The 124,172-nt window shown below is 37.3% G+C and overlaps 2 protein-coding genes across 3 annotated transcripts; both read right to left on the bottom strand.

Moving 5' to 3' along the window:
* Window positions 1–14,147: 14,147 nt before the first annotated feature.
* Window positions 14,148–45,609, bottom strand: znf598 (zinc finger protein 598). 2 transcript variants are annotated; one of them, XM_039774468.1, is made up of 12 exons: window positions 45,356–45,609; window positions 36,638–36,750; window positions 36,372–36,501; window positions 34,026–34,237; window positions 33,645–33,862; window positions 31,772–31,889; window positions 31,474–31,652; window positions 30,816–30,903; window positions 26,031–26,851; window positions 20,872–21,022; window positions 20,112–20,256; window positions 14,148–15,960 (listed from the first exon to the last, which is right to left on the bottom strand). In XM_039774468.1, the coding sequence occupies exons 1-12, from the start codon at window positions 45,527–45,529 to the stop codon at window positions 15,595–15,597; spliced, it is 2,715 nt and encodes a 904-aa protein (XP_039630402.1). In that variant the 5' UTR covers window positions 45,530–45,609; the 3' UTR covers window positions 14,148–15,594. The 2 variants fall into 2 exon arrangements, with proteins under 2 accessions (XP_039630402.1, XP_039630403.1); XM_039774469.1 differs by having other exon boundaries at window positions 30,816–30,900.
* Window positions 45,610–58,269: 12,660 nt separating this feature from the next.
* On the bottom strand, window positions 58,270–119,438 carry LOC120542657. The gene is made up of 38 exons (XM_039775258.1): window positions 119,289–119,438; window positions 114,082–114,175; window positions 110,213–110,240; window positions 108,359–108,380; window positions 107,161–107,185; window positions 106,437–106,464; window positions 103,174–103,237; window positions 102,817–102,981; window positions 101,764–101,966; window positions 101,572–101,660; window positions 99,729–99,844; window positions 97,411–97,590; window positions 94,792–94,997; window positions 94,114–94,214; window positions 92,341–92,471; window positions 89,983–90,126; window positions 89,226–89,407; window positions 84,881–84,960; window positions 83,883–84,013; window positions 82,376–82,503; window positions 81,746–81,863; window positions 80,851–81,063; window positions 80,462–80,632; window positions 79,040–79,189; window positions 78,523–78,572; window positions 77,601–77,721; window positions 76,567–76,652; window positions 75,797–75,920; window positions 72,458–72,648; window positions 70,853–70,943; window positions 67,281–67,407; window positions 66,671–66,852; window positions 65,784–65,939; window positions 63,674–63,810; window positions 62,938–63,074; window positions 61,387–61,481; window positions 60,201–60,390; window positions 58,270–58,975 (listed from the first exon to the last, which is right to left on the bottom strand). The coding sequence occupies exons 2-38, from the start codon at window positions 114,140–114,142 to the stop codon at window positions 58,887–58,889; spliced, it is 4,512 nt and encodes a 1,503-aa protein (XP_039631192.1). The 5' UTR covers window positions 114,143–114,175; window positions 119,289–119,438; the 3' UTR covers window positions 58,270–58,886.
* Window positions 119,439–124,172: the final 4,734 nt, after the last annotated feature.

Here is a 124,172-nt window from a genome sequence, read left to right as displayed (position 1 = left end):
AGTCTGGGGCCATATTTGGTACTCTTCTGTCTGTCATAATACAGAAAGTTCACTTTTTTGCAACTCAGATATTTGAAAGGGTTTAGGGAAATTGTCTTTAGAGTCATCATTTAAGCTAGATCAGTCTCTTTCATCTGGCGATGGGGAAGGGTGTTGACTGGATCATTCCTCTTTAAATGAATGCTTTTATAGTGGGGAACAATAAATATGGAACTCGGTGGATGTTTAATAATAAATAATAATAAGTTGTATTTATGTAGCGCCTTCCATACACTCAAGGACACTTTACAATTCAATAGAAGACAGTAGAAATGACATACATAAAGAAGAATAATTCTTATTGAAGAGATGTGTTTTTAACAGATGTTTGAAATTAATAATAGGCTGTTCCATACGAAGGCTGAGAGGGAGAGAATTACAGGTTTTAGGGGCTATCACTCCGAAAGCTCTGCCACCCAGAGTTATTAACCTGTATTTAGGTACAGTGAGTAAGTTAGCGTCCGATGATCTTAATGCACGGGCAGGAGTGTAAGGAAGCAGCAGCTCTGACAGATAATGAGGGGCTAACCCATGAAGGGCCTTAAAAGTGAGAAGGATAATTTTATATTTGATTCTTGAAGAAACCAATGTAACTCACAAAGGGATAGGAGTGATGTGAGCAGATTTTTTTAGTGTGTGTAAGTAAACGCGCAGCAGAATTTTGAACATATTGTATTCTGTTGCTATATTTAGTCAGGAGGCCATAAAACTTAACTTCTGTTACGTAAAAAGAAATGCCTTGATAACCTTACATATGGTGAATATTAATACGTACTTTATCAGCTGAATTGTAATACTCCCTCTTCGCTGTTGAATCTTAATGTTACATTTTATTCCTTCAATGATTATAGTAGGCAGAGTGGTGGCTCTTAGGCTAGGGGTCTGCACTGGCAATCGGAAGGTTGCCGCTACGAATCCCGTAAAATGCTCTGTTGGGCCCTTAACCTGCAATTGCTGAGCTCTCGGAGTAGTGAGAAAAGCGCTATATAAATGCAAAGAATTATTATTATTATTATTATTAAACCCTCTCATTTTTTAAACAAATGTACATTCTGTTTCATTAAGATAATGCTCCTCTTTATTGCGGACTCCTTGTTCATTCACTTGTAATAGCCCCCTTTCTTTAGTGAATATTGGGGCATCATGTTAATCAATGAAAAGTAATATGTCCTATATAATGTTAGTTGGCTCAAATGGCTTCAATCCATGCTATCCACTGTTTGAAATCTCAGTGTGATTAAGTCAGTGCTTTTTAAGAGGCCAGGATACCAGAGGCAACTAAACGTTTACCCAAGCATAGTTTGCATACACAAATGGTTGACAATTTACATGGCTTAATACTGCACATACAGCTAGTCTGTTCTGCACGATACAAACTCCAAACTAACACATGTAAGACATTTCTATTAGAACCACCACTAAAGGATTCACACTGACAAGAAAGATGTTCTTGCCAGCTGTGAGAATGAGAGTACTCGCACCCAAACCACATATTATTTATTTAGTTATTTGTCTAAGTGCAGAAAGGAGAGTCTGATTGCACTGCACATCATTTTTGCACAAGAAAGTATTTTTGGAATAATGGGAATAGAGACCTTTTGATCCACTTTTCGCAGTAGGAACTCTGGTTAGTACTGATCAGCACAATGACACTTCATTGTAGATAAAATAAATGATTAAAAGAAAAAAAGTTTGTGTTTTATATTGCTACCACATTTAATACTTGTGATTCAGAATTTGTCCCGTACAGTGTTTGATATTTTACTTCTTAATATATATATATATATATATATATATATATATATATATATATATATATATAGTATATAATACAATATGAAGAAAAGAAACCAAAAAAAAAAAAAAAGACATGTGTTTGGCGTTATTCTTTTTAATGTACAGAATATAGTAGGATATAGACATCAAAATCAGCTAGATAGATAAAGGGGGACCAAAAGTCCAAAAAAAAAACAAAAACATTGGGAATATGAAAAATATGATTGTCAGCATCCTTCCAGCTTGAATACCTGCAAGGTTTTCCGAGGTTGCATTTGCTTTCTTCAAGATTAGCAAGGATTTCACTAAATGTGCTAACCTGAGGCCTTGAGATCCCGAGTTTTGCAAGTCTTGTAACCTGGTGCTCTTACTCCATGCATAACAGCAAAGCATTCTGACCGGCAGGATCGACTACTAGTTCTGCACTCGCACCTGTTACATCCAACTCAGTATGCCTTCTGGATTTTCCAAGATGCCTTTTGTAAGCAAAATAATGTGGTAACCATCTGTGGCTAACCATACAGTGGCGAAGTATCTCAGCTAATACACAAGGGGAAAGGATCAGTGAGCTTGTGTCAAATGTTTCAATCTTAGAGTTGTGGCTCTTGGGGTGAATTTATAATGAGAAGGTGCAAATGTCCAGCAGGAAGCAAACTCTGACAAAAAAAAAAAAAAATCTCATTTTCTTGTGGAAGGAGTTCACGTCGACAATGCCTCATGTTTGATATCTGTGGTAGCACATCTCTAACGTGTTTGTGAGATATGGTGTTGTACACAAAGTGCTATTGATTGTGATTCAGTATATCGTAATGGATTCATGTTTACTAAGTTGTTCTGAGTCTGTTGTACTTGTACTACTAACACATTCCTGTTCAAAAAGATTCCATGGACCACTTTGACAGCATGGTTGTGTTATTTTTTTTTTTCTACTTTTTGTATTATCTCATCTACATCTCACTATTGGATACTGAAGCCCATAATCTGGTAAAGGAATTCGTAACAGACATCACAATAAATGTCAAATAGAATTTGATTGCATTGCTAAAGTCTTTACTGTCCTTGAATAAAATGTTACATTTTTAAAGTGTTGTGTATTTTCTTTGCAATTTCATTGGTCACAATAATAAAAGGGACAGGTGTCTAACTGAAAGTGGCCCCTTGGAAGAATTCCACACCTCCATTATTTTGGCTGCCATGGTGGGTAAAAAGGAAACACTGAGGTACTGTAAACTGGGCTGAATGACCTGTTCTAAGGAGAGCAGTTTAATGACTTACTTTAATTTAGCATAATATAGCACAACAATCAAAAATTGTTTTAAATATCTAACATATTTTGACTGTTTCAAATCCTAATGCACCTTGTTCATTGGACATATCCGCAATAAATTTTTAAATAGTCAAAATACAATATAGAGACATCTGTAATTATATTTTAACAGTTCATCATTTAGATTTCAGATAGGTGTAATGAAATGTTTAGAATTAAGGGACTTTTCTTATTGATGTCTATGCAATTTTATATTTTGAGTAATTAAAAGCGTATTTTATATATCAATGACAAGCTGGCTGGCACCCTGCCTGGGGTTTGTTTCCTGCCTTGTGCCCGCTGTTGACTGGTTTGGCTCCAGCGGACCCCCGTGACCCTGTAGTTAGGATATAGCAGGTTGGATAATGGATGGATGGATGGTTGATAAGCTGTTTTAATGCAGGGGTGTCCAACTCCGGTCCTGGTGCACTACAGTGGCTGCGGGTTTTCATTCTAACCCTTTTCCTAATAACTGCTAATTAACTCCTTTTCCCTTCCCTTTCCCTGTTTTTAAGGATTCTGTGCTCCGAATTGATTTGTTTCTTCATTAAATGGCAGCCAAACAGAACTGAGATGTGAAAAGAGCCACCAGATGACCAGCTAAACTGGAACGTCAAACTCCAGTTAATTTCACTCCAACCAGTTTCTTAATGAGAAGAAAATTCTTGCTATTAATTAAAACCATTATTGAATATCAGGACTTGTGGCTGCTCTCATTCTGCCACAGCAGACTACCATCAAGATGGTTTGGTGACCTGAGGAGACCAACATGGCCGAGACCTTCACCTTTCTTTCTTTTCAGGTAAGCTGGTCATGTGGCAGCTTGTTTTGTGTCTCATTATTGTTTGGCTGCTCATTAAGGAATAAGAAACAACTAAGGGGTCTGAGTCGCGTCAACTAAAACAAAGGCAAAACAAGTTAATCAGCAGCAGAAACGGCTCACTAATTAAGAAGATGGTTAGAATGAAAACCTACAGCAACTGCGGCCCACCAGGACTGGAGTTGGACACCCCTGCTTAATGCCTTACTTTGACAAATCATAATTACATTCCAAGGAGTCCAAATTATATTTTAAATATCTACAATAGGGCAGCACGGTGGTGCAGTGGTTAGCGCTGATGCCTCGCAGTTAGGAGACCCAGGTTCGCTTCCCGGGTCCTCACTGCATGGAGTTTGCATGTTCTCCCCATGTCTGCGTGGGTTTCCTCTGAGTACTCCGGTTTCCTCCCACAGTCCAAAGACATGCAGGTTAGGTGGATTGGCGACTCTAAATTGGCCCTGATGTGATGGTGTGTGTTTGTGTGTGTCCTTCGGTGGGTTGGCACCCTGCCCAGGATTAGTTCCTGCCTTGTGCCCTGTGTTGGCTGGGATTGGCTCCAGCAGACCCCCGTGACCCGGTGTTCGGATTCAGCGGGTTGGATGATGGATGGATATCTACAATATAATTTTGGCAAGACAGAATCTTAAACTGATATATCTACTAAGAAAACTTGAATTAAGAGATATCCATAATGTACTTAGAGCAACTGATGGACTTTCCCCAATAAAATCTGCAAAGCTTTCAATTTGAGATATCTTTCTCTTTGCTTTAACAAGTCAACATCCAATTGCAGGTATTTGTAATGACATCTTAATTTGTTATAATTAATGATACATTTGATTACATTTAGATATCATTATTTCAAACACATTAAATAAAACTAATTTCAGTCCTGACCATTTAAAACTTAACTTTACATATCTTGAATTCAGATTTTGATTAGCCAAAAAAAAAAAAAATCACTAATTTAATACACCGCAGAAGTCGATGGAAAAAGTCCTTCAGTTATCGTTAGTCCAAATGTAATTACACATACCTGTATGTGCAATATGAATTTTAACTGGCCAAAATAGAATGCCAGACTAGGTGAACAGGAAATTGACATTAACTGTTAAAATGGTTTATCATATTCAAGCATTTTCGTACTTACATTTCCAAATCAGGTTTGTGGGGAATGGGTAAATATCCTGAACCTCTCTTACTTGCCATGACTGGAAATTTAAAACTATCATAAACTGAAGAGAACAAGGAGAAAAATAGCACCCCTAGGATTAAAAAGGAAAAATCAACTCTATACAATGAATGGATGGAAAAGGGGAATTTCAACCCTAGCTTAGTATTGTGGTAATGCTGAGGTATTCATAGCCACAGTAAAAAAAAGACTATAAGGCCTCCATACAATCTTGATTCTGCAATGAACCAACTGTCAAAATGAAGAATGTACAGAAGAAATCCAGGCAACTCTGCTTTGAGACTGTAGAGTGATGCCACCTCACCTCCCACCAGATGGCGCTGTTGTTCAAAAATTAAATATCTAGTAAACTTGCCTTAATTCAGCGTTTCTCAACCTTTATGTATTTGCGACCCGAGTTTTCATAACAGTTTTAATCGACCCGCCTTAACGTTTTTTGAAAGCAGCCCACTAATACCAATTTGCTCTTTTCTAATTAATGCTATATCATAGATACATATTTTATTATACCTACTTAACTTTTGTCAACATTTATCTAACTCTGTATTTACTTTTCTAGTATCAGAATGTAGCTTAAGTTAATTTGTTTTGGTTTCAATAGATTTATTTTTCATATTTTCGATTCTTGTTTTCTTTTTTTCACATCTTCGCGCCCCTAGGGGGGCCCGCCCCACAGTTTGAGAACCACTGCCTTAATTTATCATAACAAAAATGTTTATAGCAAACTTGACTTTATAATCACAATCTAATTTTTCATGCTCAATACAATTTCTTATCTAGAAAAATATTGTTTTCAAGCATGTGAAATTTTCTTCGTGCCTGGTGCCACTAACCTTTTCCAGGTTGCTCAGACAGGCCCTTGCAACCCTGCAGTGTTCTCACATACCTTTACACAGGTATGAACAGAAATGTCCTGGGGCCTCCTGCATAACGCCGTGCGTAGAACTCGGACTATAACATGACGTAAGCACAAAGGCCGAAATGTGCTTACGTACAGAAAATTCTAGATGCAAGTATCTGTGCGTACTCCAACTTCCACGTTCTTCCGCGCCATAAATCCCGGTCAGCGTGAAAAGTAACGCTCGTGCACACGCCTTCTGTCCCGCCCCCAACTCCTCCCAGAATTACGCCTCTTTGAATATGCAAATCAATACAAATCGCTCTTAAGCTCAGCCTTCTGTGAAAGACAATGGAAAAAGCACGGAGGAAAATAAGAATTTCAGTGAATACCAAGTGGAGGCAAAGAAAAACTTACTATTTGTTGGTTTAAACAGTGGTATAAACAAGAAAAGGAAGTTGATTGAGTGACATAGTCGCACAGTGCCCAAAATAAAAAAAGAAGTTGTCACATATCAAAGTCGCCGTGAAAAGGCGAGTTGTAGCCCACCGTCTGAGTGTCATATGAAAGCTGATTAGGGTACAGAGGGAAAAAAAAGGTGCACAGTAGGAAAAAATCACGAAATGTCAACTTCAATCTCGCAATTTCCACTTTAATTACGTAGTTTATTTTGTCATTAAAATAGAACATCATAAACTTCATCTTAAAATCGTTTAATTAACCAGTTTCTCAAATCACATCGTAATTAAAGTAGCACGTTAAATGCTTTGTTTTGTATTTGATCTTTTGCTCTGTGTGTATGAATCATTATGTGCTTCCGCTTTCTCTTTCTCCGACAGGACACAGAATCCGTTACATTCGTGATATTACAGCTCTCTGAATAATTAAAATACTGAGATGTATACGTGATATCTTTTTCATCATGAGAGGAGTTAAATCATGTTATTAAACAGGGGAATACGGTGCGTGATTGTGTGCGACCTTCGATGAAGTTATTGTAGCAGTACTGTCTCTTTCAAACGTACTAACCTCCAATTCATGTGCTTGCTTTTCTTTCTCCACATACCCAATCGCCACACAATCAGCTCTGTAATAGACGTTAAGCCATCTGTAAGCTTACGACGACGATTCTTGAAAACTTTTAAGGAACATTGAAATATCTTTGTAGTACAAGTTTAATTATTCTATCCATCTATCCTTCCATTGCAGCGCCAGCCCCAGAAAGAATACAGCACAAGGTAGGATCAATCCGTGAACTTGCTAGCGCTGCGGCACCGTGTTCTCACATGTTTAATTATTAACAATACAGATTATTTAAATGAAGTTAAAGTTTTATCTATATAATATAATCAACATATTTTGCTGCATTTTATCTTAAAAAGGATATCGTCATCATGTGTAAATACACACTTTATAAAGTGGCGCAGGTTGTGCAATATTATAACTGTAGTGCAAGTTTACAGTGAGGTAATTGTACTTATAAGTACAAACAGTTCTACAAGGAGCAATTGATGGACTGATTGACTGTTTAAAGTTCTTGGGATGAAACTGTTTCTGAACCGCGAAGTCCGTATGGGAAAGACTCTGAAACGTTTTGCCGTGGCTGAAGCAGAGTGGGCTTAATGCTGTATCCCGATAATTCTCTTTCCGATCAGCTGCTGCTGTGATTCCCCACTCAGATACAGCGATATAAATACTCCGAGTGGTGCAGTGAGAGTAACATGGAAAAAGATGATCCGCCGTTGCAACCCTTAACGGGAGCAGATAAAGAAGAAAAAAAAAAGGTGCAGCGAAATGGTATCTGGAATACTATGGCTATTCCCTGGACCATTATATTGTAACAAGTTAATTACAATCAGATGCATTAAACTAATAAACAATATGCGGTTAGTTTCAGTGTCTTTATAAAGCTGCCTCAGGGATGTGAATCTGAAAAAGAAAGAGTAACCACACTGGAACAGTACCACTGTTTTGACGCTGGGTGCCGCCTTACTGCAAAACAGAGCGGAGAACTGGTGTACGACAAGGTATGAGGGACCGTGGAAAAGTGCGTGGCCTTACGCCAAGTGTAGGTTTTATACATCGCGATTTGAACGTGGAAACGTTCTTACGTAACATTTCTGTGCGTACGTACCGTTTATGCATGAGGCCCCTGAACTTATCAGTTCTACTTTAGAGGCCGAAGACTAGACCCCTTCTAGGCAATGCACTGCTTGATTTATAATTCAAAATGTGTGTGAACCTGTACATCTTACTATTTTAAACAACAACAACATTTATTTATATAGCACATTTTCATACAAACAGTAGCTCAAACTGCTTTACATATTAAAGAATAGAAAAATGAAAGACACAATTATAAAACAAAATAAATCAACATTAACATCGAATAAGAGTAAGGTTCAATGGCCAGGGGGGACAGAAAAAACAAAAAAAACTCCAGACGGCTGGAGAAAAAATAATATAAAGTAGTTGTCATTTTTATCATGAACTCCATCCACTACCTACCTAAAATACAATTTATATTCCTATAATCCTTCCTTGGCTGCCCACCAATGCCTCTGCTACCTCTCTAATCTACCAAAGATCCTTTTTCTGCCGTGTCCCCAGTATGCACAATTATGCAGTTGGCTTCACCTCATACAACTCACTTTGGGTTAGAGACCATGCCATATCCACTTCTTCACCCAACTCTGCCAGCCAATCCATGCCAAAACCCTTCCTGAGATCTCTAGCCACCATGCAACCAGGCCAATAAATTTAAATTCTGCTCTTTAAGTTCTTCATCTCTTACTGTTATGACTGCTATTAAATATACAGTGGTGTGAAAAACTATTTGCCCCCATCAAACACATTTAACCATTAGTCAAATATAACACAAGTAAACACAAAATGCAGTTTTTAAATGATGGTTTTTATTATTTAGGGAGGAAAAAAAATCCAAACCTACATGGCACTGTGTGCAAAAGTAATTGCCCCCTGAACCAAATAACTGGTTGGGCCACCCTTAGCAGCAATAACTGCAATCAAGCGTTTGCGATAACTTGCAATGAGTCTTTTACAGCGCTCTGGAGGAATTTTGGCCCACTCAGCTTTGCAGAATTGTTGTAATTCAGCTTTATTTGAGGGTTTTCTAGCATGAACCGCCTTTTTAAGGTCATGCCATAGCATCTCAATTGGATTCAGGACTTTGACTAGGCCACTCCAAAGTCTTCATTTTGTTTTTCTTCAGCCATTCAGAGGTGGATTTGCTGGTGTGTTTTGGGTCATTGTCCTGTTGCAGCACCCAAGATCGCTTCAGCTTGAGTTGACGAACAGATGGCGGACATTCTCCTTCAGGATTTTTGGTAGACAGTAGAATTCATGGTTCCATCTATCACAGCAAGCCTTCCAGGTCCTGAAGCAGCAAAGCAACCCCAGACCATCACACTACCACCACCATATTTTACTGTTGGTATGATGTTCTTTTCTGAAATGCTGTGTTCCTTTTCGCCAGATGTAACTGGACATTTGCCTTCCAAAAGTTCGATTTTGTCTCATCAGTCCACAAGGTATTTTCCCAAAAGTCTTGGCAATCATTGAGATGTTTCTTAGCAAAATTGAGACGAGTCCTAATGTTCTTTTGCTTAACAGTGGTTTGCGTCTTGGAAATCTGCCATGCAGGCCGTTTTGCCCAGTCTCTTTCTTATGGTGGAGTCGTGAACACTGACCTTAATTGAGGCAAGTGAGGCCTGCAGTTCTTTAGACGTTGTCCTGGGGTCTTTTGTGACCTCTCGGATGAGTCGTCTCTGCGCTCTTGGGGTAATTTTGGTCGGCCGGCCACTCCTGGGAAGGTTCACCACTGTTCCATGTTTTTCCCATTTGTGGATAATGGCTCTCACTGTGGTTCACTGGAGTCCCAAAGCTTTAGAAATGGCTTTATAACCTTTACCAGACTGATAGATCTCAATTACTTCTGTTCTCATTTGTTCCTGAATTTCTTTGGATCTTGGCATGATGTCTAGCTTTTGAGGTGCTTTTGGTCTACTTCTCTGTGTCAGGCAGCTCCTATTTAAGTGATTTCTTGATTGAAACAGGTGTGGCAGTAATCAGGCCTGGGGGTGGCTACGGAAATTGAACTCAGGTGTGATACACCACAGTTAGGTTATTTTTAACAAGGGGCAATTACTTTTCACACAGGGCCATGTAGGTTTGGATTTTTTCTCCCTAAATAATAAAACTATCATTTAAAAACTGCATTTTGTGTTTACTTGTGTTATATTTGACTAATGGTTAAATGTGTTTGATGATCAGAAACATTTTGTGTGACAAACATGCAAAAGAATAAGAAATCAGGAAGGGGGCAAATAGTTTTTCACACCACTGTATATCATTAGTGCAAGTCCCACACTTATGTCAATCTTTTATCAATCTTGCATCAGGTCTTTCTTTACTTATATTCTCCTGGGGCTTCACGTATAAACGGTGCATACACACAAAAATGTTAGGTACTAATGTTTCCACGCTCAAATCGCGATGTATAAAACCTAAACTTGGCGTAAAGTCACGCATAATTTCACAATAGCTCAAACCCTGACGTACACAAGTTCTGCACTCGATTTTGCAGACTGGCGGCACCCAGCATCAAAGCAGTGCTACTGTTCCAGTGTGGTTTCCCTTTCTTTTTTAGATCCACATCCCTGACGCAGCTTTAAAAATACACTGAAATTAACCACATATTGTTTATTAGTTTAATGCGTTTGATTGTAATTAACCAGTAACAATATAATGGTCAAACTATTCTAAATACCATAAATGCTTTATCGTTGTTCCTCTCACTGCACCTTCTTTTTCTTCTTTGAGCTGCTCCCGTTAGGGGTTGCCACAGCGGATCATCTTTTTCCATATTACTCTCACTGCACCACTCAGAGTATTTATATCACTTTATCCGAGTGGGGAATCACAGCTCTACAGCAGCTCACTGGAAAGAGAATTATCGGTATACACCATCAAGCACATGCTGCCTCAGCCATGCTATCTATTGAACTGCTCTCATCCAACAAACGTTTCAGAGCCTTTCCTGTACTGACCTCGCGGTTCAGAAACAGTTTCATCTCAAGAACTCTAAACGCACTCAATCAGTCCATCAATTGCTCCTTGTAGAACTGTTTGTACTTATAAGTATTTCACTGTAAACTTGCGATACAGTTATAATATTGCACAACCTGCGTCACTTTATAAAGCGTGTATTTACATATAAGGACGATATCATTTTTAAGATGAATTGCGGCAAAATATGTTTATTATACAGATAAAACTTCAACTTCATAAATAACCTATATTGTTAATAGTTAAACATGTGAGGACACGGTGCCGCAGCGCTAGAGAGGAGCTGGTGCTACGTTCACAGATTGTTCCTGCCTTGTGCTGTACTCTTGCTGAGACTGGCGTGACACTGGAAGGATAGATGGATGGAATAATTAAACATGTACTACGAAGATATTTCAATATTCCTTAATAGTTCTGAAGAATCGGCGTTCTAACCTTACAGATGGCTTAATGTCTATTACAGAGCTGATTGTATGGCGATGGGGTATTTGGAGAAAGAAAAGTAAGGACAGGAATTAGAGGTTAGTACGTTTGAAAGAGACAGTACTGCTGCAATAAAGTATTTTATCGAAGGTCACGCACAGCGCAAGTATCTTGCGTGAGGCAGGAACAATCGCTGCGCTACCGTGTTCCCATGTTTAATAACATGCTTTAATTCCTATCATCATGAAAACATGTATACATCTCAGTATTTTAATTATTCAGAGAGCTGTAATATCACGAATGTAACAGATTCTGTGCCCTGTCGGAGGTAGAGAAAGCCCAGAAGCACGTAGTGGTTCACACACAGAGCACTTAGAACAAATACAAAACAAAGCATTTAACATGCTACTTTAGTTACGGTGGGATTTGAGAAAATAGTAAATTAAATGATTTTAAGATGAAGTTTATGATGTTCTACTTTAATGACAAAATAAACTGTGATTAAAGTGGAAATTTCGAGATTAAAGTTGACATTTCGTGCTTTTTTCCCCACTGTGTGCATATTTTTTTTTTATCTGTACCCTAATAAGCTTTCATATGACACTCAGATGGTGGGCTACGACTCGCCTTTTCACGGCGACCTTTACATGCGACAACTTCTTTTTTTATTTTGGGCACGGTGCGACTTTGTGAACTTGAGGTTTTGAGTTTCTCTGACACACTATGTCATTCGATCAACTTCCTTTTGTTGTTTATACCACTGCTTAAACCAACAAATAGTCTTTTTTTTTGCATGAGCGTTACTTTTCACAATTTATGTAGCAGAAGAACGTGGAAGTTGGCGTTCGCACAGATTTATGCATCTGGATTTTTTTGTGCATAGGCACATTTCCGCTTTTGTCCGTACGCCATGTTAGAGTGTGAATTATACGCACGGCCTTATGCAGGAGGTCCCTGGACTGGTTTGGAAATTTTAATGTTATTAACAAAAACAATTAATCAAAATGTAAAATGGAGCAGTAACATAACAAGGTCTCAACAGTCAAATCTGACAGACCAGTTCAATATGCCAGTATTATGGAAACCAGACTGGACTCACCCACTACATTCTCAATTTCAGTTGTTGCCATAAGGTCAAAGGTTCGAGGTTCCAAGGAACCTCGGCTTTTGATGGCTGTGTTCTTTGTGATGCGTTTTTATCTTATGTTGTGGTTTATCTGTAAAACCAGCTGACAAACCAAATTAATTGAATTAAATGCATCAGATTTGAAAGTGCAACAACAGCTCTAAATGTAACATACCTGTGTACACAGTAATGTTATTTACATTAGTGTACAGTTGAAGCAGACATGGCTTTTTAAGTCCATACCCCACTGAATCAGAACAGATCATTGTTTCACAAAAATGAAATGTAGCCAGTTGATATCAGCACTTGAGAAGACACACACATGAGAACATGAGCAACCTGCGACTTTGGGCAGCAGGTTTGAAAGAGGGCGAGTATAAAAAGCCCTGGGGCCTCATGCATAACGCCGTGCGTAGAATTCACACTCTAACATGGCGTACGGACAAAAGCGGAAATGTGCGTATGCACAAAAAAATCCAGATGTATAAATCTGTGCGAACAGCATCTCTTCTCGACTTGCTGGAGATAAAGCTCTGCCTGTCCTTTTTTCCATCTTTCAATCCTTTTCAGGATAAGCCTTTTTCCATTCTAGACACAACATAAATAAGTGAAAATCCAACAGAAAGGTACAATATATTGGGGAAAATTCTTACAGCTGTTAATTCAAGAGGCTGTGCACGTGGAATGGAAACTTCCAGATGCTGAATGATGTTCTGTGCCACATTTAACAAAACATTGTGCAGCTACAGAAAATGAGCAAGATCCCTTTGACATCGATGGTGTGTTTCACTTTGTCTCCAAAACCGGTTTAACCACCAACATAAACACTGCCTCTTGTGCAAAACTGCATTTTGCCTTTCACCATTGTTCATTGTCTCCATGAACAAATGTGGTTTTCAATTCAAAGACAGAAGCAGAAGTGGCTCCTGTCTGCAGTACTGCAAACTGCTCGAGGTCAGGCCAGATGTTGGGAAGATTAAGCAGTCAATGGAAGATGGTAATGATGGATACCATGAACATGCTCTCATCTCCTCAAGTAGCTGACCATATGATCCAGACCATTACCTAGTGTTCTGTGGAAGAGAAGACAATTCTGGAGATGGCAGAAAGCATGACACAAGAAATTTGATAATATATCACATGGTCATCTGTTCCTTTATTACTCCATTTGGGCTTTCCATGACTCGTTCAACAGTTATGATGATATCCTTGCAAACCTCAACTCAGTTCAGTTGCTTATACCATTAATAAATGAGTCATGAAGCTGTTCTTGTTGTGGTTTATGGGAAATTGAAGCATCCAGAGGTAGCCCTCCTGTTTTTTGTTCTTGAAAATACAGAGGACCCGATGGGCCCAGTCATCTAGTGGTAATCATTTACATGCCCATGAGGCTCATTGTGCATGCCAGCATTATACAAATTAGATCCCAGTGTATGGACATAAAACACTTTCCTCACTGGGCTGATACAAAACCAACGATGGGAAAGATATTTTTTTTTTCTTGAAGTGGCAATGATGACAACTAAATCCAAGACAGTCTGTCTTTTGAATGGAAACATTTTATTTGAAAACATGATTACGGTGGGGGACGGTTGTCATTTTCACATGCCTGTAACTTTTCATTTTTACTTTTTGTTTAACATTGCTGCTGCACAAACCACTCACATTTGGTTATTTTAAATAACACAATTTTTATAAATTTGTCTTTCAGAATTTAATCTCCCTTATAACAAATAAAGACCTGTCATATAATTATAACTGCTGGCAGTCTACATATTAGATACATTTAGGTGATTTAAATGACACCACACTGAGAACTCTTGGATTAGCAGCAGTACTTTTAAGCAAAACAAACCAAGGAATGTTGACTTGGTAATTAAAACGCGTTCCTGAAAATATTGAGAGCTGGAAACAAGTATCAGCACTTCAGACCAGATTGTCCCAAATGATGCTATTCTATTTACCGGGAGATCAAAGTGTTAAAGTTGCCATAGCACTTTGTTTCAAGGCTACAAATATTTAGGTGGAAAACACAGAATCCTGTATTAAACACTGACAACACATTACCCAGAAAAGCAAGTCATCAAGCAATACATTAACTGATCATCCAGTTTGAATTTCTTGGCCTCTCTGAATAGAAGACTACAACTTAAGACAGACTCCCAACTGACATGCAACTGCTCCTTACTTCCATAAAAAAATCTAATTGGTCATTTTATATTTGCCCATGAAAACTGTAACAAACACCACAAGCAAGTCTTGAAGTACTTTCTGTACCATTTACAGATTTAATAAACTCTTAAATGACAGTTTTAAACAGCTATTGAATGATGCCAATTCTCTTGCCAATGCCCGCCTTTTCTCATCATTTCAATATAACTTTACTGTTCCTGACCAAGTACAAGTGCTATGTGTAACTATCCTAGATTTTAGTATTTTTTGTATTACTCTGTGTCCAGCACTAATTACTTTTATCAATGCAAAACAACTTAAATAGTGAATTTATACATTAGATTTTACAATTCAAATTTACAGAAATAGTTAAGCCTCAAATGCATATCTTTATACAGTATTTTCAAAATGTAGGATTTCATTCAGGTGTATCAGCCCCTTGAAACCCAACACATTTTCAAGTAAGCTTAGTCTACTTTCCGTTTTGAACATTTGTCATTTTGTCAGAGGTCCAGTACTCTGCATCGTTCAGCAGCAATACTTGAGACACCTTAAAATTAAACTTCTCCATTTAGACAAAACTACTAAGTGAGGAACTGAATCACTTTTAACTGTAACTCTTGCACAATTTTTTTTTTACTGCAACTTCCCTTAAATCCTGTCAATTTTCTTTAACATTCTTTTTCTTGTAGCCATTTGGTGTAAGCAAGACCGGCCAACAACCGTTAACCTTAACTACTTTTAGCTGAAAAGCTTCGGCTCTTGTAGCATTGCGGAGACACTTTGCATAGTGGATGTAAATTCATTTGCTTAGCTAACTAATGATTTTGCTTATTGCTTGCAGTGAAGGAAAATCGTCATCCTCCCTATGTATGATTTTGTGAGCAACAAAGTCCTTTTCGGCGAGGACCTGAAGGCAATGGGGACAGACCTGGCAGTCCAGTTCTAAGCTGTTCTTGTTGCTGGAGGTGGAATTTGATTGCCAAGCATGTGTTTTGTTCTTTTTAGGTTTGTTACAGCCCTGATTCTCCTGAAGACAAATGTCCCTGTGGGCAGAGAGCAGCTCTTGTTGCTTGCTAGTGTCAGGCAATAACACAAGCAGTTCATTAAATACCAACTTGAAATTGTCACCCAGTAGCTCTTGGCAGCTTTTGTGATAGTGAGTAGCAGACATCTGGCCCTGAAATAAATAAAAACAGATTAACCTTTATTAAAACAATTATACAAAAGCAAGAATACATGGAACACTTTTGTATATGTTTTGTTTAATAAAGTGTATGTCTTAATGCAGAAAGTCTTGCTCACGTATAGACCATTATTTTGGTACAATGTGCATTTTAATACATGCAGGGAACCGACCAGAAACATCAGTGCTAAAAAAAACTATTTGGTATTTCTTTAATTTTAAGCATGGGAATGTGAAATGAATACCAGGCGACACAGACTGAACATTTTACAGCCAAAAGTGACCAAATAATGGCAGGTCAAAATCTTCAGGAAAATCAATACATTCTCCTTCATTATTTTTTCCACAATGAGGGAATGTGGGTAGTTACATAAACAACATTTATTTATATAGCACATTTTCATACAAAAAATAGCTCAAAGTGCTTTACATAATGAAGAAAAGAAAAATAAAAGACAAAATAAGAAATTAAAATAAGACAACATTATTTAACATAGAAAAGGAGTAAGGTCTGATGGCCAGGGTGGACAGAAAAAACAGGAAAAAAAAAAAAACTCCAGACATGGAGTGCATGCAATTTGATAAACTGAACTATAAAAAAGCACATAAAAAAAAAAAATCCATCCATTAATGTTAATTTGGCCTACCAAAATTAACTCACAAGGAATAGAATATATGAGACAAATATTTAGATGTGGGTTTCCTTCACTACCAGCTTTTTTTTTTTTTTTTTATTGTGGAGCTAACTGGAAAAAATATACTTGCAACGTAACTATAATAATATGCAAAAAATATTTAAAATGAAACATGCCAACACATACATGAGGAGATAAGAGGATACATTATATTTTCTGATGCTGTATTGGAAACAAGATAAGATGACAAGAAAACAGAAGTGAAAGATTTCCAAGGATATCTTATCTGCTTAAATAAAAATAATTTAATCTCATTGGTTACTGAGATTAAGTACCATTTCTATGAAAGAGGTTACTCAAGGAGTATCAAAAGTGATTCTGAAAGGGCTATATATGTACAGTGGAACCTCGGGTCACGTCTCGGACCACGTACAAATCAGGTTACGACTAAAAAGTTCGCCAAACTTTTGCATCTGTTCACGACCACACACTCGGGTGACAAACAAGCCAGCTTCCCTTCCGGTTCGTACGCGTTGATGATTTCTGTATGTGTTCAGTCTCTCCATATGCATTCGCTGTGAACTCTTTGTGCTCTATTTCATTTCCCTTCCAGTTCGTACACGCTGGTGATTTACGAACATGTTCAGTCTCTCCCTGTAGGTACACTGTTCTCAGTCAGACATGCATTGCGCAGAGGGACTTTACCTCAAAACTGTAATCTCCTCTCCACCCAGCTTCCTGCTCACTTCCTTCATGCCAGAACTCGACTCATGCAAAGTTAGCTTTCTTAGTTGTTTACGATTAGCTTTTGTATAAATTAAGGATTTTTCAAATGTTCATTTTTTCCCTGTGTTTAAAAAAAAAAAAGTGTTTACAGCGAGCTGGTTCGGAAGGCCTTAGCGTGAACTCTTGCAATGTTAGTTTTCTCTGTTCAAGGTTTTCTCAGTGTTATTCAATGTTTTTACATTTAGTTTACTATTACACTGTGCATTCAATGGTATAATTAACTATATTTGTGCTTAAAAATCTTTGAAAAAAATATATTTACATACAGTTCGTACGGTCTGGAACGGATTCATTGTATTTACATACAATCCTATGGGGGAAATTACTTCGGGTCACAAACAAATCGGTTTACAAACAGAGTTTTGCAATGAATTACGATCATGACCCGAGGTTCCACTGTATATGACCACAGAGAATGAATAATGTCTCCACAAAACGACCCAGAATAGAACCACATATACTTTATCTTATACTAGCAAAATACCCGCGCTTTGCAGCGGCGAAGTACTGCCTTAAAATTTTTCTTAAGAAGAAAATTAAACCTTTTAAACTGAGGGGAAGCATACCAATAATTATTTGTTAAGGATCTCTTTGTATGCCACGTTGTAAGTTCTGCCCTCCAATTGTAATATGACCAAGTTATGCGCCGAGCTTACTCTTGATCATGCAACGTACAGTTGGCCATGTGAAAAGTAATCTTGTCTGAAATCTAACAGCTTGGATTGCTGCTGTCATAATCGGTTTGAGTTTTATGGTTTGTTTCAATTACGACAGTATTTGCTGGGCTTGTTGTGTTGAAGTGACATTCAGCATCTGTCAAGTGCTGTAAGCATACAACCGGTTTCATCGATAACTTCACATCCAGCTTTTGAGAGTTTAAACATTCATAAAGATCAAAGTGTCCGCTACTGAAATCGTCACCTGTGAATCTAAGATGTTTAAGAGGCATTGGTGGTTGTCAAAAGGTGTAAAATATTTGGCCATTTTGGTATACGTGAAAGCGACAACCGAACAATTCAGCGGCAGCCATCAACTCAGATGCAGAACCATAGGTGAAGGGCTTAACCATATCACTCTTATAGTGCTCCTGTGTAGTATAATTATCTCCTGTACCATCATCAGTCCACACCTTGAACCTGTCCCAGTCATTCAATACATAAGACACAATGTTCCTCCGGATATCAAGAGTGAGTCTGATATGGCCTTGCAATATGTAACACAGAGAATGGAAAAGGCAGGTGCCATCTCCAGGCATGGAAACCACTCGGTAAGTGACAGTTCTTTGATCGATGGTGATCACCTCGATAGCTGCAGGCTATGGACGTATATATGTACATAAGTAGGATTCAGTTAGCGTTGGGAACCCGCGTACCAAATTTCTTGAAGATGGGCCCCATAAGTAACAAAGACCATTGAAAAGTTCAATATGGCGGCTGATAGTGGCGTCATACCACCGAAATAAGTACGTACATTGGTTTCGGTTAGCGCAGGGAAGCCGTCTACCAAATTTTGTGAAGATGGGGCGATAAATAAGAAAGTTCAACATGGTGGACGTTGTCGACTGTTATGACCGTTATGCGTAGAATTTCGAAATGAAACCTGCTTAACTGTTGTAAGTAGGCTGTAAGGAATGAGCCTGCAAAATTTCAGCCTTCTACCTACACGGGAAGTTGGAGAATTAGTGACATTGGAAAGTTCAATATGGCGGCCGACATTGGCGTCACACCACCGAAATAAGTACGTACATCGGTTTCGGTTAGCGCACGGAAGCCGCCTACCAAATTTCGTGAAGATGGGGCCATAAATAAGAAAGTTCAACATAGCGGACGTTGTCGACCGTTATGACCGTTACGTGTAGAATTTCAAAATGAAACCTGCTTAACTTTTGTACGTAAGCTGTAAGGAATAAGCCTGCCAAATTTCAGCCTTCTACCTACACAGAAAGTTGGAGAATTAGTGATGAGTGAGTCAGTGAGGGCTTTGCCTTTTATTAGTATAGATTGGATATGCCAACTCCTTTTGCCGGTGCATAAAACACTGGCATAAATTGCGCCTCATACCCTCATTAAGATAACTGCCATTTTTTTTTTTTTTAAGTTTTCAAACTTTCCGATTATTTGAGATTTAGTAACAAACTACCTATGCGCTATTTTACTTTTGGACAACTTTACTTTAAACATTGACATAATCCTTTTAACATTGTTCATGGTGTATTGTCATTTTAACAGCAGAAATATTTCACTGTATAATATGGAGCATATATCTATCTTAAATAAAGGTCTAACTGAAATGCCCTTGCCCCTTGTTGTATTTTGGCAAACATTTTGCAGTGTACAACCTCATATTGTGTAGCATAAGACAACATTCAATGCTGATAAACATGTAGTAACCCAATATTTCATTATACTTAATGACAGCTTGGTTGAATTAAAATTAAAGCTGAAGGTTTCCCCAAGTCCAAACTTGTCTGTGTTTTCATTACATTGTAATTTTTTTTCACTTTAAGGAAGATAAAACAGTAGAAAAATCTTGGTGCAGAAGTTTACTTTTTCATCATTTTAACAGAAAACTCGTTAACCTGGGTGTACATAATTTTACATTTATTTTGCGTTTAATGAAGTCTTCTGTATCCAAATACGTTTTTTCTTAAACAGTCAATTCATTATCTTTTATTCACATCAACCCCCAAATTGTTTTAATATTTTAAAAAATTAGCCTCCATACCTGTCTGAACTGTCTTGAGTAAGTTTTAAACTCATTAAACTTTGACTCCTCATTTTGGAGAAAATTTCTAATGGTTTGTATGAGTTCCATATTACGTTGCTGAAAATTGTCAGGAACAGTGTACATTCCTGTGGTGGATGCAGATCTGCAAGACAATAAAACAATAATGAATCCTACATGCACTGCTGACAGGAAGCAATAAAAACAAAGAGACGACAGTATTGTGAAATTCTTTACATCTGATAAACAACACACAATGTTAAGATGTCGATTATATGTGAGATTACCCCAAAATGTTTATAAGGCACCATTAAATTACTTACTTTGGTTTCTTGACAGATTATAATGTGGTAAAGTATATCCTGCTGTAAAAATCCTTACTGAAATTTGCCCTACAGAGATGGCTCAACTTAATACCTCGTCTTAGAAAAGTGTCAAAACATATTTTTGTATGGATGTGCCATTAGATGTTTAGACAGAAATTATACAATTTTAATTCTCTTAACTGTTAAAAATGACTAATCTTTACTAAAATATTTGTTTTTTTTTAGTCAAAAAGGTTAATCTACATGAACTGGCAGCTAGATTCCCAATTTCAAAATGTGAAACCACTCTCAAATTTAAAAACTGCTCCAGTAACAGAAGACATTTAAAATTAATATGTGATGAAGGCCATTGCATTAGATTTTTTTTGCTATGTGGCACTATTGCCCTTTAGTAATAAAATTTCCAAGAAAATTAACACCTTATAATAACTTACTTGCCAACTATAGAATTTGCATTTTCTGATGTATTTATGTTTAATGGGACTCCAGTAAAGCCTGGAGGTGGTTTGCTAGCAGGTGCTAGATATCCTGGAGGAGGAGAGATATTTGCAGGTCCATTCTTCAATGGAAATGCAGCACTAAATCCTGTATAAAAACAGAACACAAAGATTTAAAAATGTACCTTCATGATGGATTGTAAAATATGAAATAAGAGATAGCTTCAACATTATTTATTAGGTACTGTAATTCATTTGGCGATGATTAACATAAGCAAAAAATGAAATGAACTTTAGTAAAATTTGTGTAAAGACAATGGTGATATAGTGGAATTCTGCAGCAGTATGGGATGGCAAATTACATTGATAGTGCTTTCAAATCAGAAGTACTGCCTGAAAGGAAAGGCAATGTATGGCTGGTATCTGATGAATCAGCATGGGAAGGCGCCCCCCTTTAGCATTTAGTGTGGAAAGGCCAGCTCAATTCATAGAAACACACTCTGCAATGGAAAAACAATATAAACTGGGCCCAGAGAATGCAACATGCACTAAAAGAATTTGGATTTGGGCCCCACTTTAATGTACTGTTTGAGGGAAGAAAAAAAAAATCAATTTTTTAACATTTAGAAGTATACGCAGATGATCCACTGATTTTCTTACTTCTTGAATATATGTTATTATTTATTTGCATTGCCTTCACAAGGCTGGTAGTTTCTCCTGTATGTTTGTTTTCATTTTAAGGCTTCAATTTAAATTTGTATGTTGTTTAATCAAAAGTCCACTATTAGAAATAATTATGGCATGTGCTTTATTTATACTATTTATACCCTGGCACCCAACTGAGGGCAGCTGCAAGGATAGGCTTCAGCTATACTGGTAACATTTGTCCTGAACAAAAATGGATTGATCACTCAGCCAATTCTTTAAAAGTAAAGAAAACTCAATATTATGCATGTTTGCTGATGAAAACCAACCGTAATAAAATGATAATTGTTTGCGTGTCTGTCCAGATGCTATGTCTCTGTAATTCCAACAGCCTGTGCATCATAAACATTTTTAGTAATAAAGTACATTACATTTGTCATTCCAATAGTTGGCACATCACAAATATTAACAATGCTTTTATGAATCCCATACCAAATGACATAACAGAGACATGTGTATTGCATGGTGCACTGCAAACATTAACGTTGAAGTGTATGTTGATTACTTGGACTTCAACATGTCTTAGATGGGTAGTACAGCTAGTATAATAATAAAAAGTAACAACTCTTCGCAGGTGTCAGTGCTATTACTGCTTTTATGAATCACATGCCAAATACCCATAACAGAGAAATATAGTATGCATTGCTTTTATCATGCCAACAGATGGCATGTCACAAATAATTGTAGTAATGTATTTTACAACTACAAATGCTTGTGATGTACCAAATGTTGAAATGACAAATGCAATGTATTGTAATGCTGTTATGGTGTATAAAATCTGTACATTTTGGTTTCCATTATATTTTGTTCAAGACAAGACAACAGATGAAATTAAATTAAAGCAGGTTTTCTTCCCTTACACCTTACTTTTATAACACTTGTTCATAGCTTCATGCTAATTTGGTTTTATAGCCTGGGAAAGGATGCTGAGCTGATACCTCAGGCTATTGATGGATGGACATCTGGAACAAAATTTGCTTTATAGCCTAGGACAGGAAGAACTACTGATGCCTCCGAGTACATCAAAGGTTTTGTTGTGTGGGAAAACGGACACTGAATTAATTCATCAATCATTTGGACAGCCAGCCAATCAGGTGCATGTGTTGTGAAACCAAGGCTTGACATTTCATAATAAATATGCCTTGGTTTGGAATAAAGGAGAGAAGCAAAGGGAGAAGAAAGAGAAGCAAAGGGAGAAGAAGAAAGAAGAAGAGGAACGGACGAAGACGGCTCTGGTCGTCAGAAACGCATCATGAACATCGATTGCTAAATCAAACGCCTCCCTGGGACATTCATCCTTGTCATCTGTAACTTTTTCGTAAGCTTTTTCTAAAGACTATATATATTCAGACTTTCCTATCACTACCTATTTTCTAGTATTCTTTTTTCTTGTGGTATTATTATTCTTGTAATAAATACCATGCTGCTTTTAACTTTCAGTGGTTTGTCTTAATGTCTAGAGTGATTGAAGTAATAAGTTAGATTTCTTTGAGCACCTGGTGACAGCCGGATTTTTGCCATTATTTCTGTGCTGCGAGGTTTATATGGCTGAGAGTGAAGAGCAGTATACTCAACAGAAGGAACAAATATGAGAAAGAAAGTATTCTTGGCTGATGAATGGCCTATAGTCAAGAGTGCGGAGTCTTTGTATGTTTAAATGTATTCTTGTAGACCAAAAGTAATATTTAGGTCTGAGATATCACTAAAACATCGTATTGTTGTTCGTGCCGAAAATAAGTAAGTCTCTTGAAGTGCTGAATGACAGGCTGTTATTCCTATAGCACTTGTGTGGTTTAAAGTGCTAAGGGTTAATCAGCGTGTGTGTGTCATTCATGGAGCACTGTTGTGGTTAGGGTCTGTGTGTGTGTTTATCTATGTGTGTGTGTGTTCATCTTAAAGTGCAACAGTAGACCAACCCGATAACGAACTTGACGAGAACCCTTACCCTTGAAGAAACAGGTAAAAGGGCAAGTGGAGGGAAATACCACGATAATACAAATGCTATGTACATTGCAAAACACATTCCAATAGATGGTGCACTACAAATAGTAATGCTGAGGTCTATGTTAATTACTTAGATTTCAACCCATCTCAGATGTGTATCACAGCTAGTTCGAACACCTATTAAACCCAGTTATTAAAATAAACTTTCCTGTGTAAAATTCCTCTATACCCTTAACAGGACTGCTTTAAACATACAAATATTTGCTATTACAGTCTCTGAAATATTAAGGTTTACTTTTGGAAGGACCTTTTTGTTAAAATTTACTGCCCTTTCAGTGAGTTTTCAAACAGTGCATACACATTTTTTTTTATTACAAAACATCTAACCCAACTCAACTGATTAATTTTCGCCTTGAGAATGGGGCAGTTTCCACTATATCATTCTCGTTTTCCACATCCAACAGTCAGTCTTAACGGTACAAGTCAAGCAAAATGACACCTTTTATTGGCCAACTAAAAATATTACAATATGCAAGCTTTCGAGGCAACTCAGGCCCCTTCTTCAGCAAATTCTGAATGCAAATTATTGAAATGCCAACAGAGCTGCTCATGTACCTGGACAAATTCCTGTCACCTCTACTGCATACCTACATAGACTTCAAAACAGACTGTTACTCATCATTGAAAACTTCTTTCCAAAATTTTACATTTAAGAAATGTGAAGTACAATTAACTACAAGCTTTCAAAACCAATAACATCACATCAATTGGACTATGGTGTCTATGAATAAAGTTTTGTTTCTGCTACTTTTTTGGGTATTTTTTTTTAAGCAAACGATATTCTAGAATTCCACTAAAGATAAGCATTTTACTTATTACTGTATTAATGCAAATAATTACATTACATATTTCAATGCAAACGTTTTGGCACCCCTGGCCAAATTACATTTCTGTTGTCATTTTAAGTAAAAAAAAACAAAAAACCAGTAAATACAACTTCAACAGTAAATGAACAGAGTAAGTGCATACAGGACATTAAAGTAGGGCTTAAATGCAGATTAATTTAATTATACAGTGTCATATGTTCCATTCTCTGGAGATGATTTCAAATGTCAACAAAGTATGTAATTTGTCCAGACTTTTGCACAGAATTGTGATTTCCAAACAAGACTTATTAAATAGAATATTAACAAAATGAAAATGCAATTTCAACCTATGATGAAGTATATAATAAAAATTGTAAATGATCCATCTTTCAAGTCCCTGAATGCTACTGAAAGTCGCACCATACAAACATTTTCTAACTAATCATTGCTAAGCATATAAGTATATTTGAACATATTTGAACTCATTCAGAATGTGGTTCACATTGTACAGACAGTGATACATGGAAGCTGGAGTTCCGATTATAAAAGTGCATACGTACAGGCAGATAGCTTAGCCTTTTATTAATTTTGCCTTGGCACCCAGTGTTATGACAGATTCAAGTCTTTCAAAGCCAGAGTTGGATTAAATATGAAGAAAATTAATGAACAAATTATTGCTTCTGGAATCCAAAGTACTGTAATTAACTTTTAATTATTTCCATTTTTAAGTGAACACAGACTTTGTGGTGTTTGTACATTCTTCCCATGTCCTAGGTTAATTGGAAACTCTAAATCAGATTATTATTAGAAGGCGTGAGTGTACAATGATGGCTTCTGCCTAAGCAGGTTTGATAAGAAGTGATTAACGGAGTATTTCCATTATTCTCTTGGTTGTAGTTACACTGCACATTCTGAAACCACCTTCTATTATAGTCAAATTACAAATTTTAATTTTATTTTTAATGACAGCAATACATAAACACAAACATTCAAACATTATAAAGTTTGAGCTCACCATTGAATCATTTGAAGTATTTGTTGGAAAAAAATGTTCTATAGTATGTTAACACCAAAAATGCTGTCACTGAAAGATTTTAAGTTTACATTCTAGATGTGCACTTATGAGATATTAAAAAAGAATGAGTGGCAGATGATGCAACATGTATTGTTGAGGCCATTAGTACACATACACTTTGTAAGCTAAAAAATTTAAAACTCAAAATTTCCCATGTGTTAAGCTAATTCTGACATAAGTAAAATCTGACATAGTGGTTAATGCTGAAACAGAGCTGTCTCTTAACCATTATTTTGGAGAAAAATTCTAATACAAATTAAGGAGATACACATGCATTTTTTCTGTACCATGGTATGTATGAAGTTAGAGAATTTTGAGTTTGAAAGTTTTTAGCCAAGAATTATAAAAATGTATGGCCTTAACAATCTAGTAATGTACACAGATTGAAAAACTCTTCAGCTATTTAGGGAGACAGTACCATACTGTAACAACTTTATATCATTACACCTTTGCATAAGAGATACATTATGGCACTGGCAAACTAAAATCTGAATTGAAAAACTTTAAAGTCTTATAATTATCTGAACCAAAGCAGTAAAAACACACAAAAGTAGCAGATACTGTACCTGGTGGCGGCTGCTTAGGTAGTAGTGCAGGGAAGTCCTCATCAGGGAGCAAGTTGGGGGCAAGAGAAAATGTTTTTTTCAGTCCAGGGGGCTCTCTTGTAATAGGAGGATTCTTATTTTCTATAGAATTGTCCAAGTGCTCAATAATTAGGTTATCTTCATTAACTAATGTGCTGTTAATAGGCTGAGGAAAATGAAGAGGTTGCGATTTAGTCTCTGGAACATTTTCCTTTTGGGAAACCTTTTTAACAGTTTCTACTGAAGTTAGAAGTGCTGAAGAATTTTGTTTTTCTCCCCCTACTTTCTTCCTCTTTCCTATTTTTGAGATAGACTGAACAGATGATTTCTCAGTCAATAATGAGGAAATGTCAAGCATGGTTGGCACACTTCGAATCTCCTGAGTGGTCTTTCCAACTTGCCCATCATCCTCATCTGAACTGGGGATTGATTTCTCTCGATCATTTTGTCTGTTATTACCTTTAGAGGATGCAGTCTTCTTTTTTTGCTGGGACAATGAAGAGGTAGAAACTGCAGTGGTGCTAGTTTTGGTGGGGAACACAGAGATTGGGCTATTAGAGGAAGCTGGCCGACTAATATTAGAAACATTCTTGTTTGAAGAAGACACCCAAGCTGAAGAGGTGTTGCCCAAAGATTTCTGAGGTTTTATTTTTGATACTAGAGCTGGAAAGTCATCTTCTTGGAAAGCAGACTGTTTTCTAGTTGCTGCTGTATAAGCTGGGGTCATTGGTCCAGAAACCACTGTACTTGATAGACTTGGAAAATCATCCTCTTTTAGTTTCACTTCTGCCAACTTATTAGTACTGACACAAGAAAGATATTAGAAAATAAGTTACAAATAGTCAAATATGTGTAGCTATCATTTCATAAAAATTTTGTAAACAAAACTACAATTTTCTGAGGACACTGAGAAAGCAGAGAAAAAAAAAACAATTCTTTTCATATATCAGACTGTAAAAATGTTAGGCTTACTGAAAGTGCACAAATATTATATCTGAGAACCTGTAATATGTTAAAACCTTTTTCACCTAATTTAACATAAAAATCAGTGAGACAAAAGCATAACTACATGGTGATTAACAGGACACAGTTGTGCTTGAAAGTTTGTGAACCATTTAGAATTTTCTATATTTCTGCATAAATATGACATAAAACATCAGATTTTCACTTAAGTCCTAAAAGTAGATAAAGAGAAACCAGTTAAACAAATGAAACAAAAATATTATACTTGGTCATTTATTTATTAAGGAAAATGATCAAATCTATACTAATAAAAGGCAAAACCCTCACTGACTCACTCACTCATCACTAATTTTTCAACTTCCAGTGTAGGTAGAAGGCTGAAATTTGGCAGGCTTATTCCTTTCAGCTTACTTACAAAAGTTAAACAGGTTTCATTTCGAAATTCTACACGTAACGGAACAATATGTTCGATAACGGTCGACAACGTCCGCCATGTTGAACTTTATTTATGGCCCCAACCTCACGAAATTTGGTAGGCAGCTTCCCTGCGCTAACCGAAACCAATGTACGTACTTATTTCGGTGGTATGACGCCACTGTCGGCCGCCATATTGAACTTTCCAACGTCACTAATTCTCCAACTTCCCATGTAGGTAGAAGGCAGAAATTTGGTACTTATTTCAGTGGTATGATGGCACTGTTGACCGCCATATTGAACTTTTCAACGGTCTTTGTTACTTATGGGCCCATCTTCAAGAAATTTGGTACGTGGGTTTCCAACGCTAACCGAATCCTACTTGCGTACATATATACGTCCATAGCTTGCAGCTTGGTCACCGTGTGAGGCGGCATTGGGTCCCCAATCCCAACGCCTCCCACGTTGTTGGCTGCCTGCCTATATAAGGCCATCCGTCGCTCCGGTCTCTACATTCCCTTCCTTGCTTACTTCCCCACAGGATTCACGTCTCCCTGCTGATAACTACAGCCTTTTTATTTAATCCACGGCTTCTCCACCGTTTTATTGTTCATTTATTATGATTATAGTTATTGTTTAGGTATTTTAGACTTACTTTACATTGTTCAGGTACCCATTTCCTTTATCATTCCAAACGTACCCCCATTAACATGTCTATCGAGGTGATCACCATCGATCAAAGAACTGTCACTTACAGAGATGACACCTGCCTTTTCTATTCTCTTTGTTACATATTGCACAGCCATATCAGGCTCACTCTTGATATCCAGGGAAATATTGTGTCTTATGTATTGAATGACTGGGACAGGTTCAAGGTGTGGACTGATGACGGTACAGGAGATAATTATACTACACAGGAGCACTATAAGAGTGAAATGCTTAAGCCCTTCACCTATGCATCTGCATGTGAGTTGATGGCTGCCGCTGAATTTTTCGGTTGTCGCTTTCAAGTGTGCCGAAATGACCAAATATTCTACACCTTTCAACAACCGCCAATGCCTCTTAAACATCTTGGATTCACAGGTGACGATTTCAGTAGTGGACACTTTGATGTTTATGAATGTTTAAACTCTCAAAAGCTGGATGTGAAGTTATCGATGAAACCGGTTGTATACTTACAACGCTTGACAGATGCCGAATGTCTCTTCAACACAAGTCCTACAAATACTGTCGTAATTGAAACAAATCATGAAACTCAAACTGATTATGACAGCAGCAATCCAAGCTGTGAGAATTGAAACAAGATTACTGTTCACATGGCCAACTGTACGTTGCATGCTCAAGAGTAAGCTCAGCGCACAGCTTGGTCATATTACAACCGGAGGGCCGAACTCACAATGTGGTATACAAAGAGATCCTTAACAAATAATTATTGGTATATTTTCCCTCAGTTTAAAAAGGTTTAATTTTCTTCTTAATAAAAATTTTAAGGCAGTACTTCGAAGCTGCGAAGTGCGGGTATTTTGCTAGTATTACATATGTGTGAGTGGCAAAAGTATGTGAACCTTTGCTTTGAGTATCTGGTGTGACCACCCTTTGCAGCAATAACTGCAACTAAACCTTTCCGGTAACTTTTGATCATTCATGCACACCGGCTTGGAGAAATTTTTGCCCATTCCTCCGTACAGAACAGCTTCAACTCTGGGATGTTGGTGGGTTTCCTCACATTAACTGCTCGCTTCAGGTCCTTCCACAACATTTCGATTGGATTAAGGTCAGGACTTTGACTTGGCCATTCCAAAACATTAACTTTATTCTTCTTTAACCATTCTTTGGTAGAACGACTTGTGTGCTTAGGGTCATTGTCTTGCTGCATGACGCACCTTCTCTTGAGATTCAGTTCATGGACAGATGTCCTGACATTTTCCTTTAGAATTCTCTGATATAATTCAGAATTCATTGTTCCATCAATGAAGGCATGCCATCCTGGCCCAGATGCAGCAAAACAGGCCCAAACCATGATAATACCACCACCATGTTTCACAGATGGGATAAGGTTCTTATGCTGGAATTCAGTGTTTTCCTTTCTCCAAACATAACGCTTTTCATTTAAACCAAAAAGTTCTATTTTGGTCTCATCCGTCCACAAAACATTCTTCCAATAGCATTCTGGTTTGTCCACGTGATCTTTAGCAAACAGCAGACGAGCAGCAATGTGTTTTTTTGGACAGCAGTGGCTTTCTCCTTGCAACCCTGCCATGCACCCCATTGTTGTTAAGTGTTTTCCTGATGGTGGACTCTTGAACATGAACATTAGCTAATGTGAGAGATGCCTTCAGTTGCTTAGAAGTTACCTTGGGGTCCTTTGTGACCTCGCCGACTATTACACGCTTTGCTCTAGGAGTGATCTTTGTTGGTCGACCATTCCTGGGGAGGGTATCAATGGTCTTGAATTTCCTCCATTTGTACACAATCTGACCGTGGATTGGTGGAGTCCAGACTCTTTAGAGATGGTTTTGTAACCTTTTCCAGCCTGATGAGCATCAACAACTCTTTTTCTGAGGTCCTCAGAAATCTCCTTTGTTCTTGCCATAATACACTTCCACAAACATGTGTTGTGAAGAGCAGACTTTGATAGATCCCTGTTCTTTAAATAACACAGGATGCCCACTCACACCTGATTGTCATCCCATTGATTGAAAACACCTGACTCGAATTTCACCTTCAAACTATGTAACATTCGATCATTTTCCTCAATAAATAAATAAATGACCAAGTATAATATTTTTGTCTCATTTTTTAACTGGTTTCTCTTTATCTACTTTTAGGACTTCAGTGAAAATCTGATGACGTTTTAGGTCATATTTATGCAGAAATACAGAAAACTCTAAAGGGTTCACAAACTTTCAAGCACAACTGTATATTGAGACCATAAAGAGCAAAGTCACCCTTGCATGCTGGTCACAGTTTAACTTTTCAATATACAGTATATACAATTATGTTTTTACAAATGTCGTTGCCTTGCCAACTTATTGTATGTTCGTAAGTAAACATACTTTTTTTTTTTTTTTTTTAAAACAAAATCACTTTTAGAAGTCATTTTTACTCACAGTAATTTACAATTTAAAAGGTCCAAAATAGATATAGATCTAGATAGATTAGCTATATAATATACATCCAGATTTCTCCCTTTTAGTTTATCACACAACATTTTGTAGATAAAACATGTTAGGGTCTTAATTTAAAATGTTTCTTCAGTGTGTAAGATAATCTGGAATTGAAAGTCATACATTAACTGAAATATCCCAATTACTATTGAGTCTGAGGTAACCTAAGAAATTAGATATTACACTTTTAAAAGACTTTAAAAGTTTGTTTAGCAATTCTTACCATGGAGTAGCAGATCCTAATGCTGGGAAATCTTCACCTCTCAAAGGTCCATTATTGTTAACAGTTTTAGCTGGAATATCTTTGCCTGCTTTTAAAAAGAAATCAGTTTATCTCCACAACGCAAAAGCAACAGAAAAATAAAAGCAAAATTGTGAGGAGAATTTTTTATTAATGTAACACAGATTAATCGGGTACAAATGATAACACTGATATTGCAAGAAAAAAAAAAACTGGACCACTAGTCAAACATAACTAAATAACTAATGAGATCATTTCAGACTTTTTTTCTATTATTTTAACATTTATGTTTACTCTATGTATGTCAGATCTGTAACTACTCCTTGTGGGCAAGTAATATATGCAAAATAATTTCCTTGCTGTTCTGGAAAAACGTTTGCTGAGAAATCACACACACTATCATACTGCTACTCACATAATGTAAAATACTTTGCTTAAAAACGGCAACTTCACAGGAAATGTTTATGACGTTTTTCCGCTTTATGCTATTATTCAACAAATGGACCCTCCAGAATAGTTAACGGGTTAAGGTTTATAAAGCTCTTAAGACTGTAGAGCAAACTAATACAAAACATTCAGAATTAGAATAACACCATACCGAATGACCAAAACCAAGCCATTTCCCGTGACAGCACATTACCTGGGATATCTGAAGTTTGTTTTGGTAAACTTCTGGAGTTCTTGAAGTCTTCGTTTTCGACAGTTTCTTCTTTTTTCGGCTTTATGAGTTCCCTTTCTTGTGCTTGTCTCTTTTCTTCCCTCCTACGTGCAGCAACAGATGCTCTGACGGCAGCAGCTATTTCTCGGTCTTCCTCTTCTCTGAAAAATGAAGAAACTGGTCACTATACCAAAACATGCAGCTGCCGGTAACAACTTGCTTAAAAGAATGTTTGAATAAAAGTAATATTTTGCATAAGACAAATTACAAATTAACTAACCGATTGTAGCGCCAGCTGCCTCTAAGGTTTTGCTGACCGCCTCGACCTCCTCCTCTTGCTCCCCTCAAGTTCCTATTAAAGCGCTCTACTTCTTCATAATCTTCTCCACCTACAACACCTAAACATACAAACACCAAGAAATTAGTTAATGTAAACTAAAACATCTTCATATTTAAATGCAATCAATGTTGAAGGTTGCCCTTGAGAGAACACAAATCACTACAAACTATTTAAACTTTCATAGTCCAGGCTTGAAAAAGTAAAAGAAACCTTGTAATTAATAAAAGGTGCAGTCTTCTTTAGCAGAAATAACCTCCATCTGCTTATCAGACTTGCAAAATGGTTAGAAAACATTTTAGAAAATTTATCCTCATAAAACATCTTTTAAATAAATATTTCTTACATGAACAGCCATAGTAACACATCTCTCAACTTTCTTAGCCATTGTTAAAAAACAAAAAACGTTGTTCCATCTAAATCATTCTGTTGTTGATTTACTCCTGTGTTTAGCGGGTCCTTGTGATGGTCTGCTATGCTAACATTGTTGTGAAAAATATCTTGATATTTAAATTAATTTTTGCCTCTATTACAGAAAGATCTCTAAGTCCTTCAAAAGCAAAGTATCCCTAAAATATATGCCCTTCAAGGTTGCAAAACGTTTTCATATTGGTATTAAGATTCACCTTTTGTTTAGTTTCACCCAATGACAGAACACTGTATCAGAAGCACTGTGCCGTAAAGTTTGTTTTGGACATATGGGAGATAGAGGAGCAGAGATTCAGACTGCGGTGAACCGCAGTGTCAGATTGGGGAGGGTGTGAACGTGACTGAAAGAATAAAACTGGAAAAAAAAAAAGTTAACTTTTACAAGTACCATAAATTTACACTGGCTGTTATAGACTCGAATCAAATGTATGTTTTTATTCTATAATAGTAACAATAAGAGCAGCTCTCAACTCAAAATGGTAATTCTGGGAAGCAGCCAGGCTTGAACCCGTGACTTCTTGATTATGAGTCAAGCAGCTCTTACCTCTGCACTACCAAAGCAGTCGTATCAGCATTGTACCCTAAAATTATTTATTTTTCTTCTGTTATATTTTTGTTTAAAAGTGCACTTGTTTTGTTATGTGTGTATGTTTTGTGAAAGTGTTTGATATTTGGACTTCAGTCTTCACACATTATACACTGTATGTCAAAATTTTATCATTAATACTACAACATGAAAAAAGTTTGTTTTAGGTATGTGTTCAACATTTCTTGCATTTCCAATCATTCTGTATTTACATAGATCGGTGTAGACATGGAACACACATGAAATGCATGTGTTCCAAATAACGATATATTATTTACCCTATATAACTCCAGGCACTTCCCACCAAGATAAAGAAGACTTGAGCTGGGAAGGGATGGGATAGCAGGCCGCTTACTGCTTGTGCAGATTGACACACTTACAAAACAAAGATGCTAATGGAGAGGTGCGAAGGAATTTAAGGTGGGCCGTGATTAAAAGGTTTTTCGTAGGCTTCAGGGATTCTAATGTTCATGCAGAAATTAGGGTTAGGGTTATTTATTCTTCTTCTAAAGGTTATTGTTTTGGAAAAATTGAGTTTTATGAGAAAATTACCAAATATTAACTGAAACAGAAATTAGCATGTTACAAACATATATGCATGACAGTAGCATACACTTCTATCAAAACCAAAGTAACTGTCTCAATTAAGGCTTCTACATTTTCTAGTAATTGAAAACATATAATAATGCCATGCACAGATTTTAATATTGACATGTATACCGCAGAGCCAAACAAAAGCAAGCTGTAAGCCTCATATTTTTATTCATAATAAAAGGTACAATATTACTTGCAAAAATTTACCTTCATTACGTCGCTGATGCCGAGGAGCATAGGTGAACTGAAGGTCTATATGTCGGTTTTGACGAGCTTCTGCCCTGTTTTTGCTGTGTGCAGCAGCTTTATGTGCTTTATAATCAATTTCTGTTCGAAATGCATGTGTAAACTGTTCAGTGTTGCACCTTCCCTCCTCACAAAGGAAATGTTTTTCACGGAAATGTTCACGAAGATAGTCGTAATCACTGCAAATATCACATAAAGATACAGTATTACAATTCATTTTTTTCTAAAACAGAACAAAAACTAGAGCATTTATTATACACTCTAGATGTTAATGAAATATTTTTGTACTTTGTTTTTTTTTTTTAAAAGCACGTACCAAATAAAACAGAACATCTGACATACCTATAATATTCTTGACCACCATCAGAGTCACAAAAGTGGCAGAAATAATGATCTCTTCTCAAATGTTTTAGCAGCTCATCATTGTCCAAATAGCGGTCATCACAGAATTTGCATAGAGGATGTCCACGGTGAGAGGTATCATCAGGATCACCTTGCATGCGATGTCGGGCCAGTTCCTTACGACTGTACCACTTGCGCTCATGAGTAAATATCTGAAGGGTTTGAGGAAAAATGGACTTAAATCTTGAATGATAGTTAATGTTAAGTCTGCAATAAAATTTAAACTTTGTTAAATATAATAAATATGTAACATTAAAAAGATACTTAAAAGTTCCTATGTAAAGGTTTACAATTCTAGTGCTTCTTCACTTTCTAACTTATTCCAATTATAAAAGCAAGTTATCTGCTTACATATTTATTTAAAAAAAAAAAAAGTCCCTCACTCCAATCTTACTTGATACAATTAAGGTTCTTTTACCTGTACATGTAAAGGATCAAATTGCCAGCCACTTACAGTGAGGACATAGAAGTCAAACTATTTATGGAGGGCAATAGGTGGTTTATCTTCCTACAGCGTTAAGTTACAAGTAGACTGTAAAGCTTCCTGTGTTTGATCAACACAGGCATCCTGACAAGGTACATACAGTGGATACGGAAAGTATTCAGACACCCTTCAATTTTTCACTCTTTGTTATATTGCAGCCATTTGCTAAAATCATTTAAATTAATTTTTTTCCTCATTAATGTACACACAGCACCCCATATTGACAGACAAAAAAAATAAATTTTGAAATTGTTGCAGATTTATTAAAAAAGAAAAACTGAAATATCACATGGTCCTAAGTATCTAGACCCTTTGCTCAGTATTTAGTAAAAGCACCCTTTTGAGCTAATACAGCCATGAGTCTTCTTGGTAAAGATGCAACAAGTTTTTTACACCTAGATTTGGGGATCCTCTGCCATTCCTCCTTGCAGATCCTCTCCAGTTCTGTCAGGTTGGATGGTAAAAGTTGGTGGACAGCCATTTTAGGTCTCTCCAGAGATGCTCAATTGGGTTTAAGTCAGGGCTCTGGCTGGGCCATTCAAGAACAGTCACAGAGTTATTGTGAAGCCACTCCTTCGTTATTTTAGCTGTGTGCTTAGGGTCAATGTCTTGTTGGAAGGTAAACCTTCGGCCCAGTCTGAGGTCCATAGCACTCTGGAGAAGGTTTTTGTTCAGGATATCCCTGTACTTGGCCGTATTCATCTTTCCCTCGATTGCAACCAGTCGTCCTGTCCCTGCAGCTGAAAAACACCCCCCAACAGCATGACGCTGCCACCACCATGCTTCACTGTGGGGACTGTATTGGACAAGTGATGAGCAGTGCCTGGTTGTCTCCACACATACCGCTTAGAATTAAGGCTAAAAAGTTCTATCTTGGTCTCATCAGACCAGAGAATCTTATTTCTCACCATCTCAGAGTCCTTCAGGTCCTGTCATGTGTCTTGCCTCTCCTCAGTGTGTGGAGACAATGTTGTTGTGTGTGGAGCATGATGTTGATGATGATGTCACAAGGCAGCAGGCACAAAAACTGATCTACCTGATGGTTAGCACTGGGCTTGAAATCCCTTTGGTTGGCTGAGTAGTTAAAACATCAAAGTGGCAGCGGGGCATCAGAGAACTAGCATTCCCACTGGGCTACTTTGGATATGCTTACCAACAAAATCCAAAATGTCTTTGTCGAGTACTTTTCATGTGACGTTTAAAATGTTGAAACAGAACCTTTCATTTTTTTATTCCAACTTTTTGTCACAGACATAAAAATAGTGCTTAAGCTTTTCACTTCATCTCTAAGACAACCAGTGCTTGAAGCTTTTCAAGCACAGAAAACAATTCTCAAGCAACAAGACAATTCAACACTTAAACGTAGCTCATGACTGCAAGCATCACGGACACCCCAAGTATTCTGCTGTTGCTGTGATCTGATTGCAACATATAAGATTCTCTGAAAGCAGAAAATAATATCTTTATCATTCTCAATTTGTTCTTTCACCATATATTAGCACTACTACTCTAACAGCACTTTATAAGTTCACAATTTTAACTGCAAATAAGATTACTACAGACTTTATACCTTACAGCACTAAAAAGATTTAGACAGAGAACTGCAAAAACAATTTAATTGTCAAAAACCAGACAACGTACTGACTTTAATAGAAATACTTTCAGTCTCATCTTTATTGAGCTGATCCAAAATAAAATATCTATCTATCTATCTAAAATGGTTAAACACTGTGCACACAGCCTTCGTTAAAGGACTACATTCCGAATAAAACAAATGAAGAAAACATGCTAACAGCTTTTACCTTGAGATGCTTTGCACACAGTTTACAGCAAAATAACTCATGTTGTTTTCTCATGTGCTGTTCCAGGTCTTCAAATTTGTTAAAAATTTTCAGCTCTTTGCATTGTGGGCATTCATGCTGTAGTATGCGTCTGTTTAGAGGGAGAAACATAGGCTGTGTCAATCACCATAACAGTATTTGGTTTGTAATACTGGGAACTGGCATATATTTAATAATAAATGCAATAAGATAAAGGGTAGGTAAGTGGCATTAAGAGTAGAATATACCTGAACTGTGCACAAAATTGTAGATCACTGAAATATATGTCATACTTCTTCTCACACTGAAAGTTCTGGGTAGTAATGGTAGAAAACTGGTCGGGTTTCTTTACAAAAATAACCTGTGAAAGCAAATAAAAAGTCTTAGTTTTCAATACAATGACACCAGTTAATAAAAATGCTTCTATACTTATTTTTTGTCTTATCTACAATGACATAATTCTTAAACCAGCTTAGCAGTTACCATCAATATTAAGCAATTAGGTATGTTGGAAGACAAGTGCTGTTGTGAGATGAAAATGAAAACTTTACATTGTTGGAAGCTATGTTTGGAAGATCATGGTAAACATATTTGTGGGAGCAAGGTATTTCATTTTTAATAACAGCATAAATTAAAATGTGCGACTTGCTTTAATTTTGTGCACTTATGGTCAATATTTTCAAAGCAAATAGGCATCAGTTTTCCAACACATTTTACAGTCTTTCAAACAGGCATGAGACTGTGTATGCAATTGAAGAGTTTTTGTTTGAAGAATCATGTTGTAGCATAAAGGCCTATTACTGTGGAAAATTCTACAGTGTTTTACTTCAAAACTACTGTAACAAAAAGCATAAAAGGAATACTCCACACAAAAAATATATATTTTTTATGTTATTTACCCTATGTTCTTTTGTGTGGGGGTCAATAAAACATTTTTATCTCATTTTCATGTGGAATGGAGAGAAAGAAACTTATGAGATAATACAAGTTCATAGCGATTATCAATATTGTACAATGGCAAATAATGTGAAAAACATCTATGGGAAAAAATGACTTATTTGCATTCCATAAACCACATGTCTGTTATCCAGTCTCTTGCTCAAAACATAAGCTTTCTTGCTAAAATACTATTAAATTATTACTTCCAGAATTATCATTGAGCATATAAAAAGGAAACCCCAAGACTCACAGGGTGACTTTCTTGACTTGAAGACCTCCTTCTAACCATCATTGGTCAATTCAGTTCAAAATGTTCAATTCAAAAAGTTCGTCCCACAAGTCTAAGTTTTGTGCTCATGCGTGCACTGATAATTCAGGAGTCAGTCACTTTGTGAAACTGCTTTCAGGAGAAAATGGATTATCAAATGACTGACTGATAATTCTGGAAGTAACTACCATATATACTCATGTATAAGTCGGGTCTTGAAACCCCGAAAAGTCGATCATAAAATCAGACCCTGACTTATACGCCCATTCAAAAGTACGACACTCGATTTTTTTTTCCTACATCTTCTTGCCTCCTCTAATCTTGCATCACTTTATCAGTTGCATTGAATTTTGTTGCAGCAGCGCAGTTACTAACTTTGTTCGTTACTTCAACAACATTTAATTTAAAATCAGCTTCAATTTTCTTCTGATTGAATGCTCCATTATAGATTAAGGATGCACTTAGGGACGAGAGAGAGGTTAGGAGCATGTGCTGACACAGAGCATTGCTGTACCCACGTAGAAAAAAAAAGGCAGTGTGTTCCACGGTTACTCTCTCAGGTGGGCGTCAGCATATCATAATCCCTTGTACCAACAGTGTGAGTTTTCCCGTATTCGACCGACATAAAATACCAGACATTGTAGTGTAAAATCAAGTCCCGACTTATACGTGACTATATATATATATATATATATATATATATATATATATATATATATATATATAAATCTGCTTCTTACAACTGAGAGGGCGTGGCGGATGTTTGCCAACTGGCAGACCAACCACATGCGTTATCTGGTAAAGGGTCTTCATCTCTGATGCTGACATCAGAGGTTCGATCCCCACAAGGAGTGCAGTGGAGTGTGTATGCCTGATGAGCCCAAATAAGGGCGAAACAAATGTTGCATACTCTTTGCATTATTTGACAGTAGCTATGTAACATTCTATGATCTGCTTCTCGCAACTGAGAGGTCGTGGCGGATGTTTACCTGGCAGACCAACCACATGTTATCTGGTAGGTAACCACCAATACAATCAGAGATATATATATATATATATATAGATATAGATATAGATATAGATATAGATATAGATATAGATAGAGAGACTATGATGTTTTCTGATGACATTGTGATCTGTAGCGATAGTAGGAAGCAGGTTCAGGAGACCCTGGAGAGGTGGAGATATGCTGTAGAGAGAAGAGGAATGAAGGTCAGTAGAAACAAGACAGAATACATGTGTGTAAATGAGAGGGAGGTCAGTGGAATGGGGAGGATGAAAGGAGTAGAGTTGGAGAAGGTGGATGAGTTTAAATACTTGGGATCAACAGTACAGAGTAATGGGGATTGTGGAAGAGAGGGGATAAAGAGTACAGGCAGGGTGGAATGGGTGGAGAAGAGTGTCAGGAGTGATTTGTGACAGACAGATATCAGCAAGAGTGAACGGGAAGGTCTACAGGACGGTAGTTACAAGTGGTGTGAAAAACTATTTGTCCCCTTCCTGATTTCTTATTCTTTTGCATGTTTGTCACACAAAATGTTTCTGATCATCAAACACATTTAACCATTAGTCAAATATAACACAAGTAAACACAAAATGCAGTTTTTAAAATGATGGTTTTTATTATTTAGGGAGGAAAAAAAAAATCCAAACCTACATGGCCCTGTGTGAAAAAGTAATTGCCCCCGAACCTAATAACTGGTTGGGCCACCCTTAGCAACAATAATTGCAATCAAGCGTTTGCGATAACTTGCAATGAGTCTTTTACAGCGCTCTGGAGGAATTTTGTCCCACTCATCTTTGCAGAATTGTTCTAATTCAGCTTTATTTGAGGGTTTTCTAGCATGAACCGCCTTTTTAAGGTCATGCCATAGCATCTCAATTGGATTCAGGTCAGGACTTTGACTAGGCCACTCCAAAGTCTTCATTTTGGTTTTTTTCAGCCATTCAGAGGTGGATTTGCTGGTGTGTTTTGGGTCATTGTTCTGTTGCAGCACCCAAGATCGCTTCAGCTTGAGTTGACGAACAGATGGCGGACATACTCCTTCAGGATTTCTTGGTAGACAGTAGAATTCATGGTTCCATCTATCACAGCAAGCCTTCCAGGTCCTGAAGCAGCAAAGCAACCCCAGACCATCACACTACCACCACCATATTTTACTGTTGGTATGATGTTCTTTTTCTGAAATGCTGTGTTCCTTTTACGCCAGATGTAACGGGACATTTGCCTTCCAAAAAAGTTCAACTTTTGTCTCATCAGTCCACAAGGTATTTTCCCAAAAGTCTTGGCAATCATTGAGATGTTTCTTAGCAAAATTGAGACGAGCCCTAATGTTCTTTTTGCTTAACAGTGGTTTGCGTCTTGGAAATCTGCCATGCAGGCCGTTTTTGCCCAGTCTCTTTCTTATGGTGGAGTCGTGAACACTGACCTTAACTGAGGCAAGTGAGGCCTGCAGTTCTTTAGACGTTGTCCTGGGGTCTTTTGTGACCTCTCGGATGAGTCGTCTCTGCGCTCTTGGGGTAATTTTGGTTGGCTGGCCACTCCTGGGAAGGTTCACCACTGTTCCATGTTTTTGCCATTTGTGGATAATGGCTCTCACTGTGGTTCGCTGGAGTCCCAAAGCTTTAGAAATGGCTTTATAACCTTTACCAGACTGATAGATCTCAATTACTTCTGTTCTCATTTGTTCCTGAATTTCTTTGGATCTTGGCATGATGTCTAGCTTTTGAGGTGCTTTTGGTCTACTTCTCTGTGTCAGGCAGCTCCTGTTTAAGTGATTTCTTGATTGAAACAGGTGTGGCAGTAATCAGGCCTGGGGGTGGCTACGGAAATTGAACTCAGGTGTGATACACCACAGTTAGGTTATTTTTAACAAGGGGGCAATTACTTTTTCACACAGGGCCATGTAGGTTTGGATTTTTTCTCCTAAATAATAAAACCATCATTTAAAAACTGCATTTTGTGTTTACTTGTGTTATATTTGACTAATGGTTAAATGTGTTTGATGATCAGAAACATTTTGTGTGACAAACATGCAAAAGAATAAGAAATCAGGAAGGGGGCAAATAGTTTTTCACACCACTGTATGTATGTATGTATGTATGTGTATATATATATTAGGTTGGAGATGGTGGCACTGATCAGAAAGCAGGAGACAGAGTTGGAAGTGGCAGGGTTAAAGATGCTAAGATATGCATTGGGTGTGACGACGACGGACAGGATTAGAAATTAGTACATTAGAGGGTCAGCTCAAGTTGGACGGTTGGGAGACAAAATCGAGACGAGATTGCGTTGGTTTGGACATGTGCAGAGAAGAGATGCTGAGTATATTGAGAGAAGGATGCTAAGGATAGAGTTGCCAGGCAAGAGAAAAAGAGGAAGGCCTAAGAGAAGGTTTATGGATGTGGTGAGGGAGGACATGCAGGTGATGGGTGTAACAGAGCAAGATGCACAGGACAGAAAGATATGGAAGAAGATTATCCGCTGTGGCAACCCCTAACGGGAGCAGCCGAAAGAAGAAGAATATATATGGTATTTAACAATATTTTAACAATTTTATTTTGTTTTGAGCAAGAGACAGGATAACAGACATGTGAATGATAAGACACTACATAACAGAACCCATTGATGTTTTTACATTGTTTGTTGCTGTGCAGCAGTGATCACTGTTGACTTCAGTTATATTATAAATCTCTTTGTCTCCATTCTGCATGAATGAGTGTGTTTACATGCACACATAAATCCTGGATAAGGTGAGTAACCTGTTAAGACAGAAACCATTCTTCTTTTATGATGAGAAAAAAAAGTATTTGAGTTTTCATTTTGCAAATTGTTACGGTAAACACCATCAATGGCCACCATGAATCCGAAAACAAGCATTAAGCCTAAGTCAAGCAAGATTGTGCTGCTGAGCTCACTAGTGTACATACGTCTCATCAATGGAAATTTAGAGATGTCTGAAATACTGAGATGGATTATTTCGACCAGGAGAATGAATAATGTGATGACAGAGAACTTACCTCAGGAATTTATCACTGTGGACAATTCCACAGCCTCTACCACCTGTGGTTGGTTGCTAGACGTGTGTATGAAGCAAAGACATGCGCAGACTATGAAATCCTTAACTGTAACCTTGTTAAGGGTTTATATGGCCACATAAACGGGTTACTTGTAGATAAATAATAGATCTTTGTTTCTCTAACCAGAATAAGGGTATACTGTACACTGGCTTCCTATGAATAAATGGAATATTAAAGCACATGAGTAAAGTAACAAGTAAAATACAATTTTTGAGTGGAGTATTCCTTGAATAGGTTACAATTTTATGCTTTATGAAGTCCCACATTTATCTTTAGTCCACTCAGAGTCCAGGTCATTTGACAATAGACCCAAGGTCAATTTCAATTAAAATAAACAGCTGCAGAAAAGACCACAAGGGTTCCATCAGTCCCTTGATTTTTAAACTCTCACTACAATTTGTGCTACCATAGTTTGACACTTTTTTTATTTTACTACTTGCAATTTAAAATTTATATTTCACCAAATTTACTACATAAATTAGTGTGCTGCAACTTGTCAGTGCTCAACTATTTCTTTGTTTGCTCACATTCTATGTGTATTCCAGTGGAAACTGAATTATGGGACGATGACTAAATTGAATGTTGAATGAATCTGGCTGTGATGACCACTTCACAAAGATGTCTACAGAATTTTACCCTTACCTTTAACAAAAGGTTGCACTACTTTAAGTATTTAAATTTAATGACCAAAATTACTGTTATTTGTTTTCATCATTGCAAATATTTTAAAGCATACAGAATTACAATTTAAATAAATGTTGTTCAGTTACATTAGAGTATTTACTGTATTGGGAATATGAAATAGTATCAAATTTCAATACTTTTCTTATTATTGTATTGAAGTTTAAAATATTGTGACAACCGTACTCTGAACCAATGGGAAACCTTTATCACTTGTTATACAAAAATACATGAAAATTCATTATGATACTCTTTAGATGTACATTATTGCAAGTACCTAATGTACATCACTATCTTTCAGCAACGTTATAAAAAGACGCTCTGAGCCTATCCCTGCCTGTGTGTTAACGTATTAATGCTTTTAAAACAGTTTAATTTTGAAAAATGAAGGTGGGAGGCATTATTAAAAACGTGCCAAAACTAAAATGTGCATTACTCAAAATACCAATACTAAATAGAGAGAAAAGAGCAAAAGACCTGTTTGAAGTGCAGTTTTCAGAGTAAAAACATTGGCGCATACAGTCCTCTCCACAGGTAAAGATGAGTAAAAAGGCTATTTAAATAAAAGAAATCAGCTTTTGGTGAATTACCTTAATCTCACACTGAAAAAAATGAGAAAGCCAGCCTTTTCTCACTTTAAGTAAATTTACTTTGAGAAAAAATAATCCCTCATCAAGAAATAATTATTTTTAACAAAACTACATGTGCCAAGATTATTGGCACCAATGCAAATTCCTAAGAGCAAAGTATAACTGAAGCACTTTGAACTTTTAAATTGACCAGAGTATGTAAAAACTTTGAAGCAGTAATCCATGACTTTCTCTTTCACTGTGGTATAAATACGAAGTGGCACAGAGGGCGAATCCCCTTATTAATTTATCAACATGGGAAAGATAAGAGAACACACAATTCAAATGTGGAAAAAAAGTATTTTGACCTCCATACGTCACGGAATGGCTATAAAAAATTGCTACTTGCCTGAAAAATGCCCATATCTACAGTTATTGAAATAAATAAAAAGTTCAAATCAACTGCAACTGCTGCCACCTTGCCTGAAAGCAGACCAAAGTTTACTTTGCCCTCATGCAGTGATCAGGACAATAAGAAAAGTAAATTAAGTCCCCAAGGATCACTGTAGGAGAAATACAGGAAAAAAAAGGAATCTTTTTATCATGAAGTCTCCAATCTACCATCAGGTGCCACCTCCATATTAACAGATTATTTGGGAGGCATGCAATAATATCTCAATAAAATCAGCTTTCCTGTCATTTAACTACAAACGTAAGTGTCTGAATTTTGCTCAGCGTTACTGGAACTTTGACTGAAACCTTGTTCTTTCAACAGGCAAAACAAAAATTTAGCTTTTTTGGCAACAGACACTCAAAATGGGTTTGGCATATAAAGAAGAATGAAAAAAGCCTGATTACAAGAATACGTGAGAGAGCATGATGATGATATCACAAGGCAGGGGGCACAAAAACTGATCTACCTGATGGTTAGTATTGGGCTTGAAATCCCTCTGGTTGGCTGAGGGCTTACGACCTGTGATGTTGTGGGGCCATTTTTCCCTCCAAAGGCCCTGTGACCCTGGTTTGGGCACATGGCATTATGAACTCCACGATATACCATAAGTCTGTACATTTAGATCTAGCTGTCTCTGCCAAAAAACTAAAACTGGGTCATTGTTGGATCTACCAGCAGGACAATGATGCAAAACATGTGTCCATATCAACACAAAAATGGTTAAAGGAACACAAAATCAAGCTTCTGCCATGGTAGTCTCAGCTCCCAGACCTAAACCCCATTTAAATCTGTGGGATGAGACAGAGGAGAGGACCTAGGACCCTGGATGAGCCGGAGAGACTCTGTAAAGAGGAATGGTCTCAGATTTCCTGCTCACATTTGCCAACCTTATCAGAAAAAACTCTGTGCTGTTTTATTGGCAAAGGGAAGCTGTATAAAGTATTACATGTAGGGGTGTCAATACAATAATCATGGCATGTGTGGTTTTACAAAATTTTTTATTAAGGAGGAATTATTTTGCACTCAGAATACATTTACTTCAGTGAAATGGATTCTGTCATTTTTACACTATGAGATTAAGATAATTCACCAAAGGTGATTTTTTTATATTTTTTATTTATAGCCATATTTGCATTCATGTTTGCCAGGGATGCGAATAATTATAGAGTGGACTGACTGGTATGTATTTGACTGAGAGTTGAGCAGAACTGTAAATAACAAAATAAATAGAAAGGCATGTGATGTTGAATGGGCATTATACCACTATTTTAATATCCCTTTATTTATTTATCTTGCTTTTTATAGCCTACATTACACAGAAGTACAAACAAAAGTCCCAGGGAGCATCACTTAACTTTTTTAATGAGGCCTTTGTCAGAATGTCATTTGCCGCTCACACAATATGGGAATCAATTAAGCACATTAACGTAATGTAAGCCTATAGGAAACTGAATCTAGAATAAAGGCCGCATGCAATAAAAAATGCCTACTGTACCACTGTTTCCTTTACAAAGTACAACATTTACGTAGTACCCAATACTTGTTTCTTTTAATGTATTACCCAATGGCCCTGTTCACGGTTTAGGTGACACTTTCAGCCAACAATGACAGGTTAAAACATACTTAGAACATAAAAGGCGCTGTCACCGAGACAGTCAGAGGACTGGAATCTAGCAAACCTGATAGCAGGGGTGTGACAAGGCACAACTTACGTAACCAAACGAAACTTACAAGTACATACGTAACATCTAAAACAGTATGCCGGCTAGAAGGCATGTGGTTCTAACAAGCAAAAAGCTACCTAACCTTTATGGACTTCACCGCCAGTCTGATTAACGCTTCTCAATGAAGTTAACAGCCTGAAACTAGCACGCCGGTTCTATGCTTCATCTGCGTGTTTTCGCTTCAGGTCGTTGTCAGCGGCCTACAAAAACTACCCCGTAGCCGAGTACTGGGCCATCGCGCCATCGTGTACCTTGTCCAGTTCCTCCCGACAAACAGCGCAGTACTTCTGTTCGCACAAAACTCTCATCTTGGTAGAGCAGCGAAAGCACACCGGATGGTCGCATTTTCCCAGGGCGTAGATGTCGATTTCCTGGCAGCACAGTACACAGCTTCGTTCACTTTCCTTGCCTAATTTAGATGCCATCGCTGCCCGATTCAAGTTGTACACTTTCAAGGCGACCACACGGCAAAACCGCCGACGAACGATAGCCCTGACGTCAGTGCGTCGGCAGCTAACGAGTATATGTCTCCGTTCATGGCAATCTTGGCTCCTGAGGTAGCAGTTTCCAGTCACGCGTGATTCACAGTGCCACCTGCTGTAAGACTCCCACAATTGGCGCTTTCCTTGCGTATACTGTATTATTTTCATAAGATTTACTTAAGATGAAGACATTTAAATCACTTCAACTTTATAGTTTTTTCACCCCCATCGGACTTTCATAATAAATACTGTTCGACTCCTCTGGATGTCACGTTGAACTTCTTGGGGTACCCTTCCTCTTTTTGGCCCTCTAGACTCGAAACACCCCTTTTAAGTCAATTTTTTTGACAATATTTTGTGCCTAATTGGAAACGAGGGATCAAAATTACTCCTTTTCAAAAGATTTTGAAAAAATGGAGATCGGTAATATGGGCATGTTATGTGTCATTTTATGCTATTTCGAGATTGTGATCACAAATATAATATTTTTAATATCTGATTCTTTACGGGTAGTCCTAGCCCTCTAAAAGGCAAATAAAAATATATTTCAGACATAAGGAAGTGGGGTGTCATTTTAGACTATGTCAAGATCAGTGATTGTGAATATTATATCTTATTTTGATCCTTTACTAGGGATCTAGTCCTCTATGGATCTCTCACAGAGGGTGAAAAAATGACAGATTTCTATTACATGTTAGACTTTAAACATTTAAATTGAAGCACACATTTTAATATTTCAAATATCTGGAACAACTGTTCTTGTTTATTATGCAGTTCTACCTCAATAAGTAAATCTTTAGTTTTCTTATGAAAAAATGAATAACTTAATAAATTAATGCACATATAAATAAAATCACTTATTAAATCTACTATATAATAAAATGCTACTGTCTGTGTGTGTTTGTTTCTGTGTCCAATCCATCCAAGCACTCAGATTGGTCAATTTGGCTTTGATTACTCAGTAAAACACGATTGTGAAAGGAAGCACTCGGCAAGGGTGGATGACACAAACGAGGATACTGACAAAAGGTGAAGGAGGAATGCATCAAAGATGGGAAGTATTCATGAGAATACAAATGATGTTTTCACACTGGATAATGGGAGGCAATCTACTATTGGTGGTGTTTGAGAAACAGACTTTTCAGGAACACAAAATAGAGAGAGGAAGTGCCAAGCATGAGAGGTTGAGGCATGTAAAGACATTAAAGAAAGGCATAGGAGGAATGCTGAAGGTACATGTAAGGAAAGAGATAACACATATCAAATATTTTAAAATTAATTTTACCACATAGCTAGTGTGATAAACAAATAACAACATAAAATGTGAGTATAAATAATTAGATGTGCCATGAAATTGTTGATCTTTTTATCATTTTTTTGTATTCATTTCATTATTTCTCCATTTATTTATTCTCCATTTATTTATCTGAAGTGTTGGCTGTAAATGTGGCACTTAATGGCCACATTTATACGTTTGCCCTACCATGGATTCACTGATACAGAAAATAGTACTCACTAGAACCTTGTACTTTCAGCTTTTTCAAGGGCTTATTTCATTTTGTATGTGTCATCTATAAGATAAATAAGTAAAGAAATAATAAAGAAATACATAAAGAAATAAGCAATAAAAAAATTATTTTGTGACATATAGTCCAAACTAGGCGGCATGGTGGTGCAGTGGTAGCGCTGCTGCCTCGCAGTTAGGGGACCCGAGTTTGCATGTTCTCCCCGTGTCTGCGTGGGTTTCCTCCGGGCACTCCGGTTTCCTCCCACGATCCAAAAGACATGCAGGTTAGGTGGATTGGCGATTCTAAATTGGCCCTAGTGTGTGCTTGGTGTGTTTGTGTGTGTCCTGCGGTGGGTTGGCACCCTGCCCAGGATTGGTTCCTGCCTTGTGCCCTGTGTTGGCTGGGATTGGCTCCAGCAGACCCCCGTGACCCTGTATTTGGATTCAGCAGGTTAGAAAATGGATGGATGGATAGTCCAAACTTACATTTCATAATTATTTTATTTATTTATTTTTTGTATGTTTGTTTGTTTTTTCCAAAATAATCCTCCATACACATAAGATTAACATTATTTCATACATTGAAATGAGTTGTGTTGAATTTCTTTAAAGTTAATTTTCAGCTCTGCCCCAGGCATTCAACTTTGCCCAGCACAAAACTCCTCCCTTATAAACACACCTCCGCCCCAAACATCCAGCTTCACTCTGGCTGATGGCTACAAGGACAGTCAATAGTATGTCACTCAAAAAGCAAAATTATTTCTCAGCTTTTAAGATGGTTTTGATTTTAAAAGGTAATGAAAATGATCACTTTCGTTGTCATTGTTCATTATCATCCAGAATATATGAACAATATGATGAAAACAAGCTATATAAATGTATAATAAGTATATGCCATACCCTGTACAAAATACATTCAAGAACCATCATACTATATAAAAGATACCCTATGAGCAACACAATTATTTAAGAGACAAAATATATTAATTTTATATGAAACGTATAAACAAATATATAAAATATACCCTACTTTTTTAAATTTGGTAAACAAACAGAAAATTATGCTTACTTTTTTAGTTAATTAGTAGTCCATGCACATAATTATTAGAAGTGAATTTCATCTATCCGTCTAACCCACTTAATACACTGTAGGGCTGAAGGGAGCCAGAGCTCATCTAGCAGCATTGGACTAAGATCCAGTCTATTGATAGGTACACTGATTTATGTGACCACATCCACACTCATGTACTGTATACACCTACATACTATACAGCAGCATCAGGTGTAAAGCAGAATCCAATGCTAAATACTGAACCAGTTTATTGAAGAGTGTGCTCACTTACACCTACACTCAGTAAAACAAGACACATTTAAAAACAATGGATAATCTAATATGAATGTCTTTTGAACTTTAGAGAAGACTGGAGAAACCAAAGAAAAGCTCACTTGAGCAACACCACAGTAACAGAGATATTATAGAAGGTGAGAGGTGTGATTAGGTTTTGTTGCCATTTTTATGGACATGAGAGAAGTAACCATTTCAGAAAAGATTGCTACAGGTGTCGGAGAAATTTATTGACTCAGTTAAGCAAAGTCTGCAGAAATATCACTAACATGGATAGCTGGCACAACCTCTCAGAGAAGCTTAATACAAACAGTCAGAATTTCTGTCTCACACACACATGTACGTATCTATAGTTTTAATGTAGTTTTCTAATCCACAGTTTGTTTTCTTTTTATATTTTCACCACAACTTGGTGTTTTGCTGCTAGGGTGTTCTCCTGTTTAAGATAAGTATTGTTTTGAACATTTTGTCTGAACGTATGATTTGACGTGCCAGCTTTTATGGAGATGAATATGTTGAGTTGGGCTCCATACCTGTGTTTGCTTAGGGCAGTGGTTCTCAATCTGTGGGGGCCCCCCTAGGGGGGCGCAAAGTAACAAAAAGGGGGGCGTGAAGATGTGAAAAAAAGAAAACAAGAATTAAAAATATGAAAAATAAATAAAGAGTTAGATAAATGTTGATAAAAGTTAAGTAGGTATAATAAAATATGCATCTATGATATATCATTAATTAAAAAAGAACAAATTGGTATTAGTGGGCTCCTTTCAAAAAAACGTTAAACTGTTATGAAAACTCGGATCACAAATACTTAAAGGTTGAGAAACACTGGCTTAGGTTCCCCAAATCACTAAGTCTGACCAAGCAAATGTACTGTGCATGGACGGAAAGAAAGCATCCTACTGCTCATTTCTGGTACAATTCCTCCTATTCACCTGAAAAGTAACCAGTATAATGGTAGGATTCTAAGTGTTTCAATATTTTTTTTTAGCTTCTTTTATTTTTATTTATTTTTTTCTGAGTTTTCTAAAGAGAATTAATCTGTATAGTATATTTATTTCTTAGTAGTATTAGCCTTGGGCGGTATGGTGGCGCAGTGGTAGCGCTGCTGCCTCGCAGTTAGGAGACCTGGGTTCGCTTCCCGGGTCCTCCCTGCATGGAGCTTGCATGTTCTCCCTGTGTCTGCATGGGTTTCCTCCGGGCACTCCGGTTTCCTCCCACAATCCAAAGACATGCAGGTTAGGTGGATTGGTGATTCTAAATTGGCCCTAGTGTGTACTGTGTGTGTCCTGCAGTGGGTTGGCACCCTGCCCTGGATTGGTTCCTGCCTTGTGCCCTGTGTTGGCTGGGATTGACTCCAGCAGACCCCCGTGACCCTGTATTCGGATTCAGCGGGTTAGAAAATGGATGGATGGATTAAACAAAACATTGTGAAAGTTGGTGTTGCCATGTGTTATTTAGAGTCTCATAGTTTAGTTTTCTGTGATCTTTTTCTTATTCTTTAAATATTATTTTGTATGTTTTGTCAGTGATTATGTTTTTTTCTCCATTGAAAAATTATGTTTATCATTTATCTAGTAAATATGTATTGTTTATTTTTGCATTAGCATATTTTGCTTTTTTCCAGATCAAAAGTGATTGTCTGGCTGAGGGGAGTGTGGTGCCCCCCTGGGTTAATTGAGTGACATTGTCAAGGTTGGTGGGGAGGGGGTGGGTTTTACTGTGTAATCATCAGAGTGTCAGAGTATTTGATGAATCAAGCATGATCATTAATGCTTTTCTTCTGAGCAGAGGTTGTGGAAGTCATCCAATATCAGCTGCAATCCTCCTGCGATGCAGCTGCTGTGAACAGTGCGTGATCATCACGGTGGTGGGGCTCCCGTCCAGGGTAGGTGGCAGGCCACAGAGCACAGATTGTCATTACTCACATTAAAGGAATTCAGTATCCGTAGAAAGAGCCTGCTCTGACCTTTCTTGTATAGTTTCACTGTGTTATAAGACCACTCCAACCTATCACTGACGTGGACCCACAAGTGCCTGTAGGAGTACACCACCTCTACATCCACACCCTGAATAGCAACCAGACATAATGGCTCTTTGGTGTGCTGAAAGTCAATAGCTTGTTCCTTGGATTTGCTGATGTTAAGAAGCAGACAATTCTTTCTGTACTTTGAAAAAAAGTTCTGTACCTGACTCCTATATTCTGTCGCTTGCTCATTATTGATACAGCCAGTAAGTGCAGTGTAATCTGAGAATTTCTGGAAATTACATGACATGGTGTTATAGTTATAGGCAGGTAATTGTTTAGGTTAAAGAGATAAGGAGACAGGACTGTTCCTTGTGATACTACAGTGTTGCTCACATCCTTATCACAAACACAGTCTTTGAGTCTCAGAAACTGTAGTCTGCTGGATTGATAGTCCATTATCCAAGAGACCATAGACTCATTCACCTGCATATCTCTTAGTTTACTCTTTAACAGGGTTGGCTGGATGGTATTTGAAGCACTGGAGAAATCAAAAACATAGTCCCCACAGCGCTAACAACTTTGTCTAGGTGAGAATAAACCTTTAGGAGCAAATAGATAATTGCATTCTCAACTCAAATCTTTGTCCAATAAGCAATCTGCAGTGGGTCTTTATGGTGTGAGAAGTGTCATTGGTCTGTAGTCATTAGGCGAAGATGCACCTGCTTTCTTTGGAACAGGAACAATGCAGGATGTTTTCCACAGCAGTAGCACTTTCTGGAGCCTTAGGGGCAGACTAAACAGGTGACAGAGGTCACCCCAAAGCTGTTTAGCCAGGCTTTAAGATCCCAAGGACTGCCTCCATCTGGTCCTGTGGCTTTTCCTGTGTGTAACTTCCTCAGTTGTCTTCCCACTTGATCATCAGCTATTGACAGTGATGGTCAGAGGTGGACTCGTTACTGGCCATTTCAGTTAAAGTGGTAAGAGTTGTTGATGTAGTAGGGATGGTGTGGGAGGACTGGTCATTGGAAGAAGGTTCAGAGCATTAGCTCTACCCACATCTCCTTCTAGCACCTGCTACATAGTGCTTGAGTCCAGATCTTTCCAGACATCTTTCATGTTATTATGAATGCGTTTCTTTTTTATTTTAGCTTCGTAAGCTTCCTTTCCTTTACTCAGCTTATTCTTCAGCATCATGTATCCTTCAGAGCCTCTTTGTCACCAGGTTTGAATGCTGTCTTTTTCCCATTATGAATAGCTTCTTAGTAATCCAGGGTTTGTTGTTTGGAAAGCAGCGTACTATCTTTGAGGGTACCATTGTGTTGACACAGAAGTGAATGTAGTCTGTGATGTAGAGGCTGAGTTCTGCAATGTCATCCCCAGGTGACTTGCATATCATCATTTCCCAGTCTGTCACTTGGAAGCTATCATTCAGAGCCATTTCAAACTACAAGCTCCACATCCTCACTGTCCTGGTAGAAACAGGTTGCCATCTAATAACAAGCTTGTAGCTGGAAATAAGATGAATCAAAATGTGGTGAGATCTACTCAAAGACCCCAGTTTACACTTAAAGGCATCTTTAACATTTGAATAGAAAAGGTCTAGCTTGTTTTTTCCTTAAGTGGAGTATGCCACAAGCTTTCTTTGCCATTGTTTCTTCCAAAGTCACATGTCTGAAGTCACCACATATTATAACTGCAGGGTCAGAATGAGTCATCATTTAAGTGTTTCTGACAGACTTAATCGTTTTTGTTGCTGAGCCCTCATTTACTCTCGGGGGAATATAAGCATTAATAAGGATGATGTAACTTATCTCCCTGGGCAAATAATGTGGATGAATTCCAACAGCCAGAAATTCAAAGTCTGAACTACAAGCTGTGATTTTAACTGTAATATGCTCCCTCTAACACAATTTTTTTATTCACATAGATGACCAGTACTACTTCTGCCTTTTTTTCACACTGCAACGGGTCTGCTCAAATAAGATTACAGTAGATCTGTCCAGCTTTAAAACAGTGTCAGGTATATCAGGTTTAAGCCAGGTCTCTGTAAAACACAAAATGCCATGGTACATGTATACTCCATGACCCACTATTAGCACAGAATGTTCATCCATCTTATTTGAGAGCAACTGAATATTGGCCATTACAATGGACGACAGAACAGTTCTGAATCTTTTCATCTTGCTTATAGTTTTAACGCCAGTATGTCACCCTCACTGTTTTTGGACAAATAACTCTTGCGATACTGTGAAACTGAGTTACTTGTACTTTAATTTCATAAAATGTTGTGATAATATTAAGTTTTTCAATTTATTTTATTAATTTAAATGACAGGTACATGAAACAGGGCTGCCTTGGTTAAGAGTATAACTAGGCTGTCACCATCATTAAAAGGTACATGTTTGGCAGGAGGTTTAAATAAAGACTTACAATGCTCAGAATTTTAGTTAAATTTTAATATGATTATGTGAAGAAATAATATATTTTGCCTTTGGAAAATGTTAATGCACAACATAAATAAAGCTTGCTAACACAATCCGGTTCCTACCTTCTTTCTGAAATGGCACCCCTCAAGAATTCTGAGACATTCTTGTAAACAGACGTTTCCATAAGTATTGAATCCAAACACAACCTCAACATTCTCACATTTTGAATTCACCATTTTGTACCCAAATCCTTTATACTTTGTTGTCCCCGGTCCTTTCTCCAGGTTTCTATGCACAGGTCTGGCAGTGATGATTCCACACAAAGCAAAGAGGGTTACAGGGTGACATTTACAGCTTTGCCTAGGAAATCAAAAATGCTACAGCTGGCTCAGGGAAAAGGTTGGGCGCATGCACTGATACAGTGTGTTGCTGCAGCACCAGACAATGAACCACCTCAGGATTCCAAATTAGGACGTAAATGAGCACAGCCAAGCTATGGGTGATGCCTCAGCACCACACTAGTTTGAATGGAATAGAACAGTGTGAGGTTTCTTACAGTGGTTGGAGTAGCAATTCTGCCACCAAACTCCAAGTTCTCCCTGCAAGTTGAAAGATCTGCTTACAGGGCTGGATGCAGGCTCAGGAAAAAGATGTTACAAAAATTAGGTGACATCCTGACACAATTTACCCATCTTCTGTTTGCTACTTCAGGCATGATAATGCACCATGTCACAAAGTGATCTCACTGGTTTCATGAATATGACAAAGAGTTCAGTGGTCTTCGGTGGTCATTTATTTATTGAGGAAAATGATCGAATGTTATATATTTGTGAGTGGCCAAAGTATGTGAACCTCTAGGATTAGCAGTTAGTTTGAAGGTGAAATCAGAGTCAGGTGTTTTCACTCAATGGGATGACAGTCAGGTGTGAGTGGGCACCCAGTGTTATTTAAAGAACAGGGATCTATCAAAGTCTGCTCTTCACAACACGTTTGTGGGAGTGTATCATAGTACCAAAAAAGGAGATTTCTGAGGACCTCAGAAAAAGAGTTGTTGATGCTCATCAGGCAGGAAAAGGTTACAAAACCATCTCTAAAGAGTTTGGATTCCACCAATCCACAGACAGATTGTGTACAAATGGAGGAAATTCAAGACCATTGTTACCCTCCCCAGGAGTGGTCGACCAACAAAGATCACTTCAAGAGCAAGGTGTGTAATAGTCGGTGAGGTCACAAAGGACCCCAGGGTAACTTCTAAGCAAATGAAGGCCTCTCTCACATTGATGTTCATGAGTCCAGATGGAACAATGAATTCTGAATTGTATCAGAGAATTCTAAAGGAAAATGTCAGGACATCTGTCCATGAACTGAATCTCAAGAGAAGGTGGGTCATGCAGCAAGACAACGCCCCTGAGCACACAAGTCGTTCTACCAAAGAATGGTTAAAGAAGAATAAAGTTAATGTTTTGGAATGGCCAAGTTAAAGTCTTGACTTTAATCCAATCAAAATGTTGTGGAAGGACCTGAAGCGAGCAGTTAATGTGAGGAAACCCACCAACATCTCAGAGTTGAAGCTGCCTGTGTGCAGGAATGATCAAAAGTTACTGGAAACATTTAGTTGCAGTTATTGCTGCAAAGGGGGGTCACACCAGATACTGAAAGCAAAGGTTCACATACTTTTGCCACTTGCAAATATGTAATATTCGATCATTTTCTTTAATAAATAAATGACCAAGTGTAATATTTTTGCCTAATTTGTTTAACTGGTTTGTCATTATACTTTTAGGACTTGAGTGAAAATCTGATGATGTTTTATGTCATATTTATGGAGAAATATAGAAAAAGGGTTCACAAACTTTCAAGCACATCTGTATTTGTTTGATTAGCTAGCAGGCTTGATGTGAAAGAGGGTGTATTTGTGTGATTCACCTCAGGTTTTCATGTTTTATGTGATTTGGTCCTCTGCGTTTCTGCAGTTCATACTGTTAATGGATGAATGGAATATAACACTGTAATAAATCAGTAGATGGCAGCAAAGTACCAAAGTTTACATTAACCAATGTAGTGGATTAGGTTTCAAAGTTCATTAGATAGGATAACATTGAGCCAGGGGTGTCTAGAAAATCCAAAGGGTTTGTCTAAACATTTGAAGCAACTCACTTTACAGTGCCCTTGGAAAGCCTTGAAATTTTACAAACAGGCTACATATGGCTTTATTTTAGGGGAGCTTTATATCGTCCTCTTTCTCTGTTTGCTCTCACTGTTTTAGTAAGAAGAAAAACAATTTTAACAAGAGCAGACGGTTCTTTCCCCTGTAACCTATAAATTGCTGCTCATCTAGCATTTGCAAACTATCCAGTTGAAGTTGAAGATCATCAAATTGCAATCATCCACTTCAGTACTTGTTAGTTTATTACAGTTCCCTGTGGTTCAAGATCCATTTAGATAGGCTTTTTGTTTGGTCTGTTTACTTTGATATTTCACCCCTATTGCTTATCATCCACTGTGTGTATTTATTAATGAATACACTTTTTAGAATACTTTGAATCTTGCTCTTTGAGCATTATTCTAGTTTGGAAAACATTTTGAGATACTATTTCTCATCGTACTAAATGGCAGGATACATATCATGAAGTCATTCAGAGGTCTTAGAGCAGTTTTATGCTGCACCTTTATAGTGAACAGTGACTAGTCCCTGTCAGTTTGATCCTGGAATTGTCGATAACACGTTCAATGGTGAACTGGGCAAATCAGGACACACACAGTCACCAAGAGTTGGCGAAGCAAGTGCATAGTACTTTTATTTCAAACGAAGAAGTTGTCCAAAATGGCAGTGCCGAAATTCTTCTTAAATATATAATACAGAAAAACAATGTGAAATGTGGAGGTTAAACAATCGATATATAAATCCACTAAAATGAGGTTAAAATTCAGGCAGGTCTTCCTTTATAAACAGTTTTTAAGACCCAAATGTCTCCTCAGCGTATCCCATCAGGACCTTCCAGCGAGAGGAGACAGATGCAGTCAAACTTTAATCCCGGGTTCGGGTTCCCATCGCCAAACCCTTAGTTTCTGCAGGACACCCCGCTGAACCGTACTCGGTACTCACGTCTCTCTTAACCACTCCTTCGATAGCGCATGGCTCCTCCTACTCTACCGTGGTGCTCAATTGCAGCGGCCCTTCTTGAGCGCCAGTCCTCTGCTCGTTTCATTCTGGAACATACCCAAGACTGCCCGCCTCCTCTGCATACTACATGGGCTGCTCACCATTTAGCCTCTTCTTTCTGTGCTCTTTTAACCTCCGGTATCCATTCTCCTTCTTTGTAAAAGATGAGTGAAGCTATTGAAACCGTGAGTTCTCCTTTACTTTTCCTATTCTCTTGTGCACCGAGCGTACATCACTTTTATTTCTTCACCTCCTTCCCTTTCTCGCCCCAGCTAATACATTTACCTTGCGCAAGGAAAATGATCAATTAATAGATCATAAAGAAATAAACCGAACTATATACAGTAACAAAATTATTTATATCTATACTTTAAAAGTGTTAAATCAAACTACTATCTAAAATATAGATCTTACACTTCTTTCTTTCTTTCTTTCTTTCTTTCTTTCTTTCTTGTGTGCCACTATCCTATCGGGGAGAGACAAGACGCTGAGCGTCAGTGGAGAACATCTGAATTGACTGTACGACCGCGCAACAGGCAATCAACTGGCTAAACTCCTCGCGACTGCGGAACGGAGTGCCGGACCCACAAGTCAGAGCCTAGCTGCACTGCTATTCATGTAAAATGCACAGTCGACATGGACTCCGCAATGGACATCATCAGAGGTATGTAGTAAAATATTATGAAAACTCTTATTGTATAATTATTATTATAGTGTAAGGTGTCCTCAGCATAGTGGAAAAGCTCGTGACCCAGTGATGCTCAGAGCTGTGTATTCAGGATCTCTTTGAGAAGTTTAGCCCTGACCAACTGATCTAAGAGAAGCAGCAATAGAAACGAACTTCCGTTCAAATGAGAATCTTTAAAGCCTGCAGAACTAGGTGTATTTTTTTTGCCAGAAAAATCTATACAGTCTGATCAGGCTTTGGCTAAAAACGCTTCAAAGAACCACCATGGGCACTCAAAACCCATAAAAAGAAGAAAGGGTGTTAAGTGCAACCTATTGAGTAACATGGAAAATTGCCCCTCTTTATAATCAGCATCAACATGCATTTTATTACTGATTTGTATTCCTGTATAATTTAGCCAGATTATATTTACTCCTGTGCATATGTGTAGCACACATTCTTGTTATTTTTATTGTGTATATATACATTATGTTGTATGCTAAATACTTTATATTTTTTATATATTTATTTCTTGTATTGTATATTTGGCAGCTTTTCTGAGAAACCATGAAAGAACATATTTCATTGTACTATGTACACATGACTTGGCATTAGTATCTAAAATGTCTTCTCCACATAACATTCAGATTAGCTTTTTATTGTTGTGTCTGGACAAAAATGCATTTGCATGTTCCCTTGTGTAAAAAGTGGCTGTTATTAATTTCCATCTGTGTTCAAATGTGGTTTAGATGATATGATCACAATCCAATTACAAGTACATTTGTATCCGGTTTTAATCTGCTATCCCATCATGAGCAGATCACTGAAAATGCTGACACCTTTGAGTCAGACTAAACCAGGCAATGGCATATGGCTATTGGGAGATGAAATGCCATTTAACTAGTGGGGAAAGATTTGAAAGTTTTGTGGGCTGAAAAACACTGGCTAGATGGACTTAGCCCTAACTCTATGCATTGGTTTGGTTTTGAGTTTTCCTTTTTATGGAGAAGTGGTCTCTTTCTCTGATTCTGGAGTTGCTCCAAAGAATAGGTCTGTAGAAGAACTATAATGCTCACATCACAGACACCATGCGTATATTTGGTCTCTTGTACTTTCAGATACTTATAAATGAGAAAATAATGTAAATCCCAATATAAAAAACACTTATAAAATAATTGTTGTTTTGGATAATTTGTTACGAAGAGGCAGAGGCAAAGCTAGAAATTGTGCAGAGTGAAGTTCTAAAACTTTTTGTGGACCAGAAGGTGACTTTTGGGGGTGATTGCCCTTGAAATTTAGGCAGCTTGATTCATTGTCGATTGATTTAGGTCTGGGGTGAGTTCCTTTGAGGTGAGCAGCTCAAATGATTGACAATTGATGATAAACGTAAATCAAATAGAAAAAATTTGTGGGAGCCCAGCCCCCCAAAGCCAAGAAGTATGCATTTATATTTCACTGGGGTCTAGGGAAATGACTACAGTTAGAAGGGCAGGGTTCTGGAATGTTCAGCAGAGCGAGTGCATTTAGCTTAGTCTAGGATCGCAGTGCGTTGGGTCCTCACTGCCTTTCCCATCACATCCCCATGGGACAAAAAAAAAATCAGTCTGTATTTGCAGCTGAAACAGAACATTTAATTACAGATCTTTATGCTGATTTATCTACGGATTATAGAATGTAGGTTACATGAGAAAGCATTTTGTGAAAAGTAACGAGGAAAATTGTATTGAACTATATTATTTATTTCACAATTGAATAATTAAAGTAAATCACATCAAAAAACAAATATAAGAAGTACAATGTTTTGAAGGCTTTTGTCACATATTTCACATGTAGGCAAAGACGTGTACATTGTGGCCTACTGACACTCAGTATGTTGACTTACAATACATTGCTCTTAATATATTTTTCAAGTTTAGTTTAGTTATTGTATCACCTTGTTGTAATATTATAAATATCACAAGAAAGTTCATATTTTTAATAGTCATTATCATGCAGCAGAAGTGCAAAAGATTTATGATCATCGTACTTATAAATAATTACACAGGAAGCAAAAGCTTTAGCAGTTACCTAATCAAAAATTTCAAGGCTATTAGAGAAATGAATAAATCAATCATTCACACAAGCTGTAAAGTGTTTTACATTATACATTACAAGAGCACTACAACATTTGTACAAGCCTTGATCATTTTAAACCAAATGATGATATGTGTTTATAAACATGAGCTTTTAAATAAATCTTTGTTGAATGGCAATCAGTGCAGTGAATAGAAGAGTCACTAGCAGAAGGAGTTTGTCTTCCTTGGTTCCTTGACAACCTAAAATAAAAGAAAGCAAAATTAGTTCCATTCACAGAGGGCGGAATTAGGTCTGCTTTGAGTTTCACGTTAATGAGTGTGTTCATTGGTGGGATTTGGCACTCTTGATCTGAGGTGCGGAATCATCTCCAAACTGATCCTTTATTTAGTGACTTTTGAGAGAGCATTCTCTCTTGAAAAGGATCTGTTCAGAATATTTATTTCAAAACATACATAAATCTAAGATAAGCACACTAGGCCTGTGCTTAACTTTCTCATATGTTTTATCATATATAAAGAACAATTGTATGTGGGGCTGTCTATTTATTTTGTTTTTTTTTTTCTTTTTGTGTAGAGGTTGAATTTTTTTTTTGCTGTCAAGTATGTTTGGGATTGATGTGATTTGGTGAAAGAGTGAATCTTTGATTTGAAGCGTAAACTTTAATATACATAATTGTATTAAAAGAATAAGAGCAAATGCGTTTGTACTGCTATTCACATTATGAGAATGTATGATGGTGTAGTGGTAAGCGCTCTGCCTTACATATCCGGTTACTAATGGTACAAATCTCTTGCCCAGTTATTGTCCATGTACAGTTTGCACATTCTCTCCATGTCTGCATTGGTTTTCTTATCACATTCACTAAAATGTGTGGGTTAGGTTAGTTCCAAATTAAAGCAGTGTACTTAAGAGGACCCTACAATGTGCTCAAACACATTGTCCAGTCCTCATTCACAGATTGCTACCTTTGTTGCTGGGATAGGCTTCAGCCTCTGCAACCCTAAATTGTATTAGAAGAGAACAAAAATGATGTAATATTGTAATTTAATATTGTCAGCTCAGTTCTGCTCTTTCTCTTACTATTTTTAATATCATTCTTTCCACGTTTATGCTGTAGCTGCATTTGACTTGTATATCTCCTTTCAACACTTGATATTTAAAATCTGTCACATACATTTCCAAGCTCATCAGCAATACTGCATTTCTAAGATTCTGTATTTGGTACCTTGTCATAATCTAGTCTCATCTGAATGTTCAAGGGAAGGACATTTAGATGTGACATCAAGAGGGAACTCACAAGTCTTATGTTTATATAGGAACAAAAAAAAAGTTTTTTATGCAGTACTACTGTTTTATCTGCACCGCTGGAGAGATGAAAGATTTTGTGACACAGTGATGGGGTTTTATATTGTACCTTAGCCACAATATCTGCTTAGGAAGGTACAAAAGATAATGAAAACTAACCTTTGCTTGTAGAAGAGCTAGGACTAGCAGTGCTGCCTGTGCTTCCTCCAGTCAAACCAATTCCAAGACTGGCCAGTTCTGCCTGGGTTCTGCTTTGGATCCAGTTTTGAATGGCTGTAGTATTCTGGAATGTTGCCAGGCCACCAAGGTTGCTACCAAGAAGACTTTTAACAACTGATGCATTGAGTTGCTGCAAAAGTGAAAATGTGTATATTTCAGCCTTCTAAGAATTTTTGAGTAGAATACTGAAGAAGAGGTCACATAAAGAAGAATGAATAAGTGGGTTTAGAAAATGAATAGATGGAATAACGAAAGAGAAATTTAGTTTGAAATTCAGTTTTATCTAAATGTATTATTCTATATATGTATTTGAAGAAAGATTTATCTTTTTCTTCCATAAAATGTGTCAGGATATTGCTGTTGTGCTTAACTAATAGGTAGTTGTATTGCTTTTGTATACAAACAAAGCAAGATACTAAAACTTGTTCTTGTGCTGTTTATTGGCCTATAATAAAGGCTGCTTGGCAGGTGCACTTAGTTGCAAATTTCAGTTTGCAGTTAGTTGCATTCAAATTGAAGATTACTGGCACATTCTTTGACAGCTACAAGTGTAAAACAAAATGTGTTTTGGGATTACTTTGGTCAGCATGTTAAATCCATTGTAAACACATACGTTTACACGTTTTTCAGCCAGGTGTTTAGTGTGTTCAATGTGTTGTTTGAGCTATCAGAATAAGCCAGACATTGTATACTGTGACAACCTGTAGTTAAACTTAATAATGTTTGGTGCCAGCTACATATTAAGGGAGCACATGTTCATTGGAAGAGTTTCTGGGTCACTTAATTACCCTGTCGAAAAAGCAGGAATTCACACTGACAACTGAGAAGGAGAAGGAAGAAAAGCAGGGGAGAAACAAGATGTGACAAGAAAGGATAGTGGTGAGAGTGGTGGATGGAGAGGAACAGGTTCAAGGAAGTAATCGGAGCTACAGAGTGAAGCATGCAGGAAGTAAGAATAAAGAAGAGAAGGGCAGAAAGGTGGTATTTTTTATTTTAGCAGTGGTCAAAACAGCAGGCCATGGAAGGGTTAGTCACTATTTTACCCTTATACTGTTTCAATAAAAAAGGTTGACAACTTTTGCTTAGAAATTCTGTGTCTTAATACTTTACATGAAAATAGAATTACCTGTAAAACAGCTGGGTCAAGACTTGAAAAGACTGGGATACTCATGCTAACATTATTATTAGCAAGCTGCAGGATATCATTTAAAGGTGCTCCACCTGAAAAAAGAGCAAAATTAAACACTGAAATGTCACTTTTGCAAAACTAATTTCAAGAGTCATAGTAGCTTTTGAATCAGTTTGTCATCACTTGAACACGAATAAACAGACTTTCAAAATGCATGCAAAATTCCAATGAAAAAAATATCCTTCATTAAATGTAAATCAGATGAATTTAGTTTGAAATACAACATTTTGCTATGTTTATATATTTGCTTTGTTTAATACATTCACTACATTTGTATATTTAATTCGATGGCTTTCTTGGTAGTAGAGTTGATATAATAGCATTCACTCCTTACAGCTGTATACTGTATCTGTGTGCATATGAGCATGCTTGAGATTATATAGGATTTTGTTCTAAGCCAACCTGAAAAAAGTTTACTGAAAACAAGCTCTTTATAATATGATAATATAAAATTAAACGTATGGCAGGGCTAAACAGTATAACACAAATGGTTGATTTAATAAATGCAAAGAAACCCTAGCTGTCACCCTCTCAGAAATATGTTCAATATTCTATAGTCTTTTGGCTTCCTGAAAAATGTAACCATGGGTCCATTGTTATAATCCAACATACTGTCTAAATGGCTCCATATACAGTAAACATTATATAAAGCTGACACTTTATGCAGGTTCCATTCTTAAAATCCTATGGTTTGCTCTGTTTTACAACTGCTACTTGAAAAAAGGACACTTCTTCAAAGAGGTTAATTTTGGCTTCCCTTATGATTTTCTTTTTGGCCCAGAAACATAAGGTGGCAACTACTGGCCATGTCCACCTCTCCTCTTCTTTACTGTGTGCCAGGAAAGACACTGGATCTTATTTGAACATCTATCAGTGGCTAAATATGATGCTTACAATACATTTAATTTTTTTTTTTTAAGGCATATCATTTATTAAGAGTGTTATTTTGTGTACAAATTATATCTAGAATATGACCAGCTCTAGAATAGATATTATAAAAGCTCACATTTTCTTAACAAGCCTGAACTGGGAAAAACATGAAATTACTTAAAGTGGACACTGCATAAACCCACTATAATTGAAATATATTCCAAAATGTAATTTGGCCATGTGCAAAACAGTTGTTTAAAAGAGTGGTCCTAAATTTTGGGGTTTGTGCAGTTATGTGGCACTTTCTTATATCCACCTATCAAAGAGTACAGTACATACAAGCTGCATCAGTCATCATGCTCTTTTCAATTTGACACTTGGCTCCACCCATCTGATCAAATTATAGCAATTATTTCAATAAGAGTTTTTTTTCCTTTTTGCTGATATGAAGTAAAAAAAGACCTGCTGGGTTTAGCCCAAAATGCTGTGCCTTGGAGTGTCATACATGTTTCACCATTTTGGTTAATTTTGTGTGATTGAGAACAGATGACACTTGGCTTATTAAGGATTCTGGCAATGCGACTCCAGCTATGCTGTACTTTAATTACTTTTACTTACCAAGGTAGGATTTTATCAATGTATAGTATTGCTGTTGCCCACTTGTTGCATTACTGAAGCCTTGTTTACAAACAGTGTACAAAGCCTGCTTTTGAGCGATTGGACATGATGAAACATCCAGTGGAGGGGACACTTTTCTGCAAAAAACAAAAGTGTTTTGTTATGATTTTTTGGTATCTGGCTTATTTAGTTAAATTTTCTTTTAGGTTAAGCTTCTAAATGGCATCCTGCATTACCAGTAAAATATCTTGCTTTAATTTTAGTTCTAGCTTTGCTCCTTTAAGGTGTTATGCCCGATGGAAAAGGCAAGTGAATTTTTATAAAGGAACTAGAAGAAGAGACAAAGTCATTATGCCAAACTAAAGTCTAAACCCAAATCCAAAAGGTATTTAGGTTAAAAAAATAAGCAAAGCACACACCAATAAGTAAAATATTTACCGACACCAGGAGGTGTGTGTGTCACGGTCATTTATTTTGTTGACCCACTGATATTGCATATTGTGACCTCCTGTCATTACATGGTGACAACCACCATTAGAATAGTATACAGAGTCTAAAAAATGGCAGCAAGAATGAAAAACACACAAGTGTTGAAAACAACACAAAATATTTTCATTTCATGCATAAAGTCTCAAATAAACACATGGAAAATGTGGAAAAAAATGAAAACAAATCCAATTAATAATGTAAAGTGTGAAGTAGGCTTTTGTGATTTTGAATATTAAAGTGTACTTACTGCATCTCTGTGGAACTGATGGCTGCAAGCTGAGTGGCAGTTGCAGAACACAGATTATTACCACCAATGGCATTAATTGCAGTTGAATCCAGAGCATTGTTGCTGACACTTAAATACCTTGCAATTATGGCACCACTCTGTGGGAATGAAAAGAAAATACAAGAAATATAACATGTTAAGGTTCACCCAGTGGTGTAATTGTTCTTGTGATTTAATGTTTTACTTGTGAACTGGAACTGAACATCTTATTTTTTGCTTTTATTTGTGTTAAAGAGCAGATAAATATTAATGCATATTTTAGTGCGTGCCTTGGTAAGCAGAGGTATTGTGGACATATATGAGCGGTACAAAACAAGAGGCTTAGCAAAAATGCTGTTCAAATTTGAGCAGAGAATTTTGTAGTGGAATTTCTATAGCGACTGCAACATTTAACACCGAAATAAAAATTGTTCAGTTTACAACACAAAAGAGAGCAGAAAAAGTTCAGAGTGCCATCTGAGCTTGTTTAGAAGCAATACATTTTATGCAAGTAACAAAATGGATAAATAATTGATATACTTGTCTTCAACTGTAAACTGTGCTGGAATGATATATCTTTTTTTTACCATCTGTAGTGTGATGTATTTCTTATATAAGTTAAAAACTTTTGTGAAACCTTTGTGAAAAAACATAGCCTTATGTCAATTAGCTAATACAGAATACGCATGCTGTGAATAAAAATCATCCTTATTGAAGGACAAAATGTATTGCATTCTATTTTGAAAAGAATTTATTACAAATACAAAACATGGCTTGACACTATTATACTGGAGGAATTACAAAATTATGGTTAAATAAGAGTGATCAAAAGGAATATAACCTCAGTTGCTATACATCTTTTAGGAAAGACATGATATGTGAATAATAATATTCAGGGTAAAGAGATCAATGCAGGAGAACAGATTCCATCACAATCACTGTGGCTTAGTCTAGTAAGGAAGCAGTCCAGAGATTCAGTGACTGGAGTCCGCCAGGCCACCAAAATGCAGAGAGACAGTAGTGTGCGCCCATGAAGGCCAGTCTCATAATGAGATATAGCCAGCAACTCCGTACAACTAGTCTGCGATTTGCTCTGATAAAGTCAGACTGGTTTGATTTTATCTTTAGTCGTGGGGCAGGCTCTGTGTGCATGACAGATGTCAACCAATGAATGTTCAGAAAGTACAATTCATAAAAAGTAGTGACGAGGAATAAAGAAGGTGGAGGCTTTGGAACTAATAAACAGAAGCAAAGCTCGTCCATCTGTTCTGTGTTTTACGTACCATGACAAAATGAGAACAAAACGTTTGCTGCTGAATTCGCTGTGGCTCTTAACCCTTCGTACAATGCCAGCTTTATCAGGCAGCACACTATTGGTTGTCAGAAAAAGGGCTGTACTGGACAGTTGGCATGTGATTACTAATGTGACATTACCAATGATTTTCAGTTGTTTAAACTGATATGGGTGTTGGCAAATCTGATACATCCCATGACTAGAGGTTGTGTTATGTGACATTAGCTTTAGAGAGCAGATTCCAACTCAAGTGATGTAAAAAACACTTTTATATTGTACCCGGATGTGCTCCAGGTACTCGTTGATGGTCTTCCTGCAGCACTTTCTGGTGTGGCGGAAGTGCTGCATGGGCATCCGGAAGCACTCCAGATGTAGCTGGTTCCTGTTCCGGCAGCACTTCCTGGTGTGGCGGAAGTACTGCAGTCCCTGGCTCTGGAACCATCCAGGCTCACCCTGGTGGAGGCCACGGGCCCCAACAGGGTTGAGTTTCCAAGCTCTGTTCCCGTGGCCCCAACACCCACCAGAGTGGCTTCCCTCTCGTGTTCCAGGGGAGTTACTGATCCTCTCTCGGTCCTTCCACTCTCTGGGTTTTCTGGCTGGGCATGAGCCCCAGCTGTCCGCCACATCTGATATTGGGACATCTTAGCTATTAACTAACTAAATGAGCTTGAAGAACTGAATAGCCTCCTCTCATTAGTCTTACTTCTTATGTTCTTCTTGTGAAAAAAAAAAAGTGCTGACGCTTGTCTAAATTCAGTAATGTAAACTTTACACATTATTTCTATAAACAAATATTACCTGTGAAGCATTCCATGCACCATCAGCAGGATTTAGTAAAGCAGTCAGAGTATCCTGTGAAGTGATATTCCATGTATTGATGTCAGTTACAGGTGCCTGTCTTGCGATAGAGCGAAGAAGCTGGAGCTGACTTTCAGGAATTCCAGAGGGATATGCCTGGAAATAACAACAGATTAATCTATTTTATCTGAAGTCAGTCAGTACTAGATTACTACAAATAACTATTACATATTCGGTGAATCTGGAGAAAGCTGGCTTTTTGAACATGTAGACATAAAAAAATTAGGATATATGCAGATTATACTCTGTTTCAAATTACATTTTTTTCAAGGTAGTACAGTATTCATTCTCAGATACAATCTACATCCTCATATGTATCATAACATTCTCTTACATACTTAACCTAAGCTTTGCATGAGTCAGTATTTATCCCATACAGAAGGCAGGAATCAACCCTACATAGCTCACCAGTTCATCGCAGAGCTCATTCACACACACACACTCATACTGGGCTAACTTAGAAGTGTCATTTAACTTAACACACAAGTCTTTAGGGATGTTAGAGAAAAACTGGAGTATCCAAAGGAAATCCCACAAAGAAACAGAAAAGGCATTCACACTCCACCCAGATGGTGATTAAAAAGCAGGATTCAAAGCCTGGATGCTGGAGCGATAGGGCAGCAGTACTATCTGTCATACAGATCTATTCATCTGCAGGATACAAAAAAGTCCTTTTGTTCACAGTTTAAAAAAATGCAGTGAAATTACTTTTTATACTTAAGAAAAAAACATAAATTCTTCATTCTTTTTTGCTTTACTAAATAATACTGGATCAAGAGAAATCTTTTATCAAGAACATAAAATTGCAGGACAGATTTTTACTTTACCTGCTTTAAACTGTTGTAAACGATTAGCTGATAACTTGGAACAAGAACAGCACTGGCTAGAGCTGCCAAGTTGTTTTGCACTGTTTGGGGGTCCAAACAATAAGAGAATTGGGTAGAGTCATATGAGGCTGGGAATGATGCTGAGTTAATTATGCTGAGTGTTATATTCCCCACTGTACAACCTTTGAAACAAAAGGAGACATTATTAATCTTGTGGCAATTAACAATATTATGTTCTGTATGAAATATATTTGTCTTTTTTGCTGCATTATTAATTACTGATATCTGTTCTAGACATATACAACACTTGCTGCCTTAGGAAGGCAGACAGTATAAATTAAGACCACAACCATTCTGTAAAGCATTTTTTTCTCACTCCTCTCTTCTGGCAAACGGTACAGGAACATTGGCACTTACACCAATAGATTCAGGGATATAACAATTGTGAATACATGTGTATTGTATTTATTACAGTGCTTCTCAGACTGGGGGGTTGCAGAATAAGTTGTTTGATTTGAAAATTCTTTTATAGTCTTGAGGCATATGAGGACCTTGAGTGCAAAGTACCACAACAATAGTGACCAAAACCTCTTGAAGTGAAGTTTCTTACCTGCACCACGTCTTGCTCTTGGAGATGTAGAAAAGATATTCTGGAAAAGGCCAACGATCAATGAATTGCTCACTTTGTTGCTTTTCAGTTGTGGCAGGAAAGTTCCAAGAAAGGTAACAATGTCCGACTGTTGAAACATTATATTTCAGTAGAGGAAAATTGCAGTTCAGTTAAAGGCTTGAATAACATATACTCAGTCGTTGTATTTTTTACTCTAACAAATGTAGTTTAATGTGGTTAAAACTGTACTTTTTGTAGGATATGTACCTTTATTAATATAGACATGGCTTCAACTAGAACATAGTCTTCAATAAATCATTGTTTTGCTTTTGTTAACATTGGTGTGAACAGTGACAGAGAAGAATGAACCCAACAAGTCCTAAACATGACACCTTTTATCCACTTTTGTCTCATATCATGATTAACATTCTCCTAAAAATTTTTCTTTGCAAGGTTCACTGAAACATGTGCAGCACAAGTACCCAATCTACTTTACAAATGTGGCAAGGATTTGACCTCCCCAATAATGCAAGTCTTGCTCCCCTTTTCCTTTATTTTTGATGCAAAAAAGAAATGTAAAACAGTAGACTTGCAAAATATTTGCCCTCCTGCTTCTCCGATTAGCATCATTGTGTATGTAGAAAATTTAAGCCATGTCTTGTAAAGAGAAGCTCAGGTGGAGGTCACACATATAATTTTAGACACTTACTAGAATATATTCAAATGAACTCACGTAATTCTTACAGAGTACTCCTCTTAGAATAGGTTCAAAACACATTGAGTTAGCATAGGACAAAAAAATCAAATTCAAACTACTTTTGAATGCATGCAAGCTGACATGTTTTTAATGTACAGTACTAGAATAATAAAATAATCTATATACTTTATCTCAAGGGATCTCAAGAGGAGGAATTTGGGAAGAATAGGTGATTACTGACATAAACTACTTAAGATGATATAAACAAAGAATGTACTCTGTGAACTGTTGATGTGACTTAATGTGCATGGCGCTAGGTCCAATAGGAGGAAGACAACAAAAACAGCATTGTTCAGTTAGCTTACTCACATGTCATAGCACTGTACATCACATATGGTCAATGTTCGTTAAATATATATTTTATTTGAAGGAAACACCCAAATAAAAATGTGTACAGTAAATGGTGTACATGTTGTTTTTCCAGTGCTATGAAATTGAGAATATACAGTAAAACTTAAAGTTCCTAATTTTTGTAATTATTAAGATTACATTATTTGGGTGTGATCAACAGGATTAGGAATTAGTTAGTGCATTAGAGGGTCAGCTCAGATTGGACTGTTGGGAGACAAAGCCAAAGAGACGAGATTGCATTGATTTGGACATGTGCAGAGGAGAGATGCTGAGTATATTGGAAAAAAGGATGCTAAGGATGGAGCTGCCAGGAAAGAGGAAAAGAGGATGGCTTAAGAGGAGATTTATGGATGTTGTGAGAGAGGACATGTACGTGATGGGTGTTACAGAGCAAGATGTAGAGAACAGAAAGATATGGAAAAAGATGATCTGCTGTAGTGCCCCCTAATGGGAGCAGCCATAAAAAGAAGAATTACAAGAAGAATAAGATTATGTTTAGTGCTATAATGTTAAAGATATAGTAGGATACTGTAAACAACATTTTTAAAGGTCAAAATGATTTCATAATGTTACACAGTGCATCTGTAGAACTATCGACTACTGCATATTGAGGGAAGCAGTGTTGGTTGCTCCCAAAATCCGTTGTTCCCGACATTTCTTGTTTTTTGCATACTTTCCAAAACTGTTCTGCATCTACATATTTTGGTTCCCTTTGCTGCACCTTTCTCATTATTCTTCAACACTTTGGGAGACATTTTTAATATACTTCAGAGCAAGAGTGTGCACCCTGCAAGGGTTGTAGACTTTGCAAGAAGGAGGCCAATTGGCAGGAATGCCAAGTCTTTCAAAGATTCTCAGCGCAATGAAAGCTCAAAACCTGTCCAATGCCCTCATATGTCAGTCTGTTGACTGATATATTTTTTGTTTGAACCATAATACACAAAATAAAATTGAAGACTGTGAGTGTTGACACTTGTGGAGTTGTGTGCAACGATATACAAAAATGTCATCTAAGACAGGAAAGGAGGGTATCGTCCTTGGTATATCAAAAGAAATGTTATACATATATAACACTGGAGAGCAGGAGGCAGAGGAGGATTTTACAGTGTGAGGTGCTGATATGGGTTTGAGAACCAATTTGTAAAGTAGCCACATTTCCATGAAGGCCAAGTGCTTCCTGTTAACTCGGGGTGGGCCCCAGCAATCCAAGATTATGTGTGCACTTATGAGAGTTAAGCAGCCAGGATAACCTGTCCTCGATAACAGGGCTCAAAAAGAATGAAGGATGATGCACTGTTGGCGGTAAATACCTGTGACTTTATGCGTGAATCTATCGCGATGTAGGGTGTATTATTAGACATCTTAAAAGTTATTTGCATTTAGTTTAGAAAAGTTAAGTTTTTATTTAATTGTCATAAACCAGAAGAACACGGAACAGTGACAATTGTGGTCTTTTCCGCAGTGAAGCAAGAAATAATAGTTGATCAATAATAATACAATTAAGAAATGCTTTAAGAAAGCTTATGAGGTTCAGGGGCAATCCAGACTAATGCCTGATCATCACGGTTCTGAATTTCTGCATATCATAAGTAAACATTAATGGCATTATTTATGTTAAACATGTAAATGTATTAATCAGTGGGCGTCATACTTGAAACACTTTACTAACTTAGAATTGGAACTTTTTCATAAGTGACAATTTTAATATGAAGCACACTTTTTTAACTTTTAAAAATATTATTACTGTGTCTTTTCCTTTTGTCTTGATGACAAAAAAGTCAATGGGAATGAATGCCGCAATAATTTAAATGTGGTACATTGTTAATTCTTGTAATGTTTTAATAAGTAGCATAGCTTTTAATATTTTAGCACTTTGCAACAAACATCACATTAATTTTTGATAGTGTAACTAAGAATGCTGCAACATTATATATGCTAAAAATTTTGTCACATACAAAAAAGGTGGAAACGAATTATATTATTTAAACAGTCTCCATCTTTAGTCGATATAGTTTAGGTTATGATGTTTTACCATTTTGTAGAGAAAATGTAAGATTAATTTAAACAAGAATTCTGCAACATTAGATATGCTAAATTGTGAATGTTACGCTTCACTTTTAGCCTGGTATGGGCAAGGCTAATGGTTGACGCTTAGTTGCCTCACCTACCAAGCATGACTTGCCCTAATCCTTTTTGTCTGAATAGAAATTGACTCCGATAAGCTTGGCATTTTAATTTAAGCGAGGCTTTGCGGAAAACCCCTGAGAAGGAACCCCCTGGGTTTGGTGACACATGCTGTGATTTGGTGTTTTCAGTTGGGTGCAGAGTTTCAGACAAAAAAGGGAGGCGATAGTGTATTTCCTTGAATTCATTAGACAATAAATCTAAACTAAACTTAATAAGACTTCTCATCTTCTATTCAAACAAATTGTATCATGTAAAAAATATATACATACATACATACCTTTGTAAACTGTGACCAAAACCTGTTTGTGAGAAACAGAGGTAGTTGCTCAAGATTTTGCAGTGTGGTTAGAGTCCAGGTTGAAGGATTTCTGGGGGAAAAAAAAAAAAAATATATATATATATATATATATATAGTATTAACAAAGACAGAGAATTTCAATTTAAACAGAAAGTGACTGACTAACATTCACATCTAGTTTTACCAGAGGACTTGTAAAACTGAAATTTAGTAATCCAAGGAACTAATTTCTAGACATTTTAAAAAGCAACTTCAGTATTGATATAATTATTGTATTGGAGAAAATTAATCATGTTACATAAATCAACATGACTCAGCAGTAGAACAATATTTAAGCAATTTTTTGATAACTTTTTTTTTTATAAAAAATTCACATTACCGAGTTATTTAGGTATATATTTAGATTGTCTATTATACTTGTTTCATTATTTTTTCAAAACTGCCTTTTTCCAGTTCATAGTCAAAGTGATAAATATGAAATTTGTTCATGCTAATAATTGTGTTGTATAGGTGGAAAAGATTTTCTTTTCTGATGTAGGATGGGGAACAAAGTTTCCAGTTTGTCAAAAAAATAAATAAATACCATAAATCAGCAGCCACAACCACACAAAACCCACAGCATTCATATAAAGATTCACTGAACTTTAACTTTCTTTGCAATTACACAAAGGTGTGGGCATACCTTGGACCACAATGCAACAACAGGGGCAGATCTCTATGCCAATATAGGGCAGCCACGTACAGACAATTTGTTTATTTAAAATAAATCCATTTAATGGTGTATAGTGAAAAAGGGAATACCATTTTTTGAGTATTAAAAAGTGTAACTCAACATCAAGATTAACACAAAATAGACAAGTAAAGGCAACAGTCCCTGAGGCTTATTACACTTATGTTAAATGAAAATAATTTACTGGTTTTATTGTAGCATAATTAATTATGTTAATTTGACAGTAAATAGACTTATGTCAACATAACTAGAAAAGGCTATGTAATATTTTAAGGTCTTATTTTAAGGTGTTATCTTAATTTAGATAAGCAAACAACCTCATTAGTTATTTTTTTTCAGTGTTTTTGAAGCAGAAAAGTTAACAACCTTTAAGAAATATTTGGATAAGAAACTGGGACATCTTCACTATTAGCTAAACAAAGGAGCCTGATGGACTAAATTTGTGGAATTCTTGTGTATTGCTTTGATAGGTGTTAATTGTTGAGTTTGGTGAGTTTTCATTAACAATGATTAAGAGTTGCTGTTTAAACAATTTTAAAATGTACACCTTTAAGGAAGAAACTGAACTACAATTAAATAATTTGCTGTTGATAAAGCACAATCAAAATGTTTGTAGGAATATTTTTTCAGTGAATAAGTGACAATGCAGTGGTAACTCTCTTAATAGTAATTAACTACCCTGTAACTTGTACAAGAAGTAGATCTACAAAGATTAATCAAGCTTCAATCCACAAATAACCATAATAAGTATATTTTATTTAAAATTAATTGACACAGAATTAAAAACTGATTTGAATTTATTTGCTTCATTATTTTGCAGTACTTGGTTTAAGTTCTAATATAAAAGCACTTACCCGTATTGGGTTGAGCCATTTAAAAGTATATTCTCCAAGGAAGTGACTTGGTCTGCTGTTAATGTACTGCAAAGTTTCAACTTTTCAGTGATGCTGGTGTCTGAATTTTGAATGTAAGGGCCACTTAACAGACACACCATGTTGTTCAAAATATTCAGATTTGCACTGCTGATGTTGTTACCTGTAATATTCTGGAAAACAAACAGCATGGAATCTTGTCAATCTTATTTGTACCTTTTTGAATTTTCTGTAAATATTGATCACATTGAATGTTATCAGATCATCATTCAGATTATAGTGAAAAAGAACCAAAATGAACTAAATAATGCCTACTTTTGATAATTCATTTATCTTATAAAATGTTGTCCAGCATCTGATGTTGAAGTAACAAAATTAATCACACGTACTGATTTATTACCTTCTGGCCCTATATTATCAATGGTAATGAGTCCTTCACATCATATCATATATTCATCTATTTATTTCAGTGGCACCTGGACAAAACAAGACATATTCCTTGAAATGAAAAGGGTCACTTTTACTCGCCAAAGTTCATGAAAGGCTGTAGTGTGCACATGTTGGGTGGGTTTGAGCGCAAGAAAAAAGTTGCAGATATATATTGCATGAGACCGCTACTTTAATTCTTGAAGCTATGAATTGCCTTGATGGCCTATGATTTACTTTACTGATGATTCACTAATCAAAAGCAGTACTTGCTAGAAGTTTGCTCTTTCAACTTAGTGGGCCTCATGTATAATGCCGTGCATAGAATTTCTACAACATGGCGTACTGACAAAACTGGAAATGTGCGTATGTACAAAAAAATCCAGATGCATAAAATTGTGCATGTGCCAAGTTCCACATACCAGCCCCTCCATAAAACCCAATCACCTTGAATTTTAACGCACATGCATGTGCCTACATCCCCCACCTCAACCCCTCTCTGAATTTTGCATATTTGAATTTGCAAAGCAATATAAATAGGCCCTTCCTTTCAGAGTTTTGTTAAAATACAATGGCAAAAGCACATAGAAAAAAAGAATTTCAGCGAATGTGAAGTGAAAGCAAGGAAAGATGTATTATTTGTTGACTTAAGAAGTGCTATAAGTGAGAAAAAGGAAATTGATGGAGTGATACAGCAGGGCAAAGACACTCAAAAGTTCAAGTTGATAAAGTCACACCATGCCCAAAATAAAGTGGTCAAATATCAAAGTCGACCTTAAAAGGTGAGTCGCAGACCAACATCTGTTTATTCTGTTTCAGACAATATTACAAAAACTGACCCCCATGTCGAAGATGCGACTCCCATCAGGCTGTGTGCTGATGGACACTGTTCTGGAGTCACAAAATGCAATAGTGGATGCTGTAAGAGATGTGACCAATGAACTATGGAATATAAAGGCTATACTATGTGATATTGACAACAAATTAAATGAATTGGTTAAAAAATAAATGCTGCATCTGATTACCTGTTTTTACATTCTGCTAATTACATTCAAACGAAATTGTAATGCTGTCCGATTTGGCTGATCATTTGGTGTGTCAGGGTCAGGGTCATCATACCGCATCTCTTCAGGTACGGGCAAGCCACGATTATGTGCCACATTATGCAGGACACTACCTGATTGCACAATGCAACACACTTTCTGAGTACTATAGAGCAGCACATTAATAAAGTGGAAATGTTTTTTATTTACATAAGCAAATAAGCAAAGCCCTTATAGTGTAGCATTGGCAGCGAGTGCCACAATGGTTCGATTCTCTGCTCATTGATGTGACTCGCTATCCTTAAAAGACGGCTTGCCTTTTGCTGCACTAGTTGGAAAAAGCAACTGCGACTATATGGATCTGCCATTTTTATAGGTTTTCCAGCTATAGATAATGTAATGTCAGGTCATTCTTTTGGTGATTCATCCCTGGCTGATGTAACTTGTCCGGCGCTGTTGCAGTAGAAAGTTGCATGCAGTTGGCTGCTTCGATTACATTTGGCAAACTGGACATTGCTGTGAAGTGCGCTTTGATGTTTACCAGTTCAACCACAGTGTAAGGAAAACTTATATATCTGACAAGCAGATAATACCATCTCATGTGGCTGGCTTGGTGCGAATACCTGATCGGTCAGCCATTTCACATTGAAAACTACTGTGGCTAAAAACCCAAGGGTGGACAGAACTTTCAAAGTAGCAGGTAAGGCACAAATCTTCAAAGTCTGCCTTTGTAAAGCCTGCGCCATTTCAGCACACATCTCCAAGAGGATATCTCTTGGAAATTGAAATCAACTTAGAAGCCAGTCGTCATCATCTGTAAATGCGCACTCTCTTCTAATTCTTCCATTTGCGGTGTCTTCTAACAATGCTAAATCAGCCATGGTAGTTGGAATAGTTTGGCCATTCCATGCACTGTTATACTGTTACGGAATGATTACAATTAACTGAATTAAATAATTATTATAGAAAATCCCACGTCATAGATGCAAATCTAAAAAAGAAATAGAAATCAGACCGAAACACTAGCGGTGCTTTGCCACTGGATGCCACCCGTTTGCTAAACCAAGCAAAAACTTGCATACGCATGGTGTGAGGCTGCCTTGAAAATGTGCATGACTTTACACCAAGTTTACTTTTTATATATCTCGAAGTGAGTGTGGGAACGGGCGTACGCACCGTTTATATATGAGGCCCAGTGTCACTGAAATAAAAAAGAAGAAACAACTAAATGTAAAAGCAACAAAGAACCTATTTCATGACACATTTAAATTATACTCGCATATTATTTTTCATATATAGTCTTGTTTCTCAATACATTTTTTATTTGCGCATTTACAGTATTTAATTTTGTCTGAAGTTTTCCTCCCTATCAGTGCCTTAGTATGCAGCCATACAGTAAAAATCCTTGTAATTACTGAAACTACAGTGATTTACTGTCAGGTATCATGGTGACTCCTCTTTTATACCAAAACCCACACTCATTTGAACTGAGCCGGTTTACTGTTGAGTCATCAATCAACCTAACTACTAGTGTTTGGACAACAGATGAAAACTAGAAATGTTTGTGGAAAAACAAAAAGAAAAATAAAGAGACATGGATGGAATGTGTCAACTCCGCTCAGAAAGACCCCATATAGGAATTGAAGTGCTGTGAAGCAGCAATTATATACTCTGTATTAATCTACTTGTTCATTTTGTTAATATTTTTCCTTCCCAAGATACAGTGATGTATTTTATAAATCGGCTATCAGGCTGAATTGAAGATGCAAGATGAATATGCAAATAAGTAAAAAGAAAAAATATAAAAAAAATGCTATACCTTATGAAGAATAAAATCATATCTCTCACTTACCAGGCAAGCTAAAGCTTGAGTTAGAAGTGTTGATGCGATGGTCAGTGAAGGAGAAATAATAGCGAAGTCTGCATTGCCAAGTTGTTGAAAGTATGCTACGCAGTTGTTTTGTACATCTGTATATCTGAAAAGGATATAAAATGTTTCAAATGTAAATGAGTGTCCTTTCCTGTCAGCAGATCTTGCTGGGATCAAAACAGTTTGTTACCTCCTACACAAAACTGGCACATTTAAGAAGTAAAAGTAGTGTATGCCTAGAACATTTTTTACAGGTTATAAGATGGATAAAGTAATGGTTCACTCATTTTTTAATTGTCTCAAGCTTGCCTCAGAAATCTGATCAGCATTCTTCCCTAAATCAAAACCTTTCTTGCTTCACGTATCTCCATTTTAAAGTGCAAGAACAGGCTAGGTATTATTTGAAACTTATAGAAATGGCTTCACTTTAGAACACAATTTCATGTATCAAATGAATGTTTACCATGATCATGAAGAAATAACTTCTTAAAGTCTTAAAAATACACAACCTTTCCTTTAAAAAATGTGTTCAGTTAAAGATAAGAATAGATTTACTGCAATGGAATGGAAATTTAGCTAACAAATGAAGTCAGGAGAATAAAATCATACGGTTGAACAAAAAAGAGAAAAAAGGTTCTGCATGTGATGATGAGTCCATATTTTTCTGACATTAATCAATTAATATAAGTTTGTTCAACCTCTGTAGTATTTAGCCTATCGTCAGAGAGAGCGAGAGGGAAATATAGCCTTACTTGTAATACAACAGCATGTTTGGTGGAAAGCTGGTAAAATTTTGTATGCTTCCTGCTATATTCACATAGTAAACCATGGACATCAGCTGAAAAAGAGATCATGTAAAACATATTAGTTTAAAAGTTTTTATAAAGCGTATAGGTTGAGAGCAAGACAACTTTGCAGAAAGTACCCAGGATATGAACCCTGGTCTGCTTACTGCTGCAAGGAGGCACTTTCTCTTTACTACAAGAGGGCCGCCAAACCTCCCACTGTATGTGCAATTTTTGTTAATTTGTGATTGTAATGTTAGCCTTTGTTCATAGTAATAACAGTGTACAGTATGACAAACTCAAATTCTTTAACTAGTGACATTTTAATTGTAAATACTCATTGTATGTTTTCTGTCTTTCTGCATGGGTTTCCTCTGGGTGCTCCAGTTTCCTTCCCCAGTCTTAGTACATGTAGTTTAGGTGGAATGGCGACACTAAATTGGCCCTAGTGTGTGCATTTGTTCACCACATGATGGACTAGTGTCCTGTCCTGGTGGTGTTCCTGTCTTGTGTCCTTTGTTTGCTGCAATAGGCCGTAGCCCCCTGCAACCCTGCTTAGGATGAAGTGGGTGTAGAAAATGTCATGGCATGGTATTACAAAGCTGAAAGGAAAACATCTAATGTTAAAAAATGTTAAAAGTCCCCTAAGTGCAATTTCTGAGTAAAACAATGACTACTGTTTTACAGTTTATAATAAAGTTAGCTGTTAATTATGGAGATAAAGCCATCTATAGTCTTGTATAAATATATGGTAGATGCTTAGTGTAAGTTAACTTATTAATTTGTTCACCTATGTCCTACTGCATTCAAAGTAAACATATAAAACATTACTTGTTTTATTCTATTGTTTAATTAGCTTGTATTTTCTTAAAATGCAGCATTTCACCTGCTATCTGATCTAATCTGACATTTTGAATGAATGAAGTTTAACTCCTTTTTAAAATGAATAAAGCAACTGAACAAAACAACTGAAGCAACTTATTGTTTGTGCAGAGCCTCACCTGATCTTCTTTCAGCACTGCATTTTTCTGTTTACATGCCTTCACGATCTCAACCACTTGATTTGCGGTTGTGCCCTGGATTGTAGTACTGCTGAATCCTTGAAGAACGTTTGCTGAAAGACTAATGAAAAAAGAAGACAGATAAAAATTTAAAATAAACAAAGAAACAATAATAAATAAGTGCTATTTCATGCTGTGTTCAAGTTTAAGCACAATATATAGATTTGCCTTGTTTTTTTAAGTCATGCTTATAATAAATTTGTAAAATAATTGTACTACAGTAATATTAAAACTACTTTAATTATATAAACCAGTTAGGAGTCATACATGTGTATTTTAATTATTCTAATTATTTGAATGATTTTTTTTTTAATTTATAATCCCTACCACCTATGGCGTTTGATTCAATTTAAAAATATAACAAGATTTGTTCCAAAAGTCATTAGCATGTTGGAATCACAAAGAAGTGCTTGACAATGTTGAAGTGTGTAGCAAATTTCCATCTGTGCATAATGACATCCCTTGCTTCAGGTACATGATCATAGCTCAGTGAGAGGTAAAAATGGCTAACTAAGACGTGATGTTTTCACTGTGGGAAATGATTACGTTTTTTGTTATGTTTTCTGTCCACTTTACTGTATGTGAGTATTTGGAAAATATCCATTGTTTTTTTGCCTTCTCCATATCTGAACAAGGCTATCAAAAATGTAATCTGGACATGCTTTCATTGTACAGCGAATTAAGCTGTGACAATACATACAGAACAGCAGCCTTCTTAATACGCAAGCAGAGCTGTGAGGCAGCATCATCAATGTTCACCTTGGAATTTGTGCATGTGTTCAATTTTTTCAGTTAAATGAAAACATTTATATCATGTTGGTTATACAGTAAAATAAACAAAATGTATAAAGGTGGAATTTACCTGCTGTAGTTTGTATAGCTGCTTATCAGGTTAGTAAAAAACATGGCGGCCTGAAAAATAAATGTAACAAGATTGTCAGTAATCATTAAATATTTGTCATGTTTAATTCTGGTTTGACTACAAAGCCACATAGTGAGAAAATCAAAAGTAATATGCCTGCAGGCAGGACAGCAGACAAAATGGGTGTTGAGCAGTAATATGAGGGATTCTCTGGACACCCAAGCATCTACTAGAATGTGTCTTTGTCTGTCAGGAAAGAGACTTCTGGTCCTTGTTTACAATGCATTTCCACCCTTCTGTCTGTTTAGTAACATTTTCAGCAACATTTTTTCAAAATATCATTTACATAACTAGAAACACTCCTGTAAAATACTTTTGTTACATTTTTCCAATTTTAGATCTCTTGTACTGTATGAAGACACTTCCAATAATTTTAAGCAAGAGCTAGTCATCTACTAACATGTGAATGCTGCCTTATTGTTTGCAAAGATACTTTATTTTTCAGCTTCCATTTTACCTGATCGGGTGACCAGTTTTTCTTATTGATATTATCCACTTGTGCAGTGTCAAATGAATTCTTGGAGAAAGTCAGCATAGTCATTGGAATTAAATTGCTCATTGAATCAGGAACATTTTGAAGAATGTTGCTTGTATTTGCATTGATAATCTGAGGAAAAAAAAAATAGTTGAAACCACAACTTTTTTGCTTGGCTTGTACTCTTGCTTTTCCTCTAATTGATAATAATTCTCAATAGCATATATTGAGTTTAAGTTAAAGACCAAATAAAGCATACTTATTAGTAAATTATCTTTTAAGATGTATTAATTAATTGAGTATAAACAAAATAATTCCTAATATAAATAATGTATGTTTGTATATCTTATTTTGAAAGGTTTACATAAATCTTTTTGGGTATTGAAATTTGTTCTGGGCTTCAACACTTGTTTCTTTTTGGCACCTCAACATTTAATTTAGACTTTTGGGTATGATTCACCACTTTATTAGTTTACATTTTACAGACTACCTGCCATGGAATGGGTCCATCTTGATATTTACTGTTAAAATGGGTGTGGTTTTTAGATCACACATGTCCTCAAAGAACTTTTGTTTGGTTTTGGTTGTTTTTTTATCCTTCTTCTTACATATAGTTTTATATTTTCTGTCAGTTAGTGCAGGTAGACTGATATAATTGATAAGAAGACATCTTTTCAGTATTTGAGATATTTCTATAATTTTTGTCATATAGATGACAAATGAATTCTGAGATTTTGTGGATAAGAAAGACACAAATTTTGAGGTAAGGATGGTAACTGACTGCATTTTATTAGTACATGCAAGAAAGAATTTTACCATACTCTGTACATGTTTACAGAGTGATAGGGTCATTGCTGTTACATTTTTTACTTGATTTTATTACTGAAGCGAAATAACTGTGGTAGCCAACAGGAGGCAGTGCCCTGTTGCATTTAGCATGACGCCAATATTTCACCAATGTAAATTATCTCACAATATTCGTTGAAAAAACTGGACTGTGCAACATTACTTGATAGAGACTCGAAGACAATGACTATAAAAAAACAAAAAACTGTCATATTCAGTTTACTAGTGAGTCAAGGCAAGCTGTTAATAGAACTGTATAAATATAATACAACTGTATAGATTTTACAATAGTAATTAAACAAGTATTGAATAAATTTGAGTAAATTGAGTAAACAATTGAATAATGAAAGGAATGAATTAACAATTATACATATGTTGTCAATTACTTATTTTGCAAGTAGATTGCTATAATATGGTATACCTTACACTCCATGTAATAGTGGTAGGTACTGTACACTGTGAAGTAATGTACAGACACAAATGTAAATACCTCTACTGCCCTCTCAAAGAAACATACAGTATGTGCAATGGAAAATTAGTGGTACTTGGCATACTTACCTGACTAATAAAGATTATCTGCACTGATGAGGGAGCAGCCAGCATATTTGCCACAAAAGTGGGGTTCTTCCCAGCATTCACAGCTACATCAGGGCTAATTTTCTTAACTGCACTGGAAGGTAAGCCTTGTACTAAACTTCCTAGCGACAGCAGGTTAGTGGCATTGTCAACCTGTACATGAAGAAATAAAATTTTAGATTCAATACAGTAACTCTTTAGGTGAAGGTGGTTTACAATGGTGTACACAAAGAAACGATTTTGACACCTCTAATCTGTGACTAAACCTTCAGTTTCATTTACTGTATTTATAGGTTTAAATTTGAGCCAATTGCACTTTGTTAAAATTAACCTGTTTTGCTGAAGTTAAAAACAATTAAAAAAAACTGTACCTGAAAATTACCCTTGATCAATGTGCTGATCAGTTGATTAGCCTGCCCTTGGTTCCAGTTTGACACTTGACTTAAGGTTGAAAGTGCCTGGACGGCAGCATCTGGAGTCAGTGACTGAAGTTGGGATTGACTTAACCCAGAGCATTGACTTCCGAGGATAGCTATGGCATCTGAAGTTACATTTTGAATGTTTTGAGCCAAGGATGCAGATATCTAAAAGCAAAACATTTTAGTTAGCACAATTGTTTATCTGTATTTAATTTTCACTATAGCAGTAACCAGTGTCCAGGGCAAGTGCCTGCTTTCCACCCATTGCTTGTGAGATAGGCATTTACCTCCATCACCCAAATGGGATGAACAATAAATGGATGAATCATACAGTATAGCGACTATCTATCTAGCCATTGACCAACAATTACAATCTCGATCAGGGTAACTGCGATGGCAAAAAAATCACCATTCAAGTATCAAAATAAACTGCTTCTTGTTACTGTGGTTCTCTGAAAACATTTATTTGCAATTAGATTGCCTGCCAGTCATGATTAATCTACATATGTGTTGAATTAATGTATTTAAGAAAATGATTACAATTGTTTTTTTTTTTAATTTGATAATATTTTGTTTGATAGACTGGGAATAAAAGGTTCCAAAGATCTTATAGAGGTCCTTAGAGATCTTGTAGTACCTAATGGTGTCTCTGGAAATTAATGATATGAAACATCACTTTGTTTACATGTTGGGTGGATGAAGTAGCATCTCCCAGTTAAAGTAACGCAAAAACAGAAACATGCTAATTGATTATAGTTTGCAACATGTTTAACATTTATAATGGGCCATTATTCAAATAAATTCTGATAATAATGATAAAAAGGTATTATAAATTTTGAAGGCTTACTGAAGGAAGAGCCATGCCACATGCTAAATTCAGCTGTTGGGCATAGCGTAAGGCTTCACTCTGACCTAGAGTGTTAAATTGGGAGCTTGGAACATAGCATAGTAGACGTCCAGGAACCCTAAAATAAAACAGTATAAAAGTGTAAGCTAACATCTTATGTGATTCTTTTAACATTTCAGCAATACCACTATTTTTCAGAACAAAAATAATTTTTATTTTATTTACAAATTACTTAGTTCATTTAAAGGGTGCAGGGAACCAAAGCCTTTCGGAGAAATTAGGCATAGTAAGCTATGTATTGTAAGTACATAGCTGTATCAAATTATGTAGAAATACAGTATTTATATGATGTTAGAGAAGTCTTAGAATTTTTCATGTCTTGAAGAAATTAAACATGTTAATGTTAATCAAGCTTAAACATCATACAAAGCATTTATTTGAATTAATCAACCAATTATTGTGAATCATGTCAATGGCTACAATAAAACATAGAAATAAAGTAGTAAATACAGAAGTAACTGACACATATTAATCTGAACAAGGCTTGATTTGAGTTTTTGAGAAAAGGTATTGCTGCTGACAGTTTAAATGTTTTTTATGTCTGGATGTTCAAGGAAATGTGCAACTTACTGTGACAGGGTAAAACTGGAATTTGAAAATAGTAAAGATGTATAGAAAGTCAGGAGTCCATCAGGTAGGTCTCCAGCAGAGGTGTTGAAGAAGTTCAAAACAGTTGGGTCTTGTGAAAAAAGTTGTAGCTTAAAAAGATGAGAATAAATTGATACAATCTGGTAATTTTTTGACAAACCACATTTACTAATGAAAAACATTTCAACATATAGTTTTCTGTTTCTGTGTATATGGTAAACATTTTAAGTTACACTTTAATGTTCATTCATTCAAAGTCCATTTATTTGGTACATTCATCTCTCCCTTACTGTAACACAGACATACACAGTCAGTCTCATCACAATAATTCTGAGTTGCCAACCATGCTGACTGCATGTTTTTGGTAAACAGAGGAAATGAGGAAACCCAGAAAGTAGCAAGGAGAAGATGAAAACTTCAAACAGAAAGCTTTGCAGCCTAAAATCAAGCTACAGTATGGGATGAGATATGGTACCATAGCTATGTGTACTGCTTAACTAGTGTCAATTTATTCTAAATGACTGGCTAAAATATAAGTATAGATTTTGTTTAAGCCGTGGTAATGGCAGAATATGTGGCTTGGGGTCTGATGCTTTTGACTAAACCAGAATGTTGTCTGTGGAGTCTTCTTCAACACACTTGTGATACTGAGCAAATCAGTAATCCAAATATATATAGTATTTGTTAGAGCTGTTTTGGACTCACGCTTTTGATGACATCATTACAGCTTGCTGAGGCAATACCTCCTCTGGGATGCTAGAGGGCAGCCCTCCTTGGGGGCTGTGGCACCAGGGATTCCTGCAGGGCATGTTAAGAACTTGAGTTTTGTACTGCCTTGTTGAGTTCTGTGGGAGCCATCAGGTCGTGCTGCAGAGCCTTATAGTGGACTTCTACCACACTTGGGAGTGATTCCAGGTAATACTGATGAGCCACCTGGAACACTCCCAGGGCTTAAATAAAAGAGCCACCTCGCTCCATTCAGGAGCCAGAGTTGGGAGGAGGTGGATGAAGCTTGCTGAAGAGGAGTGGAGGTGGAAAGACTGGGAAAAGGAACAGATTGGCAAAGAGAAGGGACTGTGCTTACATTTCTGTACTGTGCCATGCTATTGTTGTGCTGTGGGGAGCAGGGAAATGGCTCTCCCCAGCTGTAAATAAGCTGTGTGTTGTGTGGCAAATCTGTGTCCTTCCAGTCTGTGTCAGGGTGAGGATGGCTGTATGCACCGCAGTGGTTCACACATTTTGATACAACTTCAGGATAACAGAGACTGAAGCCTATTTCTGTGCCTAATGTTCAAGGAAGGAACCAGACAGTACATTCTAGTGGCCAGTTGGTCACACTGGATCAGAGATGTAGGAGAAAAATGCACACAATCATTGAGAAATAGCAGAAGTTCCACAAATGCAGTATACCAGGACTTTATCCCAGGAGTCTGAAGTTAATGAATTAGCAGGAAAAGAATATTTAAAAAAACACCTAAAAAATACTTACTTGTGCATTTGGAGCAAATGACTGCAGATCTGTTTGGCTTGTGAAAGCTATAAATGGGCCAAGATAATTTGCAAGCCAAGCTGTAGAGCTCAATGCTGGATTACTGGAATTGTAGCATCTTGGTGTTGTTCCTTTTTTGATTAAAAACAAAAAAGTCAGATTTATATAAATAAATTTAAATAATAAAAATAAAATTTAAATCAATGTATTATGAATAATCACAGAAAATATACAATATATAAAAAGTTAAAACATTAGGTTGAAAGCTATATATTGAAAATTGTAATGACAACAATAACCTACATCACAAGAAGTGGGGCCTTATTTCTGTTTCTGTTTCTCATGTACAATATAACTAAGGTGATCTAAACAAAGTCTTTCTGTAGTTGCCTTGTGCGTTGTTGCCAGAAAGTAGGGCAGCAAAGCACAATAAATGCCTATCCTTATTCATGAATTTTTGTATTCGTAATACGAGTGAATCAATTGGGTTTTGTTCTTAACACTTTAGGTGGGCTTCTGGAAAGCTGGTGTAATTGTACATTTTCAGTGTAACCAATGTCATGTGTGTTCACTTGGTGGGCAGCTTAAAGGCTCTGGTGATGGTAGTTACCCATCGTACCAAGGGTTGGCGCTGTGTGCTAATGCTTTCTCCCTTCCTCCCCCTGCATAATGAAAGATTGATGGCAGTTTCACTTCTGATGTCACTTCCGTTGTCTGCCCTTTCCTGTCTAAAACACCGTCAGTTCACCATCAAATTCCCATCTGAGAAGATGTTTACTTTATATTTTGTAAAAAGATTAATTGCATTTGATTTTTCACAGATGTGCACCTAAAGTACTTCTTGTTTTACACCATCATTCTTACTTCTTATAACCAACAACTTTTATTTCTTTCAAGTACAGAAGATGCCACTTTGGGCTGCAGCAGATCACAATTGAAAACAGAAAATGAACAGAAAACATGAGTAAATCAGCTGGATTGATCATATTTTGCAGTACCTGATGCAAGGGCACCCTTAATGGTTGTATAGAACCGACTCATTTGGGAATCGTTCAGTTCGCTGTGCACACTGCGAATTCTGTTGGAAAATTTTAAAATGTAGATTTTAGTTTAACTTTTCCTTTCTCTTTGTATACATAGTACATGTCTATGTAAAATACACATAAGGTATTTCAGGTTGTTGAATGCTCACATAATTAACATTATTAACAAAGACAAATTTTGGGTACTCGTGTGTTATAACTGTACCACAGGCACAGTCAAGTGAAAAACGTAATCGTTTTTTACATTGTATCGCAAAGTTTCTAATGTCGTTAAGTAGGAGTGGGGAGTGAATGGAGAAGCGCTATCTGGGTTGAGTGGCAGGGTTATAACACATGAGTACCATATTTTGTATTATCAGAAACTGTCAGAAAGTAGCGATCTATTACAGAACCTGAAGGCTAAATGATTACCCCGTGAAGCAAAAGAATTACTAGACTTGTTACTCTAAACACGTAAATACTTTTTCTGTGCCCAGTAAATAAACACTTTGAGAGAAAAAAGATTTAATTGACAGATTTTCTCTCTGTGTGCAGACCTGCTCAGTGCATCAAAGAACAGTTTGATTATAAAGCAAAAATGGAACAGGCCAACTTTGCAGAGGACCTTACAAATAATTTGAACATCTGTTTCGCACTGTGGGCAGAATGTCGCAACTTAAAACATTTAAAATTAAATGGGGAAGCAGAAGAATGTTTTCCTGTACTTATGATATAGACATTTAAATGTATACCTTTTTAAAATATACTGTTTGGTTTTTTTTTCAAGTGACCAACTGCTAAGATAGAATAATTTATTGGGTCTTAAAGAGCTTTATCATGTTTTAAGAATTGACAATGTAGTTCTGCTTGCCTGTGCTCTTCAGTTATAGTAATCTTACAAAGAAAATTCTGTTTGGAGACAATACTAAGACCTAGTAGTTGGCTTTTGGGTTTAAAGCAAGAGGGCACCAAAGGTTATCTGTTTCTTTGTGCCAGCAGCAGCCAACGTTGTTATGGCAGTGGATGAAGAATTTTAAACTACAGATCGTCGAGATATTTTGTAATTTTGAAAGTTTGAATTGTGTAAAGACTGTAAGCTGGTTTACTATTACTTGTATAATTTTGATTGCAGAAGTGGAAGCTGATATTCTGGCATTGCAAGGAACAATTGTAATGCTTAAAACTTGAAAACGAGCGGTTAAGACAAGAATGTATAGTTGTGACTTCAGTTGACTCAAATAATCCCTCTGATTTGAATTGTTCTCCATCTATTGTGGAAAGGTTTGTACATGTGCCTATAGAGAGAAAATGTTGTTGATTTTGTGTTACTAATGGCATCAGTGTTGTATACTGAATGGAGGAGGTTCACGCTAATATGCGTATAAGATGTATGACTAGTAAGGAGCAGGCATTGTATATATTTGATCATTTGGAGGGTGTGGAAGTAACTCCCGAGGAAGACAGGAATAGTTCAATCAATCAGTTGTGGCGAGTTGCTGGGGCTACGACCCGGCCGGGACGCCTGGAAGAACCAGAAGGTGGCATGTACGTCCTCCGGGCCACGAGGGGGCAACCGCCCTGGAACAGAGGAGGACCACAGGAGAGGAATAAGGAGGCTTATGCCTATTGGAACCTGTGGCCACCACCAGGGGGCGCCCCGAGTCTCGGAGGGCCCGGGATTGATTTACTTCCGCCACACCCGGGAAGATGGAGGAGAATCCCTCCAGGGACGCCCGGAGTGCTTCCAAGTGCTCTTCCGCCACACCAGGAAGTGACGTCAGAGGGAGCACATCCAGGTGAAAAAAATAGAAAAAAGGGCCCACCTTCCTACAGTCTGAGAGCTAGAGTCGGGAGTGGGAGCAGGACAACGCTCCCATGGAGAGATGAAAGGCGGTCCAAGGGACAGAGTGAGAAAGGCCCAGTATTAAGGTGATTGGGGCAAGAAGGCCCAGTGGACTGTGCAGGACTGAGTTGTGTTAACAATGGAGGAAAAAATAAAAGAACTTTTGATAAAGATGCGGTGTCTGTCTGATGGTGTCCGGGCATGTCTCACACAGTCTTTATTCAGTCATAGATGAGTACATGGATTCTACGTTGCAAGGCATAAGAGCAAAGTTCTCCTTTTTTGATCTGCTTTTAATATCTTTCCTCCCTCCCCCTTCCACTTACTTATCAATAAGCATAATATGTTTACCTATGCATTTCATTTTATATTGTGTAAATCTGTCAACCGTTTCTGTTTTGTGTACGTGTCAGAGGGGCCCCAAAGAAGGAATGGTCATCTTTCCTGTGTCTAACAGACGCTTTCGTAGAAAAGGAAGTTACCCTAGCTCAACTTATTTCACCTTGTCGTACCACATGTGTCTGTATTAAAAACCTTTTACTACAGCAGAACAGCTTTTAACCCTTTGTAGCTTTATTTCACAAGGGTCAGACAAACTGAAATTTAGGTCTATGCAAGAGCGAGAGGACCCTGAGCGTAGATTTGACATCTTATCAGAACTGCGTGATGATTCTCAACAACCAAAGAAACTCAAAGGGAAATCTAAAATTGAATGTAAAGCTACAATTGTATGGAATCTCGTGAGGGAGGGAAAAAAAAGTAAAGAGGTACTTAAGCAGAGATCTGCTGACACAAGAGCACTAAGAAGGCTAGCAAAAGAAAAAAGAAAGACTATAACAACTTTGAAACAAAGTGTCTGCTTAAATGAATCGGTCATTAGAGCTGAATGCGCATCAGGTGATGTAAAAGAAACTGAGGTCTATAGAAAATGGTATTTGGTAGGCATAATGATTAGAGTGAACAACTCTTAAGACAGCTAATTTTGAGACTCTCCATGTTTAACTAGTGTATACTGTATTTATTAAAAATTTTATTCACTTTTGTCAAAATTAGGGTGCTCATTCAGTGCCATGAGATAGATTGCTGTCAGTACAACATGTATGTATACATAATTTAGAGGTTATTAAATATACACACACCTATATATAAACTTCTGTGTTACCCTTGGTGGCTTGTCCACACTGGTTTCCAGTTATATACTTGATTGTGTTTGCAGAGATTTAAAGCTTTTCCATCATTCTGTAATACTTTTCTATGCCACTTACATTATAAACTTGCTAGACAATTAGGATCTCTTGATGATACTATTCTAGGAATTCTAAAGCACCACTATGCAACACATAGCAAATACACATTTCATTTTTTACCTCCTAATTTATTTGTGACTTCAGATTTAAACTGAAGTCTAAGCTAGTCAACTTAATTAACAAATTTCAATGGTCCTTATTACTCGGTGATATCATACCATCACCTAAAAACATTGATATGTAGTTCCTCTTCACTTGATTTACATTGATACAGCTTTTTATGATGTTATCCTCTGCCGTTCTTCCGTAATGAAAGGAGTGTCTTATGGACATGATTGAAACACTAACGATAGCATATCCTGAGTGCTGACCAACTGAATTATCTGTTCCTCTCCAGAGCATTTGCAAGAGAAACCTTAGCAATGATAGCCAAAGTGGCCAACATATCAGTGAACCATTAAGCTCTTTGAAGTTGAACTAATCTCTATACATTTTGCTGTTTTTTGTCTGTATCTAACACGCCAACGGACAATGCATACAAAGGCAGGCTAGTTATTTCAAATATGGTGAGCATTAAGCCATATTTTGCACTTGTTTGCTTTTACAGTTTTGTATATACATCACTGTTGTGCACCAGAGTATGCTTTACCTTTATGTGACAGTGTTTTTACTTGATAGTGATCTTTTGTGTAATTGTGAGCACTGCTGATTGAAATCTAAATGCTTTGCTTTCAATTAAGAAAAAAAGCCTTTTTAGGAATTTTCTTGGTGCTAATATCTTAGCTGTTTGCTCTCTAGTAATGTCTTTTTCTGATTTCAAAAAGTCAGAGTATGGTAAAATTCTTTGAGTTGCTATATTAAAGTTTGAGTCAGATGCTGTAGTGCAAATATTCATCCACAGATATTCCCATTTTGGGGTTGTGAGGCGTGAGTGGCACTTTTGGAAAGGTACATCTTTCTGTGAGGCTAAGAACATGTAAATATTCTACACGATGCAGTAGATCTGCTTACAAGTCCAAACATTGGTCTTATTTGTTGCAACTGTGATACTGACCAGGAGAAGAGGAGCACAAATGAATGGGAGAATTGGAAAATCAGTGAGAATTGTAAATTATTTAGGAAAAAGCTTAAAGAACGTATTGCAAATATCACATTTTTATATTAAGTAATTAAAAGCAGTTCTTTCATATCTGCTCTCTTCTCTCAAATATTTAGAAATGGCAAAACTTACATGGTTTGGAACTGAGAACAATTTCCAGTTAGTGTTGCGTTTAAGAGACTTGGAGTCAAATAAGCAAGATATGGTTGCAGTCTTGGACCAATCCATTGATCGAATTCAACAGTATTGCTGTTTACTACAAAAGGCCAAATGGCATTCAGAATTGTTGCTTTGGTGCTACTAGATAGGTTTGCCTGTAGATAAAAAAAAAGTGTCAATTCATAATTTATTCTTTATTAAACAAGCCATTTATTTTATATCCTGACTTGAAAATTCTAAAGGGCTATGCAGCAGGCTTTATTGATAGAAGTCACAGTGATGCATTTTTAGATGTTATTTGGACTACCAAGGGAGTGGCATCATCCTGGTTAAATTCTGACTTGCATGTTTATGTTTCTAATATTTAATATTTTTAATATGTAGCACTTCTGTGCTCATATGGCTACTTACATTCTCAAATCTTCTTAAAGTAATACATATTGACAGTAGTGGGTGCAAGGCAGAAAACAGCCCTGGATGAGACACCAGACTATCGCAGGACCAATTTATGCGCATATCTGCATTCGCAAAGGGCCATTTTGAAATTGGCAGTTAACCCAATCACCTTGGGAATTTGGGAGAAATTCATAATGATAGCAAATAAAGTGATTATGAAGGATGACGCAGGCATGGGTTTCCCAGTCATTGAACTAAAGCAAATTATTCTTTACATGGAATCGCTTTGTACATTTTTTTTTATTTTTATAAATGTTGTTTGACTCTGACTTACCATTGCTGGTAATGCGTTCAGGTCCTCTATAAAACTACCCACATCCACATGGTTTAATACTGTAGCAAACAGGGTTGAGTTATTAATAACACCAGCATTACCAATCAAAGTTGCAAGGTTTGTAGGTGATAAGATGCCAGAGTTCTGTAAATCAGAGAAACAAAATGAGGAAAAAAAGTTACCATAGCATTGTTTTTTTCAACCTACTTAATAAACATCAGAGTGATGAGAGGTGGGCACAAATCAGGAAATGACTCTGGACAGGTTGCTAGTCCTTTGCTAGGCCCACACACACACACTTGGACTTGGCCACGTTTTAATATTGATTTGGTGCAACTGCAGCTTCATACGGACCATAAATCAGCGCTGTCTTTTATTCCTACTGTTTCCTTAAGGACCAATCCTAAGTTTCATATTGTATTATGTATACATAACAAAATCAGTTCACAGCAAACTTGTAACCAATAGAACACATGGCAAAAATGCAACTTCAAAACTTGGCTAATGTCCTCCTGCTAAAGTTTAGTTGAAAAGTCCATACCTATTGCATTTGAGTTTGTATGTTACTACAGGCTATTGGCTGCTGAATGCTATGCTGTTGAATGGGGCCAAATTCAGTTAGTATTAATAATGTTGTAAAAAAAAAATTTCCTGACACCCCTGTATATGATAAGTGAGCACCCATGTGCACACAAGCACTTGCCAGTTGGTTGAATCTGCACAGGTTTTCAATAGTGGGAGAAAACCAGTGACAGAGCGCAAACCAGCAGTCTCCGCACAGATCAGAATTCAAACGCAGGACTCTGGAGCTGTGCGACAGCAGCAGCCATGCACACATTTGAATGCCATCTGAAAAGCCAACTCTCTGGAGAGCCTGGATATGGGGGCAGGAAAAGCAAAAGCTCCTTGACCGGGGAAAGGAGTGGGGAGAGTTTGAGAAAGAATGAGTATTATCTGGTGGATAAGTGGAGAAGCAAGTCAATAAAGTTAATTACAGATGCTTCATGACATCTAAGAAGAAAAGGCCGGATTTATTTTTGTATTATCTTGGCTTCCTTGTGAGTTGACATTGTTTGTTAATGGAATAACAAAGCTGTGTTTTATAAAATCATTTTATTCAGGATCTTGGATTGTAGACATCCATCCATATAAACTCATTTTTTGCTCAAGGCAATATAAATATACAGTATTCAGAGGGGACTGGGTGGTCTCATGGTCTGGAATCCCTACAGATTTTATTTTTTTCTCCAGCCGTCTGGAGTTTTTTTTTTGTTTTTTCTGTCCACCCTGGCCATTGGACCTTACTCTTATTCTATGTTAATTAATGTTGACTTATTTTCTTTTCTTACTATGTCTTTTATTTTTCTATTCTTCATTATGTAAAGCACTTTGAGGTACTTTTTGTATGAAAATGTGCTCTATAAATAAATGTTGTTGTTGTATTTAACTGCAGCATTTTGCAGTTTCTATTGTAAAAAAAGAAAATTCTGAAAAGAAGCAAAAATAATTACAGAGCAGTAATTCCTGAACTTTACACTGTAACCCCCTCTTCAACTCATAGTTTTTTACTACAGGGCCCCCTGGGGAAATTTGTTAAATTCTTTGATACGATGAACAAAGCTTACAAATATTCATAGCAACACACCCAACGTGTACACCGATTAACACAAAATGGCAAAAAAAGGAGTTGATATCTTCAACATTAAATTCATAGTTTTACAGACTTCGCCCAGTACTGAAAATATATGACCTCTCTTTCTGTACAGGATCTAAAAGTTAATTGAAAAGAACATAAAGAAAAAAGGGGACTATATAATTATGATAAAGCACAAATCTCAGAATATCACCTTTCATATTCATAACATCAAACAAACCCCTTGAATCCCAACAAAGCAGAAACAGAAGTAATAAAAGTCTCAGAATGACAAGTGCACCACGTTTAAAGTACCTAGTCATGTGGGTATAGAAGTAACAGTAAATTGTACATTATGACTTAAGTTTATAGTAAATACAGCCTTCTGGTGGAGAAAAAAAGTCGGATCCTGTAGCGGCTTATGGAAAGGCTTGTGGACATGACTTCCTCAAAATGCTCAGTCGTTTATTTCAAAGATCAGTTGATGTCACTTTGTTTCTGACCTTCAGAGTAACTAACCATCTCAAGTGTTCATTATGTTGATCCTAAATAGAGTAAAACCTTAGAGAAACTTCACCAAGCACATGTGCCCACAATCGAGCACAACTGATATCGGGTTATCTGGTGAATCCGCTTTCGTAAGTGTTTCAATCCTAGGTTTGAGAACCACTGTTACAGAGTCAAAGTTTCTAAAAGTTTCATTCTGTAAGAAAGCTGCTACTTACCGCTGTTAACGTTTGTACTTGAACAAAGGAAAAGAATTGGTTGAAGTTGAGTAAACTGGAAAAGGTATTAAAGTTGTTCTGCAGGTAGTTCTGAGCATTTTGATTGGTGCTGCATGGTAGCTGTGTTGGATCTGTAGAAAGACATTTTTTTATTGCAAAGAAAATACCTTGCTTTCATTGTAATAGCTTATGATAAGGAGACTGAGTGCACGTTATGGTTTATCCATCCCCGAAAAGCCGCTTTTACTTCTGTGTATCTATTAAAATCTTTAGGATTACATGAGGCTGAAGCTGGCTACTTATTCACATCTTATTCTTCAGTCTCATCAAGATTGCTGCCACCTTTGATATTCCTGTTATATAATCAGTTCCATCCAAGTTCTTACTTATTTATATAATTTTAATGAATTACTTTGTTTTAACTATAATTAATATCTTGATGGGGGACTTATTTCAGTTCCTTTTCTCCTTTCAAATGGTAATACTGAACCTGATTTTATGCTATTATTGGTCAATTTGTATTAATAGTTACTGTTTTTTTTTAACAACGGCTAATCATTAGATACTACTCTATTGGGCATACTTTCAAAAATGTTGTTTAAGAAAACTGAACAACAGTCACAGACCCGCCACTAGTAACCAACATCAATCAATGCTATTTTCACACTTGAATTGCAATCTGCTCTGTCTGAAAGCTTTTGAGACACCACACGCCTATTTGTGTTCTGTTTTCAACTCCATTGTTCAAAAGCAAGTATTTAATGTAGTCTGCTCACACATTAAATTGCATTTTAATACTATTTTAAATATGACACATTATCATTAAAATATTTAATACAAAAATGTGATAAGTGACTCTTGAATGAAGTAAAAAAAAAAAGTGAAATGCTCCAACTTTGATATCAGTTAACTTAGACTATATATTTATGGTGTAACATTCAAGCGCATTCAATGACTAACTTGTCTAAAAAGTACAAGGACTTAACATTAGTGATTTTTGCAGTGTGTGTGTGTTGCTTTAAATCCTGTTGTAGGTGAGTAACATTAAAACATATGCTGATGTTGTCAGGTTCTGTGTAGATCACACAACAGTGTGTTACACTGTAGTGACTACATCACATACTAAGCTCAGCAGGTCTCTTAGCTTTCTGTAACTGAAAACCTCCCAAACTTGTGCTCATAATTGGCTCTTAGATTGGCTAATGTGATACCCAATTTTTCTAGTGCCCATATGTACTTCATTTGCTGAGCTACTGAACCTGGTCCACATAAAGTATTATCTGCTCATTTTAGATCATACAACAAATGTAACATTTAAAGCATAAAATATTGGTTTACCATTTTCCTAGCAGCACTACAGCTTGATGTGTAACCCTTAACTGAACAAGTCTGAGCTGCTTAGAAAAATAAGGAGCATACAAATAAGTGTTCAAAATTTGAGAGTCTGGCACAACACCACTATTGACATGCACCTGAAAATTTATGAGTTTATTTTAAGTGTTCACTACTTGTTAGATATGAAGTTCTGTTGTGGGCTCTAATGTATGATTTGAGCCTTTCCTGGTTAACTGCTGTCACTTGTTAATAAAATGAGTTTAGAAAATGGTGAATGTGCAGTGTGTGGTCTCACAATGACAGATAAGTGACAGATAAGTTGTGGTCTATTCAAAGCAGGGATTTTTTTTGACATTGACTTAAGACAAATGACAGTTGAATGAGAGGGATAATTGGTAGAACAGCAAAACTAAGTAAGCATTTACTTGTTGAAATTACCTGCTTGACCTTTAGCTGTCAAAAAATTAACTCCAAACTGTGCGACTGCTTGAGATTGTACTGGTGACAGAGATCCAGCGCTGTTACCGAGAGCTTGAATTCTGTAAGCAAAGAAATAATAAAAAAAAAGTCATAAAATCATTTCATTTATTCATCCATTTATTCTGACGACCTGCTCATCTAGTCCGAAATCAGGAGAAACCAATGAATATCCCTTTAGCCTTGTGCATAGAGCAGGAATAAAACCTGGAGAGAATATTGTGGACACACACACATACACATTAACAGACTCGTCATTCACCCTGGGCCAACTGGCATAGTCAGCGGACAAAGTAAAAACATGCAGATTAAACGCATATAATGCACAAGCTAAGATTTAAATCAGGACTGTAAATCTTTAGGGAAGAGACACTAAAATTTGTTCCACTGAAAAAGTGAAAAAATAAAGATATTGGGAAAATGTGCAGAGGAGAGATGCTGGGTATATATAGGGATGCCAGGAAAAAGGAAAAGAAGAAGACCTAAGAGGAGGTTTATGGATGTGATAAAAGAGGAGATGCAGGTGGTGGGTGTAACAGAGCAAGATGCAGAGGACAGAAAGAGATGGAAACAGATGACCCACTGTGGCAACCCCTAATGGGAGGAAGAAGAAGAAGAAGGTATTGTTTATGTACTTACATCATTTGAAAGTTGCTGCAGCTGATGCTTTGTGGAATAGCTGCTAAATTGTTGGCGATTATACTGGGTGGCAGGATCATAAGTGCAATTCCCAATGGTGTTGTATTGGACACATTGTTGTTTTGTAGTATCGGTAGGGAAATTTGTAAGGTTCTGTTTAAAATTACTTGTCCCACATTGGTATCGTTGACCGTTGTTATGTTATTCTAAGGGAAAACAGGGGGTTGAAAAGTTATAACACTAAACAAAAGAAAAGCAAAAACAGTATGATATTCTTCAATCAGATGTGAGAATGCTATGCCCTATACGTTAAGTCTGTGTCAGAACGTTTGAGGTGGGAGACGTCAGTTCTTGGGGTGGTGCAGTCATTAGTGCTGCTACCTCAATATTGTAGTGTTTTGGGTTGAAATTACTTTCATCTCTGTTTTTTTTTAATGGAGTCTAAATGTTCTCCCTGCTTTCTTTGTGTTTTTCTTCATAATTTTCAAGGCAAATATTACCACCTCAGACCATTCTTTGCAGTCTTTGCTTAAGCAGACTGATATAATGTAATTAATTAGCTTAAGCGGCCTGCAAGTTCCCAACAGTCGCCTGTTCAATTCCAACGCCTGTCTAATTTCTGTACTCTTTCTCAGTACTGCAGATCTCCTAGTAGGAGTGTAAACATGATTTTGATACAGACATTTTTGATTAGATCAAAACAAAACCACAAACCATGTTTTGTATTACACTGAAATGTTAACTGGAAGGAGTAGTAGTTCAGAGAGCTGTTTTTTTCCCATTCTTTTTGCTTCTTTCCACAGCATTTTCTTTTTAAACTTTACCTTACAAGACTGGTAAAGAATAATGGACTGTCAGATTGATAAAGAGGACTAGGCAAAAGAATAGTCACAAACAGGTGGAGAGTTTATTATTTAAAAGTCAAAATGTGGCAAAATGAACAAAACCAAAAGAAGTGTCAAGAAGCATTAAAATAGCAAAGCTATGGCATAGACTGTGACTAACTAATCCTTTCTTGCATAATGAATATCTCTATAATTTTGTTTTTAGTCCAAAAACATCAAAGCTGTGTACCGTCATGTTAAATACCATTAGCTTAATACAATCCTGTGAAGAATGCCATATCGCTGCAACAAGATACCATGAAGAAAACTGCATTTAAGGCTAGGCCACTTTAAATAAAGTTTAACTGAAATGCCACTGTGCAAATGCAAACAAAAAATGTATTTTAAAAATTAGGAAAAACAAACTATACAGATAAAAAAAAAAAAATCAAAGCAAAAAAACATAATTGCAAGATAAGATGGCAGGCCAGTCCTTCAGATAGCACACTTGCATGCATTGGGACCATTTAGAGGATTTTGGTGAAAAAATCTGTCAGAACGTGGAAAAAGTTACTAACTCCACACAGTGACCTGGAGCTGTGAGGCAGCAGTGCCACACACCGTGGCCATGTATCATAAAAGATTAATTGAAATAATAACTCAATATTAACTTTGCTTTTTAAAAGCATGCATGTTTTACATACTGTACACTGATGACTGCTTCTCTTTTGAATGAGATGATAAAGAGGTGAAATGGAAGTTAAATAACGGGCATTTTTAAGGCTAATGCCTTGGGAGACAGACCAGTTAAGAAAGGTGGCTGTGTTGGATTCAGGTATTAAAAAGCAAAAGGATAAAAATGAAAGCATCAGATCTGTGATATCATACCATTCTTAAACTGAATAAGGGCTGTGGTTCAAATCCCATCCTGGTACCATCAGATAGAAGGTAAAAAACAGTAATGGACTTGGTATCAGTTAATTTCAGGGCCTATTCTTGTACAGAAAGACACTGGAACAAATTAAACTTGTAAAGTAACCTAACATACGTGTCTTGTAGCATGTGAAAGAAAAACTGGTGTGCCTGCAGGAAAACCTACACAGACACAAAAGAGCCTGCAGCCTCCACATCTACAATGAGAATTCAAGCCTAGAAAGCAGTATTGCTAGTCATATAGAGAAGTGAAATCTTATGTAGGCTTTAGTCAGAGGCCATTATGCTGAAGTGTGTCCTTACTGTCCATTCTCCTCAAAACTACCCAATTTTCAATTTGCCTGTTAGACCAGGCCATTATTTAACTGCCAAATAACATGAGCATGCTTAACCAGACGTCAAAGAAAGTATAAGAGCATGCAAATAGTAGGTGGTCTTAAGCAGCAGATGTTTTCAATATTTGGATGGGCATTTCCTAATTTAGGGATGACATTGTGATGTTATGCATTGTGTTGCAGCATCATAGGTCTAGTACCCTGGGTTCAAAAACCCTCATCCAGTTGATTTCCATATGTACTGTACATGTTTTCTTCAGATACTTTGGTTTTCCTCGCATATCTCCAGAGACTTGTAAGTTAAGTTGATAGATAATATTCCTGAACTGATCGGGCCTTGCTTTGATCTTACATTACTTGTTATTTAAACATTTTCATAGAAACGGCATACAGCCCATTCCTCCTCTGTCTGGGTTTTGACATATTTCCTGTTCTGGAATCAGTTTTGTGTAATTGAAAACCTTATACTCTTTGGGAAGATCCTTAGAAATGAGCATAAATGAAATTGTTACAATGTTCATACTTACCATAGATAGGCGAAGGGCAAAATTCTGCATAAACGTATTCAGTGAGTCAGTTGAATTTGAGGTATTCTGCACCCTGTTAAAAATCTGATTCATAACTGCAGAATTGTTCAGGGCGCCAACTTTGGGGTCAAAAACTACATCTGCTATCTGATTTATATTTAGAAGATCCAGCGCATTTATCTAAGAGGAAAAAAAATTTTGATGGTTGCTTAATACAGATTATCTGATATTCAGATATATACAGAATAGCATAAATATACATAGAGGTAAATTTTTAATAATCTCAAATTATAATTTCTTCACAAAGGCCATTTCATTGCTGCTATTCATGTTTTTTTAATTTAGGCACTTGTAAGACAGTCAAAGAATCAAAAATTATTAAACAATTTAAAAATAGGAAGATATTGGCAAACTTTTACTACTGTGTAAAAAGACAAATGTCAATAATGGAGCTTAATTCTTACCAAAGAAAAAAAATGCATTACACATGAATTCAGAAACTGAGCCACAGCTCTGGTTTTTGACTAAATTATGGTCCTCTTAAACAAATCAATAACATCCTTTATTGTAGGTTGGATCAGAAGACTGGTTTTCCATATCAGGTTCTTAATTTGACATTTATCCTTCATTTTACTAAATTAAGGCAGGATAGAGTCTTCAGTAAGATAGCATTGCTCTTCAGGGCAAATACATAATAAAACAAAATGAATGTAACTTGATTTGTCTATTTCAAGGTTAGAACCCAGACAGTATCTTGTGCAAACTATGAACCGGCTTAGGATGAGAACGTAGTTTGAGAACATGTTTGGATAATTACTGTAAACATATGAGGACTGCAATGAAATTAGTGAGACTGTCTGAATGCATACATAAGATTTGGAACATGTACTAAAAGACCTCATAGAAGACCATTCATAAGAATATTAATGGGGCAGAAACAGGGCCGGTGCCACCATTAAGGCAAATTTGGCATTCGCTAAGGGTGCAGATCATGTGGGCTTGGGGTTTAATATAGAGCCCAGCCACACAAGTTAGCTACAGAACAATTGGTTGGCGCACTAATAAGCTTGGCCTAGAGTGCAAAATAACCTACCACTGGCACTTTGTGGAAGGGCCATCAAGTAACAATTTTTTTATATAAACTTCTTTTTAGTCATTGATTTCATTAAAGATCACATATGTGATAAGCTTTTACTGTATATTTAGCAATCTTCATTTATAAATTTTCCTGTTTTGTGATTATCTTAATATGAAGGATATTTTCGGCTCTCAGCCCTTTTTTATTTTAATGGTGATGGACAGGTTGACAGATGAGATTAGAGTGGAGTCCCCGTGGACTATGATGTTTGCTGATGACATTGTGATCTGTAGCGATAGTAGGGAGAAGGTTGAGGAGACCCTGGAGAGGTGGAGATATGCTCTAGAGAGGAGAGGAATGAAGGTCAGTAGGAACAAGACAGAAAACATGTGTGTAAATGAGAGGGAGGTCAGTGGAATGGTGAGGATGCAGGGAGTAGAGTTGGCGAAGGTGGATGAGTTTAAATACTTGGGATCAACAGTACAGAGTAATGGGGATTGTGGAAGAGAAGTGAAAAAGAAAGTGCAGGCCGGGTGGAATGAATGGTGAAGAGTGTTAGGAGTGATTTGTGACAGACGGATATCAGCAAGAGTGAAAGGGAAGGTCTACAGGATGGTAGTGAGACCAGCTATGTTATATGGTTTGGAGACAGTGGCACTGACCGGAAAGCAGGAGACGGAGCTGGAGATAGAAGAGTTAAAGATTTGCATTGGGTGTGACGAGGATGGATAGGATTAGAAATGAGTACATTAGAGAGTCAGCTCAGGTTGGACATCAGTTGGGAGATAAAATCAGAGAGGCAATATTGCGCGTTTTTGGACATGTGCAGAGGAGAGATGATGAGTATATTGGAAAAAAAATGTTAAGGATAGAGCTGCCAGGGAAGAGGAAAAGAAGAAGGCCAAAGAGAAGGTTTATGGATGTGGTGAGAGAGGACATGCAGGTGATGGGTGTGACAGAGCAAGATGCAGAGGTCAGGAAGATATGTAAAAAGATGATCCACTGTGGCGACCCCTAACGGGAGCAGCCAGAAAAACAAGAAGAAGAAGATGATGATGATGATGGAGGAGGATATTTTCTTCTGATTTGCTGCATTAAATTATACAAAGTGCCTGGTAAACTGTCAGACAATGTCATCTTTAATATCACATCCTGATTTCAAGAAAAGCCACACTAGAACTAATACCATATTATTCAAGCCAGTACCAGTGATCAATTTATGAACTGTCAAAAAACTCACCCCTAAGAAATTGCTGTTATGAGCAGTAAGGCTACTGTATGGAAACTGTGTGATAAAACTGCCAAAGTTCTTGAGAAGCCAGTCTCTGTTACTTGTGCTGTCAATACAAAATGATCCTACAGGGAAAGAGAATGACAAAGGTTAATGCCTAACAGTTTTTATGCATTGAATCCAAACAACTCAAACCCTCTTAATACACTTCAGGGCTGCGGGGACCTGGTAAATTAGGTGCAAAGCAACAACCACGGTGGGACAAGGCGCCAGTCTATTACAGGATTTGCTCATGCACACACTCTCTCTCATTTTGCAGTGGCCTACATGGAGATGTGGGAGGAAAAGCAGAGTACTCAGAGGAAAAAATAAAAAACATGCACAGATGTGGAGACAGCAGCCCCAGGGTTTGGACCCACAATGCTGGTTTGATGCGCCAACAAAACCATTCATTGTGGTTCCTAGCAAAAGTAATTTATTATTTAGTCTGTATTTAATGAATCAATATAAGAACATCAAAAGTGTTTTGTGTGCTGTATTTCTAAGTTGCCTTTGCCTAAAACCCTGTGTGTCCCCAAGTCTCAATCAAAAAGCAAATGAGACATTATCAGCAAGAGGATGCATTCAGGCAGGTCTGGTTAGCTAATGGCCATGCTGTAAGAGGTCTCCAGTAGGATGTTGCAAATTCTGTCAATATCTTTGTAGGGGCCGGAGTACATCTTGGTAGCATCAGGCACTAGGAATGACCCAGCAAAGCACATGGCACCAGTCTATCACTGAGCCCACTCAAAGGACCAATTTATACTCGCCAAATTTCCTAATGTGCACATTTTTGACTTTAGAGTAGGGAAACCAGAACATGAATCTTGTGTATTCAAAACTCAGCTGCAGGAGTCCTTACTCGAACCAGCAGCAGCGAGCACATCACGCCCATCCTGCTCCGTCTTCACTGGCTCCCTGTGTCTTACAGAATCGAATATAAAATCCTACTAATAACCTACAAAACCTTAAATAACCTCGCGCCAAACTACATCAGTGACCTTCTCCATCACTATGTGCCTGCCCGCCCACTAAGGTCCTCTGATTCTGGCAATCTTGTTGTGCCCCACACTAAGCTACACTCCATGGGTGACAGCAGGGCCTTCAGCTGTATAGACTCTGGAATGACCTACCGAAATTAAACAGCTCAGCTGACTCCATGAATTCTTTTAAAAAACAACTCACAACTTATCTGTTCAGGAAGGCCTTTAGCTCTACTTGACTTCATTCCCCTTCTCTCAGTTTACCTCTCTGTCAAGATGCTCATGTAACCTGTGTGTGTGCTAGACCATCAATTCTGTTGTCTGTTAGGCTTTCTCTGAATTTACTGTCTTAATCTTCTTTATTTATTTATTTGCTTTGTACTATGCTATATACTGTATACCCTGCCGTTCTTTCTTATATTCTGTAAGTGCCTTGAGCATGGGAAAAGCGCTATATAAATAAAATGTATTATTATTATTATTATAGGCAGTGGTTGGGTAGAGGCTCAAATGGACCTGGACAGAATTTTAAAGAAAGTCACTAGCAGACGGCCATAGAAACCTTTTTTTGTCACAATCATTTGACTCGACTCTAAACAAATATTGTTGATTTGTACTGAGTTGTGAGTGAAGAGTAAATGCCACAGAGATTCAATGCGGAATAGCCATTTAACCTAACATACAGCACTTTAGTGACACAGGAGGACACACGAGCAGATGCTGGGAAAACTCACATACTCCAGTTGGAAAATGTTTGGATGTGGATTTCACACTGAGGGTACTTAATCAATGAGGAAATGCTTCTATCAATTAAAAAATCTTTTAATTACCTGAAGTGAGGTGCGTAGACATGAATTGTGGGATAAAAATGGTAGACACATTTGCCAAGTTGGGAATTGCAGCACTAAAGTCCTTGATTCTACAACAAGAACAAGTAATGTTATTACCATATTGACTTACAGTAAGTTTCCATACAGTATGTAGGTGTAAAACCAATTCTGAAAGCAAATTATGAACATTACATTTCCTGGTAGGAGTTGCAGGTAAAATTTACGGTGCTGAGACAGGCAAAGAAATCAGGTGATGCGAAGGGTAGAAATGGCTTCAGCTCCTGCGAAAATAGCTGGCTGATGAAGCTCACATTTGACAAGCTGCTGCTACTGAAGTTGCTTATTTTGATCTCGAAAATTGTGTTTAAGATGTCTGTTTGAGGTGCCATATGACCCTATAAAAACAAAAGAAATGATTACAATCCTAATTAAGCAAGTTTGATTAATTAAGTTTGAATGATTAAGGCAACCTTTGTGAATATCTTCTAGTCACCATTGGGGAATAGTTTTTGCCCACAGTTTTTAGCATGGTTTTTGAAGTATATCCTGTATGCTATAATAAAAGGCCTCCCTATAGGTCAGTGTTATTTAAAGTATAGAGGCAGGCTGCAGGATGGTGTTGGTCACACCAGGGTTGTGTTCTATATGAAGCTGCTGGTACTGATTCAGCCATTAATCGGCTGCTGATCACTCCAAAAATTGGCCAGTCACAATAAACCACACATGTGTCCAGGTTTTAAACATGTTTATTTTATTAATATATATTTATATATGTGTCTAAAACCTGGTTTAGACGTACGTATACTCCTATATATTGCTATCATAGAACAATATTCCCTTTTCCTTAGATATCCTTGAGATATATATACTCTTAAGTGTTTGTGTATGTGATGTATAGATAGATATTTAAAATACTAGGGATGACCATGACTGTCTCATACGATTAAGCTTGTACAGAGAGGACAAAAGCATTTCAACCCAAATCTTATTATTTTTATTATAAACAATTACTCCAATAAAACAGGCCGAGACTTAGATTCTCACCACATTTCATATTCTTATTCAAATGTGTGAATTCATGAGCTGAACAAACTTGTGGATGGGAGCTCATATGATGGGCCATGGAGTTATGTTTGAAATTCCTATGTGGGGGTGAGGCTGAGATGTACTGTGACAGTTAATTCAGTAACTGATTATTTCTTTAGCCCAAGTCCTATGAATGGGAAAGTATTCTCAGTGGGGTACCTGTGATGGAATCATTGGCGTCGTAAGATTAAGCAATAGGGCAGCGTCCAGAATTCCTTGGTTTGTTTGAAATAATGCTTGCAGTTCTTCATTTGTGTAGTTCACTGAATCGTTCACTAGGCAGTTAATCAGAGCAGCAAAGATACTTGCATTAAGGTTGTTAGGCTAAACAGAAGAAAAAAAGAAATATCACTTGTCTACATTTAGTACACATTTACATCTACATTTAATAAATAGACCACTGCAAGTCATTAGAAGGTATAGGTCTTGGTGAGAAACATAATGCTATGTACTAATGTGCAACCTTCAGACATAAGTAGTTAAAATCTAATAATTAAGACTCTTCACAATACTTACTATAGGACATATGTAATCAAGAATGTTGTTATCACAAGGATTTGCCGTGATGTTCTGCTCAGTGCTAATAAAAAAAGAAATTTAACATTAGGATTTTCATTGAAGTTAGACTGGATAAAATTTGTGAATATTTCCAACCATGAAAGTTTCATGTCCATTTCATGTTCTGCCTGAGTCTGTGCTACAGTCACTGTGGATCAGAAGTATTGTATTCTGAATTAAACTCTTTGTTTTGATGAAGCAATGTACTTTACATTAAGTATTGCAGTATTTTGAATGCGCTCTCACTCATTGAAGACCACAGAGACTTCTTTCAGACTTTGTTTAGAACATCAGTCTAGCTAAAAAGAATTATGCTTTTTTGGTGGTACTGTTGTTTAGGAACCGATTACGTTAAAAGACATGCCCGATAGGTTAATGGGCAACTTTAAAATGATGTAGTGCGAGCGTTAGTGTGTGCATCTGTGTGTCCTGTGATGTACTGGCACCCAGGGCTGGTCATTGCAGTGGCTTTGTCTGCTACCACGACAGCCTCCAGCCAAGTGGGACCTTGAAATTGATTTATTGAGTTTAAGAATAGATGAGATAATGTTTCCTGCATTTCTTTCTCTTTTGGAGTTTATTGGTGACACAAATGTATTGGACACAAATTATAAATGACAGAAATATGCTCAAGGCATTTTAAAACTGTTGAGGTATGCATGTTAAGGTTTGGTTCCAGTTAAATTTTCATGACCCATTTTGAGCATTAGTTTGGTGCAAACACTACACTTCTTTCTATGCAATTCAATTCACTTTCATAATCACCAAGTAATTACCTTTAACTGACCTAAAAAATACTTTTATGCATTTATGTTAGAGGTCTTAGTTATGAAGGACTGGGCCCTCTCTGCAGTTAAATCTGGTCTAACCAGCTTTTTGTACAAAGCATTCAAATGTTGCTAGGTTGTGCGTGCCCTACTCTTTTGCTTTGCTTTTTTCAAAATTTAGTGAAAAGTGTGAAGACTTTTTAAATAGAAGAGTTTGTAGTCAACAAAATAAAGCACTGGAGAAAGTTATTTGTTTTATTCGCAAAAAAGAAAGTGACGCCCCATCAAAAATTTTAACTTGGACCAGATCTGCGAGGGCTGATTTTGTGATAAACACCTGAGTAAATGATGGTAGTTTTTTCACAAATTATTATTGATTTAAATAGCAAATTCCATAGCCCATTACACAGTTTTGAAAAAATTAATTTATGGGAAGCGTTATTCTCATTTGGCTGAAGCAACTTATGCCAAACCAGTCTTGCAAAAATTGTATCTATTATCACTTGACGTAACTGTTACAAAAATATCCTAAGGTGGATTAGCAGGCGATAAGCTTTAACCGCCAAAAGAAAAATTCACAGCATATTCTGCCCAAATATCATATGACTATTTCCTCATTTTTTCATTTGACTGGTTTCTCTTTTCTGCTCCTCCACCCAGTCCCATGCCCTGTTTTCATCCTTTAAGGACTCGGAGGGGTACAAAGGGGGTCATGAAGTGCGAAAGGAGACAAAGTGGAGTTAGCATATTAAAGTCCAAGAGACCAGGAGAAGAACTAGCAGTGACTTTTTAGTTTAGTTACTGTAGACTCGCCAAGGGCTTTAGGATTCTTGTTTGTGCTTTTTCACTTTTTTTTTTTTTTGTCTTTTAGTGTGTGGTACGTATTGTTCAGGCACGGTCTTTGCTGAACATATTACATTTAGAGCACTGTACTAGATAAAGTGTTATTTTCCTTTTATTTCTTTTACTGCGTTCCTTACATTTGTATTAATGACCTTAGGCATGGTAATTTTTGTTAATCAAACATTCGGTGCAGTTGTTTAATTTCATATAGTATTATTTCTGCCTGTCGGCACACCTAAAACGTACACTTACTGTTTATGTACCTGTGCCAAAAGTATGGTCCTGCTATGCCCTTCAGCCTGTTGTCATATTGCCTTTGTTTACTGATGCCAACAGTGCCTGACAGAGGAATGCTACTGACTGAGGTGCCCTGCCCATGTTACAAACAACTGTGCCAGTGCTATGAGTGCTGTGCTGCAGGTTCTACTCCTCCTAGTCCTTTCAGAGTTTCATCATGGAGCTGTACTGTTCAAGTCAAATGTGACATTTGTGTCCTTGTGAACATGTGTACAGTTGGCATCACTGTATTTACAGTATGTACTTCCAAGAATAAGCTCCTCTTAAACCTTCTAGTCCAGTATGGCACAACTTGTGCAAAATTAATAACTTTAGTTAGAAAATTAATAAAATTTGCCATACTCTTCCCGCTTCAGGCATGACAAAAGGGCCTGATGTAATCATGCCAATTTTATTCACGTTGTGCACCAAGCTCAACTGCACCTGGAGCTTGGAGTTTTTTATCATAAAATGTACGTCTCTGGAATGTGTACTTCAAAAGATAGGAAAAGAAACAAAAATGGAGCCTTTTATGCTTTCACAGTGTATCAGTTGTGATCATATATTATATACAGGGTGGTCCAGATTATTATGCAGATCCAGATTGCCTGGATGACTTTGATTTATGCGGGGACGATTCCAGTTCGGCACAAAGACAATTCTTCATGTCGTCAGTTCGCACACTTCTCGATGGTCCGGGATTTTTTTGGATGATTTTCTATATAATACACTTAATAAGCTATAGCGTAATAAAAATTGCATAATTAGATCTGGACCACCCTATACTGTATGTAGGACTTTGGCGTTCAATAAAAATGTTAGCACATCCCAAAAATTAGCCTGTAGATGGAGCTAATCAATAACTGTGCATGTTCAAATATTCACAAAAAACATTTGCATGTGATATATGTCCCAAAACTGAAACACTTGCTCTCTCCCTCGCACAGGGCCAGTATTGAGTCAATACACATACATTTTTAAAATTAAATTCCTGTTTCCTGTATATCGGGACAGTTTCCAAACTGACACATAGTCGTTCATACAGCAATGGTTCAATATGACACAAATAACACAAAGCTCAGGTATACAAAGTTTAAAAAAAGAAGTCCTTTTTTTAAGAATCTTCATAGTAGGACACACATCTATGAAATGTACAAAAAATAACTCAATTTTTTAAATCATCTGCTACTAATTTTCTTTCTCTGTTCAATACTGGTCCTTCACAGTTTTGGAGGCAATGGAATTTGAAATTTGAACACAAAATTCAAATAAAGTTGTCACACATAACTTAAGATATAAAGAAAGCAACTGAAAGGCATTGTCAGTATTACCTACCTGTTATAGCTTTCACAAATGACACTGACTGTAAAATAAAAATAAAAGTTCATTGGGTATTTAAAGATAAGGACAGTGAGATTGTGACGCAAAAAAAAAACTTGTCTTAATGTACCACAAGATCTGGGAACACTTCAGAATAAGTTGTGCCATAAAGACCCTCACCATAAGTATGCTCACAGCCCCCCATCACCACTGGGCTTCCTTAAGTTTCAATCACAGGATGGCAAGTGCCATCTGCTGCAGGACTTCAGGCTTAACACTTTTAAAAATTCAGGATATGGAAACTGCTATTGCATTTGACTTTTTGAAAGCCTCTTAGTAATAACTAATAGTTTGATTTATATGTCACCTTATTATACTTTTACATGCAACTCAAGGTGATTTCCACAGAGTAATCAACAAAAACAAAGATATATCATAGTTACTTGGATATTATCATTGATTAATATTACAATCATTTTTAAAAAATGAAGTATACTAAATAGAAAATCAAGCAGAGTGTCGTTAAACAAAATTTAAACCCTAAAGAACAAAACAAATCTTCACACTTATCAGACACAGGGTCATATTGTTCTCTAATTAAAAGCCTTATGTCTACTATGCATAACTTGCCACTGCGTACTTCATTTTGCTTGGGGTTAACTCAGTGTCTGTTATTCTCTCACAACTTCCCTTTCTATCTTTTTGTATGCAAATTAAGTTTTTTGTTTTTTTAACTTACCATTTGCTGTATTAAGAAGAGAGCACTAGAAGGAAATACAAAATTGACTTGTTAAAATGGAACTGGCGACAGAGCAGTGACATTTGTACAGTGTTAAGGATCAATGGCACCATACAGAGGATACCTGTGGCACGCCACTTACTCATGCAGGGCCAAGTTTGAGGTACCAAACAGTCTGGCAGCATGTCATTGGAGTACGGAGGAACCTAATCCATGGGTGAGACATGTCCATCATAGCAGGGTACCTGAGGTCCAAGCATTATGAGGCAGAAACTCTAACCACTAAGCCACGATGCATCCTCCATGATAACTGGATGGATGTTTTTCCATTCTCAAAACAACCTAATCCAATTCAGGACAGAATGAGGCTGGAACATACCCCAGAAGCACTGGGTGCAGGACAAGAAGTGAAACTGGGTGGGGTGGCAGTTCATTGTTGGGCCCATTCACACACACCCACACGGTGCTAATTTAGAGGTGACAATTAGCTTAACAGACACATCCTCAGCAGGTGGGTGTACCTGGAGAAAGTCATGAAAGTTCATAGAAACTCTTCATATACAATGACTGGGCAGGAAGTCGAACCCAGGACTCAGGTGCTGTGAGATAGCCATTCTGAAAGTGTGCCAAAACCCAGTTAATTTAGGGTTGTGTTTGCCAGAGCACTGCTAACAAGGTAAAAGGGCACCAGTTCATTGCTGGGCCAATTTTGAATTACTATTTGACCAAACACAGTTCTTTGGGAAGGGGTCAGAAAAACCCCAGATAGACAAGGGGAGAATTTGGATATTCCACACACAGACAGTGAGAGACTTGTAATTTCCTTTTTTATTTTTTCCTCAGTCTTGGCACAAGATTTGAATCCAGTACACTATAGCTGTGAGACCCCAGCTCTAACCACTGTGTCAGTAAAGTAAGACACGAGACAGAATTCATAAACAGTGGTGCCAAAAAAGAAATGCTAAATCAGTGAGGCCCGGCAAAAGAAAATTGGATACAGGCTACTCATGTACTGAAAAGAATAAAAAAGAGGGGAAGAAGCACCACATTTCAATGCATAAGAGTCAAAGGGAAGTGGTTAACATTGTCTTTAATTTTTTCAGCATGATTATATTTCTTCTTGCTTTTTACCTTAAATTTGGCTACTCCTATGCACTATCCCAGAGTACAAAAATGCCAATGTATCCATGATACTTACTGTGTACTGAAGAGGAACAGAGCTGCAAATAAAGAATAAAGAGAAAAAAAGATTATTGAGATGAGAAGAAAGACTATTTTAATTTTTGTTTTTTTATAACTATTCCGAAGATACTTTTTCCATTCTTGTTTCAAGAGACAATGGTGACTTTCCAGAAAAGGGGGAACACACTCTGCACAGGACACCCCATCTGGGGACATGCTTTTGCACAGATCCACATACACTTATAACAAGCAAATGTATAACTCCTGATTCAAGTAATTCAATTGCAGAGATACTGCATATATATTTTCCAGTGTAAGGAAATAATCAAATTAATTAAAATGCCTAATGGAAATGAGAAAAGGCTGGAAAAATGTATAGATGTCACACAGAGGATCACACACAGGTCTTTAGTGCCGTGGGTCTCTAACTATTGCATCACAATATGTCATAGTTGTCTTTATTATTAATTAGCTCTCTGTGACAGGTAAGTAGCTATTTCAAAATTGCAGAGGAATAAACAGCATTGATTTCTTAAATGAATAAATACTTATTCCACTTTATAATGCATATTGATATAGTTACAGAGATGTTGCAATTAAATTGAAATAATAAATATACTGTTATTTTTATAAAAATCATCTGCGGTAAAGCTCTGCGGTGGGCTGGCGCCCTTCCTGGGGTTTGTTTCCTGCCTTGTGCCCTGTGCTGGCTGGAATTGGCTCCAGCAGACCCCCATGACCCTGTAGTTAGGATATAGCGGGTTGGATAATGGATGGGTGGATGCAGTAAAGCAACATCAACTGTCGTCACCTTGGATGATGTGAGCAAACAACACAGAGCAGCATTTGAGAAAAGCAATCTGTTCTTAAATCAATGCTTACAGTTTTCAGTACCTATCCTTATTATTTGCTTATGGTCATAGCAAAGCAGACACAAATAAGAAGTTGTAGACTTTTAAAAGAGAATGGAAAATTATTGGGAATCGGAGGTATTCTTGGGATGAAGGTGATATCATGTTTTGCATGGCCTGTCAGTATTTAAGCCTCTATTATGTATCTTGAGAAGAGCTATATATTTTCAATGAATGGTTTTAAATGGTTTTTTCACTGTTGTTGGCTTTAAGAACCCCACATCAGACACTTTCTTCTGGAATTGGAAGATGTTGGATTTAAATGAGTTCTCTTTCTAGCAGTAGCAAAACATACTGACTTTATTCTGCAGAACACAAATATCTTGATCCAACAGGGTGTACTCTCAACAAAACTGTTAAGCTGTTATAATCTGTGAGTTCTTCCCCGGGGCAGTATCGAGATGATGCGTGTACTACTTGTTAAATAGGATTAACTTTAATTTAACCCTAAACCTTCATGACAATCTGTATGTATGAATCCTTGATTTGAGATTAAAAAATGTAAGAAAAAAATTTATTGCATAACAAAGAAGCCACCTTCGAGCCCCCCTATCTCTACTAGACTGGAGGCAGAAAGCCGTTCTTAGCTTTATTTATATGGATGTTATTATGTTCCATAGTGTTTTGTTCTACCTAAACACCTTTACTGCTCCTTCCAGTCATCCATGGGCCATGAAGTTTTAAATAAAGGCAGGAATGAGACTTATTTCTATATTAGAAATACTGAACCAGAATCTGAAGGATGGCCGCCTGGACATTATAACATCCCAGAATAAAACTGCGAAAATATAAAACCCTATCAATTACAAATGACATCCATGTAAATTAATATCCATCCATACTTTTTCCTCCCTGTAATGGGAGCTGAAGCGTATTCTTCTTTATCAATGCCATTAAATGCTAACATCATCAGCACAAATTCAAATCAGTCAACATGATGTAAGGTATTAAATTCTTACTTGTTTGATCCTGAGCAGAGAACAAGTCCTGCAAAAGAGAAAGGTTAAAGATATTACAAAATACTTCATCATTTATTTTTCAGCTGTCTTGTTTTTTATTTAAAAGTCTGAAAGTTAATAGCTATTGAAGACACTCCAAGTTATATTAGGATGATATTTAGGGATTAAATATGCGCACAACTTAATACTAAAAGTGTGAAAAGCGGCGTTGAACAAGCCTGAGTACATAGTAGAAGACGGGAATGTGCACCAGACCTGCTCTTTTAAGCTACACATGGTATGTCTATCATCTACCATCATTCTGCCAAATAACATATGGTTTGGTTGACTTAGGGTTTCCAGATATCCCATGGTACAAATAGCTATTTTATAATACACAAAACAGATTGAAAATGGCTGCACTGTCATCCATACATTCATCACAGTATTTTGGAAGACTGAGTTGTATCCTGATAGTGGATGGGGAAGCAGTCTATCACAAAAGTGCACACTACATGCACACTTTTACTTCTACTCTGCCAATAAGGAGCTGCCTAAGGTAAACTTTTTTAACATTTGGTGCCTTCCCTTGGCTGATATTAAGTTCTGATGAGTTGAGACAACATTTTTGAAATCCTTTGTAAATTTTGACTAGCTGGAAATTTAATTCAGAAATCCTCTATCAACTATATAATAAAATGCCAAGGTCTTTGTGTCATCTGAATGGTCAGTTTGGCGTTGGTGATGTGATCGAAAGAGGAACTTGAGCGTGAGACCCACAAGGATGAGAAAAGGCGTAGGAGGCATGCTGAGAGTCACCTTCAGAGACAAAGTATAAACAGGACGTGAGCAAGGCACCTCGAAATGACCGAGTCTGACAAGAACGTGCTCAAGAGTGGGAGCTCCCACCATGAGAAATTCAGACACATGAGGATAACAAGTAAAGGCGTTGAAGGTGCACATGTGTCAAATAAATTAAAAAATATTTGGTATTACTTGTCTTTGACAGGTAATTTGACTAGTACGGTATATTTTTCCATATTCAGAAAAATAGTTTATGGAATGCTATTTGAACATTAGGATGGTGCAGTGGTTGGTTAAGCAGCGTCATTGCTGTGGTGTTTTGGGTTCAAGCCCTCTTCCTGCTCAACTGTGTGGAGTTTATCTGTTCTCCTGTGTCTGTATAAGCTTTCTTGCCACATCTGCTAACACCCTTTAGGCTAACTGGTGACACTGAAATGGACCCAGTGAGCCTGAGTATGTGCCTTGTCTGTCATAATATATAAGTACTATGAAGACGGGCAATGTGAGAGAGTACACCACAGTAATATGTTTGTATGTCTATTCTGTGTGATATTTATGTTATAGCAGTACAATAACAATAATATCTCATAATCGGATGAACAACTGAAGCAAATAACACAAGGTCCACATACTTTTGGTTGAAATGGATTGTTTTGCACTCTAAACAGAAACCCTCATTTGACAACAATCTTTATCTTCCAAGAGGTAATAAAGACATATCTGTGTCGGAGATCTGTAGACATTCATTGTGTGACACGACCCACCTTGCCCTTTCAATGCTCTGTTATCCAGCAAAACCCATGCCCAGGTATGCTCTAATAGGAAAGCCATCATGCAGGGTGATGCACACTAAGCCTTCAGATGATAAAACCAATATCTCCTCCATTTTCCAGATATGCACTTGATATACAGTACTCCCATGCAGTCACAGAAATCAAATTCTAAGACTGATTTTTGCCCCTGTATCCTAGGGGACCTGAATTTAGTGTAATGATCACTTTGACAGATTTCTCTCATACAGAGTAATCTAATATTTTTTGTCAGTGTTTTTGTCTTTTCCCTGTGTCACTGACCATTTTGTCATTTTTGTTGAATGTTTACTTTTGTTTTCTGGGTAACTAGGCCTAATTTATGTTCTTGAAATTTAAACATGCATGGGAATACTTGGTGACAAGTGAAAAATTGTTGGTAAAAATTTAATAAAAAAAAAAAAAAGCCTGTGGCTATGGTACATATAGCTGAATAGGCTCATTCTCAGGCAGGTGACTTTGCCCCAGTGTCTTTGTGAATATACTAAATAGAATTGCTATGATTTATAGGCTTTGTTTTGTTAGTTCACTTTATTAAAATAACTTGTCACTCAGCATTTTCTGTTGGCTTAGAGATTGACTAACCAGGCCACATTCTTTGAGACTTAGACAGGTTAGGTAAAGTTTTCAATTTTTGTTTCCTTTTACATTGTGCTATTTGCCCCCAACACTGACCTTGTTCCATTATCTAATCTGTGTTATAAAAGCTGCCACTATCTGGCTGATCTGCTCTTTGGCCTCTTTCTCTAAGACTTTCTGCCACTGTCGTCATCTCTAAAATGGCTGAAGCTCCCAGTAAGGGAGCCAGGGAAACCCAGGCAACAATGGTATTAATGTGTACCCTCATAAATCAATGTGGAGAACTTCTCTGCCAAAATTCAATTCATAAGGAGATTCCTCTGAGTATTCACTGCCTATGGAGTCTAAAGGTTTTTCCCCCATGATTTCTTTTTAAAATATATTTTGTATTCCAAAAATGTTTGAATTAGCTGAAATGTCCTATAGCAAATGAGTTTAAGTGAATATCTGTGTGACTTGTAATGGACTGACATCCCTCCTGGGATCCTGTCTTGTGCTGGACTGGTCTTAGATCCCTGTGACCCTGAATTTGAAACAGGGAAATGCTTGATGGACAGAGAGAATTTATGTAAACAAAAAATAAAAATTTGAGTTCAGTATTAGGATCTCTTTGGACTGGAAGCATTTGTCATTATTCTTATTCTGCCTTTTCATTATGGGGTTGTGATGATCCTGTCAACACCGAACACAGGGCATAGCCAACCTTGGAGATGCAAGAACATGCCATTCCTACCCCTACTCATTCACACACCTTTACAAAGTGACCTTGGATTTGTATGGTCTTGGGTTGCAAGACAGAGCGAGAACACCAATTAAAAAAGACTTATGGACACAGACAGAATTTGCAAATTTGTAACCAAGTTGAGACTTGAACCCAGACCCATAAATCTATCAAGCAGCAGTAGCAAGCATTGCATCATCATGCCACATATTTTTAGTTTTGAAAATAAAAGGTTGCCATTGCAATGGCATTCTTTTTACAATGTGATCGATTTTTTACCAGGATGTTTAGCATGATTTGCAAAAAAAATAGATAAATTCCTGCAAACCTGTTGACCAGAATCAAGTTTTTGATCTGACACACTTCAGTGGTGTGCCATGTCTTGGTATATAAAATGTGATTGGGAAGAGTGTGGGAATTAAAAATCAGCCATTTACCTTCACCCCGTCTGCTTTTAAGTTTGCTTCTAAAATCATTAGAAACTACACAGAAAGACACTCAAAATTCCACGTTTGAAGACCAGAAAATGGTCATTCATTCATTATGTAAGTATATGAAAAATCCTCGAAGCTTGGCAGAAACATCTCTGTCATCCATTACATTTCTCTGGTGAGCTCATTTTAAGTAGAAGAACATGGAATGTCCATACAGGCTCTGCTTGAAATCTGATTGGTTGAATGTAAAAGGTGGCCCTTCAACCATAGCGAGGATATCGAACAACAGAAACCCACAGACATCCCGTCAACTGCTTTGAACTGTTCAGTTTTTACCTCTGCTGTGTTCTGAACTTGGATTGGACTACTTTTGATTACCAAAGTTGCTTTCAAGAGTCAAGTAAAGGAATAAATTGTGTGGTTTTTTTTCTTTGTTTTTTCTGGACTGATTATGAAGTAAACTTTTTTGTATCTGTTAGGTTATTTGTTTGTTTAATTACTGTGTCTCTGTAATGTTCTGCTTTTCAAAACAGACAAACTTACCTGAGGAAAAGGCCAACACCATCAAGGTGTAGAGAGCCAAGTTGCTGGGTCCCATGGTCATATGGCTTCTTGGTGCTCGGTCATCTAAGTGTTTCTGTGGGTAAAATAAAGAAAGGAGCAAGTTCAAAAGCAGCCTTGTAATAAAACTTAAAACGTGAATTTGTAGCAATCCTTTATTCACACACCTTCTGCCTTAAGTTGCAACCTTGTGTTTAAAGCATTATAATTGGAACAAATGTACAAAAATGATTATGGACTTGGCGTAAAATATTTAAATCATATATAAGAACACATTTCTAAAAATGTCTTTTACGTCAGTTTATTTATATTGCGCATTTAAGTAATGCTGTAGCTTAAGCTGTAGCCAAAGTGTTTAAAATATACAATAAACTTAAATAAATAGAACAAAATGCAATACAAAGAGCAGCAAATTGAAAACACACAAAGTCACCGGAAAGCCAGAGAATAGAAGTGAGTCTTCAGTCTAGATTTAAACAGTTCAAGTGACCCCTGAGGTAAACAATTCCACAGATGAGGTGCAGCAGCTGCAAAAGTCCTTTCCCCCTTAGTTTTGCACTTAGTATGAGGGACTACAAGAGAAACTGACCAATAAATCTAACCTCTCTGGATGGCTAGTGTATAACACACAAGTCAGATAAATGTAGTGATTTAAAAATCGGCAGCAGAATTTTAAAATCAATTTGAAAACTAACAGGCTGCCAGTGTAAAGAGGCTAAAATTGGAGATACAGAGGCAAACTTTTTTACCCTAACCAAAAAATGAGCAGCAGCATTCTGAACCAACCACAATCTGCATATCAGGAATTTGCTGATCACAGAATACAAGTTACAGTAATCAAGCCAAGAAAAGGTATTAGCATGAGTAACTTTTTCAAGATCCCTAGGAGATAAAAAAAAGGCTTAACCTTGGCTGAAAGATGAAGCTGAAAAAAACAACGCTTGACTGCAGAATTAATGCTTCTCAAAAGAGAAATTACTGTCAAAAATAACTTCAAGATTCTGAACTTGAGGTTTACAAAAGTCCAAGAATTTCAAAACCAGTTTGTCTTCTACTACTTAAGGATTAAGACTGCAAAGCATCTGGTAGCATTTGCAGCTTGGCTTGTCCTGACATACAGTATGCTTACTCTGGTTTTGTATCAATGGATTTCATAACTGAGTTGGCTTTGGTTGTCCACAAAATCTTTAAAGAGACAGAAGGTCAACATTACTACTGGCTTATTCTTTTCCAGGGCTCAAAGCAGGAGTCAATCTGGATGGGGCACACTCGTGGTCAGACAGAGCAGCTTTGCTTACACTGGAGTGCATGGAGAATAGCCCAAAAAGACACAGAAAATTCCACGCAGACTGTGATCAAGCCTGAAATTGAGCAGAGATCCTTAGAGCTGTGAGGCACGAGCATTGACTGCTTTGCTACCGTTGTACTGTTATTTTTTGATTTTGTTAAGATAAGGATAACCTTATCAAGAAGGCTGCTTGGCATGACATCTGGACAGAGGAAGGAGTAAAAGGAAACCTGGTGGTGGAATAGGGATGTACAGGAGAGTATACAGAGGAAGAGGATGGTGAAGAAGAAGTGGGATAGTCAGAGAGATGCAGAAAGTAGACGAGTGCAAGGAGATAAGGCGCAAGGTAAAGAGAGAGGTGGTGAAGGCTAAAGAAAAGGCATGTCATGAGTTGTATTAGAGGTTGGACACTAAGGAGGGAGAAAAGGACCTGTACTGATTGGCTAGACAGAGGGACCAAGCTGGGAAAGATGTGCAGAAGGTTAGGGTGATAAAGGATAAAGAGGGAAACGTACTCACAAGCGAGGAGAGTGTATTGAGAAGATGGAAAGAGTACTTTGAGAGGGTGATGAATGAAGAGAATGAGAAATAGAGAAGGTTGGATGATGTGGATTTAGTGAATCAGGAAGTGCAACTGATTTGCAAGGAGGAAGTAAGGACAGCTATGAAGAGGAAGAAAAATGGAAAGGCCGTTGGTCCAGATTACATACCTGTGGAAGCATGGAGGTGTTTAGGAGAGAGTTTTTAACCAGATTGTTTAATGGAATCTTGGAAAATGAAAGGATGCCTGAGGAGTGGAGAAGAAGTGTACTGGTGCCGATATTTAAGAATAAGGAGGATGTGCAGGTCTGTAGTAACTACGGGGGGGATAAAATTGATGAACCACAGCGTGAAGTTATGGGAAAGAGTAGTGGAAGCTCTGTTAAGAAGGGAGGTGATGATTATTGAGCAGCAGTATGGTTTCATGCCAAGAAAGAGCACCACAGATGCCATGTTTGGTCTGAGGATGTTAAGGCAGAAGTATAGAGAAGGCCAGAAGGAGTTACATTTCGCCTTTGTGAACCTGGATAAAGCATATGACAGGGTGCCTCGAGAGGAGTTGTGGTGTTGTATGGAGAAGTCGGGAGTGGCAGAGAAGTTCATAAGAGTTGTACAGGATATGTATGAGGGAAGTGTGACAGTGGTGAAGTCTGCATTCAAGGTGGAGGTGGGATTAAAAAATACATCAGGGATCGGCTCTGAGTCTTTTCTTATTTGTAATGGTGATGGACAGGTTCACAGACTAGATTAGACAGGAGTCCATGTGGACTATGATGTTTGCTGATGACATTGTGATCTGTAGTGATAGTAGGGAGCAGGTTGTGTAGACCCTGGAGAGGTGGAGTGATGCTCTAGAGAGGGGAGGAATGAAGGTCAGTAGGAACAAGACAGAATACATGTGTGTAAATGAGAGGGAGGCCAGTGGAATGGTGAGGATGCAGGGAGTAGAGTTGGCGAAGGTTAATGAGTTTAAATACTTGGGATCAACAGTACAGAGTAAGGGGTTTGTGGAAGAGAAGTGAAAAAGAAAGTGCAGGCAGGGTGGAATGGGTGGAGAAGTGTGACAGACAGGTATCAGCAAGAATGAAAGGGAAGGTCTATAGGATTGTAGTGAGACCAGCTATGTTATATTTGTTGGAGAAGGTGGCACTGACCAGAAAGCAGAAGACAGAGCTGGAGGTGGCTGGAGTTAAAGATGCTAAGATTTGCATTTGGTGTGACGAGGATGGATAGGATTAAAAATGAGTACATTAGAGGGTCAGCACAGGTTGGATGGTTGGGAGACAAAATCAGAGAGGTGAGATTGTGTGGGTTTGGACATGCCGAAAGAAGAACAAGTTAAGATAAGGATAACCTCACTTTTTAAAAATAACAAAAACAGTATGTCAAGAAATAGTGGAAATAGGAATGAACAACTTGTTAATGTTATGAATACAAATTAATCAATATACAGGCATTTGGTATATTGGTTACCCATGCTGCCTCATGGATTCTGGGTTTGTATTCACCACTTGGTTGCCGTCTATGTGGAATTTGTATATTCGACCCGTATCCAGGTGGGTTTTCCCTGTATTATGGTTTGCCTCCAATATTCCTAGGACATGCTGGTCAAGTCTCTTGGACGTACCAAACTGACCTAGTATGCGAGTTATTACTGAGCCTTGTAATGGACGAGTATCCTGACTAGGACTGGTTCCTACCCTACACTCAGTGCTGCATGAGACACCATTTGGGCCCCCAGCACCCCTGAACGGGACAAAACCTGCGTGAGGAAGTTTTCTTGTAGATATGGTGCAAGCGAGTGTCTGTGTTTATCAGGCTTTGTTGTACCAGCTATTATGCAGACATGATGAATGCAGAAGTACCGGACTGATGAGCTGTCATAGCACTGAGGAACTACTGACACTCCTATTGTGCAATGTTGTCTTGCTGGTAAGGACGCCTGTGGCAAAGCGAGTGACGGGAAGGGCTGCTAAGGGGGACATAAGTTGAAGCTGGCTTTGCAATTCACATGCAAAGTGACAAAAACACATAAGGATGACATAAGTAAAAGTAGGTCACCATGCAAGGGTGGAGACATGTCACATTCTGTACAGGTGCCTCACAGTATTCAATTTTGTTTTCAGAAAGATCAATTGAAAGTAAGAAAGCAGCCAGCTTTATGAGCCTTTTAATATTAATTCCACTTTTGCTGCATACTTTTTGTACTTTGAAAAAGACATTTGTGTAAAATGTGCCCAGTGTAATTTAGTCATTATGCCTTTACATTCTTTGTTTGTATTCAGCTCTGCTTTCTTTCATCTGTGTTTATTACTCTGTCTTTTTATGTCCTTTTTGTATTGCTTATACTTTTGATACTTTAAAATGTTTTCAGTCCCTCAATCCATCATCAGTGTAGTCTTAGTGCACTTCAGGACTGTGGGGGCAGCAGTCTGTCCTGGCAAATGGCAACCCGGGATGAGATGCCAGTTCATTTCAGGATAAATTCACACACATCAACCCACGCACAATGAGCAACAAGCCAGATTGACCCCGGCTCATTGTTATTTTAAAAATGGGATCAGACAAATTCAGAAAATGGATGAATGTATGAGGTACAGTTAGAGACCAAGCACAATCACTTCTAAAGTGATGTCTCTTTTTGATATCACACAAGTAGCTGGCAGCACAGATAGTTTTTTTGGTCTACTTTTTCCTTCACTCCGCCTTTCTCCTTACCCGTGATATGTGTAAGGCAGTACAGTAGCTGGCGCTGAAGATGATGCCAAGAATAACACAAAGTTGTATTTAACTGGTTTAATATATCCTGGTTATCTTACGTATCAGACGTATTTGTGATCAACCACACTTCATGATTTCCACATTCCTCTACACCTCCATCGGTGAAGATATGCAGGCATCACTTGTAAATTAAATTGCTTCCTCAAACTCTTCCTTTCAAATGTGAAATCTGAACTGAGAAGATTAAACTAAGGAAACTTTATAAACATACTTGGCCTGGATCATGGCCAGTAACAGTCAATGCGGCGTGCGTCTAATGAAGCAATTGTTAAACAAGATGTAAACAATATGTTTGGAAAATACTATCAAATAAATGTAATATTCATTTGGAATACTTTTTTGAAAATAACTACATTTGTTAATTAAAAAAAAAAAAAAAAGCTTCTATACAGTCAAGTATATTTATTACCTAGAATGTAAAACAAGCCATTTAGAAGATTCATTTTAATTTTATCAACATTTTAAATCTAGGTTTAAAATTAAAAACATGGAAATATTAAAAATGTACAGTAGAAATGATCAACAGTGTTAACTGTGGTTAAGGTATTCTAAGCAGATGAACCTGCGCCCGTGCACTTACCCTGTTCTCTGCTGTCCCTTTGGAGATTGGTGAAGAGAGGACAGGTGTAGGTGGCCAAGTGTGAAATATGGAGCTGTGCGGGTGCAGGTGGGGTTTTGAGCTACTCGGTGAGGCTTTGTGGGCGGAGCAACACCATGACACCTGAGCAGGCGTCTGCTGTCAGTCTGGCTGACTTCAGGTGGGCGGCACTCTCATCACTATGCTTAGTTACACAACATTTCTCATAATTACCTCGTCTAATTGCTTGGTCTTTTGAAAAGTCTAAAATGGATTAACATTCGTAAATGTACCCTTAGCTTTGAAATGTTGCCTTTTTTTCTGGACAGGATTTTACCATTTGCCTGGTCATAATTTATATACTATATTTTATTTCACAGCACTCATGAACTTTCATGGAATTCTGATTAAATGACCCTGGATTGTAAGAGAAGTAGTCACCCATCCGTCTTCATTTTCCTAACCTGCTTATCCAGTGGTGTGTTTTGTTTCAAGAAGACACATTTTATCTTCCATTTACATTCATTTTCTTAGCTGATTCTCATATCCAAAGTGCCTCCCAACAAAGCTGTTTCTATATATCTATAACGGGTGCATTCGGGCTGATACAGGAGGCTGGCGGAAGCAGACGCTCTGTTCTTTATAGTCCACAACTCTAGGGGGCTACGCTGTCTCCATGTCAAGTGCACTAAAGGAGAACCTGCCACCCTGTGCCATTCATCCATTTTATCTGCACCCATATAATCTAGTTCAGTGTTTCGGTGACCCATCCTGAATGGGGAGCCAGTTAAATGTACTGCATACTTCCTTATACTGGGCAATTTAATGAACTCACACAGTTTGGGTATTGTGGGCAAGGGGAGAGCAAGTGACTGGGCCCAGTGTCCTATAGATGAGATTACCACAGCACTAAAGCAGTGTGCTGCCCTCAATTCTCTACATCTACAAATACTAAAAAAATAAAAGACTGGCTTAAGAGTACACCAGATAATTTTAAAGAAATGAAACATTCTGATTTTATTTTTTTGTTTTTAGTCAGATTTAGAACTACTGATGTAGGACTTCGCTCCTAGTGTTTGTGTGTGTGTGTGTGTGTGTGTGTGTGTGTTGGTGTTCACCCTGATACAGACTGGCAAGTAATTCAGGGTTTGTTCCTGCCTTGCACCCAATGCTTGCTGGGACAGACTCCAGCTACCCCGTGACCCTGCTTAGGATAAGCAGATTTAGAAAATGGATGGATGGAGGAACCAGTGCCTACTGTGCCCTTGCAGTAATAGAGTTAAGCTCAGATTGGGTGCCAGTCCAGTGAAAGGCACACTTAGACTGGGGTCCTCTAGTCTGAGCCTGGAGGGTCTCAGTGACTGCAGCTTCTTCAATAAAAACAAAACTATTCCTCAAGCAGCACTTTCGAGCTTCATTTTCTTTACCCGCCTTGTTAAAATTCCCAGACCTTCTCATAGTCTCAAACACTCCTTCCCTGTTTTTATTTGCTTCATGTTTTCTTAACCAGCTGCCAATTAACAACAAGATGGAGATGACAAAGGAGCCAACAGCTCACCATCAGACCTGCTCATATTTGGGTGTTCATCGTGGATTATATGTTTTAGCACAATATCTGTAAAGAAATGGAAGAGAAAAAGTGAAGGATTGAGTTGCTAATCTGCTAAGGGCCACACATCATTGGGAGGTAAGAAAAACCGTGGCCATGCAGTTACCCGTTTAGTGGTTCATTTCTATTTACTGTTGGTGGTATTACGTTTAATTGTATTTTATTCCATTTATTTTTATTTTATGCTTCTTGCATATTCTATGTAAAGCACTTTGGCTACAGCATTGCTGATGTTGTTTTAAATGTGTTCCATAAATAAATTGACATCGACATTAATCAAATTCGGTTTTCAAAATGGCTTTCAATTTAAAAAAAACAAAAAAACAAAACTGGTTTGACACAAAATACAGTCACTCAATTAAGATATTTTAACATTCTGGGCACACCACCACCCTTGCCTTTGTCTCCCAAGATGGCAGGTTGCCGTACCCTCTTAACTGGAGTAAGAAGGCTTAGCCACGTCAGGTCCTTACATCCACCTCCGGTCGAATGGTGACTGAAAACTGTGCTTGCTAAGTGAAGGTGGCCAGAGAAACCACCTCGAATGGTGACTGAAAACTGTGCTTGCTACGTGAAGGTGGCCAGAGAAACCACCTCGAATGGTGACTGAAAATTGTGCTTGCTAAGTGAAGGTGGCCAGAGAAACCACCAGAGAACAGTCAGGGCTGTTCTGTTGGTATTTAGCTACCTATCCCTCGCCCCACTGTGGCTCGTCACCATTTTCATTATCCTGTACATTTCCCCCATTTGACCCCATAGCTGACGTCTGACTCTACCTCACCTAAACACCTAGGACCCCTTCCGAAACCCTCCCAAATCCTGACCATTCATGTCTTTTGGATCTTTCGGGTCTGACCATCTAGCAACATGATCAAAGCGTCTTCTCGTAACTTTCTGTTTTTGTGTGCCAAGTCTGGTGCCCTCTGTCTCACTAAAAGGTCCTTCCAGTGTCATGACAGTACCTCCCATCTGATGAGTTTCACTGTTTCTCTGTTTGGGGATAGGAAAAAAAAAATAAAGCAACAGATCAGAAAATTAAAGGAAAGTAATTACTATGGAGATAAGCTCTGTAGGCACATGCAGATTCAATTCAGGTGGGCTTGGTTTACGGTCAGCAGATCCTGATGGAGAACAAAAGGCTATTATTGCATTAACATTCCACTGTCTGCTTGCCAAATGTGAACAGTTTCTTAAATTCTGTTTATGATTTCAGCCATGAGACACCTATTAACTCATGAAGGGGGTCGCACTTTCAGTTTCATTTCCTTTGCTTAAGGAGTTGATCCTTAAGGCTTGACAGGTTCAGCCAGTTTAATAACCACTTTAATTGGAAATTTTTCTTTTTTCAAGTACAATACTAAAAATACAATTCTGAAATATTTGTAATAACTGGTTTATAGGCCTCGCCCTCAATTGCAGCAAGTTATCTGAGCTCTCTTCCGAGTCTTTTGTAGACATGCAAGCCATTATTTTCAATGGCTAATTGTCACAGAAACATCCAAAAGAATTGTTTGTTTGATTTGGTTGCTTGGGAAAACAAGGAGCTGCTGTTGTTTATGAGGGGTGGTGTGCCTTTAATTGTAGTGTTGCCCAGTCCTCGTCCTGTGTTGCCCAATAAGGGTGCCAAAGGCTAGCATGAATGTCATTGTCGCTTGGAGACAAAATGCATCTTGGTTGCACATATTTCAGAAGCTCATTAAAATGAAGACACACGTTTGCAGGAGACCCCAGATGGGAGAGCAGGTGCCCACACACACAGCTTGGTTAGCATTCACACTAAGTCAGCGTAAAGTCACAAATCTGACTAATGGGCAGGGACAGTGAGAGGACACGGGAATAACCTAATTAGTGCCACACAGTTGACAACCTGAACCCAAGTAATGAAGCTGTCGGGCACCGGCGCTAACCAGTGCTGCTCCACTGTGTGCCTACCTAGTCCTAACAATAGTGTTCTGTGTGCCAACCTGTTATGTTACTGAGACAGCACCCACGGAGGTAATAGTTGGGCGCCATTACTGGTGTACTTGCTGAGCTCAACTACAGTTCCTATAAAAAAAAAAAAAGTATTACCTACCCCTTGATGTGTTTTCACATTTTATTTCGATACAACATTGACTCACAGTGGACTTAATTTGGCTTTTATGACACTGGTCATCCGAAAAAGTCAAAAGTTAATGTCATAGTGAAACCAAACCTCTGCAAAGTGGTCTAAATTAATTACAAATCTAAAACACAACAGCATCGATCTCTCTTTTAAAGTGATACCCCCGAATCATCACTGGTGCTGCCAAATGGTTTTAGACATCACAGAATGAATTCAGTGGGGTTCCAGTTGATGTCATCTGTTATGTCCAACTTGTGGTGAAATAACCCTGCGCTCTTCAACAGTGATGTGCACAGACTTGTGGGGGGCAGCGGCTCACAATGGAGAGAAGGGGCACGTTATGAGACAGGATTTTGTACCTTTTATCTGTGGACACAAATCACTGCCTCCCTTTACTTCTGTGCTTTTGATTTCACTGGATGCATTGTCGTGGGCGTTGGCAAAATGTTATAAGTGATGGCAACACTCACCTACAGGCAAAGTAGAGCAGTGGCACTAGAAATTGAAAAAAAACAAGAAAAGGTCAATCGTCTGTTTTGGGGGAACCTTTTTCCTATCGGGGGCCATTTCATTTTGAGATAACATCCTTCAAGGGCCGTACTAAATCACTGAACCCGCTTCACGCAAACTGATCCTGCTTCTGTTTGGTGAGGCGTCTGATGTCAGATGGCATTGGTGATGATGCTGCTCGCCGCTGGTTTTCCAGGTTTTTGTCAGTCAGTCTTGACTGGAGTCGAGTTTTTGAAAGAGCCAGTAGGTTGTCCCAAACAGAGAAACTCGACATTCAGTACCTACTTTTCTTTTCTTGACTGACGCCATGATGTGTCAGTGTTGTGTTCACTCTGACTGTGACACAGACTGGCATACAGCTGAATATGCCACCCAGACATTCCCCTGCTACTATTTTATTATTTTATTTTATTTCAGGCAAAAATTGTCATCTACATATGAGTTGCTTTTTTATGTTAATTGTTGATGAAAAAAAATATTAATAATTAATCAATTTCCTGGTGGGCTGGATCAGTCTGTCTTGTGGGCTGTGTATGGCATGGAGGTTCCTATTGGTACTATTGAACAGAATTTAGAATGAGACTGTCGGTGAGAGAGAATTTTTTTTTAGCTTTATTTAAAGCGAAAGATAGTGATCATTGTCTTGAGCTCTCACTCACTGGTC

This window comes from Polypterus senegalus, chromosome 13, assembly GCF_016835505.1.
Source record: "Polypterus senegalus isolate Bchr_013 chromosome 13, ASM1683550v1, whole genome shotgun sequence".
NCBI lineage: Eukaryota > Metazoa > Chordata > Cladistia > Polypteriformes > Polypteridae > Polypterus > Polypterus senegalus.
Note: the sequence above shows the minus strand (reverse complement) of the source record. Positions and strands in the feature narration are given on the sequence as shown.

Coding starts and splice junctions, on each gene's coding strand:
- znf598 (XM_039774468.1), bottom strand. CDS start 45,529: ATGGCATCTAAATTAGGCAAGGAAAGTGAACGAAGCTGTGTACTGTGC. Junction 36,502..36,637: donor CAATTTTGTGCACAGTTCAG/GTATATTCTACT, acceptor CCCTCTAAACAG/ACGCATACTACAGCATGAAT. Junction 26,852..30,815: donor TTAGGATCTGCTACTCCATG/GTAAGAATTGCT, acceptor TTCTTGTGTCAG/TACTAATAAGTTGGCAGAAG.
- LOC120542657 (XM_039775258.1), bottom strand. CDS start 114,142: ATGACCATGGGACCCAGCAACTTGGCTCTCTACACCTTGATGGTGTTG. Junction 107,186..108,358: donor CTGTTCCTCTTCAGTACACA/GTAAGTATCATG, acceptor ATTTCCTTCTAG/TGCTCTCTTCTTAATACAGC. Junction 81,064..81,745: donor GTGGCATGGCTCTTCCTTCA/GTAAGCCTTCAA, acceptor TTTTGCTTTTAG/ATATCTGCATCCTTGGCTCA.